This window comes from Esox lucius, chromosome 21 (assembly GCF_011004845.1).
Source record: "Esox lucius isolate fEsoLuc1 chromosome 21, fEsoLuc1.pri, whole genome shotgun sequence".
Classification (NCBI taxonomy): Eukaryota; Metazoa; Chordata; class Actinopteri; order Esociformes; family Esocidae; genus Esox; species Esox lucius.
The window spans coordinates 32,404,497-32,533,173 of record NC_047589.1 but is presented as its reverse complement, the minus strand read 5'-3'; the positions used below and the strand labels follow the sequence as shown (position 1 = coordinate 32,533,173).

At 42.4% G+C, this 128,677-nt stretch overlaps 3 protein-coding genes across 9 annotated transcripts; all 3 read right to left on the bottom strand.

Moving 5' to 3' along the window:
- Positions 1 to 55,038: 55,038 nt before the first annotated feature.
- Positions 55,039 to 60,649, bottom strand: LOC105009030. Of its 6 annotated transcripts, none has more exons than XR_002195809.3 (4): positions 59,827 to 60,649; positions 56,649 to 59,656; positions 56,208 to 56,495; positions 55,039 to 56,087 (listed from the first exon to the last, which is right to left on the bottom strand). XR_002195809.3 is itself a non-coding variant. In XM_029116465.2 (4 exons), exons 1-4 carry the CDS (start codon positions 60,628 to 60,630, stop codon positions 56,369 to 56,371), a joined length of 1,983 nt encoding a protein of 660 aa, XP_028972298.2. In that variant the 5' UTR covers positions 60,631 to 60,649; the 3' UTR covers positions 55,039 to 56,368. The 6 variants fall into 6 exon arrangements, 5 of the variants coding, with proteins under 5 accessions (XP_028972298.2, XP_028972300.2, XP_019897156.3 ...); XM_029116465.2 differs by having other exon boundaries at positions 55,039 to 56,495; positions 56,649 to 56,852; positions 58,809 to 59,656; XM_029116467.2 differs by having other exon boundaries at positions 55,039 to 56,495; positions 56,649 to 56,837; positions 58,809 to 59,656.
- Positions 60,650 to 79,020: 18,371 nt separating this feature from the next.
- LOC105009028 (kelch-like protein 34) lies at positions 79,021 to 82,197 on the bottom strand. Its single transcript, XM_010868421.2, has one exon. It carries the CDS (start codon positions 81,983 to 81,985, stop codon positions 80,195 to 80,197), a length of 1,791 nt encoding a protein of 596 aa, XP_010866723.1. The 5' UTR covers positions 81,986 to 82,197; the 3' UTR covers positions 79,021 to 80,194.
- A 4,197-nt stretch (positions 82,198 to 86,394) lies between these two features.
- On the bottom strand, positions 86,395 to 115,733 carry smpx (small muscle protein X-linked). 2 transcript variants are annotated; one of them, XM_029116072.2, is made up of 5 exons: positions 114,735 to 115,733; positions 100,500 to 100,544; positions 97,917 to 98,003; positions 97,563 to 97,703; positions 86,395 to 86,912 (listed from the first exon to the last, which is right to left on the bottom strand). In XM_029116072.2, the coding sequence occupies exons 2-4, from the start codon at positions 100,533 to 100,535 to the stop codon at positions 97,572 to 97,574; spliced, it is 255 nt and encodes an 84-aa protein (XP_028971905.1). In that variant the 5' UTR covers positions 100,536 to 100,544; positions 114,735 to 115,733; the 3' UTR covers positions 86,395 to 86,912; positions 97,563 to 97,571. The 2 variants fall into 2 exon arrangements, with proteins under 2 accessions (XP_028971905.1, XP_012987297.2); XM_013131843.4 differs by lacking the exon at positions 114,735 to 115,733 and adding an exon at positions 113,571 to 114,130.
- Between the last annotated feature and the right edge of the window lie 12,944 nt (positions 115,734 to 128,677).

The window sequence follows — 128,677 nt, the reverse complement described above, 5'->3', positions numbered from 1 at the left end:
CCAGCAGAAAAGCAAAGCTCTATGTCTGAATGAGACATAATACAGCTCACAATTATACGGATAAAATTTTTCACTGTCAGATTTTGGTCCTAGGGTTGAACAGTTTTTAATTAATGTTACAATGTTGATTCCTTTTTGAAGAGCGATGCTCCATCCAAATACAAACACACTTTAAACAAGACATTGAACATTAAATTAAAAAATAAAAAGTTTTAAAGTACAGCAAGGTTTTCAGAAAACAATGTTATGTTTAATATTGTATTTTTGTTAGACATTCCTAATGAAATAGAATCATTTTTTCTATATGATTTTTTTCTTGTATTTTCTGTTACAGAGCAAGGGCTTTTTATGTCCTTGCACTACTCTTATGTCTGTGTTGTCTTTATCTAATTCCAATAATTAATCTATTTTTTCCGTCGCTGCCTGTTGCCTCATAAGGGAAAGAGACAGGAATAAGGTGAAAGGCTCAACATAGATATTGATATTGCCTCCCAGCTCAACATAGGTATTGATTGTGTAGGACAGTGGTTCCCAAACCTCTCCAGGGGACCCTCAGCTGTTCCATGTATTGGATGCATTCCTGAGCTACCCACCTGAATCAATTTATTAAGCTCTTGACTGGTTGATTCAGGTGAGCTGGTTTAGTGCTGCTACACAATTGTGAGATGGCTCAGGGGTCCCAGGAGAGGTTTGAGAATCACTGGTATACGAAACTGTAATCAATGGCGCATTGGCTTTCTTTACAATTCCTCTAAAGCAAAGACCTAAACCTTTAAGAGTTACAATAATGGGTCTTCCTTTGTTAATTGCATTTTTCACACCATTATGATTGCAGTATAAAAATGCAGTATCATACTCTCCAAATAATGCTTACTTGGGTGTTGTAACACAGTCTGCTCCAACACTGCTTTCATACAAGTAATTTCCAAGCAATAAGAATGACATAATTCAGATGCCTGAGTGATCATCTTAAGATGGACAAATCGGCCCACCTAATTCAGCTCCAGAGCTCCCCAAAATATCTTAATAGAAGTATCCAAGGTACCATAAAGGGATCTAAAGGCTTTTCTTGCCATAGTCAATGTCAAAGTGCATTAGTCAACTGTAAGAACAAGACTGCAAACTTAGCCTATATGGGAGGACAAGAAGTAAGATGCATCTGCTCTCAAAAGGAACATCAAAATAAGACAATTTGCCAAAACTACTGGAGCATTGTGCCCTGGACAGATGACACAAGGGTTCATTTTTCTTTGGCCTCAATTGGAACAGAGAAACATCACACCAAATCTAAATGATGGAGGTGGTGGCATTATTGCCTGGATTGTTTTTCTGCCCCAGGACCTGGGCAACTTGCTATCAATGATACATTTCATATTGTACCAGAGAAATCTGGAGGTGAATGTGAGGCCATCTGAAGTTAATCTGAAGAATTCAACATGGAACTTGCAGCAACACAATGACTTGTTGAATGGTAGTGTCGAAGCTCAGATTGCAATCCTGTTGAAATGCAGAATCCTACTATTATACTGAATTATCAGTGTTGGTACCCAGATAGATATAGTGCAACTAGATAGAGGCAAATAGATATTACACAGTGACAGAGGAATATAAAGAAAAAAGGGCAGCAATTGACAATCTGAGAGCACATTTCCCACCACAGTGACCCACATAGAGAATAACATAGAGAAGGAGAGAGGGAAAGGTGGCAAAAGAACTTAAAATTGGTGCTGCACTGCGGCTGCCCTCTGCTCCAAACTATCCAATTTCATGTGTGTGTGTGTGTGTTTGTGTGTGTGTACCGAAGTATTTTGGTGAATACAGAAGAAACATTTTCATCCCATATGGAATAAAAATATATATCCTACATCTTAGAGGGTTACGATAGGAAAAAGAGATTGTAAGAGAGATGGTTAGAAAAAGGGTGACTTTTTCAGAATATCCTCATTGTTTCCTTCTTAGGCAGTGAATTTTAACCTTTCACCTTTAATGATATGAACATTTATTTATATTTATTATGCCTTGCAAAACTGTTTAGAACAGCTTTGGACAAACACTTATGATTTGTGGAGGGGTGTGTGTGTTTGTACTAGTGTGCATGCATGTTTGTGTTATAACCAGACTGGAGTGGAGCACAGATGGACTAGAACATACACCCAACTAAGGCAGTGACTGCCTATGATGCAGATGTGGCAGACTGCTGTGTGGTCTGTAATGCAGTTGTGGCAGACTGCTGTGTGGTCTCTAATGCAGTTGTGGCAGACTGCTGTGGTCTCCAATGCAGTTGTGGCAGACTGATGTGTGGTCTCTAATGCAGTTGTGGCAGACTGCTGTGTGGTCTCTAATGCAGTTGTGGCAGACTACTGTGGTCTCCAATGCACTTGTGGCAGACTGCTGTGGTCTCCAATGCAGTTGTGGCAGACTGCTGTGGTCTCCAATGCAGTTGTGGCAGACTGCTGTGGTCTCCAATGCAGTTGTGGCAGACTGATGTGGTCTCTAATGCAGTTGTGGCAGACTGCTGTGGTCTCCAATGCAGTTGTGGCAGACTGCTGTGTGGTCTCTAATGCAGTTGTGGCAGACTGCTGTGTGATCTCTAATGCACTTGTGGCAGACCGATGTGGTCTCAAAAAATGCAGTTGTGCTAGACTGCTGTGTGGTCTCTAATACAGTTGTCATATGTAATCAGATATTTATATAACAGCCAGTTATGTCACTGACAATGTACTGAAATAAGTGTTTCTGTGCGGCCCCAACTATTGCTATAGACAGTGGCGGTCGGAACCATTAGGCAAGGTAGGCAGCCCCATAAGGCCCCAGAAGGCTGCAAAGACCCAATTCAACCTGAAATACACTTATATAATACTAACTATTTGTCTTAATATCTAATCGTATTACTCAAAATGATGCTCAAAAATAAATCATACCTTCAAATATATGCTTTTTGTTTGAGACCGAAACCCCCTATCTTACTCAAATTGTCTGTCCCATATTGTTTCTCACAGCAGCAGCCTGAAATAAATTAGGTAGCTTACTCCGTCAGTTTGAACCTGCTACACTACATAGCAGGTTATTATGATTGGACAGCAAAGCTTTTAAAATATGAAAAGCTCATATGTGAGCAGGGCAGAACAAATATTAAAGGAGGAAGTTAGCGTGTGTCCATAACAGTATTTGCTTAGTGGCAGCATCTACGACAATTGTCATAATCAGGAATAGTTAAGCATTGCGGATATCACTGAATATGGCGTTGTGACAGTAACATAGGAAAGCCTTATCCCTGACCTGAACCGTCATGAACAGCCATCAGACAGAGTTTAAGAAGACACTGATTCAATGACGTCTTTTTGTTCATCTAACATCATGAATTTTGATTATAATGAAGCCAATGTTGATTAGGATGGTGATAGCGACAGTGCTACGGATCACAAATAAGCAATGTTGACGTTTACCCTCCCCTCGTCTCCCCAAGAAAGCTCTGACTGTGTAGTGACAGAATATTATGTCTGATTCCGGTATATCTGGCCCTCCATGCTGACAGACAAGGAAAGACACAGCATAGTGAGAAAAGGGAAGGTAGGCCTATGTGCATGCATTTATCAAGACGATACCTGATGATTTCAGCTGCCACTCTGCTGACCCCCCCCTGTGTTGTCCCTGTCCTTGTCCATCTGCTCATGCATCTGACTTGGACTAGGTTTAAATAGTCTTGACTCAGCCCAAATGCATTTATTAATTATTACAATTTCTCCTCTTAAAATGTTCACCCAGCACAGCCAGAAGAGAACTGGTCACCCCTCTGAGCCTGGTTCCTCTAGGTTTCTTCCTAAATTTCAGCCTTCTTCAGGAGTTTTTCCTAGCCACTGAATTCAACACTACTGTTGTTTGCTCCTTGGGGTTTGAAGCTGGGTGTTTTGAATAAGAAAAGGAAATTAGTCAAATAAGCTACTGCTCCATGACAGAGGTCATTTTTATCGCTGAATGCAAATTAACAATTAAAAACATTAACATGTTCCAATCATTCTTAAAAGTATTAAATATTCAATTTGTGTGTGACCAAGTTACACAGAGAGGGATAAGGAGAAAGAGAATGTGTTTGAGAGAATAAGTGTGAGTGTGAGACAAAATGTGTTTTTGACAGAGAAATGGTGTATGTGTGTGCGTTAGAGAGAGGGAGAGACAGAGAGAGATGTTTGTATGTCTCTGTGAGACAGATAGATTGGGAAAATGTGTGCAAAATAGAATGTGTGAATGTGTGTCTGAGAGAGAATGTGTGAATGTGTGTATGACAGAGAATGTGTGAATGTGTGTATGACAGAGAGAATGTGTGTATGACAGAGAATGTGTGAATGTGTGTATGACAGAGAATGTGTGAATGTGTGTATGACAGAGATTGTGGGTGGCTCAAGTCTAATAGGGTTACCCATGGTCTAATAGTCAACGTGGTCTCCATGTCAGGTACAAAGCACGAGATCAGCTCGAGAGCCTGCGGCCAGGTACCGCATTTGCACTTGGAGTCAGGTAGTTTCACAATCCAGCCTGTGATGGCTAGAGAAATGATAGTGTGACAAGATCGTGTATCCCGTAAGCTTTCCTTAATGATAGCCATATATTTCAGGGCTCCGGTGCGAATGGTCTCCGCTGATGCGAATGCTGCGAGGATTATAACCTCGTACCCTTTCCAATTGCAGCTCGAGATACACTTGTGTACGAACTGCTCCGGGACATGGTTGCCTATCGCAAGCGTTATACCCCTTGACAACTCGCAAGGAATATGGAGTGAATCACTGCAGGGCCTCTCTTCACTGAGTCCTCTTTTGTTGTAAACAGAGATCAGGGTGTCGATTATGAGTATCCTAGCAGGAGAGAAGGACACTAGCTGACTGTATATGCTTCTGAGCTGTCTGTTATTCATGTTAGAGTAGAAGAGAATGTTGCGCTGGAACGAAGAGAACACTATCATGAACTCGTAGTGTGATAATAGTGACTCCCATCGGGTCCTCAGCAATGTTTTCAGTTCCCCTCGAGCAGCTTGACAAGCGGGACAGAACATACTGACTAGCTTGCTCTTCGTTCTCTTCAAAATCTCAGAGCGCTAACAATGCATTTTATACCTAATTCCTGTGTCTAATGGTCTCTATATCTTTCTGTCTCACAGGTTATGGCCCTGGAGGAACTGGAGATACGCGATTTGGATCAGGTCACTCGAGTATACGCTGCTCTGCTAAGTGCTCACGTGAGACTCTTGAAACTTCTGATGCCCAGAGTGATGTGGAAGGAAGTGCCTGTGGTGATGGTATTTGAATAAAACACTTATGTAAACGCTCTGGCCGATGTCAGAAACCTAATCGAGCACACGCTAGTACGCTCTGGGTTCAAGGTCCTGTTCTACAGCAAGTGGTCTCACATCAACAACAAGTACATGTTAGGGAAGCACGTGGGCGGGAAGACAAAACTCTCTATGGTTCTCAGTACTGTCTCGGCCATTGCTAGGGAAACGTTGTATTACTATGACACCGTAATGTCCCTGGGATGGGCGGTGTTATCTGAAGCAACCAAGAAAACTCAGTTGCTCGAAGCGACAATCGGAACCGCAAAGGTTGCTGGCTCCCGCAACAAGGTGGGCTCCAATATGGATGTGTTCATGTACAGGCGCTTGCGAAAGGGTGTCAATTTGGCCACTGATATCACTGCAAGTATATTGGAGAGACGCAACATTATATCTCTTCCCGGGGATATGCTCACAGATAAGGCACATGCTAAGCAAGGAAAACAACTACCGGGAAAATTGAGAGAAGAAATGGCAATGGTAAACATCAACAAGTCAGCGAAAGGTAGCACGGTCACTACCGGGGGCAAGAAGTCTGTAGATGGAGAGTAAACCAGAGTTGACATGCTCTCAGCATTCCTGCTTCTATGTCACACCAAAGATGAGATACACAGCGGTGAACGGTCTATCAGAATAAGCGGTGAAGTATATTACAAGTAGCATGGGTAGATGTATGGGCTTATTGTTGGTGTAATTCTGAATTGTCCCAATAAAGAATAAACAGGCATACAAATTCAGTGCTCTCTGTCTTTATTATGAGCAACTATAGGTTACAGCAATTCCACGGTATACACAGACACACACATAGATTCTATATTATAAGCAATATCCAAGACCTCAGGTTATACGCTCTAGGTCCAAGGTTGACAAACTCAATCCAGGGGCTCACAATCCTCTTCAAACACAACTCCTATGGCTCGTTGACCGTAGTTGTAGCTAGGCGCTTTATACCAAAAAACTCCGTTGCCAAAATCCTCATATTCCAGTCCTTGGTTACGGTACCACGCAACCTGTTCATCACTGTAGTACCTGAGAGCGGGATCGATATCCGGGTCTGACCAGAAAGCCTCATCCTCATCACAGGTTTCTTCACATCCTCTGTGTCTGTTACCTCATTGTGCAACAGGCACGGGTCATCCTCGTTCGTATCACTGCAATCTGTCCTGCTCACTCGCATCTGTTCACTGGGTACCACGGTAGGTGTGACCTGCTTGTTGGCTTGTGAAAGGGTAAGGGTGGTAGTGCTCCTGGTGGTTACGGTGCTGGTATAAGGCTGGCTTCGAGTAGGTGCTGCGGTAGCAGAGTCCATTTCAGCTGCGTGTATCCGAATAGATCTAGGTCTTGGTTTGGTCTGTGAGCGGTATAATCACCTGTGAAACAGGTTCCACTCTTTTCAGATATACAGGTTGGCAGAAGGGTGGGTATAACCCACACGATCGGGGGTTGGATTGCAGGAGTTGAGTGCAAAGTAAAGTTTTGCATTGTAGGTCTGATGTGATCCCTTTTTATCCACCTCCAAAACCCTTTCGCTAACAATCCACCCTATAGTCAAGTATACCCGCTTGGTCGGATGGAATGTGGCTCAAGTGCTTGTTTGGATGGACCTGTTTTGTTCCTAGCACCCCACAGGTTTTGCTTCCATCCGGAGCCGTATTGCGCGGTCGGAACAGTTTCAGCTAACACGGCCGACCACACCATGCTTCGGTACTCCGACCCCGGACATGTTTAACTCTCTCAGAGTTTCTGCAGCATTTCTCCCCGAGCTTAAGTTGATTAGTTGCGTATACCGTGTCATGGGGTACCGCTGGAGTGTGATACATAAAATCAGGACTTGTTGAATGTACGCTGACCCGATCGGTTCGCTGGGTTTGTTCTTTATCACCCATTGCTTGTTGTTGCTGCTGTAATTGCTTTCTCCGCTGAAGCTGCATGTCTCGAATATACCACGGCAGTGGAGGTGTGTAGTGATATAGGAAGAGCGGAGTCGCAGAATGATGGAGGACTAAAGAAGTGATGGATGAGGGGCAGAGGCAAGCAGCAATAGAGGAGGTGTAGACAGGGTGTAGACAAGAGGTAGAGTAGATGAAGAGCAAAGTTAAGAGTTCCCCTGATGCGCCACATCAAAAATGGCTTGTCTGTGTCTGTGAGTAATAAAGGTCACAATAAGTCACCCAATGGATTCCATTGGGCGAAACAGCTTTGGGGGGGGGGGGTCACACATGACTTCCGGTAGACGCAGGACGAGGCCACATATTCGAAGAACAGCTCTTTACGACACTCGGAAACCCTTTAAAGGCTGTGTTGAGTAGCCAATGTATTGTCTATGGGATGACTTGTAACACATTTCGGGGGTCACAGGTGACTTCCTGTGGATGCAGGACGCTACAGATCGTACCAGGTAGACTAGGCCCACCCACGATGAACATATCTGAAGCACAGCTCTTTACGACACTCAGAAACCCGTTAAAGCGTGAGGTGAAATTTGAGGAGTAGGCAATGTATTGTCTATGGGATGACTTGCAACATATTTCGGGGGTAACAAGTGACTTCCTGTGGATGCATGAGGCTATGGATCGTACCAGGTAGACTAAGCCCACCCCTGAACATATCCGAAGCACAGCCTATTAAAAGGGCCTCTTGATCTATACTTGGATAATCAAACTCCCAAGTCTTTAAGATGTCTCCTTCACATGTACAATTGGGCAGTATTTCCTTCCCATTCATATACATTGCAAATGTACAAGAGTCAGCTGAACTGACTTGTGCCATTTGCAATGTAAATGAATGGGTAGGAAATATTACCCAATTGTACAATGTAGAAAAGGCTGGAAATGCTTCATAATGAAGTCTATTAAAAGTGCCTCTTGATGTATGCTTGTAAAATCCAACTCCCATGTCTTTAAGATGTCTCCTTCACATGTACAAATGGGCAGTATTTCCTACCCATTCATACACATTGCAAATGTACAGGAGTCAGCCTACCTGAGGCTTTTTATATGTACATTTGTCCAGTTAATGTCAAAATATGGACTGGGGGAGTATGGAGTGAAGTTTATTATGTGTAATTCCATTGGGGGTACAATTGGGAAGTATTATAAGTACATTTGGACAGGGGGAGTATGTACCCATGTGTTCTATGGGGTAATCCCATTAGGCGTACAATTGGGAAGTATTATAAGTACATTTGCCCATTATAATTCAAAATTTGGACTGGGGGATTATGTACCCATGTGTTATATGGGGTAATCCCATTAGGTGTACAATTGGGAAGTATTATAAGTACATTTTCCCAGTAAATTTCAAAATTTGGACTGGGGGAATATGGAGTGAAATTTATTATGGGTAATTCCATTGGGCGTACAATTGGCAAGTATAGCATGTACATTTGCCCAGTATTGTTGAAAATTTGGACTGGGGGAGTATGTTCTAATGTGTTCTATTGATAATCCAAATGGGCGTACATTTGCAATGTATTACACAGCCGCCGGCAATGTAATACACTGGATATGGACAGTTGTCATACAATGTTACCGGTTATTTATTTCACTGTTTCTGGATGTACACCTGTACTGAGAAACATCCGGTGTAACAGTGATTGTAGTGTAAACGTCCAAATTTGCACTTAGGGGAGTTTGGACCGAAGTGTATGGGTAATCCCATTGGGCGTACAATTGGGAAGTATAGCATGTACATTTGCCCAGTAAATCTCAAAATTTGGCTAGGGGAGTATGGAGTGAAGTGTATTATCCAACTCCCATGTCTGTAAGTAGTCTCCTTCTCATATCCAATTGGGAAGTATTTCCAACCCATTCATATACATTGCCAATATACAAGAGTCAGCTGAACTAACTTGTGCCATTTGTAATGTAAATGAATGGGTAGTAAATACTGCCCAATTGTACATTGTAGAAAATGATTAAAATGCTTAATTATAATGCGTATTACAGGTGCTTCTTGAGGTATGATATGAAAATCCAACTCCCATGTCTTTAAGACGTCTCCTTCACATGTACAATAGGGCAGTGAACATGGTCAGAAACAATGCTCAGGTAGGCCGTGGCATTTAAACGATGCCCAATTGGCACTAAGGGGCCTAAAGTGTGCCAAGAAAACATCCCCCACACCATTACACCACCACCACCAGCCTGCACAGTGGCAACAAGGCATGATGGATCCATGTTCTCATTCTGTTTACCCCAAATTCTGACTCTACCATCTGAATGTCTCAACAGAAAAATCGAGACTCATCAGACCAGGCAACATTCTTCCAGTCTTCAACTGTCCAATTTTGGTGAGCTTGTGCAAATTGTAGCCTCTTTTTCCTATTTGTAGTGGAGATGAGTGGTACCCGGTGGGGTCTTCTGCTGTTGTAGCCCATTCGCCTCAAGGTTGTGCATGTTGTGGCTTCACAAATGCTTTGCTGCATACCTCGGTTGTAACGAGTGGTTATTTCAGTCAAAGTTGCTCTTCTATCAGCTTGAATCAGTTGGCCCATTCTCCACTGACCTCGCATACTGGATGTTTTTCCCTTTTCACACCATTCTTTGTAAACCCTAGAAATGGTGAAAATCCCAGTAACTGAGCAGATTGTAGAATACTCAGACCGGCCCGTCTGGCACCAACAACCATGCCATGTTCAAAATTGCTTAAATCACCTTTCTTTCCCATTCTCGACTTGAAATGTCTCGTTGGCGACGACAAGACGAGGATTATTGGGAAAACTATGATTATGGACGGCCTAGACGGCGTCGAGTATCTATTTTCACCGCCTAGATGACGGTATGATAATCCCTATAATAACCGCTACAAGCATGATAGCCGCACGTATATTAAAAGTTAATCAAAGCTACCCATCATTTAGGGAATGTGACAACAGAACAGCCTCCTGTTTCAATAGCCAATATAGGTAATCATTTAATTACTGCTATCAAGCCTGCTGCCCCTACGGCGACTACATTATCCCTTATAGAGGGAAATGCTAGGTATTGGGCACAGAACACCATGATCATTCTCAGGGATCATTATCAAGATGAAATCCAAAATGCTGTTCAAATTCTGGTCCAATTGGAGGCTTGGGACTGGAAGCAACATTTTGACATAGCATCAGCATGGGCCAAGAGTCAGTTTGGCCGCAGGTTGAGGGGTGAGACTCTGGAAAAAGTACGGGCCCAATTGCAAGAGAGACTAATCAACCCCTCCAGAACACAGTATTCTTCTGGGTCCAGAGTGGAGGAACAAAGACAGGTGGTGTCCACACAGACTCTAACAGAGAGGGACCTTCCATCTCCGTTGCCGGAGAGGAGGAGTAATCTACTGACAGTCACGGCAGAGGTACACCGTCCTCCTCCTTCCTTCAGCCGGAGGGAGACCTCTGAACCATTCCTGGCCCCTGCTGCAGCAGCCAAACCCAGGGTGATGGACTGTGGCACGATGACTGTCCCTACCAGTGACTGGTCGCCAGCGGGACAACAAGACTCTAGGAGGGAGGATGGTGCCTCTCCCCCTCCTTTCCCCTTCCCCTCCCCTTGTTCTCCTATCCTCCCTTTTGTTTCTCTCCCCATTCTGTATCCTCCCACTCTTTCTCTGACACAGGCACCCAAACAACAGAGGACGGGGCGAAAGCCAGAGACACCAACCTCAGTGATTTGCCGCACCCCTTCTGCCGGTGGGGGACGCACTCCAACTCGAGTGAGGCCTGACTGGCATTCCTGTGATGAGGAGTCGGAGGACGACACGGCACAACGGGCAGGGCCTTTTGTCCCTCCTGCATCAGGTACCCACAAAGGTCAGGGGACCCTCCTGACATCGGATTCATCTTCGGAGGAGGACCAACCGCTTGAGGAAGGGGACTCAGACTGCCCCATTCCACAGACCCCTCCACCGGTGGGACCTGCAGCTCAGAGCACTCCGGCTCTCAACAAACCACGGGTTTCCTCTCTCTTATCACTACAAAGACCTTTTAGGCACATGACTACACTAAATAAAATAAGGGATTGGAAGGTCACACACAAATGCAAGTTGGTGATCTTAGGAGACTCCAATCTTTCTAGAATACCCCCCTTTGCACAGACTGATTTACAAATTGATTCTTATCCCGGGGCCACATTTAGGAACGCCGAAGCCATTTTGGCCAGCTCCAGGGCTTCTCCTATAGTACAGACCTTAGTCTTGGCATTCGGGATAAACAATAGGACGCAGAGTCCTGACAAGACTTCCATTAAGCAAATTCAAGGGGCAGTTAGGATGGCCAGGCAAGCCTGTCCTGAAGCACAGGTAGTGATCCCACTCATTAACTTTTCCAAGGCTTTGCCACTGTCTGAAAAAGAGAATCTGTCCAGACTGAACATTTACATTGCTAAACAACAATGTTTTCTCCCCAAGCTTACAGGGGATTTGTTCGAAACAGAAAGGGACAATATTCATTGGACTCAGAGCACAGCTCGGCACATGCTTGACCACTGGTTGAGTTGTTTAAACAAATAGTCCCCGTGAATCCTTCCTTGGGTACGGGGGACAAGACTGTGGTTAACTAACCCTAACCCTAACCCTAAGTATTTTGTTCCTACAGGAGCACAGTTGACTTTGTTAAATAAGGGTCTAACTTTCATTCCTACAGTGGACGGCCACAATAACCCTAAGGTCAGAGGTCAGATCAGACACGACCTACAACAATACCATAGAAGGGTCAAATTGGCCGTATACTTTGAAAACCAGCCTGATTCAGAACCTTTGCCTTTTACCCATAGGTCTACCTGGGTCCCTCCTGCAGATAAATTACCATCCAGTGTACTACGCTTAATTAAGGATGATATTGATTACTTTCAGACAGATTTTACAATTGGTAGAACAGAATCAAATTTAGACCTTTTGGAAATTAAAGCACATAAAACACTGCTTTCTGATAAAACCATAGTTATTAAGCCTGCTGACAAGGGCAGCGCAATAGTCATCATGGATAGGGAACAGTATCTGTGGGAGGGATTTAGGCAATTGAACGATACTACTTACTACAAGAAACTGGACAAACCTATTTACATGGACACCATCCCTATGGTTGATAAACTTCTTAATTCCCTTAAGGCTAAGAAGTTTATCAATCACAAACAAAAGACCTATCTGCAAGGGGCCCCTGAACCCCGAGCCAGGTTGTTCTATATGTTACCCAAAATACATAAAGCCAGGTCATCCTGGAATAGAGATGGAGAAATCCCACCTGGGAGACCTATTGTTTCTGATTGCAATAGTGAAACATATTTTACGGCTGAATACATTGACTCATTCCTAAATCCTCTCTCGATTGGTCACCCCAGTTATGTCAAGGACACATACCATTTTGTTGATATAGTAAAAAACCTCACTATCCCTATGAATTCCTTTCTATTTACCATGGATGTAGAAAGTCTTTATACAAATATTGATATAAAGGAGGGCATCCAATCAATTAAAAATATCTTTATTAAATATCCAGACAGGAAAAGACCAGACAAGGAACTACTTGAATTGTTAGACATAAACTTGTCCAGAAATGACTTTGAATTCGATGACAAATTTTATTCGCAGATTAAAGGGACTGCCATGGGAAAGAAATTTGCCCCGGCATATGCCAATATATTCATGGCAGAGTGGGAGGCTTCTGCCCTGGCTACCTGTCCCAAACAACCTCTACAATACTATAGATTCCTTGATGACATCTGGGGGATCTGGACTCACTCGAGGGAGGATTTTGAGGAATTTATTGCTACTCTAAACAACCACAATACATCAATTAAAGTCAAATCTACATGGAGTGAGACTTCAGTAGATTTTCTAGATACTACTACTTATAAAGGCCCTACATTCAATAGCACTGGTAAATTAGACATTAAAGTCTTTTTCAAAGAAACAGACACACATGCCCTCTTGTTTCGGTCTAGTTTCCATCCTCAACATACATACGCAGGACTCCTAAAGTCACAACTGCTCCGGTTTCATAGGATCTGTACAAAGTATGAGGATTTTAGGTGGGCCACCCAAATATTGTTCTCGGCTTTAACCACTAGAGGCTACACTAAGACTATGTTTAGAAAAGCACTCAAATCTTTTCAACAAACTAAACCACAGGTATTAGATTCCATTTTGCCAGTTATCACAACATACTCACCCTACACGGTAAAACTGATGAGGGTGATTAGAAAACATTTCAATTCCTTTACAGAAAGGTCTAATCACTTACCTGACCACAGGTTAATTGCAGCATATAGGCGCAACAAAAACCTACAAGATACTTTGGTAAAGGCCAAATTGAAACCTTTGTCTCCCCCCAAACAGAGTGATAAGGGGGACTTCTTCAAACATTCTTTTTGGGCCGTAAACCGGCAAAATGGGGAGGTTTTCAAGACTCAGGGGAATACCAGTGTCCACACTAAAAACGGTGTAAATTTGATCAAGTGCAAACACTGTACTCTACAATATGTAGGGGAGACTGGAAACTCTTTATTGACTAGATTTAACCAACATAGATACATTATCAATAAGAGAAAAGACACTGGTACTCCCCTGGCCCAACATTTTAGTACACAGGGCTGGTCCAAACTGGAGGCCACATTCTTAGAGGCCAATTCAAGGTGGTCCAGGGCCCAGAGAAGGAGGGCTGAAAGGCTCTGGATTCACAGACTTGGCACAATTCAACCTCGAGGTTTGAATGAGGGGTGAGGGTCCTGGGGTGGGCCGCGGGTGCATAGTTTATGCACTGGTGCCTTCGGCACCCACTCTATTTGTTTCCTAACCCTAACCCTAACACACACACAGTCTCTCTCTCTCTTAGTGAAACATATTAAAAAAACATTTATTTGCAGTGTCCTACCACTGTGTTTTCCATTACCCGTGTTTTTGTCGATGGCCTTAGTATTACTGTTGAGTAAAAAGTCTGTATGACCATACACATACAGACTTGTGACTCCCATGCCAGACTACTTTCCTGAGCTCACCCTATTGACCATTATCTATGCTGTCTATCTCAGTGTAAATTACACCAGCAGCACTTATAAAATAAACTGGATAAATAAGGAAGATTTCATTTTCATTATCCATATCCCAGCATGCTTTGCTGCTGTTCGGCTGTAAACATTTTTATGTTTATGTTTGTTGTTATTGATAAGAAAGTTACAGAGCTTGTTTTTTTTTTCCATCTTGTAATTTATGTACAGTGGTACACTCTTGAATGCATTTTTTGGGATTATGTCTGTTTTGGGGTGCCAACCATAGAAAAGAAGACAATTGTGTTTAGTGTGCTTTGCTGCTTGAGGTCTACTCGGGCATTGCAGCATTCTGACTCTTATGTGTTTCTGTTAAACCACATACGTGTTAAATTTTTTTGGTACAATGTGTCACCTGAAAACAGATAACTGTTGTGGGTCTATAGACCATCAATACCTGCTGTGTAGAACACTCCTCCAGTACTTTGTTTGGCTATTGTAAAAATGATGGGGTTTCCATCCTGCTTCCCACAGACTCTTGGCCATGCCTCTGAATGAAATTGTGAAGAGATTGTTCAGTTGACTTTTGAAATAGGAAACACAGTTGGCCTTTATGGTTACTCTAACAACCTCTATAAAAACTACCTAAAAATCCACCTGAAGTCCATTTACCTGACTGTTGGTGTAGAGGTGTCTTATATGTGCTTCCCTATAGTGTTGTAAGGAATAAAAGATACATTGCAAGATGGCGGGACAATTACCATTGGACAATTGAAGGTAGATGATACACTACCACTGTGTTTGCCATTATCAATGTTTTTTTCAATGCCCTCAGTGAGTTACTGTTGAATGGCCATATACAGGTGCTGGTCATAATATTAAAATATCATCAAAAATTTGATTTATTTCATTAATTCCATTCAAAAAGTGAAACTTGTATATTTTATTCATTAATTACAAAAAGACTGATTTATTTCAAATGTTTATTTCTTTTAATTGTGATGATTATAACTGACAACTAATGAAAATCCCAAATTCAATATCTCCATACATTTTGAATATTTAATATTAGTAATATTATAAAAATGATTTTTAGAAATGTTGGCCAACTGAAAAATATGAGCATGTCCAGCACTCAAGACTTAGTTGGGGCTCCTTTTGCCTGAATTACTGCAGCAATGCGGCGTGGCATGGAGTCGATCAGTCTGTGGCATTGCTCAGGTGTTATGAGAGCCCAGGTTGCTCTGATAGTGGCCTTCAGCTCTTCGGCATTGTTGGGTCTGGCGTATCGCATCTTCCTCTTCACGATACCCCATAGATTTTCTATAGTGTTAAGGTCAGGCGGATTTGCTGGCCAATTAAGAACAGGGATACTGTGGTCCTTAAACCAGGTACTGGTAGCTTTGGCACTGTGTGCAGGTGCCAAGTCCTGTTGGAAAATGAAATCTGCATCTCCATAAAGTTGGTCAGCAGCAGGAAGCATGATGTGCTCTAAAACATTCTGGTAGATGGCTGCGTTGACCTTGGACCTCAGAAAACACAGTGGACCAACACCAGCAGATGACATGGCACCCCAAACCATCACTGACTGTGGAAACTTTACACTGGACTTCAAGCAACGTGGATGATGTGCCTCTCCTCTCTTCCTCCAGACTCTGGGACCTTGATTTCCAAAGGAAATGCAAAATTTACTTTCATCAGAGAACATAACTTTGGAATACTCAGCAGCAGTCCAGTCCTTTTCGTCTTTATCCCAGGGGAGACGCTTCTGACGCTGTGACTTGTTCAAGAGTGGCTTGACACAAGGAATGCGACGGCTGAAACCCATGTCTTGCATACGTCTGTGCGTGGTGGTTCTTGAAGCACTGACTCCAGCGGCAGTCCACTCTTTGTGAAGTTCCCCCACATTTTTGAACGGGTTTCAATTCACAAACCTCTCCAGGGTGCGGTTATCCCTGTTGCTTGTACACTTTTTTTCTACCACGTTTTTTCTATTATTGTGCTTGGACACAGAGCTCTGTGAACAGCCAGCCTCTTTGGCTATGACCTTTTGTGTCTTGCCCTCCTTGTGCAAGGTGTCAGTGGTCGTCTTTTGGACAGCTGTCAAGTCAGCAGTCTTCCCCATGATTGTGTTGCCTACAGAACTAGAATGTGAGACCATTAAAAGGCCTTTGTAGGTGTTCTGAGTTAAATGGCTGATTAGAGTGTGGCACCGGGTGTCTTCAATATTGAACCTTTTCACAATATTCACATTTTCTGAGATACTGAATTTGGAGTTTTCATTAGTTGTCAGTTATAATCATCAAAATTAAAATAAACACTTGAAATATATCAGTCTGTGTGGAATGAATGTATACATTATACAAGTTTCACTTTTTGAATGAAATTACTGAAATAAATCAACTTTTTGATAATATTCTAATTATGTGACCAGCTCCTGTATGTACATATGGATGTCCCCTGGACTAAAAGAAGGGGTTGATTGCCAAAATATACTTTCAGACTTGTAGTAGAAGGATGTTTCTCCATACAGCAGAGTTGAAGTTCAAGGAATTATTCCATCAACCCATTATTTCAGAAACACACATCTTATAGAGCTGTTGGGCTCCAGAAAACAGGTCCCGCGTTCGCCTACCATAAGTCAAAACGCATTAGGCCTGAGGTTCATGACAGAAAACTTTCTGGCTACACCTTTACGTAGCTATGTAATATGACACCTAAAATAAAATGGTTCTGGTGTATATTAGGATTTGTTTAGGATAGATGGAGTGTTTGCTATTTGATCTTTCGTTTTGACACGTTCCTCTTTGTTTGACGAAGCAAAAGAATAACTCCAAATGCTGGGAAAAATAAAGTATTTATTTCCCAAAAGTTGAAATAATGCAGAACCTTAGAAAATGTCTGGGAAATTTCTTTTACAATGTATTCTTACTGATTAAATGACTGAGCCCCCACTGTTTAGATGAGAAAAGGAATGTTGATTGTGCTGTGGGAAAGGAAGTATGAGGTGTTAAGGTAAATGTAAATCTTCAGCAGGACGGGGGTAGATGTAGATCAATGGGTTTTAGGACAGGATAGAGGAAGATACACAACAGGGGGCAGGTTGGATAAGGAACATAAAGTTGTTTTATGGCACGACCATGCAGATTCCTACCCCCACCCATTTCTCTATAAGTATTGAATGTACTTCCCAATGATGTAGAGACTATTCACTTTTACTTTGTAACCTGCGTACTCTCTCCTTGCAAGTATATTAATCCGTTTATTGTGCAATTGATTTCTCCTGTCTTACCTACCATTTTCATAGAACTGTTTGAACTTTAGAAATTGCCATCACAAAACAGATAAATTAAGATGGTGATCGTGCCAATAATTTGTTTAGGGCAAAAATAATTCCAAACTTCCCTTTCCCAAGCCACATTTGCCAGCTCTGACTGGGGGACCTTGAGGCATTCCCAGGCCAGTGTCGAAATATAATCTCTCCACCTAGTCCTGGGCCTACCCTGAGGTCTCCTCCCAGCTGGCCGTGCCTGGAACACCTCCCTAGGGAGACGTCCTGGGGGCATCCTTACCAGATGCTCGAACAACCTCAACTGGCTCCTTTCGACGCAAAGGAGCAGCGGCTCTACTCTGAGTTCCTCACGGATGGCTGATCTTCTCACCCTATCCCTAAGGGAGAAGCCAGCCACCCTTCTGAGAAAACCCATTTCAGCCTCTTGTACTCGCAATCCTGTTCTTTCGGTCATGACCCAGCCTTCATGACCATAGGTGAGGGTGGGAAGGAAAATTGACCGGTATATCGAGAGCTTTGCCTGCCGGCTCAGCTCTCTTTTCATCACAACGGTGCGGTAAACCGAATGCAATACCGCCCCCGCTGCTCCGATTCTCCGGCCAATCTCCCGCTCCATTTTCCCCTCACTCGCGAACAAGACCCCGAGATACTTGAACTCCTTTACTTAGGGTGACGCCTCATTCCCTACCCGGAGGAGGCACTCCATCGGTTTCCTCATCCCGAACCGGTCCAGTGAGTGCTGAGGGTCACAGACTGTTGATGCCATTAGGGCCACATCGTCCGCAAAAAGCAGCGATGAGATCCCCAGTCTACCGAACTGCAACCCCTCCCCACCCCGACTACGCCTTGATATCCTGTCCATAAAAGTTATAAACAGGATTGGTGACAAAGCGCAGCCCTGGCGGAGGCCAACCCCCACCTGGAATGAGTCAAAATGTAAATGTAGCTTATTTTAACAAACATATATTTATATAACGATAATGTTATCATAACAATATATAACAATAAGCGGTAGTCATCCCATTGGCTCCCACATACCGCCCTCTAATTGTTCTTGTGGGGAAGAAACACAAAACAATTACTTAAAGAAAACCAAAATACATATTCAGGTTATTAAGTGGAGTCGATGTCGGTATTTTTCGAGGATGTGTCTTACTTTTTAATGTGATGCATCCAGAGTCTCCACCAAGAGACTCAGTTGTGTTATGGGTCGCCGCATGAAAGCAGTTTGAGTTTTGACTTTAACTTGTCTAACAATTTAAATGGAGTCCTCAATCCTCTACCCATGATTCATGAATTGCACTGCGCTGTTTCATCCACAACTAGAACAATGTCCCCTGGGACAATGTTTTGTCTGCTTCTCATCCAAGTTTGCCTCTCCTGTAACTCCTTGGTACTCCTTGGTCCACCTTTTCTAAAATAGGTTTGCCATGTATTGTACCTGACGCCATCTCCACTGGCTATAACAATCATCCTGCTTGAACATACCTGGGGGTATGGAAGAATTTGTGCAAAGTTGCAGCAGGTGGATAGGTGTCAAGTGTTCCAAATCATTGGGATCATCAAAAGCTTTGGTAATGGGTTTGTTGTTAATAATCGCTGCAACCTCGCAGAACAGAGTTTGAAGTCCTTCGTCATCCAATAGCTGCTGATTTAATAAACCACTGAGGACACGTCTGATTGTTCTGATCTGCCTTTCCCAAAATCCTCCATAATGAGATGCATGGGGGGATTAAAAACCCAAGAAATTCCTTTTTAACAGAATTTTTCCAATTTGTTCATTTTTCATACTTTGGATACTCTTTAGTAATTCACAGTGGGCACCAACAAAGTTTGTTCCATTGTCCCAGTGAATAATCTTAACTGCTCCCTTCCTTAATACAAATCTTCTAATTGCTTTAAAGCATGAATCTATGAACTGCTGTTATGTTAAGGCATGGGAAGACAACGCCAAAGCTCTTAACATTTTCTCTGTCACGCCTGACCTCCAAAGGGATAAAATAGTCCACACCAACATTGGTAAACGGAAGTTCACCTGGTAGTAGTCGCTCTTTAGGCAGGTCTGCAATTTGTTGCTCACCTTTTATGCCACTGAGATGTCTGCATAGGACACATGATATTCCTGATGGCAAGATTCTTGGTTGGAGTTCAGAATCGTTGTCTCAATCAAGATAGTCAATCAATCAATAAAATGCATTTATAAAGCCCTTTTTACATCAGTATATGCCACAAAGTGCTTTAAAAAAACAACTGGCCTTAAACCACAAGGAGCAAACAACAGTAGTGTTGAATTTCAGTGGCTAGGAAAAATTCCCTAAAAATGCCAAAATTTAGGAAGAAACCTAGAGAGGACCCACCCTCAGAGGGGTGACCAGTCCTCTTCTGGCTTTGCCAGGTGAACATATTAAGATTACAATTGTTATAATTAATACATGTGTGTGGGCTGAGTCTAGAGTCCAATTAAACTTAGTCCTGGTTGGAAGCATGACCAGAACATTTGATACACTGCCGATTTTGCAGGTTTTCCTACTTAAAAAGCATGTAGAGGTCTGTCATTTCTATCATAGGTACACACAGGGGCTTCAGTCTTTGTTGAAAAGTGGTGGGGACAAAAGATCAGATGAAAAAAACATTACTGCAGGACGGGAAAAATATTGAATAACGGTGCCGCGCATCAAAAATGGGCATAGCGTAGGCCAGTCAACAACACGAAAATACTCAGCATTAAAAATAACCATTATGGTCGCATATATGGGATTTTTACTTCTGTGCCCCTGAGAGTACGGTCCCACATTGTATTTAGAATGTTCAGTGACGTTGCTTAACTGCCAGATTCAAACTGTGCTTTCGCACGTGGATTGGCCAGAGTCGGACGCATTCAGCGCTGTCATATATCACAACTATGCAGTGTTTTCAACCTCATAATGTTTATTTTTGTCAGGTTCCTGTGTGTTTCGGGAAACATGATATTTGGTTGGAGTCTGGCTGTTTTTCTTCTGTGCTTGTGTGTGCTTGGTGCAGGTGGGCGTGGCTGTGCAGGGGTTGGTCCCTCGTTCAGCGCAGCTGCTGTTGATCAGCTTATTTAGCACCTGTATAAGAACTTCCTGATCCAGCCAGCCTGCGCCAGATTGTTCTTCGTCCTCTCGTGGTAACCTTGGGTGTGACAGCGTTGGGTTGTTATATTTTATAATCCATGTTTGTTACTTACCTTGATATTCCTCTCGTGTTCCAGTTGGATACCTTGGACTCAGCACTGCCTTCTCACCCGCCTGCCACACCACAGCTGAAGACCAATACTTCATGAATCATCCTCCCAGAACTGGGATTGCCTTTTGTCAAGACTCAATCATTAAATCCTTATTTTATTTTTACTTCCGTCGTCTGAGCCTGTTTTTGAGTCCGCTATTACAAAACATAACAATTTCAGACATTTCAATACTCTAAATCCGACTGAAAGGACAACATTGCGGCACCCATCTCACGTTATAGATCAAGATTATTTATACTTTTTCAAAAGACCAAACACACTCACATGTATTTGAGAATCGGAATATCAGATAGTTGATGACATGGTAAGCAAGTTTGTGAATATTTTGAATAAAAAAGGAAATAAAAAAGGAAATAAAAGCGATATCTGTCATACAGTGTTATTGTGGCTGCGGTGTGTCACGTCTAAACTGCATTGCATGTTTTATTTTGTGCAAATAAACCTTTAACATTTATTGGTTGGTTTGATTTGTCAGATTATTTTAACCAAATGCTTTCAAAAAGTGGTCGGGACAAAATCAGCCATTTACAAAAGTGGTGGGGACATGTCCCCAGCATCCCCAGTGTAAATGACATCTATGGGTACACTTCAACTGTAAGAGATGGATTCTAAAACAAAAATCTAGAAAATTAATTCACATTTTATTGCATGACATAAGTATTTGATCACCTACCAACCAGTAAGAATTCCGGCTCTCACAGAACTGTTAGTTTTTCTTTAAGAAGCCCTCTGGTTTTCCACTCATTACCTGTATTAACTGCACCTGTTTGAACTTGTTGCCTGTGTAAAAGACACCTGTCCACACTCTCAATCAAACAGACTTCAACCTCTCCACAATGGCCAAGACCAGAGAGCTGTGTAAGGACATCAGGGATAAAACTGTAGACAGGGATAAAACTGTAGACAAGGCTGGGATGGAAAAATGCATTTAGGGGTGTGGTCCTGGTCAAGACAATCTCCTGAACTCCAAACTGAATGTCAGAATGGGAAAGAAAGGTGATTTAAGCAATTTTGAACATGGCATGGTTGTTGGTGCCAGACGGGCCGGTCTGTGGGCGAGTATGCGGCAGTCCTGTGGGCGAAAATGCCTCGTTGATGCTAGAGGTCAGAGGAGAATGGGCCGACTGATTCAAGCTGATAGAAGAGCAACTTTGACTGAAATAACCACTTGTTACAACCGAGGTATGCAGCAAAGCATTTGTGAAGCCACAACACGCACAACCCTGAGGCGGATGGGCTACAACAGCAGAAGACCCCACCGCTGACCACTCATCTCCACAACAAATAGGGAAAAGAGGCTACAATTTGCACGAGCTCACCACAACTGGACAGTTGAAGACTGGAAGAATGTTGCCTGGTCTGATGAGTCTCGATTTCTGTTGAGACATTCAGATGGTGGAGTCAGAATTTGGCGTAAACAGAATGAGAACATGGATCCATCATGCCTTGTTACCACTGTGCAGGCTGCTGGTGGTGGTGTAATGGTGTGGGGGATGTTTTCTTGGCACACTTTAGGCCCCTTAGTGCCAATTGGGCATTGTTTAAATGCCACGGCCTACCTGAGCATTGTTTCTGACCATGTCCATCCCTCTATAACCACCATGTACCCATCTTCTGATGGCTACTTCCAGCAGGATAATGCACCATGTCACAAAGCTTGAATCATTTCAAATTGGTTTCTTGAACATGACAATGAGTTCACTGCACTGAAATGGTCCCCACAGTCACCAGATCTCAACCCAATAGAGCATCTTTGGGATGTGGTGGAACGGGAGCTTTGTGCCCTGGATGTGCATCCCACAAATCTCCATCAACTGCAAGATGCTATCCTATCAATATGGGCCAACATTTCTAAAGAATGCTTTCAGCACCTTGTTGAATCAATGCCATGTAGAATTAAGGCAGTTCTGAAGGTGAAAGGGAGTCAAACACAGTATTAGTATGGTGTTCCTAATAATCCTTTAGGTGAGTGTATATATTGTGTCGCTTATGTAGGTTTGTTTGTTTGTTAGCATTTATAAACGGTAATGTGTTTGTGTCATAATAAGATATGTTCCAATAAAGAAACTCTACTACAACCTGTACCGTACATGTTTATTTATTTCAGAGGATAAGAGTACCAGATAGAACATTACAAATGCAGGAGCAATACTGACATCACACCACATCTGTAACAGAAACATATTTCTTTTTCGGGTTACACTCTGGGTTTACAAAAGGGAACTTCTTAGCTCTTTTGATATCCTTTGGACTATCCTTGTCATGTGAGCGGTGGCGATTGGCCGGGGTGGGATTGTTCACTTTATCATGATACAACATCCGACCCATGCTAGATGTGTCATGGGGAGTGTTGCTGGACTCAACAGATGAGCTAGAACAACTACCGGTCCCGGTTCTCGCAGTATGCTTGCTCACAACCTGATCACTCGTGGTTGAGTTGTTGGGAGTTGGGTGGGTTTCGATCATCCTGTTGCAAACAGGCTCTACGGGCGTAGCAGTGTTCTCTTCTTTCACACGCGCTATATCGATCCTGAATTGCACACACCAGATTTCACATGGCTTGCTAGTGATCTTGGGGACGTTCCTGTGTCCCATTGCGAGACCCGTGCTGTCGGGGTATCAATGTTCACACATGTATTCCTGTTTTTGTTGTTCATTGTGCGTACCTTTCAAAAGGGTAATCCACCACCGTTCTTTATTATCAACACCTGTTCCTCGCATCAAAAGGTTCATCCACCACCGATCTTGGTTAACGCGATCCATTCCTCCCAAAGATCTCGATTAGTTTCACTTGTTACTCAACTAGAGCAATGGTATGGTAACCCAGCCTAGCAAACCACAGGCCCACGTTCAATATGACCAGTACACACAGGAAAACTGTAATACACCAATACACACGTTTCTCCTGTGACATGGATGAGCTTTGCTTAGAGCTGACTTTGGCTCTCGGTACAGTGGTGTAGCCCATTGCTTTCGTACCTCAGTGAGAGACCGGTGGCCTCTTCCCTTAATAAAACCAAAACCGCTTGTTCACCTTGACATAATCTGGGTCATTCTCATAGCTTCCCAGTACAGTACGTGAGCGGGGGCATCGAAGAATAGATGCCCCCGCTCCTGGTACTCTCGAGTAGGGTGTTCAGTTCCAGGGACACGTACAATGTTACGGATGTGAGAGCCGCGAGCAAGAAAAACACCTTGTACCCGGAGAGCCAGAATGCGTCGGAACGCGTTTGCATAACATCCCCACATGTCAGATCATAGGAGAGATAGACAATTGAAAGGAAGAGAAAGTATAACCGGATCCCGTGGTAAGATGATATGAGTTCACCTAGATCGAACTAGTCTCACAAATCCGATCGTGTTAATCCAGACGAACACAAACGTGATCCATTTTAAAATGGGGAATAGAGACTGCCTACGTCTACCCGAGCATTCGATCCATGATACCACGATTTCTGCTTCAGAACAAATAGCGTAGTATACCCAGGTATGAATGTAGTTGGTTAGGAATAAGAAGAACATTACGAGTTTCTGGTACTCCCAACATCGGGTCCACGATCACGCTGGTGTCACTGCGAGTGCTTCGTATCTCGGAGCTCAGGATCGCCAGAATGTAACCTCGGATCAAGGTGATGCACACCATCAGAGACCACGTGACACCCAGCAAACCTAATGAAAATACGTTCCACAATCTGATTATGTGCAAAAAGATATTCATGCAAACTAGCACGCTCGAGATAGCCTTGAGTAGGTTGAACACAAAACCTTGACACCCTGTACTTTCACACAGGTCTGATTGAGCCAACACACAGAGGGTGAACATTTGTAGTCAATCAATCAATCAAATTTATTTATAAAGCCCTTTTTACAACAGCAGTTGTCACAAAGTGCTTTACAGAGACACCCGGCCTTAAACCCCAAGGAGCAAACAACAGTAGTGTTGGATTTCAGTGGCTAGGAAAAACTTCCTTAGAAGGTCGAATTTTAGGAAGAAACCTAGAGGACCCAGGCTCAGAGGGGTGACCAGTCCTCTTCTGGCTGTGCCGGGTGAGATATTAAGAGTCCATCCATCCATCCATCTTCTTCCGCTTATCCGGGGCCGGGTCGCGGGGGCAGCAGTCTAAGCAGGGATGCCCAGACTTCCCTCTCCCCAGACACTTCCTCTAGCTCTTCCGGGGGGACACCGAGGTGTTCCCAGGCCAGCCGGGAGACATAGTCCCTCCAGCGTGTCCTAGGTCTTCCCCGGGGTCTCCTCCCGGTGGGACGGGACCTGAACACCTTCCCAGGAAGGCGTTCCGGAGGCATCCGAAACAGATGCCCAAGCCACCTCAGCTGACCCCTCTCGATGTGGAGGAGCAGCGGCTCTACTCTGAGCTCCTCCCGGGTGACCGAGCTTCTCACCCTATCTCTAAGGGATCGCCCAGCCACACTGCGGAGAAAGCTCATTTCGGCCGCCTGTATCCGGGATCTTGTCCTTTCGGTCATGACCCAAAGCTCATGACCATAGGTGAGAGTAGGAACGTAGATTGACTGGTAAATCGAGAGCTTTGCCTGCCGGCTCAGCTCTTTCTTCACCACGACAGACCGATACATCGACTGCATTTCTGCAGAAGCTGCACCGATCCGTCTGTCAATCTCCCGTTCCATCCTTCCCTCACTTGTGAACAAGACCCCTAGATACTTAAACTCCTCCACTGCGCCTAGAAATTCGCCTAGAAATTATGTCCATAAAAATTACAAACAGAACCGGCGACAAAGGGCAGCCCTGCCGGAGTCCAACATGCACTGGGAACAAGTCTGACTTACTGCCGGCAATGCGGACCAAGCTCCTGCTTCGGTCATACAGGGACCTGACAGCCCTTAGCAAAGGACCCAGGACCCCATATTCCCGAAGCATTCTCCACAGGATGCCAGGAGGGACACAGTCAAATGCCTGATAGGATCAATCATGATACATAGTAATAATAATTACCAATATGGTATAATAATAATAATAATAATAATAATAATAACAGCATAAGTTCTTTTATTATTATTAAAGATTTCCTGAAACAGTCTTATGATTATATTATATATAAATAATTAAATACTAATGTAACACAATGTATTTACATAAAAATGTACTATTAGAAATTCTTTGTGTTAACCTAAGCAAAACGTTTTATTGTGCAATGTTTTTTTAAGCATTTGGTTTTACCCATCAACAAGCAGAACGATTGGATTTGAATGCGCTGCTGCCCCGCACCGATCCACACATTGCTGGCTACCGTTAGTCACGGAACCACACGGAGAGCACATGCCTTCTGCAGAAAGCTTGACTTATGCGGTTTTTCCTTCCGACAGTCTTGATTTTTTCCCACTGTTATTAGTCTTTGATACTTCCAAAAGATCCGAAGAAGGTAAGAAATAACTTACAGTGCATATAAGAATATAAATTAGGATTGAGGTGGCGTCATAAGGGTAGCTAACGTTAGCTAACTAGCTAGCTAGTTATCTAGCTTAGCCATCAACAGATCTTGGCCATGTGCATCAAGTGCTAGCAGTAATAATTACTACTGGTATAATAATAAGCAAGGGCGAAATTGTCAATCACACATTGGGGGGGACAGCTGTGGGACTTTTTGTGTTGGCGCATGCACACAATTTTTTAAATCAAAATAAAATAAAAGTCAGAGTCCCAATGTTTGTAAATGTATAACACAACAAGGAATTTTATTACATCTGATCGTCAAACCAACGTTTACTCACCCTGTAATGATTACAGCATCGGCATCAATTACAAGCCTGAATTGACAACAAAGCGGCCAGTGATCTCTGATTGTATTCTTCTATAAACATATAGTGGCAGTTAGAAATCGGCGGTTTCGTATAGTGGTCAAATAATGTAGAACCCGTATCAAATCGAGGGAGAAGTTCGTTCACGTTTATTGAAAAATTGCAGCACAGATGTCATTCGGTGAACGTTCCATTACCTTCTCACTGTAATGTTGGTTTACCAGCTAGCCTATACATTAAGGGCGTTTCTAACTAAGACCATGTCTTTAGAAGTCAACCCCCCCATGCCATATGGCCATCGTAAACATTCCTACAGAGAGATAATCTAAACAGAGAGGTTTCTGTTGTTCTCATTATCTAGGCACATGCACTTCCAATGAAACGTACATTCATATTGTAATTGTTAATGCTCAGATTCCACATGGCTATAAACATTTTGATTAAATTACTGTTACAGGATAACAATATTCTGATATCAAGTCTTGAGCAATGATAGTAAAACAGTTATGTACTAATGAGGGAAAATGCACTTTATTTTGTACAAATTTAAACAAAAGTAACTTGTCAGTTTAAAAATAACCTCGCTGAAGTGCTCAAGCCACTAGCCACATATTATAATAAATACAGTTTGTAGGCCAATGTAGGCTCATACAGTAGGTCCTATTTTCTAAATGCTTTATTTAAAAAAAAAAAAATAGGAAGAATATTTTTGCATCACAATTAAATTCTTGACACATCTTTATAAATTAAACACAAAGTAATAAACTTCAAGAAGGTTTATAAAACCTATATCAGTAAAGCCGCTAAATACAGGCTGTTAAGTCACAGAGCTGAATTTAAATATTCATATGAAATGAACCAGTGCATACTTTGTAACATGCCACCCTTAATACTTTTATTAAAATGATCCAAACACATTCTTGCGGATGTCACTCATGGCTATTAAGCTTTTGCAGACTTGTTTTCTATCAATTCTGTCCAACCTATCTCTGTGCACATGGCACACAGCTACATGGTTCAACCTCTTTTGCGTCATATTGGTTCTCAGCCAGGTTTATAGCCTTCTCAAAGCACTGAAGCTTCGTTCCGCCTGTGATGAAGAAGCAGGAACTACAAGCAAAAGTCTCAGGAGTGTCTCTACTTGTTTAAAGACTCCTGACCTCAGGCACCATGGTCTTTAGCAGGTCCACCACATCCCCACAGTTGCTGTACTGATAGGTGGACTTCAGCATCAATAACTGCACCTCCAAGACGAAATAAAAAATGAATAAATAAAAATAATTGTATGACTTTTTATACTAAACATAACTGTGACCATATTTACTGTCTGTACTATACAAATAATACATTATTTGGACCTTATGCATTTGCAACCTTACCTTTAGAGCTACTTGGTCCAACTCTGGGTAGCTCTTGATGATATCATCCATCTCTCCGCTGATAAGGACCTTATCCTAACTTCAGAGTGTATGAATACCCAGCTCATCAAAGCGCTGTGTAAGCTGCCGAGCAGCTGTGTCAAGCATGTTGAAATAGTGGCTTCTGTAGAATGACTCTGCAGATGTGGCTCAGCTGGTCCAGATAATCGTTTTGGAGGGCAGCGGATATGGGGCATCTTGATGGGCACCAGGTCTAATGATGAGGCAATGTCCAGAGATTGTCTGCCCTTTATTCTGAAGGGAGGTATTCAGGATTTCTAGGGCTGACATGACATCTGCAGCCATCTTAAGCCCCAAGACTGTGTTTCCTTTGAGGAACACCTCATGAAGTCCATTAGCCCATCTAGTGGGACATAATGGTTTCAGGGAGGTAGACCTTACACTATTAGATTTAGCTATTTCACTGAAAATTGATTTAAATTTTCCAGAATGGTTAGAAAAGCTTCCTAATTCATTGACTGTGTCGAGCGAGTTCCTGACAACCGATGAAGTTGAAATAGTCATCTGTGCTACAAGGTTTATGCAGTGTGGACCACAGTGGATATATGGAGCCAGAGGTTGCTCCCTTCTCAAGAGATCCTGTACTCCCTGTACCTTACCGGACATGTTGGCTGCACCATCGTATGTCTGCCCTCTCAACTGTGAGATGGGCAAGTTCAGTCGGAGCATGACGTCAGTGGCATCTTTAGCAATGCTCTCTCCAGTTGTGGAGTTAGTTTCATACAGCCCTACAAACTCTTCTCTAGGATCTAGATCTTCACCTACATACCTTATACATATGCACTCTTGCTCTATCCCAGCAATATCTTGAGTTCCATCAATGATCAAAGAATGTTGCACTACAGGCAAATGTTGTACTTCCTGTGCTATTTCTTTGATAATAGAGTTACTTATTATCTGAAGTATTTCGTTTTAGATCATTGGACTTGTAAAATGATGTTTCCCTGCAAGCCAGGAGCCAGGAGGCCAGCTTGGGATCATCCTCTGCCTTGTACTTAAGTAGCTGTTTAAAGTTTCCTTCATTCTGCTCATGACCTCTGAAAGCATTGCCCTGCCTCGCCAAATACTGTATGCCACCAACTATCTTCAAAAGGTTTTCCCTGGCTTGTTCTTGTTGTTTCTTTTGTGCACAAGATAATGTTGCAGTGATTGGTTGGGCTTCATGTATGTACGTGGTCACTGCATGTTTATGGCTCTGGCTTTTCCCATGATTTTCTAATTTTTCAACAGCCTTCCTCCAATTCTTGAATCAAACATTAATAAATGCAGTCAGCCTTTGTAGTAATTTTTGGCTTCTTGCCTCTGAATGCCCTACAGCAGTAAAAGCACAGAACTGCCTTGCGCATTGGGCAGTAATGTAGCCAGGGATTTTCACAGAACCACCTCTCCTGGAAAGACAGAGTTTTGTCGGCAAGAACTTGTGTTGGGATGGTCTTGAAATTTGGCTGGTTTGGGGTATGTCCTAGCTCCTCTGCTGATGCCTGTTCATCTAGCCTGTTCTCATCTACTCTTGTCTGGACATCTGGCTCATTTGGGGTATTTCCAAGCTCTTCTGTTGCTACCTGTTCTTCCTGCCTGCTGTCACCTACACTGAAGTCACTCTGCACTACCTGTAATTCAAAATGAGTAACATCAACACTTTGATATCTGATATCTGTACTGTACTATTATAGATCACCTAACATTGACAACCATAAAAAGTTGCACTAAACAGGTCCAAAGTGCTATTTTGTAACATAAACCGGGTGGTTTGAATCCTGAGTGCTATTTGGCTGATTTAAACCCATGGTATAAGAGACTGTATACCACAGGTATGATATGTTATCTATTTTTAATGCACTATTTGTTATGGAAACTGGTTAATAAAAAAAGAGGCCTTCTGCAGCACAGAGAAGGGAGATTATTAGGATTGTGTCTGGTGAAATACTGACTGTCTGCAAGACACCAGGAAAAAACACCTTACTGAAATTTCAAGGAAGATGGTTTTTCGCTACCCAAAATCCTTCCAAGATGAGATTGAGGGTCAGATTGTGGGCACTGGGTATGACTCTATTGTAAAACAGTTCATATCTCGGCTAGATAATTGCAGACGACTCCAAGCTGCTTCTGCCCAGAAAAGGCTTCCTGAAAGTAGCAGCCCTGACGATGCGAAGAGAGTGTGCAAAGATGCATATGGGTGTATTAACTCTGAGCCAGAGCTTCCTCCTAGTGAAACAAAACAATTGGAAAGGCAAAAACAAGAAGAACTCATTAAGATTTTCAAAAACAAAGACGTGAAAAAAATAGAAAGACTGATGGTGGACACGTTTCCCTCACAGAGGAGAGACATACTATCAGGACTGAAACAGACGGAAGAGATTCTAAAGGAATGGCCTTTCCTCTGCCAGGAAGATGGCATGAGGCTTCATTTCAGAGAACTAACAGGTGTCCACTTAGATGACAGCTTTGGAGAGTCCACAGCCACCAAGTTCAGAAGAATCCTGCGTTTACTTTTTGTTAAAACTGAGTCATCCAGCACAGCAAGAATTATTCTGAGACAAGCCCTGGCAGGAGATGATGAAACTAGTGCAGCTGTACTGATGCTTATTGCCCATTTCAAAGAGCAGCAAGACAAAATGTTCCTAAATGTCGATGACACTGCCATTGCTGATCTGTGGTAGGTGTGCCAAAAAACTATTTTAATCTGTTCATTGAAATAGTTACTCTAACGTTTTTATGTCTACAGGGGTGATGGAGTGTACTGTACACTGCAAAAAAAGTGTTTATTGCTGACAAAGTCATTTTTTTACTTGGCACAGTTTTTCTTTTGCAGTATAGACACAGTATGGGTTATTCAGGAATTAAGTCAACTAAGCAGTGTGCAGAACACAGCTCCTGGCTTACTTAAGCTCATTGGATCCATATACATTAAGCAAGCTATTTACTTTCTATGGAACATACTGTTCTTGCACTGTTCACAGGTAACAGCCCACTTACTGCCAAGATGTTCATGGTTGCAGTGGACCAGGTTGTAGTCAACGAGCAGCATCCCTGCTTCACCAAAGCGTTACAGATGATGTTCAGACAAAGGACGCGGAACCTTTGTCTGAGGCCATTAGAAGGTCATTTGTTACCTTCACGAGTGCAGTCTCAGTAATTTGATGGGATCCGAAACCGGACTGGAGTACTTCATAAATGTTATTTGTCTTTAGGAAGGCATTCAGTTGTTTGGAAACACATTTTTCTAAGATTTTTGAGAGGAATGGGAGGTTCGATATTGGCCTATAATTGTTTAATATGTCAGGATCCAGATTAGATTTTTTTAGAAGAGGCACACAACCGGAGGAAAGGGAGCAATTTATTATGTTCAGCATTGGCTGACCTAGCACAGGAAATAACTCCTTAAGTAATTTTGTTGGAATTGGGTCTAGCTGACAGTTTGTGGGTTTAGAACTCATTACAAATTTAGTAAGTGTGTCGAGCGATACGGTATAAAAAAATCGTCCCCATTGACACCTGGTCAGGGAGGTTCAGGAAATGTTTAGGACAACTGAGATTTTGAGGACCATAAATATTTAAGGAGGAGTCAGTTATTTGTTTTCTAATGGTGATGATCTTTTCATCAAAGTAATTCATGTATTCATTACAACTAAAGTGAAGTCCCACTTCACTTGCTAAACTTTGCTTTTTTGTTAACTTTGCAACTGTATCAAAGAGAAATTTTGGATTGTTTTTGTTCACCTCAATCAGGTTGGAGAAATAAGCTGATCGAGCAGACGTGAGTGATTTTTGGTATTGTAGTGTACTGTCTATCCAGGCTAGTCTAAATACTTCCAACTTGGTGGAGCGCCACTTTCGCTCCAATTTTCTGGAGGCTTGCTTAGCTCTAGTATTGTCTGTGTACCAGGGAGCAAGTTTCTTGTTGCGTATTTCTTTTGTTTTTAGTGGTGCAACTGTGTCTAATGTATTTCGCAGTGTTGAGTTTAGATCCTTGATTTGATCGTTTACAGATTTATTTACTCTGTCGTTAATGAGCGAACTTGTAAGAATATCAAGGTGTCAGCGGCTGGGTTGTGGAAGGATACAGGCGCAGAGTCGAATAAACGTGGGTAATCCATGTTTAATAGAAAAGAAAAGATTCAAACAAAACAAAACGCAACCAGTGACGTGGGTTATCAAATACACAGACAAAACCAAAATTAACCAGAGTGGCAAAGCAAAACAAGGAACTTAAATAGGGTCCCCAATTGGAGGCAACGACCGACACCTGCCTCCAATTGGGGAGATCAAAAGGATTGGAGGTGGCTAGATGTGCCACCTCCAATCCTGTCCTGACTATGCCCCGAGCCCAGCGCAGAGATGGCTAGGGGCATAGCCAGGACGTGACACAAGGAATTTATTTGTAATCCGAGAATTTATAGTACAGCTTTTGAAACTCATTGTTTGCGGAGCAAGTGGATTTCTTGTTTAAACGGTAAATGTAATAAGACAGTAATCCGATAATCCAGGATTTTGGGTGGAAATTATTAGATATCTATTTTTCGTGACAAGACTAAATCTAAGGTGTGTTTGTGGCAATGTGTTGGACCTGAGACATGTTGGATAAAACCCATTGAGTCAATTATGGCTTCAAAGGCTTTTTGAAGAGGATCATTGGACTTTTCCATATGAATATTGAAATCGCCAAAAATTTTAATATTATCTGCCATAACTACAAGGTTAGACAAGAATTCTGGAAACCCATTGAGGAACATTGTGTATGGCCCAGGGGGCCTATAAATAGTAGCCATGTAAAACGATTTATCGGTCATGAGTAAAACTTCAAAAGAATGAAACTCAGTGATATGTTTGAAAGCAAATTTATATTTACTGTCATTAATATTAGCAACACCCCCTCCTTTTCGGGATGCACGAGGGATATGATCACTAGTATAGTCAGGAGGAGGCCTCATTTAAGGCAATGAAATCATTAGGCTTTAACCACGTTTCACATAAACCAATAACATCTAGTTTATGATCAGAGATTAATTCATTTACTGCAAAAGCCAGTTATCTACAAACTCTATCTCCTGCGATGGGCAGAACTCCGTTTTCAGCCAGCGATTGAGTTGCGCAAGTCTGCTGTAGAGCTCGTCACCACCCCTAGCTGGGAGGGGGCCAGAGACAATTACTCGATGCCGACACATCTTTCTAGCTAGTTTACACGCTGATGCTATGTTCAGCTTTGTAACCACTGACTGTTTCATCCTAACGTCGTTGGTGCCAACGTGAATAACAATATCTCTGTACTCTCTATACTTGCCAGTATTAGACTTTTGCTAGGTGGCTCTGTCCCCCGGTAAACAGTGTACGATCGCCGGCTGATTTTTTTGTCTAATACTGCATGTAACGGAATCGCCGATGACTAAAGTTTTCAGTTTTTCAAGGCCACCGGTAGACAATGCCTGCCGATCATTCCCCTCCGAAGACGGCTCAGGCCTTGACTCCGACTCCAGTGTATTTTAGCTAGATAGCTATTATATTGTTTACCAACTATACAGTAACTTCTTGTGTGACGTTTTCCTGCTCTACAAAAATACCATGGAAAGATGATTTTAACTGGATCTAAAAGGGCTGTGTTAAATCTTGAAATAAAAAGGTTTGCTCAATGTGTACTGTTCTATGTCACAAGGGTGACAGCCTTGGTTTAGCTACTCATGCAAAATAGAGTATACTGCACCTGAAGCCTTGTAGAGGAGCCACCCTCCAGTCAAACCATTCCCAAACAATGTGTGCTGTGTGGCAGGGCGCATTATCCTGCTGAAAGAGCCCACAGCCATCAGGTGCATCCTGGTGCCATTACTTCCCTAGGTAAACGTCACACATGCCGTCCATGTGATGTAAAAGAAAACATGGAACCAGGCGTACTTCTTCTACGCCTCCTGGGTTCAGTGCTCATTTGCCAATTGCAGGTGCATTCGACACGGGTCATCATGGGCACTCTGAGACCGGTCTGCAGCGATGTAGCCTCATACACAGCAGATAGCAATGCACTTTGTGTTGTGACACATTCCTCCTGTAACCATCATTAAAATAATCTAGCCCTCCTCGGCAGGAGAAGGGGTAGTTTCAGAATGTTTTTGCAATAAGAGCATGCTCAAGGTAAAAGGCTTTCAAGCCTTTACTGTCCGTTAATTTCTCCTTGATGCACTTGGTAATCTCCTTTTGCCTAAGAAGTACTTCTTGCTGAATAAACCTGGAAATGAACTGCAAGTGAAATATGAAAGTATTACAATTGGAAGATGTAGCCTATATGGAAATGATATGTAAGTAAAACAATAAGAAAAACATTTCACAACAATGCAACATTTTTCCCTCCAAGTATCTCAATGTATGGTGATATATTCTAAACCTGGCCATCTCCTGGTCAACAGTTGGGCACTGTCTCTGCCTGGGTAGGTGATGCTGCCTGGGTGTTTGCTGCTGCCCCTGTATTTGCATCTGTTGCTGCCCCTGGCTCTGCTGCTGCGTGTTCTGACTCAGAGCTTGAGTGAGTGTATCAATAAACTTCTGTGCTGCTGACACAATGGTGGTATACTCCTCTTTCTCCTAAATTCACATTGCAATCATGACTTGGATTGTTGATTCAGACTGGATCTACTGCCAAAAAACGTACTGAAGTACCAGCAGCATTAGATTTGCAGTTAAGGTTAGGACATAAAAATACTGTTATCGTTCTAAAACGGCAGAGGTAAAGTTAACCAGAATAGGTTACTGTTGCCCGGTAAATTACCTACTAGGTATAACTATTAACTAGCTAGGTAACTACCAGCTCAAAAGTGAATACAGTACTTTAGTACTGTACCGAGCTAACACTAAAATTATATCTAGCTAGCATTTACACTGGAAACATTGTGGAGGAGTAACTAGCTGGCAAGGTGTTCTGAATAGAACGTAATCGATAATTTCTCATCAGTAACTGATTGATCACGACAACTAGATAAGTTGAATAATACCAAAAACAATTGCAGCAAGACAAAAATTTTATATTTACCTGTGGTGTAGAGTGGGAAGTTCTATCTGGTGGTCCACACCCAGACGCCATTTCTTCCCTCTAAAAAGTCTTCCCTGTTCCTCTGGGATCAAATATCTCTCATCTGGGTGGAGGTTATGTTAATGAGGTACATAGTATCGCCCTAAAAAGGCTCAAAACTTGATTGTAGAAAAAGATGATTCAAACGAATGTGTGAAGAAATTGTAGTCGCAAGAAGAAGCAAACGTGAAAAAAATTTGTTTGAACAAAGAAATGTAAAGATTTAAAAACCATTTAACCTTTTCACGCGTGAGTTTCAAATATTCCTTTTTTTGGGTGTGACTTCAGTACTCTCTCCAGCATTTGAACTCACACCAGCATTTGAACAGTCACCTTGCTAGGTAAGGAACACTACATGCATTGCATTGCAAGCTTCTCTCGTTGACTCGAATTCTAAGAGCTGCAAAAGTTGGTTGATTTATAACTGTAACTAGCTAGAAAACGTCAGCTAACCGCTAGCAAACGTCAGCTACCCGCTAGCTAACAACTTGTGACCAGTAATTCAGTGCAGTGAAAATGAATAAACTATATAAAATGCATACAACGGGTAACGTAACTTCTAGAAAGTTTTTGCAAAGGTTTTGATCTTTAGTAGTCGCTAATATAATTCGTTTTTGTGTATTAGTGTTGGCTGTCTGTTGGTATGTAAGTAACACTTCTTGTCCCAATTTGAATGCTTTCTACCTGGTTAATGTCATAGTATGGTCTAGAAACAATTACAATCAGGAAATAATGTTATAAACACTGTTTGAGCTAAATGTGAGTAAATAATAGCGTGGTTTTACCAGCCATTGTTACGTTACTTTTAGCTAGGTGCGTTCTAAACATGACGTTCTAATGTGACCGTACGCGTCAAACGGTTAATGAGTTAAGCATACACTTTTACCACGTTTAAATCTATCTTTTTCATACGATTGAATTTAGTTTTTTCATACTATGAAATATTTCAGTTATGTTTTGTTTTCTCACGATCAATACATTTCAGTTCAATTTGGCGCCATAAACCCCACCCAGACTAGTGTTTGTATGAGTGAGTTGAGCACTCCATGGGGTCTGTACCTCTCTTTACAATTTAGACTATGTAAAACCCCCCAACTAGGCTTTCTAGAATAGAACTTGATGCAGAATTCATAATTACTTCCTCAGTTTCAACTAAAACCTAACCAAACTTAGTAAACATGTAAGGAATAACAAAATGTGCTCCCTGCACCTTTTTACCCACTTATTCCATAATGCATGAGATTAATATGATTACTTCTAATCAAATATCACACAAACAGACTGAACACACTGAACAGTCACATTCTCATAGTCACTATTCATCCCAAGCGTGCCGCACAAGCCCTGAAAAGTGAAGCCAAAACGTCTCGATCGCCCCCTGGTGAGTGGTCCCAGTATAGGTCATAAATCCCGCCCTCCCCATGTTATTCAATGGGACGCGAGACCAACTAAACAATTAAATTACCCTTCAAATATATTTTTTCCGAAGCTGGTTTCTGTCATTTACTGTAGTTTGTATCACCCTAATGTAAATTCAAGAGTTTGTTTTAAAAATAAGTTTGTTTTTAGTTAGTTATTTAATGCTCTAAAAACGGTGGTGTGACGTCGTGATTCACAGCTGTGATTGACAGCTATCTGAGCCGAGGAGCCACTGAATCTTCGGAGGACTGAGGAGATTGGAACTTTACATTTAATCTCTAAATTTCTATAATTTCACACGGACATAATGGGTTGTTCTGCAGTACATTGTGCTAACCGATCTGGCATTTCCAATCGATCTTTGAATTTTTTTCGCTAAGTTAAATTTATAAGCTATTTAATTAGTAAATAAATGTAATGGGCTAGCTAACGTTAGCTAAAAGACAACAAGCCTCGTTAATAGCCATGTTAATAGCTAGCAGGTGATCGTTAGCTAGAAGTTACCAATTATTTTTGTATTATGCCTATTCTAAATTAAGGTTAAACATGATGTAAGTTAGGCTATAACATATCGTCTAGGTTTAACAAGCAAAGGTTGTACTGTACTTGGACTTGCGATTGATTACGGTATGCGCATTCTGCGAGGGAGAGTGAGGGCGGGGCACAGGGGTGGGGCCGTTGATTTCGCGGCTTTAGGGCTTTACTTCCTTCTCGCTACTGCGCATAACTACTGCGCAGAACTGGTCCCAAGATCGCTATCTGCGCAGACGCAAGTCCAAGATGTCAGCGCCGTATCAGGACACTGGTGGCTTCATTTTTCACCAATGGAAAAGAGCGAAAGGGCGTCGTCCATTATACATACAGTCTATGATTCATCCCAACAATTTAGTTCTTTCTTAGCTAAACCAAATCAAAATGGTAAGTTGTATTCTACTCAACCATAACCATGTTAGATTTTATATCAACAGTTTCCAAAAACACAAATTAGACAAACACTGTGAACGGACACTAAGGGATGTTGATTTTAACAGGTGCAAACTATGCAAACAGGAAAACTCTTTAACCCTTTGGCGCGTACGATCACAACGGTGTGATCAATCTAGAGTGGTCCCTGAAGCGTACGATCACACCGGTGTGATTAGAACCTCATGTTTAGAACGCACCATTAGCATATCTAGCTACAAGTAACGTAACAATGGCTGGTAAAACCGCGCTATTATTTACTCACATTTAGCTCAAACAGTGTTTATAACATTATTTCCTGATTGTAATTGTTTCAAGACCATACTATGATATTAACCAGGTAGAAGCATTCAAATCGGGTCAAGAAGTGTTACTTACGTACCAACAGACAGCCAACACTAATACACAAAAACAGAGGTGGGGGACTCGAGTCACATGACTTGACTCGAGTCACAATTTTCAGGACTTGTGACTTGCTTGATTAAAGTATGAAAATGACTTGACTCGACTTTGACTTGAGAACAAGTTACTTGAGACTTGACTTGAAGTGGAAGACTCGACAATGACTTGAACTTATAATAAACAAACAGCAATAAAATTATTTTATATGTTGTGACATCAGCACCACTAATCAGCGTATGTGCCTTTAACGCTGCACAATTCAAACCGCGCCAAACATGGCAGACAGTAACATTAGTCGAGCTCCACAAATAGTAACGTTTGGATACAAGGACTTTGAACTGGACCGTGTGAATAAAAAAAGATTTGCCAGATGCAAAATATGCAACAACGTCAAATTTCATTTGTTATTTTAAGAACCACAAGGAAAGGTAAGAAAGTAATCTCTTTATATTCAGTTTCACTAAGATCTATAACGATTAAGTTACTAATGTAATGAATTAATCTTTTGTTTGTCATAATTTGGCCTTGGTTGCAAATTATTTTTTTATTTTTTCTTGTTAGAAATGTGACCATTATCATTACTGAATACGTCTGGTAAATAGATGTAAGGGAATTTGACTATAACAGTGGCATAGCCTGAATTTTAATGTTGATGGGCATCTTAAAATGAGCGGGCATGTATATTATTACACGTAGGCTATAATGTCTGTAGGGCAATTCCACGCAAATGTCAACCTCGCTGTGAAAAATTAAAGTTATCATAAAAAAATCAAAACCCTTTCTAAGTTGTCCATTTGGATCTGTATTTTATTGTATTGATGTGCTGTCATGTAAATTTTAAGGAAATGTCGGTTTATTCTCCTCAGATAAGGTGTGCACAGATACTAAAATTGCTTTTTTTATACAAACCTATTTCATGCTTTAAAAAGAGGGATCAAAGACTCCTTTAATTATACTTTATGTTGATAGTAAGGATTTTGCAGAAAGATGGGGGCATGCTTGAGATATAAATACACTCACTTTGTTATAACTGCATTTCCCTTTAAATTTATAAAGGCTATATTTAGGAAGTCACTACGCTTAAGTGCTGTGTCACGTCCGTAACGATTTAAAGAATAAGTTTAGATTGTATAATCATTATTATTACAATTAATTTGAAACTTTATGTACAAAGCCAAAATATGTCCATTCTAGTTATGATTGACAAATCATCTCACTTAATTGCTCTAAACAACCTAATTATGCGTTACGGACGTGACCGTTACGGACGTGACCGTTACGGACGTGACCGTTACGGACGTGACCGTTACGGACGTGACCGTTACGGACGTGACCGTTACGGACGTGACCGTTACGGACGTGACCGTTACGGACGCTTCACATTAAATCATGCATGATTTGACCAGCGCATATTTGTTTAATTAATTCATTCATTTATTTATTTCAAGCAATATAATGACACATAACAAAGGCAATCAAGAAGCATTCTGATTAAATCAATACGAAAAGATAAATTCATCAACTTTACAATATAAATCGATCTATTGCTTGAAATGGAGTGGAAAGAAGTCAAACTTATTTAAACTCACCTTGGTCTTTCATCATTTTACTGTTAAAAAAAACCCACACATATATTAAATTGATCTTTATTTCTGTACATCAGAACTTTTTAGAAATCAATTAATACTAGTACCATGGAGTGTGCGTGCGCGTGTGTGAGAGAGAGAGAGAAATATGAGACGCGCCTTCTGTGATGACTCACTTTCTTTCCCGCGCACGCCCTCTGTGGTCAAAGGCAGTTATTTCTGTGGTGATTGTAGATCTGCGATTTCTGGACAAAATCTCTACTTTATTTGCAGTAATTGGTAAGTATTTTGGGCGTCTCTTTCACACAGATCGTCTTGATCCTCCTGACATCCAAACCAATATAAACGTTGCAAAAACCCATCGGGCCTAATGAAATGAAATAATCATTGTGATTTTGACTTAAGACAATAACATTTCAATTATTATTTCAATGCATTAGCTAATTTTGCAATAATGTGGCTATTTTAAAGCACGATTGCGCATTCAACAACGCAAAACGGGTATAAACATTGCGATTAGTTTGACACAAAACATAATATTGCGATCATTTTGACATGATTGCTTTTTTGCATGCAAAAAAAAAAAAAAACGCTCTCCAGACTGTTTGTTCTATATAGACACAGGCCAACACACTGTTACAATCAGACAGCGTTTCAATTCACTGACGGGAATGAGGGGAAACCGGTGCTCTTAACTCCGGAGAATATCGATATGATAAACTGCATATATAATGATTATGTATCTTAGCATTATCAATTCCATCTCTTTTGGGGTCTAAAGTAAACACCTTGATGATAAAAACACATTATCAAGCAAGCAATATCATGCCCGAATTGAGTTTTGAACATGCTCACATGCCGGTTACAGTTTAGCAGCATGAGAGATATGCGTGAACTAATCTATAACACGGTGATTTCAGTTTAAATTTGATTAATTGTGCAGACTTACCTTACTGATGTCTCAGATGTTTGTTGTTTCAAATAAAAAGAGACACACAAAAAGGTCTCTGTTCAAGTTTTCCAGCGTCAGCCAAGTGATGATTTCGGAACGGTCACGTCCATAACGGAAAGAAGTCACATCCGTAACGTCCATTTTTCCTCATAAATTGATTTTTTAAAACTAAAATAAAATAAATAATGTATGTTCTATAGAGAGCCGACACTCATCCATTCGGCTGGTATTATTTATTTTGGCTTGTGCATTTTAATTCACAGAATTTCAACAAAGTATATTGTCTCCCACAAACTCGCGTCTTTTTTTTGTCACGTCCATAACGCATGTGTATTTCCCTCATATTAAATATAAAACGCATGTGTAGATTGATATTTTTCTAATGTCTGTACTCCTTTATTAAGGGAGTATGGACATATAAACAGACATTTAAATATATTGGTATTAAATGCATTTTCTGAGAATTTATATTTTATGTTTTGATTGCAAATGTCATGTCCATAACGCTGAAATTGCCCTGTATTATCTTTCAAGTGTTTGTGGACTGTGTGTGGAAACTAAAAAGCATTGTGCTTACACCATAACAGTTAACTTTACTGCATGAAAGGCTAACATGGAGGCGCCAATGTGATTACTAGCACCTAAACATTTCTAATAGTTTCTTTTTTTTACTCATACAGACAAGAATAATTACAGCGTAATTACATATTAGGCAGTTTTTCAGTCACAATAATTAGTTTATAAGGTTGTTATTATTAGCCCTTATTACATGGATTGGCTGAATTCCAGTGCAGAATGCGTGTTATTTCTTGATAACAGACCGTTGCCATGAAAAACAGCGCGTTGCTATGGACGCAGCAGTTTGAAATCGGGCTGCGCACCGAGCGCACGTCAGAAACAGAGGACAGTGTGTGTGTGTTCATCTCTTTAGTACTGTGACTTGACTTGACTTGAAACTTATAAGGACTCGACTTGACTTGTTTAGGGTGAACCCTTGACTTGCTTGATTTATCTGAACTGTGACTTGAGACTTGACTCGAGACTTGATGGTTAAGACTTGAGACTTGCTTGGACTTGACCATGTGTGACTTGTCCCCATCTCTGCACAAAAACAAATTATATTAGCGACTACTACCGATCAAAACCATTGCAAAACCTTTCTAGAAGTTACACTCCCCTTTGTATGCATTTTATATAGTTTATTAATTTTCACTGCACTGAATTACTGGTCACGATTTGTTAGCTAGCGGGCAGCTGACGTTTGCTAGCGGTTAGCTGACATTTTCCAGCTAGCTACAGTTATAAATCAACCAACTTTTGCAGCTCTTAGAATTCGAGTCAACGAGAGAAGCTTGCAATCCAATGCATGTAGTGTTCCTTACCTAGCAAGGTGACTGTTCAAATGCTGGCGTGAGTTCCAATGCTGGAGAGTACTGAAGTCACGTGCAAAAAAACTCACGCTGGGGGACGGTAAGGAATATTTGAAACGCGTGAAAAGGTTAAGTACCAATCCAATTCGCTTTGAACTCTTAAGTTCAAGTATTTTTCATCACAAATAATCATTTCATACATTCCCCCCCTTCTTTCATGGCAGAGTCAATGGAAAATGACTCCATTCGTGAAAGCAGAACCATTACAGGACCGACATGAAAAAAAGAAAATCGATAGTTGGGATTAATCTAATAATCATTCAGTAAAGAGTCGCAAACAGAATATCAATCAAAATCAAATTTGAAAATTATAAAACCCAACATCCACAAACAAAACAAAAAAAAAACAAATGTGCCACACGGTCGCTCATGATTGACAAAGTTGTCTCACTCAGAGAAACAACTCCCAAATTAGCATATCAAAATGTGCATTTCCACAGGCAATGGCCAAAGTACTTTGTGACAACATAAACATCATGATTCAATTAACCTCCTATAGTTTAGCGAATTTTTCCTACTTTGATTCATGTCTATACACCAAATAGTGGCGGTCAGCCAAAACCAAAATCACAACTTCCATGTGTATTTCACACATCGACACCAAGAGTGTACAAATCCTTAACAATGGGGGATGACTTCAGGTCTCTAACCTCACTACAAATATGTTTCAAAACCATAAATATCAACATTTAAGCTATTGAGAGGAAAATATATTTAGCTTTCACCTAATGTTTGATTATCCCAAAACTGAATATGCTTGTGTTGGTGAAATTACCACAGATGAGACCAGTCTGAACACTCAAATGTAACCCTTAGTAATAGGCTACTCTGATGTACCGGGAAAGGTTGGTAGAGGCCATCCCAGTGGGTCTGCTTCCCTTCCTGAAGCCCTTCACCCATTTATGGTGGGCCATTAAAAATGCCAAATGTTTGTTTAAAATGTTAACCAGTTGGACCTTATAGTCAAAATCTGCAATTGAGGTTGGGCCTTATTGCTGTATATTAAATGTGAGAAAGATGTCTCGTTTGTTTTTTGACAGTAGGGGAATTGTGCCCCAATGTCTCCTTGTGCAACCTGTATTATAGGTAGGGGAGATTTGGTCCTTTGGGCTAGCAGTGAGCAGGCCTTGGGTTGATTTCCAACCACGTAGAAAGGGCACTGATTGCCTTGGGGGGTTGCGGGTGGGGGCCGGGGCAGCGAGGGGCACGGCGTCGGGTCGGCTGGGGGCTCCGGGGTTCAGGCCGCTTCCTGGGGCTTCCGGGGGAAGCAGGGTGGGGGGTGGACTGGGATGGGGGGGGCCGGTGGGCGTGAGGAGTTGTAGCGTGTCGGGGGGGCGGGGGAGTTGCGTCCCAAGTGGGGTGTTTGGGGCAGACGCAGGGAGCGGGGGGGCTGGAGTCCGGGAGGGTGGTGGGTTGCGAGGCGAGGGGCTTCGGTCTGGCGTCTCTGGGTGGGGTGGAGCGATGGGGTGCGGGGGGTGGGTGGTGGGACGGCTATCTGGTCCGGGCTGGGGTCCTTCTGGCCTTGCGGAAGAGGGAGGAGGCTCTGAGGACGAGGGGGCAGGTGTCCCTGCGGTACCGGAGGGCCCTGTGTACCATGTGGGCGGCGGGGTGCGGTGGACTGCGAGGGGCGCGGTGGTAGGGGGGGGCGGGGCGCGCCGCATAGCGGCGGTGAGCCAGGAGGCCAGGATGAGGGGCTGTGGCACGGGCGGGGTGTGTGTGTGGGGGAATGGGCGCTGGCACTTCGAAGGTGGCCGGGGTGAAGGGGGGCTGGCTGGGGCCGGAGGGCGGTACCAGGCGTCCCGGGGGTCCGGAGTGGGCAGGAGGGGTAAAGGGTAGAGGTGAGCGGGGCGGTGGTGGGGCTGGTGGTGGTCCCTCAGGGGGTCGCGGTAGGGGCTGGGGTCGTAGGTTGTATCCAGGTATGTGGCGTGATATGGGGCCGGTGGGTAGCGGGCCAGTCGGGGAGGTAGCGGGGGTCCTCGGGGGGCGAAGGGGCGTGTGGGGGACGGCCAGCCGGCCGTGGTGCGTAGGTGGGGCGGGGAGGGGTCCCAGCGGGTCCGTCGGTCGTCAGGACGGGGCATCCCGCGACCTGGGGAAACACAGGAAATAAAAGGAAAAGGGAGAGAGTTTTTGGGGGTGATAGCGGTGGGAAAATGAAAAAAAAAAATGTTTTTTACAAAATTCAAAAAGAACACGGTAGAGCACCAAAGGAAATGAAAACTGTTAGCAAAAAATGAAAAATGGGCCGAGAGATCCCACTAGCCCGGGTGGAACCCGCCTACCTTACGGCAACACCTAAAACGGGCCTGGGAAAACTTGAAGCCGCGACCGGTTTCTGTCTGCTTGACTTCGTCAGGCGGCAGGGAGAAGAAAGAGGAGGGAAAAAAAAATTGAAAAAAGAAAAGTATAAATGAAATAGAATCAAATAAAATGAAATAAATGGAATAAAACGAAAATAAACTGAAATAAACTTCTGGAAAGGCTGCAGGTGGTGGATGGAGAGGTAGCGGGGAAATGTCCCGGCATCCAGCTCAATGGGTTGCGAGTTGTGGGCTTGTGGAGAAGAGTCACTGGATCTGGATGTGCTGGCAGAGATGCTCACATGTCGAGGTTCAGGTGAAGAATGGGAGCTCTGGTGTGGGCAGGGCTTATAATATGATTTGATTTGAGGGCTTTCCTGTACATGGTGTGGGTGTAGCCCCTTGTGGTTAGTGCCGAAAATAATGTTTTGGTAGCCAATTGAAAGTCCTCCTCCCTCGTGCATATCCTATGAAACCTCAAAAGTTGAGATTTGAGTAGGCCTGCATAGGTATGCTGGGGGTGGAAGCTTGACCTATACAATAGGGCATGCGTGTCTGTTTCCTTAAAGTAAACTTTAATGTCCAATTTGCCGGTATTGTTAAAGTTGGGGCCCTAATAGACTGTTGTGTCCAAGAAATCCACTGCAGTGTCACTACTTGTGGATTTGACCTTAATAGATGGGTTGTGGCTGTTCAGGGTACTCAGGAAAACTGTGAACTCCTCTTTTGTATGTGTCCAAATGCCACAAATATCTTCCAGATATCTATAGAATTGAGTTGGTCGTTTTGGGCAGGCAGCCAGGGCAGAAGCCTCCCACTCAGCCATAAAGATGTTGGCATAAGCGGGAGCAAACTTCTTGCCTATGGCAGTGCCTTTAATTTGCAAAAAGTAGTGTCCATCAAATTCAAAATCGTTTCGGGCCAGATTGATTTCTAACAATTCTAACAATTCCTTGTCAGGCCTCCTACCATCAGGGTATTTAAGAAATATGTTCCTGATGGACTGAATACCCTCCTGGATGTCTATGTTTGTGTACAAACTGTCCACATCCATAGTGAACAGGAGGGCATCAGGTGGGATAGTGAGGTTCTTGACAATTTCTACGAAATGGTAAGTGTCTTTTACATAGCTTGGATGATGAATGGACAGAGGGTTCAAAAAGGAATCAATAGGGTTAGGGTTAGGGTTAGGTGAGTGTAAGGGGGGTGGGTTTGCTAGACGCAGTGACCCACCAACGCATTAACTCAGTTCCGTGGAGCATCCCCAGGTCCTCACCCCTCATTTGGGCCTAATGGTCTTTGTGCAATAGAGAGAGCTGTGTCCCTGTAGGGGCAAAAAGCATAAACACATTAAGAGCATTCTTATTCCCCGCATTATTATCAGGGTTCAAGGGGCTTACATGTTTGAATAACAGTCTAGAGTGTTGACCCCGATATCCTGACTTTTGGGGTGAGTATGAGGTTGGCAGTCTTTGGTTTTACCCTCAGCGTCTTCCTTTGTGGTGTGAGTGGAAGGCAGAGGGGGTGAATAGTAGAGTTAGGGTTAGGGTTAGGAGAAGGTAAGGTGGGTGGCGCTGCCAAAGGCAGCGCTCACCAATGCGTTAACTCAGTCCTGTAGGGAGTCCCCGGGCCCTCACCTCTCATTCAGGCCCATCGGTTGTGTTGTGCTGAGTCTGGTGATCCAGAGTCTCTCAGCTCTCCTTCTCTGGGGTGTGGACCACCTGGGGTTGGCCTCGAGGACCACAGCCTCCAGGCAGTCCCAGCCCTGTGCCATGAAGTGTTGAGTAAGAGGGACACCAGTGCTCCTTCCCTTGGCAACATTGTACCTGTGTTGGGTGAATCTGGTGAGCAGGCTATTGCCAGTCTCACCCACATATTGTAGCTTGCAATGCTTGCAGCTAATGAGGTAAATGCAATTTTTAGTGAGAGCACTGGTGTCCCTCTGTGTTCTAAACACCTCCCCTGTAGAGGTATTAGTGACCCATGTCTTGGGTTTGTAAAAGTTGCCCTTTTTATTGGTTCTTTTAGGAGCCGATAGGGGCCTAATTTTGGCTCTGACAAGCGTGTCCTGCAAATTTTTGTTTCTCCTAAAGGCCGTGATCAGGCTGTGGTCAGGGAGCAATAGTAATTCCTGGTTGAAGTGATTAAAGTTGTTCCTGAGCACCCTGAGCAGCCGCACCGTGTGTGGCGAATAGGTGGCAATGACTGGCAGTAGAGTGTCTAAATTTTGAGGTTTGGGGTCTAAATAGGATTTGAGGGCTTTTCTAAACATGGTTTTCTAACATCCCCTTTCTTTTAGTGCCGAAAATAGAATTTTGGTGGCCAATTCAAAGTCTTCCCTCCTCGTACATATCCTATGGAATCTCAATAGTTGAGATTTCAGTAAACCTGCATAGGTATGCTGAGGGTGGAAGCTTGATCTAAATAGTAGGGCATGAGTGTCTGTCTCTTTAAAGAACACTTTGATGTCCAATTTGCCAGTTTCATTGAATTTGGGGCCCTTGTATACTGTTGTATCTAAAAAATCTACAGCAGTATCACTGCTAGTGGATTTGACTTTGATAGATGGGTTGTGGCTGTTCAGGATGCTCAGGAAGACTATGAACTCCTCTCTGGAGTGTGTCCAAATCCCCCAAATGTCGTCTAAATACCTGTAAAATTGAGTGGGTTGTTTTGGGCAAGCAGCCAGGGCAGAAGCCTCCCACTCAGCCATGAAGATGTTGGCATAAGCAGGAGCGAATTTCTTACCCATGGCAGTGCCTTTAATTTGTAAGAAGTAATTGTTGTCAAATTCAAAATCGTTTCTGGCCAGATTAATTTCTAATAGTTCTAATAACTCTTTTTCAGGTCTTTTGGCATCAGGATATTTCCGAAATATATTCCTGATGGTCTGTATGCCCTCTTGGATGTCTATATTTGTATAGAGGCTATCCACATCCATTGTGAATAGGAGGGCATCAGGTGGAATGGTAAGATTTTTGATGATTTGCACAAAATGGTAGGTATCCTTTATGTAGCTGGGATGGTGGATAGATAGAGGGTTCAGGAAGGAATCAATATACTCAGCTGTGTAGTAGGTCTCACTGTCACAGTCTGATACTATTGGCCTACCTGGGGGGATCTCCCCGGCTCTGTTCCATGAGGGTCTGGGCTTGTGGATTTTGGGGAGCATGTAGAACAGCCTGGCCCTGGGTTCAGAGTTCCCCTGTAGGTAAAGGAGTTGTTTGTGGTTAATGAACCTTTTTGTGAAAAGTGATTTGAGGATTTTATCCACCATGGGGATGGTGTCTTTGTAGATGGGTTTAGGCAGCTTTGTGTAATATGTGGTGTCATGTAGTTGTCTGTATCCCTCCCAGAGATATTGCTCCCTGTCCATAATCACAATGGCACTGCCCTTGTCTGCTGGTTTAATAATAATGTCTTTGTTATTTACTAGGGCCTTATGTGCTTCTAATTCCCATGGGTTTAAATTTGGTTTCAACCTACTAGTTCGAAATTCATTATGGAAGTACTCTAAGTCTGAGGAGATCAGGTTCAGTACACTGGGTGGCATAGCATCTCTGGGAGGGACCCAGGTCGACCTGTGAATGAAGGGAGGTGGTGTTGAGTCCGGTTGGTCCCTGTAGTAGACGGCCAGTCTCAGTCTTCTGTGATATTGTTGTATATCATGTCTAATTTGGTTTCTGGTTTTGTGGCTGTCATGGCCGTCCACTACAGGGATGAAGGTTAGCCCCCTGCATAGGAGAGAGAGTTGGGCCCCCGTAGGGGTAAACATGTTAGATAAATTGAACACATTCTTATCCCCCGTCTCTTGACTCGGGTTCACGGGGCTTACATGTTTAGGTGATTTACCCAGTGGTCAAGGAGACGCCTCGCTGTGTTCTGGGACCAGTGGACCTTGTCCTTTTCAGTGTCAAAAAGGTCATCTGGTAGTGTAGGGATGGCGAGGAGGTTTCGGGAGATGTATTCGTTCAGGCGGATGAGGTTGACTCTCTCCCTTTTGGGCAGGTCTGGGGAAAAGTTAATTAAAGGAACCAGTACCTGGGCGTTGGGGCATGCTCTTTTGGCCATCCTGATGGCCCCCTGTAGTTGTCTGATGGATGTTTTTTCAGGACACTGTGCTTTGTTGTTGATCCCGAAGGCCAGGACGAGCTTCTGGACCATGGGAGAGGCCTGTGACTTGGCCAGGATGGACTCTGCGTGCCTGAAGGTAGCCCCGGGGTAGCTGTCTATCTGGAGGTCCTGGTGTGTGAAGGGGGGTATTCTGTAAAGGTTTGAGTCCCCCATGATAACAGTTTTTTGCTTATGATGGATCCTCCAGTCTTTGATTTTGTTTAAGGTGTTGAGATGCCGGAACGGCCTCCTGGTCACCAGTGTGGAGATTCTGGTAGGTCTGGTGAAGGAGAGGTTGGTCTGTGTCGTTGACCCCGTCTGTGGCGGCGTGGGAAGGATGGGGGGATGATGAGTGTGTACCTCTATCAGTGGTGGGTTTCGAGGGGAGGGGGGAGCTGTGTCCGGGACCAGTGTGATTGGCTGTGGTCCCTCCTCATCCGACTCATCCTCTGATGTCTGGATTGTGCACTCGGCTGTTGTGACACAGGGACCTCGCGGTGTGGTGGCTGCTACAATCGTCCTCCTGGCCCTCTGCTCCTTTGGTGCCTGTGAAGGGGACAGTATAGAAGGAGAGCGGACGGGGAGAGAGATGATAGGAAGGACAGGGGAGGAAGAGAGAGAGGAGGATGCTGGTGTGGGGGTGTCCTCTCCCTGATGGCTGCTCTGGTAGCCCACGGGCGACCAGTCTGAGGTGGGGGTTGTCATGGTGCCCCTCTCTATTTGATGGGAGGTGGCAGGAGCTGGGAGAGGTCTCTGTGGAGCCGAGGTCGTCGGCTGTGGAGCCGAGGTCGTCGGCTGTGGAGTGGTGTCTCTGACCTGTGCTGGGGTTGCTGCCGTATCCCGTGTCTCTGTGTCTGGCTCTGACGTGGGGTGAGTGGTGGTCGGTTTGACCACTTTCTGCCGAAGGGTCTCTCTAACCTGGTTCAGGGTGGTCTCCCTAAATCTGCGGCCAAATTGATTTTTGGCCCATTTTGTAGCAATGTCCAGGTTCTGTGACCAGTCCCAGGCCTCTAATTAAATGAGGACCTGTGTAATATTGTCAATGTCCTCCTTGTAATGGTCTCTCAAAATAATGAGCGTGGTGTGGGACCAGTTTCTAGCATTTCCCTGGATGAGGGATAATGTTAGTGCCGTAGGGGCAGCCGGCTTAATAGCGGTGGCTAGGTTGGTCATCATTTTTGAAATGGAAGCGGGTGGCTGGTCCGCTGTTACATTAGCCAAGTGATGCATGGCTTTTATTAGCCTAAATATGGCTTTAGTCTTAAGAGTAAAGTTAGCCTCCTGTACCGTAGGTGTGCTAGGCGGTGAAGGCCTCCTCGTCGGTCCCCGTCGTCGTTGTTGTGGGTGTCGTGCCTCCGGAGCAGCAGCAGCCGGTTGACGTCCTGGATGGCGGTTGTTGGGACCCCTTCTGGCTTGGGTGTAGGGGTAGTTTTGTGTCCGGTGTGGTTCATGGTAGCTATGTGTACGGTTAGCCCTGGCAAACCTCCGTGGCGCTAGTAGGCTAACGGGAGGCCTGGTGACGCGCGGACGCCCTTCTCGTACTACCTGCGCGTAACTGCGCTGCTCATGGTTCTGGGGATGGTTGTAATAATCCCTATGTACCTGTCTCCTAGGGGAGTACGAAGGTCTGCGTCTCGTAGAGTTATCCGGTCCGTAGGAGTGGTAGTAGTCCGGATACTCCCTTCGCCAACTAGCCATGGTGGGCGCGTTACAATGACCGAATTATAAAACTCACTTTTTAATTAATAAAATAAAACGAAAGTACTCTGTGATGATCTGATTCTTTTTCTCTTTATTGTAGATTCTCCAAAGGTTTTTACAAAATAAAGCAACGTTTCGACCACTCCGTGGTCTTCATCAGGCTATAGGTAAGTAACAGGTAAGTGTGAGATGGAGAGTGTCGGTTAACTATCAGTGGGCATAACATATACCCTGGTGTGGTCTCACCTCATTGGTTCCCGTATGATGCAAGATGCACTTGCCGTTTGAAATTTGAAATTTTGGCCAATCACCTTAATTTAATCAGTGAGGTCACATCCCATAGGTAAGTATTTAGAAATATACAAGTCAAATTCAAAAAATAACAGTTTTGCATTCCCATATCTTAAGTCCCCTATAGGGATAAAATAATGAAATAATAACTCCATACTCCCAGTAGCATATCAATGAGATTATGAAAAATAAAAAAGAAATAATGAGATAGGAAAACCTCATCTGAGGTGCCTAGATGGGCCTAGTAGTTCCATAGTAGGGTTGTGGGTCAGGGTCTGGGGTTCTAAAGTATAGAATTTAGGGTTAGGTATGGGGTTTCCTGGGTTAAGGTTAGGGTTAAGAGTAAGGGCAGGGTTGTAGTAAAGGGCCTATTGTTGCCCTTAGTATGGTTAAGGTGGGGTATGGGACGGACGGTTAAGGTAAGGGCAGGGGTTGACTAGGGTTAGATGAGGTTAGGGTTAGGTATGAGGCCCTCTGGGTTAAGGTTAGGGCTAGGGTGTTGGGACAGGTTAACTGAGTGGCTGCTCCTTACCTCTATGTGTGTTTCCGGAAGGTTAAGGTGAGGTATGGGGGGGACGGTTAAGGTTAGGTAAGGGCAGGGGATGGTTAAGATTTGATATGGGGCCCTGGGTTAAGGTCAGGCATACTGGTAAGGCCCTAGTTGTGAGGGAAGACAGTACCAGGGGTAGCAGGGTGTGACAGAGTTTGAGCAGTCTCCATATATTCTTCAAACACTTATTCAAAAGAAAGCCTTAAACAGATATCACAGAGTATATATTCCATAGTTATTCATAGTTATGAACATTATGAATAGAATGTTAGAACTGTGTACATCAAAAAGTTCAGAGGTAATGAGATGAACTAGAGAACAGACTCTGAAAGCATGTAGAGGTCAGAGGTCAACTTAATAAAATAGACATTTCTCATACCAGTGAACAGTAGAACCTTGGTTAAACAGGTATGACCAATCAGTTGTCAAAGAACAAGATACACAGTACTTTTCTCTTTATTGCAGGGAGCAACCAGGACTCATGAAGGTGTTGTTGAAGGTGTAGATTTGGGATCCGTATCCGTGGCAGGTAAGTATCCAGCAGGTGAGTATCTTAGTGAGAGTTGTGTATATAGTGTGGTGATGAGTTGACAGGTAAGTATGTGGAAGTGTTATTCCTTAGGTTCCAGTTTAATAGTAGGTGGGTGTATTCAATCAGGTAAGTCCATCAGTTGTGTTATGTAGATATCAGTGTATTCAATTAGTAGTAATTAATACCATTACCTCTTAGGTCTGGAGAGGAGAGGACCCAGAGAGACCCCCAGGACCAGTGCGAGCGGGTTAGGAGAAGGTAAGTTGGGTGGCGCTGCCGAAGGCAGCGTCCACAATGCATTAACTCAGTCCCGGAGGGAATCCCCAGGCCCTCACCTCTCATTCAGTCCCAACGGTTGTATTGTGCCTAATCTGGCAATCCAAATTTTTTCAGCCCTCCTTCTTTGGGCCGTGGACCACCTGGGGTTGGCCTCCAGGACCACAGCCTCCAGGTAGTCCCAGCCCTGTGCTATAAAGTGCTGAGTGAGGGGGACTCCAGTGCTCTTTCTCCTGGTGATGTTGTATCTATGTTGGGTAAACCTGGTGAGTAGGTTGTTCCCAGTCTCCCCAACATACTGTAATTTGCAGTGTCTGCAACTGATTAAATAGACACAATTCTTGGTTAGAGCACTGGTGTCCCCCTGTGTTTTGTATACTTCCTTTGTGGAATTGTTAATGGCCCATGTTTTGTGTCTGTAAAAGCTGTCTTTACCCGTGGTTCTTTTAGGAGCCGAGAGGGGCCTAATTTTGGCTCTGACAAGTGAATCTTGTAGGTTTTTGTTTCTCCTATAGGCCGCAATCAGGCTGTGATCAGGGAGTAGATTTGATTCCTGGTTAAACCGGTTGAAGTTGTTCCTGAGCACCCTGAGCAGCCGAACCGTGTGTGGCGAATAGGTAGCAATGACTGGCAGTAGAGTGTCTATAAGCTGTGGTTTGGGGTCTAAATATGATTTGAGTGCCTTTCTAAACATGGTGTGGGTGTATCCCCTATTGATTAGAGCCGAAAAGAGAGTTTGGGTAGCCAATTCAAAGTCTTCCCTCCTCGTGCATATCCTATGAAATCTCAATAATTGAGATTTAAGTAAACCTGCATAGGTATGCTGAGGGTGGAAGCTTGATCTGTATAATAGGGCATGAGTGTCTGTTTCTTTAAAGAACACTTTAATGTCTAGTTTGCCAGTTTCATTGAATTTGGGGCCCTTGTATACTGTTGTATCCAGGAAGTCTACAGCAGTATCACTACTAGTGGATTTGACTTTGATGGAGGGGTTGTGGCTGTTCAGGGTGCTCAGGAAGACTGTGAATTCCTCCTTGGAGTGTGTCCAGACACCCCATATATCATCCAAATATCTGTAGTATTGAGTGGGACGTTTTGGGCAGGCAGCCAGGGCAGAAGCCTCCCACTCAGCCATGAAAATGTTGGCATAAGCGGGAGCAAACTTCTTGCCCATGGCAGTGCCTTTAATTTGTAGAAAATAGTTGTTGTCGAATTCAAAATCATTTCTGGCCAGATTAATCTCTAATAATTCAAGTAGCTCCTTATCAGGTCTTTTGGCATCAGGATATTTATGGAATATATTCCTGATGGACTGAATGCCCTCCTGGATGTCTATATTTGTGTATAGACTGTCGACATCCATTGTAAATAGGAGGGCATCAGTTGGAATAGTGATGTTTTGGACAATTTGTACAAAGTGGTAAGTATCTTTGACATAACCGGGGTGGTGGACAGACAGAGGATTCAAAAAGGAATCAATGTATTCCGCTGTGTAATAAGTCTCACTGTCACAGTCTGATACTATTGGCCTACCTGGGGGAATCTCCCCTGCTCTGTTCCACGAGGGTCTGGGCTTGTGGATTTTGGGGAGCATGTAGAACAGCCTGGCCCTGGGTTCAGAGTTCCCCTGCAGGTAGAGGAGTTGCTTGTAATTAATAAATTTCTTGACAAACAGTGATTTAAGAATTCTGTCCACCATGGGGATGGTGTCTTTAAATATGGGATTGGGCAACTTCTTATAATATGTTGTGTCTTGTAGTTGCCTGTATCCCTCCCAGAGATATTGCTCCCTATCCATAATTACAATGGCACTGCCCTTATCTGCTGGTTTAATGATAATATCTTTGTTGTTTACCAGGGCCTTATGTGCTTCCATTTCCCATGGAGTTAAATTTGGTTTCAGTCTGCCAAGCCTAAATTCATTATGGAAGTACTCTAAGTCTGAGGAGATCAGGTTCAGTACACTGGGTGGCATTGCTAGGATCAGCCTCTGGACTGTGGGGGAAGCCTGTGATTTGGCTAGAATGGATTCTGCATGTTGAAAAGTAGCCCCCGGGTAGCTGTCGATCTGCAGGTTCTGGTGGGTGAAGGGGGGTATTCTATAGAGGTTGGAGTCCCCCATGATGACCGTTTGTTGTTTATGGTGAATCCTCCAGTCCTTGGTCTTGTTCAGCGTGTTGAGGTGCCGGAAGGGTCTCCTGATGGTCAGCGTGGAGGTCCTGGTCGGTCTGCTGAAGGAGAGGTTGGTCTGGGTCGTCGTCACCATCTGTGGTGGCGTAGGGAGGATAGGAGGATGGTGAGCATGTACCTCCACTATTGGTAAGACCCGGGGGGAGGAGGGAGCAGTGTCTGGAACCAGGGTGACCGGGTGTGGTTCCTCTTCCTCCTCCTCCGACGTTTGGATGATGCACTCCTCTATAGTCACACAGGGGCCTCGCAGAGGGGTGGTGGCCGTAGCGTTGCTCTTTCTGGCCCTCTGTTCTTTTGGTGCCTGAGGGAGAGGAGGTGTGGGGGCAGAGCGGGCGGGGGGAGAGAGAACAGGGAGGATAGGGGAGGAAGGGAGAGAGGAGGGAGATGGTACTGGTAGGGGGGTGTCTTCTCCTCTTTTGAGGTCCTGTTGTCCCACGGGTGACCAGTCCGATATGGGGACCGTCATGGTCTAATTGGATTAAAGCCTGCGTGATATTTTCAATGTCCACCTTGTAGTGGTCCCTTAGAATGATCAAGGTGGTATGGGACCAGTTCATAGCGTTGCCCTGGATGAGGGACAACGTCAATGCCGTAGGGGCAGCAGGCTTAATAGAGGTAGCTAAGTTAGCCGTCATCTTAGCAATAGAAGCGGGTGGCTGGTCCGCAGTTACGTTGGCCAAATGGTGTGTAGCCTTTATTAGCCTAAATATGGCTCTGGTTTTAATGGTGAAATTAGCTTCCTCTACGGTGGGTGCTCTAGGCGGTGAGGTTCCTCTCGTCGGTCCCCGTCGTCGTTGCTGTGGTCGACGCATTGCAGGAGCGTTGGGAGCTGGTTGGCGTCTTGGACGGCGGTGGATGGGACCTCCTCTAGGCCGGGTGGAAGGATGGTAGTGCTCCCGATGAGGCACATAGTAGCTATGCGCCCGGTTAGCCCTGTTGAAATTCCGTGGCGCTACTTGGCTAACGGGAGGTCTAGCTATTCGTGGGCGCCCTTCCCGCACTACTTGCGCGTAGCTGCGTTGCTCAAAGCTTTGGGGATAGTCACGGTAATCTCTGGGTACCTGTCTCCTTGGCGAGTACGAGGGTCTGCGCTGCGTAAAGGTGTCTGCCCCGTAGGAGTGGTGGTGGTGGTCCGTGTAGCCCCTTCGCCAGCTAGCCATGGTGGGCGCGTTGCAATAATCGAATATTAAACTTCACTTTTTAAGTAATCAAATAAAATGAGAAAACTCCGTGATAACTGTTTCTTTTTCTTTTATTGTATATTCTCCAATAAGTATTTACAGAAAAAAGCGACGTTTCGACCACAACGTGGTCTTCATCAGGCTAAAGGTAAGTATCAGGTAAGTATGTGATGGAGAATGCCGGTTAACCGGTAGTGGACACAACATATACCTTAGCGTAGTCTCATCTCATTGGCTCCCCAGTGATGCACAATACACTTACAATTTGAAATTTGAAAATTCGGCCAATCCCTATACTCTATCAAATGCACTCCTCTCCCATAGGTAAGTATTAAACATGTACAATGCAATTTCAAAAAATAACAGGTTTTGAAGGCCCATCTATAAAAAACTCCCTGGAAATAATAAAAAATAATTAAATGAATAGTAATTAATAATCAATAAATATCAAGGTTATAATGACCCAAGGATGTGACAAAGTAATAGAAACATGCCAAAATAATAAGGAAATAATAGTCAAAAAGTAGGCTACAATAGGAATACCCCTTATGTGGTGCCTGAATGGGCCTAGTGGTAATTCTGGCAGGGTTTTGGGTCAGGGTCAAGGGTTCCAGGATATAGGGTTAAGGTTAGGTATGGGGTTCAATGGGTTAAGGTTAGGGTAAGATTAAGGGCTGGGTTGTAATTAGGGATAACCTGTTCCCCCAGTGGGGTTAGGGTGAGGTATGGGGAGGGTGGTTAGGGTTAGGTAAGGGCAGGGGCTGATTAGGGTTAGAAATGGTTAGGGCTAGATGTGGGGTCCTCTGGGTTAGGGTTAAGGTTTAGGGTCAGGTTAATTTGGTGAGTGCTCCATACCTCTGTGCAAGTCCCAGGAAGGTTAAGGTTAGGCACAGGGGGGACGGTTAAGTTTAGATAAGGAGCAGGGATGGTTAAGGTTAGATAAGGGTTAGGGTTAGGGTTAGGGTTAGGTTTGTGTATGGGGGAGGGGGTTTGCTGAGCGCAGGGACCCACCAACGCATTAACTCAGTTCCGTGGAGCATCTCCAGGTCCTCTCCCCTCATTTGGGCCTAATGGTCTTTTTGCAGCAGAGAGAGCTGTGTCCCTACAAGGGTAAAGAGGCATAAACACATTAAAAGCATTCATGTAAGCCGTATACTTGTCAGGGGTCAAAGGGCATACATCTTTAAACAGTAGTTTTTGGTGTTGTAGGCGGTAACCTGACCCTTGGGGTGAGTATAAGGTTTGCAGTTTTAGGTTTTGAGCCCTGCATCTTCTGTGGTGTAGGTGGAATGCAGAGGGGGTGAATAGTAGGCCTCCACCTCCGTGTAACAGGAGGAGCAGGGAGGTCAGAGTCCTCATCTGTGGTATAGTCTGAGGAATTACTCAGTTCCAGGGGGGTAGGCAGAGTAGGGGGGATAGAGGATCGTGTTGTGACCCCTTTCTCTGTGGGGAGGTGGGTCTTTTGGGTCCCTCTTCTGGGCTTTCTGCATGTCCTCGGTTCCCTCTGTACCTGTGGTGAGGATAGAGTAGAGGGAGGGGGGGCAGAGAGAGAGATGGGTTAGGGTTAGGGTTAGGGTTAGGAGAAGGTAAGTTGGGTGGCGCTGCCGAAGGCAGCGTCCACAATGCATTAACTCAGTCCTGTAGGGAATCCCCGGGCCCTCACCTCTCATTCAGTCCCAGCGGTTGTGTCGTGCCTAATCTGGCAATCCAAATTTTTTCAGCTCTTCTCCTCTGGGCCGTGGACCACCTGGGGTTGGCCTCCAGGACCACAGCCTCCAGGCAGTCCCAGCCCTGTGCTATGAAGTGCTGAGTGAGGGGGACTCCAGTGCTCCTTTTCCTGGTGATGTTGTATCTGTGTTGGGTAAACCTGGTGAGTAGGTTATTCCTAGTTTCCCCTACATACTGCAGTTTGCAGTGTTTACAACTAATTAAATAGACACAATTCTTGGTGAGAGCACTGGTGTCCCCCTGTGTTTTGTAGACCTCCTTTGTGGAGTTGTTGATGGCCCATGTTTTATGTTTGTAAAAGCTGTCTTTACCCGTGGTTCTTTTAGGAGCCGAGAGGGGCCTAATTTTGGCTCTGACAAGTGAATCTTGTAAATTTTTGTTTCTCCTATAGGCCGCAATCAGGCTGTGATCAGGGAGTAAGTTTGATTCCTGGTAAAATCGGTTGAAGTTGTTCCTGAGCACCCTGAGCAGCCGAACCGTGTGTGGCGAATAGGTAGCAATGACTGGCAGTAGAGTGTCTAAATTTTGAGGTTTGGGGTCTAAATATGATTTGAGTGCTTTTCTAAACATAGTGTGGGTGTATCCCCTATTGATTAGAGCCGAAAAGAGAGTTTGGGTAGCCAATTCAAAGTCTTCCCTCCTCGTGCATATCCTATGAAATCTCAATAATTGAGATTTAAGTAAACCTGCATAGGTATGCTGGGGGTGGAAGCTTGATCTGTATAGTAGGGCATGAGTGTCTGTCTCTTTAAAGAACACTTTAATGTCTAATTTGCCAGTTTCATTGAATTTGGGGCCCTTGTATACTGTTGTATCCAGGAAGTCTACAGCAGTATCACTACTAGTGGATTTGACTTTGATGGAGGGGTTGTGGCTGTTCAGGGTGCTCAGGAAGACTGTGAATTCCTCTTTGGAGTGTGTCCAGATACCCCATATATCATCTAGATATCTGTAGAATTGAGTAGGACGTTTTGGGCAGGCAGCCAGGGCAGAAGTATCCCACTCAGCCATGAAAATGTTGGCATAAGCGGGAGCAAACTTCTTGCCTATGGCAGTGCCTTTAATTTGTAGAAAATAGTTGTTGTCAAATTCAAAATCATTTCTGGCCAGATTGATCTCTAATAATTGAAGTAGCTCCTTATCAGGTCTTTTGGCATCAGGATATTTGTGGAATATATTCCTGATGGACTGAATACCCTCCTGGATGTCTATATTTGTGTATAGACTGTCGACATCCATTGTAAATAGGAGGGCATCAGTTGGAATAACAAGGTTTTGGACAATCTGTACAAAGTGGTAAGTATCTTTGACATAACTGGGGTGGTGGACAGACAGAGGGTTCAAAAAGGAATCAATGTATTCCGCTGTGTAATAAGTCTCACTGTCACAGTCTGATACTATTGGCCTACCTGGGGGAATCTCCCCGGCTCTGTTCCATGAGGGTCTGGGCTTGTGGATTTTGGGGAGCATGTAGAATAGCCTGGCCCTGGGTTCAGAGTTCCCCTGTAGGTAAAGGAGTTGTTTGTGGTTAATGAACCTTTTTGTGAAAAGTGATTTGAGGATTTTATCCACCATGGGGATGGTGTCTTTGTAGATGGGTTTAGGCAGCTTTGTGTAACATGTGGTGTCTTGTAGTTGCCTGTATCCCTCCCAGAGATATTGCTCCCTGTCCATAATCACAATGGCACTGCCCTTGTCTGCTGGTTTAATGATAATATCTTTGTTGTTTACTAGGGCCTTATGTGCTTCTAATTCCCATGGGTTTAAATTTGGTTTCAACCTACTAGTCCGAAATTCATTATGGAAGTACTCTAAGTCTGAGGAGATCAGGTTCAGTACACTGGGTGGCATAGCATCTCTGGGAGGGACCCAGGTCGACCTGTGAGTGAATGGAGGTGGTGTGGAGTCCGGTTGGTCCCTGTAGTAGACGGCCAGCCTGAGCCTCCTGTGGCACTGTTGAATATCGTGTCTGATCTGGCTCCTGGTTTTTAGGCTGCTGTGGCCGTCCACTACAGGGATAAAGGTTAGTCCCCTGCATAACAGAGAGAGTTGTGCCCCTGTAGGGGTGAAACATTTAGACAAATTAAAGACATACCTGTCCCCCGTCTCATTGCTAGGGTTAGGGTTAGGGTTTAGGTACGCCACCCAATGGTCAAGGAGGCGTCTCTCCGTGTGTTGGGACCAGTGGACTCTGTCTTTCTCCGTGTTGAAGAGTTCCTCTGGCAGTTTCGGGATGGCGAGGAGGTGCTGGGAGATATAGTCATTCAGTCTGGTAAGGTTGTCCCTCTCTCGCTTGGGTAAATCTGGGGAGAAATTAATTAGAGGGACCAGTACCTGGGCGTTAGGGCATGCCCTGGTGGCCATTCTGATGGCACCCTGTAGTTGTCTGATGGAGGTCTTCTCCGGGCTCTGTGCTTTATTGTTGATTCCAAATGCCAGGATGAGTTTCTGGACCGTAGGGGAGGCCTGGGATTTGGCCAGGATGGACTCTGCATGTCTGAAGGTGGCCCCGGGGTAGCTGTCAATCTGGATGTACTGGTAGGTGAAGGGGGGTATCCTGTAGACGTTCGAGTCCCCCATGATGATGGTTTTCTGTTTGTGGTGGATTCTCCAGTCCTTCATCTTATTCAGGGTGTTGAGGTGTCGGAAGGGCCTCCTGGTCACCAGGGTGGAGATCATAGCAGGCCTACTAAAAGAGAGTCTGGTCTGGGCCGCTGTTATGGTCTGGGGTGGTGTGGGGAGAATGGGGGGGTGATGCGAATGTACCTCCACCTGTGGTAAGTCTTGAGGGGAGGGGGGAGCTGTGTCAGGAACTAGGGTGACAGGCCGTGTCTCCTCCTCGTCATCTGATGTCTGAATTGTGCATTCTCCCGTCGCCACACAGGGGCCCTGAAGGGGGATGGTCGCCATGCTGACCCTCCTGGTTCTCTGCTCCTTGGGTGCCTGTGAGAGAGATATGACAGAAGCAGAGCGGGCGGGGAGGGAGTTAATTGGGAGGACAGGGGAGGAAGGGAGAGAGGAGGGAGATGGTAGGGGGGTGTTGAAGACGCCGCTGTTCCCTGTGCCTCTGGTTCTGGTTGTGCAGTGGGACGTGCGTTGGTCGGGCTGGTTACCTTTTGTCCGAGGGTCTCCCGTACCTGTTTCAAGGTGGTTGTCCTCAGTCTGCGGCCAAATTGATTCTTTGCCCACTTTGAGGCAATGTCCAGGTTGCGGGCCCAGTCCCACGCTTCTAATTGGATTAGAACTTGTGTTATGTTATCAATGTCCTCCTGATAGTGGTCCCTCAAAATGATCAGTGTAGTGTGGGACCAGTTCATGGCGTTTCCCTGAATGTGGGATAGCGTTAGCGCCGTAGGGGCTGCTGGTTTTATGGAGGTAGCCAAATGATTCATCATCTTGGTAATAGAGGCGGGCGGCTGGTCCGCCGTAACGTTAGCCAGGTGGTGAGTGGCTTTTATAAGTCTGAATATTGCCCTGGTTTTCAGGGTAAAATTAGCCTCGTCTACAGTGGGCTTGTTAGGCGGCGAGACCCTCCTAGCTGGTCCCCGTCGTCCCCATTGTTGATCACGTACCCTGGAAGCGGAGGGAGCCGGTTGACGTCCCGGTCGGCGGTAGTTGGAACCTCTTCTCCGTCGGGCGTAAAGGTGGTCGTCTTCCAGCCGTGGTTCGCGGTGGTTGTGTGCCCGTTGAGCGCTGGTGTAGCTCCGTGGCGCAAACTGGCTAGCGGGAGGTCTGGCAGTACGTGGGCATCCCTCTCGTACAACTTGCGTGTAGCTGCAGTCTCCATAATTGCGGGGATGGTCATGGTAATCCATCTTTACCTGTCTCCTTGGAGAGTATGAAGGTCTGCGCCGTGCAAACTTGTCGTCCGTGTAGGAGCGCTGGTAGTCTGAATATTCCCGTCGCCAGTTAGCCATAGTGGGCGCGTTGCAACAACCGGATTGTTTAGCTTACTCTTTTTAAACTTTAATAAAATCAAATGAAAGCGAAAAAACTCTGTGATGATCTGATTCGTTTTTTTATTTTCAATTCTTCAATAGGTATTTACAAGAAGTAGCAACGTTTCGACCATAGCATGGTCTTCATCAGGCTATAAAGGTAAGTATCTTAAGTAGGTGCGAGATGGAAAGTGGGGGCTAACTGACAATGGATACACCATATACCCTGGTGTGGTCTCTCTTAATTGGTCCGAGTATGATGCACAATACATTTGGTATTTGAAATTGAGCCAATCCCCATAAGGTACCGGGTCAAGCCACATCTTATAGGTACACAATAGGTATACAGGTTGAAAACCATTATCCCCAGTCCCATTAAAAATGATAGAACCCACAGTCAAACCCAAACATACTAATTTGCTCAAGTAATAAAAGACGTTTTCTTGAGCCTTTTGGGTTACTTATAGCACATGCAACATCCACTTCCTTACTGTGCTTCCTCTCTAAATGCCTTGCCATTTTGCTCTGGGGCTTTTGACAATAAATACAGTAGTGCTTTTTGTCCCATTTCCTTTTACCCTCCTGATTGTTGCATTTTTTGACAGACAACATTTTCTTACCCTCAGTGGATGTGCTTGGAAAGACTTTGCTTGTCTTTGCACTCATTGTAAGTTTAGCACAGCTGGATAGTTCAATTCCACCAGCAAGTTTCTTTTTGCCTGGAGTAGCATATGAGTCTTCAGAGGCGCTCTCCTCTGGCACATAATCTGATACACCACCTTCAGAAATTCTCTCAGAAAAACTTTCCTCTTCCCATGTTTCCTGTAACATTACAATAAGGAAATAAGAATTAGTGATTACATGTGAAACAATAACTATTGAAAAAATTCTGGAACACTCTGCTTGATAGATCCTGTAAAACATGAACTTTGTAACACAGATTATTTGGGCTTGCTGTAAAAATATCTTCTGTAAAAGTTATGTTATAATATCACCATTTCAAATTGTGTGATTGCTAAAACAAACTGCTCTCAGGAGATAATTACATGTTATACTGCAGTCTGTAGAAAAGAGAATACACGCAACAAATCAATCTTTCTGGTGAACTTTGTAATGTTATTAAATTTTATAATAACATTACAATACATTACAATAACATTACAGTACTGTGTGACCTTTAAAAACAGACATATTAGTCTAGGACCAGCATCCTGTTACAGTTAAATGTCTGTATCCTAGTAGGGCAACTTACACCCTAAGACTACACACCCTAAGTCTCAAGCCACGAAAGGGTCCCCTGGGTAGGTCCACAATATACCCAAACTTGTAATTACACAAACTTGTAATTAACCCATATACATCCCATTGGACGGAATACACACCTTCTATTGTTTGATGTTGCTCTCCATCACCTAAAAAGAGTGGAGAGATGCCAAAGAGAATATTTTTTTAAAGGTTATCAGTGCAAATAAACTATATTACATACAAATTAAGATGTTGCTTTAATAGGATGAACACTAGTAGACTACACTAAACACAACAAATGCCTATACACTGGAAGGTGACTCAATAAATGAAGCTACTGTCCCTGCCATGGTCAGATCAATGGAAATGAAGCGCAACTGACAATTTCTGGAAGGTCTTACTCAGCATGTTGCTAAAATGAAATTAATATAGAATTTAATAAACGGAGTACATTGGAAAATAGCATGTTTATTAAATCGAGATGGGATAACTCTCCTATTGTGATGTTCCTTGCCGAACAGAATACAATAATACTCTCAGAATCAAGAACACAGAGTTGCATGTTCCCCATTATTGCAAACAGGGTTTGCATATGCCGGCTTTTCGCTGGTATCACGTGTAGTTGTCTGGCAAATGAAAATATAAATGGCCAAAATGTCAGGTGCTATATATGTCAAATACATAAATTGATTATGCATGAATTGATTATTAAATTGATATGCCAAATACATAGGTTACACAATATTAGGCAATGTAATTTATTTCATATGTAACCACAGAAATGCATCAAGCTCCTGCTCCTCCTTATTTAATTTGATGGGCTTGAAATGCAAAGAGACATACATTTTATGTAGGCTAATGTCTTAATTTAATCAACAATAGCAAGGCGATTGGTTTAATTTTATTGTTGTAGTTAGGGCTGTCACAATTATGACATTTAAGCTGGCGATTAATTGTTGCACAAATAATTGGGATTAACAATTGGCTGGTTTATATTGTAAATGTTATGCCATTATTAGATTAGATTACAACTTTGTCATTGAACTAGTACAAGTACACTACAACGAAATGCTGTTAGCATGTGCAAAATAAAAGAGGGCAGAAAATGTACAAGTATTAAGTACATATATATTACCAGTGGAATGTATAGATGTGCAAAAAATGCCAATACTAAATGTGCAATTAAGGCAAATAGAGGAGGGCAGAACATTTATAAGTATTAAGTATAATGTATGTTACAAGCGTGATAATAGTTGTGCGGGTACAAATGGCAATTCTAAATGGCATTCTAAATGTGCACTGGAGGAAAACTGAATGAGGTAGCCATTATTATAGTGTAGCCTAATAATATAATAAAAATATCTGTGGTGGATCCGGAGATGGTTCATAAGATATGCAGTGTTTGCATTATTGGGCTCACCTCGTTCATTTGGCTTAAAACCAAAATGTGCCTGGAGCAGTGCAGTTGTTTGGCTTCAGAACTATCACAAATCAATAATGTTAAACAAACGCTCTTCATAAAACGCAACCGCAAAGCAATGACAATTACGTTCCATGCGCACCGTGACATTTCACCTCTCGCTCCGCTGCAAATATTACTGACTAGTCATTTTAAATAGCCTTCCTTAAGTAGCAAAACGAGTTTCAACGTTGGTTATGCAATTGGACAACATAAATGTATATTCATACAATTTAATACGCATGATCTAATTAAGAAATATGGATAGAAATTACGAAATTCGACTTAGAATATTAGTCAAAATATTTTACACACGCTGTTTTTTTCTTTTGGCGATCAGAGTAGACGCGAATAATCCGCAGAGCTGTCAAACGCTCTTCTGCCCCCAAGGGCTAGACATCCTATAGAAACGGACTTTATTTGCATGGTATTTGTTGAGACTTTACTAACATTGTCCTTAAAATCCCTCATTCATATTGTAAACATGATTTTGGAATCAAAAATAATTACGATCAGGCTCAAGATTTAGCCTACATATGCTCAGTTTTCAAAGACTGTAATGAGTTTACTCTGTTGACTAATTTATATAATAGAAATGTGTTGGATCATAGCGTTTGTGTTTAAGTACTGTTTAAATGTAGGGTAGTATATGGTTAGGCCTATTTAAAACATACGCCATAGCTGTTCAATATGGCCGGAATTCTGGAATTTTAACGTCAAAAAAGAGCAATTGTTAAAACTAGCCAAGGAACTGAAAATCATTGCATTTCTGATCATTCTTCTACAGATATAATTCTTGCAGAACGTAATAAAATATTTTTTTTTATCCGCGCACATATCCAGACCTTTAATGTTAAAAATCATGCGACTGGCCTATAGACTTTTCAAATGCCGCAAACGCGTGATTCTGGTGCAGTTTGAGCACTGCGCAGAGTGAATTTATTAGCTAAATCTGGATGTGTTTATAACAGTATATCCACAAAAAAACATCGCAGACAGAAATAATGAAGCAATTTACACCTGTTAAATGTACATTTAAGAAAACAAACTGAATTAGTCTGTGATTGTATATGATAATCTAAGTAAAACTATGGTGGCAGTTTTTTTTCCAGTGATGCCACTGCCTCTAATCAAATACCTATATATATATTAGCCTAAAATCAGTTGATCACTTACATTACTACGAAGACGCCTTAACTTCATTGTAGCTGGCGCAGAAAAGACAGTATTTCACTTGATAAGGATTTATATGAATACCCTGGCCAATCAGGAAGATCGTCAAATAAAATGTGAATCAGACAATATGCTCAGTTAAAAAGTGAACAAAACCTTATTTTAGTATTTCAGAGGATAATCAAAAAAGCTGTGAATTCTTACCTTTTTCAGCAGTTCCCGATTTGTTTGTTGTTCCGTAGCATTTTTTATGTTCTTGCTTTGGGTGTAATAATGTTCACATTTTGCATGGTGCGTTCGAAGAAGTTCAACTCTCTTTTGTAAACGGTTCATCTTCTCCCACGTGTTGAGATCGTTTTTTTCTGTATTCCTCATTTCCGGTAGCTAATAACACAATTTTTTTAAGTTATAAAATCGGTTTAGTAGCTGTTGGTGAAATTTCAATTTGGATTTAATTTCCAAATCCGCCTAAAGGTGATGTTTGAGGCGTCATTTGTTCAACATTAAACTTCACACCATTTAGAGTTATTAAAACCGACTTAATTGACATGCTCACCAAACCACTTCCTCCAACACCTAAGATCTTGTTTATTATAGGGTTTACTTTTCTGAGGCCTGCAATATTTAAAGGGTTGGTTCATAATAAAGGCAATATAAATGCTGAAATCTTGTATAATGGGTACAGTATTTTACTTAAAAGAGCATAGATTCAGAGTATGTACATGTATACGCTTTCAAGCTTGCACCCCTTATCTGGAGATTATCTCAAACCATCCAGGCATAGCACTGAAGACCTGTCTGAGGGCTCTGGTGCTGTTGTCTTGTGAGGCCTTTTTAAACAACACTACTTAACCATGGACTGACCTTGGCACTAGGTAAAGCTAAGTTCCCCTCTAGCTTAGTCTGTGTCCACACAATATTTCTTGGCAAGTTCTGGGGCTAGCCCTTGAATGATACAAGTGAATTACACTTTGAAGTCACAGACAGAATAGCCAGAACATGGTGTAAGTAATTATGGATAACCCTACTGCTTGTCAAATGCATGTATTCATTTTTGTCAACTTATCATTTCAGAAAATATAAATTCATATAATTTAAATGTATTCTATTACAAACATTTTAAAATACATAACTCAATAATTAAAATGGAGGAATGTACTACAGCTTCCAATGTGAGCAGTGAACTCAGGTTGCATATTAGAAGTGCTGAAGTAGATCTGACTGTCAGTTGAAATTGATATAAAACTGCTCAAAAAAAATGAAGGGAACACTTAAATCGGGGCTCAATTAAGGAAATATATATTAAAGATCACAATCTTTACTGTACATTGTGTATAATTTGTTGAGAACAAAATGACATGGTCAACGGAAACCAAAATCACCAACCAATTGAGGGCTGGATTTTAACTCGCATCAAACATCAAAGTAAACAATTGAACTCGCTTCTTGGCAGCATCAGATGCACTGATAGGTTATGTCCCAGAGGTTCTCAAGTTAATTCAGATGATGGGTCTGAGGATTTTATCCCGGTACCTAACAGAAGTCAGGGTACTGTTGGCTAGCACATGGAGTTCTGTGCGACCCTCCAAGGATATGCCTCCCCAGACCATCACTGACCCACCGCCAAACCGGTCATGCTGGATGATGTTGCAGGCAGCATAATGCTCACCACAACATATCCAGAGTCTTTCACATCTGTCACATGTGCTCAGTGTGAATCTGCTCTCATCTTACAATTTGGTCAGAAACATGCATACCAGTAGATTGCTGGAGGTCATTTTGTAGAGCTCTGGCAGTGCTCCTCCTGTTCCTCCTCGCACAAAGGAGCACATATCGGTCCAGCTGCTTGGTTGATTCCCTTCTACGGCCCTGTCCAGCTCTCCTTGTGTAACGGCCAGTCTCCCGGTATCTCCTCCATGCTCGAGACTGTACTGGGAGACACAGCAAACCTTCTTGCAACGGTATGGATGTGCCATCCTGGAGGAGCTGCAGGTACTGCCTCATGCTACCAGTAATGTCAAGGACACTAGCAAAACACAAAACCTGAGAAGAATCAGTCAGGAAGGATAAGGAGAGCAATTGTCTGTGGCCACCACCTGCAAAACCATTCTATTTCTATTTCCATTCTATTCACTTTCATTTGCACCAAAACAGGTGACATTGATTCACAATCGCTTATGCTTCCTAACTTGACAGATTGATTTCCCTGAAGTTTAATTGACTTGGTGCTATACTGTGATGATTACTTTTCCCCTCATTTTTTTGAGCAGTGTTTTTTATTACATGGGACTGCACAACAAGACAATCACTAATCACGGCTAGCCTGCCCTCCCCCCAAAGACTCTTTACCTATTGTCACACCCCACCCTTAACTGACATACCCTGGATTCAAAGATACCACCATTACCGGTGTGAATCTCAGTTAATAGGATTTTGCATAATAAAGTTGCAAATTGACATGTATAGGTTAAACATTTTCACATTTGTATTGAACGTGATTTGCCAAAGCTAGTTTTAGCCCCAAACTAAGGATAGCCTAGCCACAAGCATTTGTTAGCCATTCCCCCCCTTCACAGCATGTCCATCTACCAATTGACTAAAGTCAGTACCAACCAGTTTGACTGTGGTGATTTGTTCAAACCCAGAATTTCCTAAGAAAATGAAATTACTATTGAAGAAACAAAATCATGTGTGGACACAGACTATGCTGGAGTGGGACTTTCCTTAAGAGTATTCTGACCAACATTAGGCCCATGTATGCTAAGAGAACTTCCTGTCTGTTGTGGAGCATATGTTTACACATGGACAGTTTAATTGGTTAGCACAGACGTTAGTAGTTTTTACAGTCTATGGAGAAGGATGCAAAAACCTAAAAATCATCCAGTATGTGCAGCAGTTTTGAGACTGAAACATGTCTTGTTATTTAGAGAGGTCCGAGAAGAGACAAATATGTTAATGCTGACAGGATAGTGACATTAAATTAAATAACCACAAGATACAGCAGCGGTAGGGGAAATAACATTTGTGGACAAGTTCAACCTTGGAGAGATTGGGCTACAGCAGCATAAGTCACCAACAGGTTTCACTCTAGTCAGCAAATAACAGAAAATTTAGGTTGATTGAATCTGGAGAATTGTAGATTGGTTTGAGGAATCTTGATTTCTGTAGCGACATGCAGATGGCAGGGTCAGAATTTGGCAAATCTATAGCACCTGCCTGAAGCTGTCAGGTGGTAACATAGACTGTATATATAATGGACGACGCCCTTTCGCTCTTTTCCATTGGTGAAAAATGAAGCCACCAGTGTCCTGACACGGCGCTGACATCTTGGACTTGCGTCTGCGCAGATAGCGATCTTGGGACCAGTTCTGCGCAGTAGTTATGCGCAGTAGCGAGAAGGAAGTAAAGCCCTAAAGCCGCGAAATCAACGGCCCCACCCCTGTGCCGCGCCCTCACTCTCCCTCGCAGAATGCGCATACCGTAATCAATCGCAAGTCCAAGTACAGTACAACCTTTGCTTGTTAAACCTAGACGATATGTTATAGCCTAACTTACATCATGTTTAACCTTAATTTAGAATAGGCATAATACAAAAATAATTGGTAACTTCTAGCTAACGATCACCTGCTAGCTATTAACATGGCTATTAACGAGGCTTGTTGTCTTTTAGCTAACGTTAGCTAGCCCAGTACATTTATTTACTAATTAAATAGCTTAAAAATTTAACTTAGCGAAAAAAATTCAAAGATCGATTGGAAATGCCAGATCGGTTAGCACAATGTACTGCAGAACAACCCATTATGTCCGTGTGAAATTATAGAAATTTAGAGATTAAATGTAAAGTTCCAATCTCCTCAGTCCCCCGAAGATTCAGTGGCTCCTCGGCTCAGATAGCTGTCAATCACAGCTGTGAATCACGACGTCACACCACCGTTGTTAGAGCATTAAATAACTAACTAAAAACAAACTTATTTTAAAAACAAACTCTTGAATTTACATTAGGGTGATACAAACTACAGTAAATGACAGAAACCAGCTTCGGAAAAAATATATTTGAAGGGTAATTTAATTGTTTAGTTGGTCTCGCGTCCCATTGAATAACATGGGGAGGGCGGGATTTATGACCTATACTGGGACCACTCACCAGGGGGCGATCGAGACGTTTTGGCTTCACTTTTCAGGGCTTGTGCGGCACGCTTGGGTGGTAAGATCAGAACTTGACATTAATAACATGAATCTGTGGAACCAACATGGTGTTGAGGAAAGGGAAGGCTGGGGTGTGAAAAGACTTGGAGCCTCACTAGGGGGGAAGGGCAGGTTGGCAGTGATTGGCAGTTGCCTCATTGTCCAGTCCCATGTAACAAAATGTATCATTTTCCAACTGACAGTCAGGTCCTCTTAGCTCCTCAAATATGGAACTTGAGTTTCCTTAGTCAAGTATACTGTCATTTACTTCTAAAAAAAGACAAATTGGAGAACAAATTCAATAATATATTCTAAAATTGCTGAGTAAAAAAAGTATATACACATTTGAGAAGCAGGAGTACTATGCCTATTTAATTGATTCATGACAATATTCTAAAACATGAATTTGTGAATTGAACTGTAAGAGATAAAGATGAGTGAAACAGATTTATCCACTAATTGATTCTAAGATGCAGGTCTGACAAAAGTTAACTCCACCAAAACAGCATTTTTTTGGGGGAGATTGTGCAAAATGTATCATTTTCCAACTGACACTCCTCTGCAGCTCAGCTAATATGCAGCCTTAGTTCTCTTAAACTGAGTGCTGTAATATTTTACTAAATCTATTTATTTATTTTAAAACATTTGTAATATAATAATCGAAAATGAGTCATTTCGAAAGTGCTAAACTGGCAAAATAATGAATGAATTTGACGAGAAAATGTTGTTGTATCCATATTTAATTAGTATAATGCAAATATTATTTTATGTATATAGATTAAGTTATTTAGCTTCATCATTAGCCAACATAACGGGTGTAACGGTACACGTATCCGTACCGTTCGGTACAGGACGTTCGGTTCGGTACGTGTTGTAATCCGAATGAATATAGTGTAGTTTTAACCAGGCACGTTACTTTTTTGTTTGCGGAACTACATTCTAAACTCAGTTTCCCCCGGACGGATTTTGGAGCCGTAACTTAGTAACTAAAGTAAACTAGCAAATGTGATGCCGCCTCGTAAATAAATACAGCGAACGCAAACGACAAGCCAACCCTTTATGTCCCGTCCTTTGTTATAATTATGGCCAATTAGCCACTGTTCATAACTTCATAATACATTTAAATAAATCGAAATTGTCTTTTTCTACTGTACCGAAATCGTACCTAACCGTGAATCGCATACGATTACTGTACACCCCTAATTCTCAAATCGCATACTACAAGTATGTAATTCGCGAATAATGAAGTACGTACTGTTTAGTATATAGTAAGCTCTGCCAGTATTGGGACCGATTGGGACATACTACTTCGTCAGAAAATTGCGTCTCAACATTAGATAATTCTGTCACACATATCACGCCAAGTTTGAATATTTAGCTAGACCATTAAGCATTGTGTAACTGATTAACGTTTCTTATTAAGTTTACTTCAACCACAAATAGCATCGATGAACTGTTTGCCTTTTGCCACCGGCCGTTTTATAGCTTATTAGTCAATAAAAGGCCTACTATCTTGCTACTTGGAATAGTCATGAGAATGGAGAAATAGCTAGAGAGACTGAAGACGAACTTTACACTGCCAAAGCAATTTCATGGCACAACAACGTTCATTTTTCTTTTATTTGTGAATTAAATGGATAGAATAACTATCGATATTGGTTGTCGATAACTGACTTAAAACCACTCCTGTTACTGCGCAGGCGTTGTGGTCTAGCGTAATAAAGTATGCGATTTGAGAAGTGCTACAGTACTCAAGTAAACAAAGCTGAAACCCTCCACACATTAATCACGTGTGATTTCTAGCCAATCACAAAAATCCCCCGAAGCTCAAGTACTGTCCAATCCGAAAATTCCTTCCAGTGACTAGGAAACACTCCATTGCAATACCCGGCCCGTACTACAGGGGAGCCATAGAGCACTTAAAAAAAACAGTTGTTGAGTCCCCCCTATTGACATGAGGACATTTGATGATACTTGTACAGCATAATGCCTATGACCATAGGATGTCATGCTAGGAGTTTGAAGCAATTTTATTGTGAGGACCAGCAAAAAGGTCCTCACAGTGAAAAATGTCCTCACAGTAAAGGTTGGCTGTCAAGGTGTGGTCCTCAAAAGTATAGAAATACAAGCACACATTGATTTGATTGCAATTACCGGTAGTCTATTTTTAGATTATATTGTTACATTGCAGGTGAGCTGCTCTGTCAAGGCACCCTCTGACCTCTGTATGACCTTCTTATGTGCACCATATATGATCACTCCAATGCTGTTTTACTATTTCACTGTTTCAAGGTTCCCCCCGAGTAATTTTAAGTAATTTCCCCCTGGGATAATTAAAGTATTTCTGATTCTGAAGAACAGCAGGGGTCTGTCTCACTGCTGTCTAATGTCAAAACGGGTCCATTTTGACCTGAACAGTATATAGGGTAACGAGCAGTCTAAGTTTCAATGAATGTAAATGTATGTTAAGTTCTATGTACGTGTTTACTGTTTACATAATACATACATTCACTGATATAATTTTAATTCCAGAGAGATGCTCATCAAGGCAAGGTGATGATTGCCAGAGGGAAAAGTAAGTCAAACAATATATAGCCTATACTACAAAACATTTTAAGGAAGCAATATTTGAATGTTTAAGAGGTATATATATGATTCACACTATTTGCCTAATACATCCTGATCAGTCTGAGAGACTGAATGAGATTGAAGGCTTATCATAGCTACCATCCTTATCTCTCATCTGGTGTTCCTTATCTAGGTGAGAGTGTAAATAATTAGGGCTCCCTCATGAGTTTCCTTATGGGTTGGCACCCTGGTAGAGCCTACCATCAGTTTGTGAATGGGTGAATGATTGACATGTATTGTAGAGTGCTTTGAGTGGTTGATAATACTAGAAAAGCACTATATATGCAAGAACAAGCCATTTACCATATTCTTCACTGTTTCCATCTGTACTTCACACAGCAAAGAACCTGTAGTTGTGCATCACCTGTGTGATCATGAGAAGGCTGAAGAACCAGGAGTGACAAGATATCACCGGCTGCTGGGGTGCAGCATTAAACCCAGGGGCAGGTAGGCAAGCAGAGGCAAAACATAGAGAGAATGAAACCAAGTTCACATCAGTCATAATAAGAATATTATGTAAGAATTAATGTATGTGTGAGGCTGTTGATTAATATTGTTGCATGTCTATGTCTCCAACAGTAAACTGGCTAATATTCTTTGTTGTCTGTGTGTTTTCCCCTCATGGACCAGACATTTTGGAAATGAAAAGTCTCCTGCCACAAGATCTTAGGAGCCAGTGAGTATTCATGTTATCCTGACATAAAGACTGTGAATGTATAAGGTGCATACTAGTGGCCATAGTACTGCCAGTTTGTCAGCACAAAGACAAACAATACTGTACTCATCTATATGCTGTGTATGAATCCAGTGATGCCAAATGGTTAACAATGGTTAAACAACTTCTTTCAAATATGAAAATGTACATAGTGGCACAAACATGAATTCCATTCCACACATAAACATGAATCCCTTTTCTATGACTTTTCACCCTTTTCTATGACTTTTCCATCATGCTGGCCAGTAGTATTTGTAACACAATGGGAGTGCGCAGTAATATAAGTTGGCTGGTCATTCCCCAAAGTTATCCAGGAAATAGCTCTGCAGTCCAAAGGCCACTTTAACTAACTCTAACCCTTACCGACTTTAACATCCTTTCTGGGTAAAAACCTTTAACTTAAATAGAAAATGTAAATGTCGTTTGTTTACAAAGATAGCTCACTTTAAATTAAAAATCAGTCATTACCTAACCCTCATTCTAAAACAAGGTCAGGTTATTTTTTTCAATTCACAAAACACTCTGTGTTTCACATGACAACAGCTTTCCGCATCCTCCCAAACATCTGTAGTCAACAGCGGCTTTGTTTCAAAAGTTAAAAAACTACTTTACAAAAACATAAAAAGGCCTTCATACAGCTTGTCTATCGTAATCCAAGTTTTCAAAAGTCCAGACAAGCCACATTGACCTGAAAAGTTGTCATTTACACCATGTGTTTAGCAGAAATCTTCCCTGTAGCTTCTTAGCTGGGAGCTGTGTTAACGTACACACCGCTTGATCTGTGGGTGTGGGTTTGCTTGACCACAGTGCAGAGCTGAGAACCTGAGGATTCTTGAGTTGTTTTTTCCATTTAAAACGTAGTCACTATTTGCTGCAGCTGTTTGGGAAAATGCTACAACACTGAAAGTCCAGCAGTGTTTATTTAAAATGAACTATAAATAATATAATATTTTCTCTCTGTGTGTGTCCCCTCCAGGAACAGATCCAGATGATTACTGGCCATTTGGAGGAAGTCTGATCTTTCTGCTGTGTTGCACCTCTGTTACAGATTCATTGACCTTTTGTGGTATGTTTTAATTAAATACACTGTATAGTTAGGATTCTTAAATGTTATCAGAACTACCTTATACAGAGCCCCCAAGGGTTAGGAGAATGAAGAAGAGGAAGACCACAGCTCCCTCAGCATTTAGCCAACTTTGTAGTAGAAGTAATCAACAATGAATTTGCCAATTAATAAAACTGAACTCACCTTATGTCCTCGCCAAAATTGGAGCTGGTTTCACTGTGTTTTATGTGCACGGACAGCCAAGAAAGCATTATATTTTTTCCCTCCTGCATTTCCACTTTTACTCTTCAATTTCTTCTTTAGTCTTACATATTTTATAAATCAGCCTTCAGACTTAAGAGAAACGCGTCAAATGCTTACAAACATAATCATCCGAGGAGTCTCTAACTTAATACATCAACAGAATGCAGAACATGGCGTTAGTCTTTAACGTTGAGGAAAACGCTGTTTCCCATGTCGACTGGATTTGCATCCAATATAATCATGGCCTGCAAGCAACAGAGGACAAAATAGCCAAAGCCCGTTTATTCCCCAAATAAATAAACCCGTAATAGACGTCCTATTTTAAATGTTCAACTGGCTTTGGTTAAATAATGTAGTTTCACTTTGTTTGTATTAACAATGATACCTGGGATAATATTTGTGTTTTCAGACCTACGCCTGAAGCTCATTATTGGGGTTTAAATTCTAGCCTGGTAAACTGACAGATGGGGTAGATTGATGTGACTGTGTTTAGAGATCTAGTTTGGAGTATCCTGGGGATCACTCACTGATTGTACAGACAGTCTGAAGACCATGTCACATTTTTGTGGGGAAACTTTCCTTGGCTCCAGGAAAGGGGGCAGACCCCCTGGGTAGGCCTTTATCAACCTTTCCCCCTCAAATCAAAGTAGTTTATTTCATTCAAGTGTTCTGCCTGCTCTCACCTGTGGTAATTTCCCCAACATGTATGTTTAAAAGTGTGTTAATCACACGTTACGTGCATGGCTTTTCTGTCGAAGTGTATGGTTTTTAAACATATTTGTAGTAAGGGTGGAGACCTGAAGTCTTCCAACATTGTTAATTGCTAGAACAATCTTGATGTCGTTGCATGACATATACATGAAAGTAATGATTTTGGCTGACCACCACTATTTTGAATAACATAGACATGCATCTAAGTTGAGAAAATTCCCTAGACTTTAGGAGGTTGATTGAGTCATGATGTTGTGTGGTCATTAGTTTGGCCATTGCCTGTGGAAATGCACATTTTGATATGATAATTTAGGGGTTGTTTCACTGGGTAAGTCACCTTTGTCTATAAGTTTTATGGATTATTTTTTCTTCACACAAGCCACCCTGTGGCACAGTTGTTTTTTTATTTATTTTCTTTGTGGATGTTTTTATCATTTGCATATTTGTTTTTGTTAGATTTTCAGTTAGCGACTTTTTACTGAATGACTGTTAGATTCCTCCCAACTATCGATTTTCTTTTCATGTCCGTCCTGAAATGGTTCTGCTTTCACGCTTGGAGTCATTATCTGTTGACTCTGTCGTGAAAGCAGGGGGGGTGTATACATTTATTATCTATAATGAAAAAGAGTTGAACTTTTAAAAAAATATTTAAAGAGTTAGGTGAAAAATTTTGTTTTTATGTTTCCATAGTTATAACAGAAAATTGCCATGTGTTACAATCAGCATCCCTTGTCAGCATGTCTGTTCAGTGTTTGTACTTGGTTTAGATAAAAAATAACACATTTGATTGGATTAATAAGTGACTATGGGATTGTTACTGTTCAGTTTGTTTGATATTTGATTAGAAGTAATCATATTAATCTCATGTATTATGGAATAAGTGGGTAAAATGGTGCAGCGAACACATTTTGTTATTCCTTACATGTTTGCTAAGTTTTGTTATGTTTTAATTGATACTGAGAAAGTAATTCTGAATCAAGTTCTATTCTAGAAAACCAAGTTGAGAAGTTTTACATAGTCTAAATTGTAAAGAGAAGTACAGACCCCCTGGAGTGCTCAACTCACTCACACAAACACCAGTCTGTGGGGTGGGGGGCTGTTTGACTTGTTTTGAACTCTTTAGAAGAGAAACAGACTTACTGGTGACATTATCAAAGTTGGGTATTCTAAAAATGAATACTTGGTGTCCATTATTCTGGTTTTAACGTGAAGGAACCGGAAGTGTCAATTTCATGTTTATGTACATATTCAATGACTCTTCATTATTTTTATAGACATGTACTTAATTTCTGTCATAGTAGGCAATCATTGGAATGTTAATGGTTAACAGATGTTTCTTTGAGGTGTATGTTGAGACAAAAAGGTTTGCTTGCTATTGTCTGGCCTCAAGATAACACCACTCTGTCCTATGATATTGGAATGTGTCCCTAATTGATAAGGGGACCATTCTTCAAGACTAGGGTCTGTTATCCTTAGGTTAGTAAACCATCACCCACTCCAGGGTGAGCTCTGGGGAGATAGGGCATAAAGGGGGGGGTCATGATTTATGACAGGATTACAGTGTGTCTTTGATGTGCTAGGATGATAAGAAGAGACTTCACACTGAGTTTCATCTTGTAGAGAAATTAGTCTAAATAACAGTTATGTTAGCTGACCTTGGAGATGGTGTGACATGTTTTGATTGGCAATTAGTTATTTGATCATTTATGTGAAACAATGGTGAATTTGATTGTAGTTCCAATACAACACAATGAGATGTAAATTATATAGCAACTGAGATCTGGTTAGGTGAACAGAGAATTTTTCATGACCTACTCTTTGAGAGTGATACTTCAATATAAGCAAACTATCTTAGCTGATGAGTAATTGGAACAGTAATGGGAAAATGTGTTCTTCTGTTCTTTGTGTTGGTTTGTTATTTGTTGGTTACTAAACCAACTATAGAAAAGAGTGGAATTGTTATTTTGCTACACTAGCAGAACAGAAGCACCAGACATGTTAATGTTTTAACGATACTGTTACTGTTTACAACTGTTCTAAGCTATTTAGACAATGGATGCAGAAAGACATTGGAAATATAGGTTTTGAGTGTTTGGTTGTGTTAAGGTTAGGACTGGGTTCTAATGCATCAGCGAGATGCAACGAACCAATGTAATGGACATATTTCTGATTGTGTACTGTACAGTTGCAACTAATTTTCTCAAGGAGTTTGTCGCATCTCGTTAATTCATTAGAACCCAGTCCTACCAAATACTCAAACCTATATTTCCAATGTCTTTCTGCTTCCTTTGTCTAAATAGATTAAAAACTTTTAACACTTCTGGTGCTTCTGTTCTGCTAGTGTAGAACAATAATTCCATTCTTTTTTATAGTTGGTTCAGCAACCAACAAATAGCAAAATTATAAAAACAACAGAAGAACACAATTTTCTATTTCCCGTTACTGTTCCAATTACACATGAGTTAGGATAGTTGGCTTATGTTGAAGTATCACTCTCAAAGAGTAGTTCACATTTCATCTAACAGATCTCAGTTGATATATAATTACATCTGATTGTGTTGTCTCGGAACTACAATCAAATTCACATTTGCTTCACATAAATGATCAAATACCTTATTGTAAATCAAAATACACTCACCTAAAGGATTATTAGGAACACCTGTTCAATTTCTCATGAATGCAATTATCTAATCAATCACATGGCAGTTGCTTCAATGCATTTAGGGGTGTGGCTCTGGTCAAGACAATCTCCTGAACTCCAAACTGAATGTCAGAATGGGAAAGAAAGGTGATTTAAGCAATTTTGAGCGTGGCATGGTTGTTGGTGCCATACGGGCCGGTCTGAGTATTTCACAATCTGCTCAGTTACTGGGATTTTCACGCACAACCATTTCTAGGGTTTACAAAGAATGGTGTGAAAATGGAAAAACATCCAGTATGTGGCAGTCCTGTGGGCGAAAATGCCTCGTTGATGCTAGAGGTCAGAGGAGAATGGGCCGACTGATTCAAGCTGATAGAAGAGCAACTTTGATTGAAATAACCACTCGTTACAACCAAGGTATGCAGCAAAACATTTGTGAAGCCACAACACGCACAACCTTTAGGCGGATGGGCTACAACAGCTGAAGACCCCACCGGGTACCACTCATCTCCACTACAAATAGGCAAAAGAGGCAACAATTTGCACGAGCTCACCAAAATTGGACAGTTGAAGACTGGAAGAATGTTGCCTGGTCTGATGAGTCTCGATTTCTGTTGTGACATTCAGATGGTAGAGTCAGAATTTGGCGTAAACAGAATGAGAACATGGATCCATCATGCCTTGTTACCACTGTGCAGGCTGGTGGTGGTGGTGTAATGGTGTGGAGGATGTTTTCTTGGCACACTTTAGGCCCCTTAGTGCCAATTGGGCATTGTTTAAATGCCACGGCCTACCTGAGCATTGTTTCTGACCATGTCCATCCCTTTATGACCACCATGTACCCATCCTCTGATGGCTACTTCCAGCAGGATAATGCACCATGTCACAAAGCTCGAATCATTTCAAATTGGTTTCTTGAACATGCCAATGAGTTCACGGTACTGAAATGGCCCCCACAGTCACCAAATCTCAACCCATTAGAGCATCTTTGGGATGTGGTAGAACGGGAGCTTCGTGCCCTGGATTTGCATCCCACAAATCTCCATCAACTGCAAGATGCTATCCTATCAATATGGGCCAACATTTCTAAAGAATGCTTTCAGCACCTTGTTGAATCAATGCCACGTAAAATTAAGGCAGTTCTGAAGGCGAAAGGGGGTCAAACACAGTATTAGTATGGTGTTCCTAATAATCCTTTAGGTGAGTGTAGATGACATATCAAATGTTTAAACTGAGAAAATGTATCAATGTAAGGGAAAAATAAGTTGATTTAAAATTTCATGGCATCAACACATCTCAAAAAAGTTGGGACAAGGCCATGTTTACCCCTGTGTGGTATCAAGTTGCTCAGGTTTATGAATAGGAATGTTGTCCCATTCTTGTCTAATACAGTCTTCTAGTTGCTCAACAGTCTTAGGTCTTCTTTGTCGCACCTTCCCCTTTATGATGCGCCAAATGTTTTCTATGGGTGAAAGATCTGGACTTTAGGCTGGCCATTTCAGTAACCGGATCCTTCTTCAATGCAGCCATGACATTGTAATTGATGCCGTATGTGGTCTGGCATTGTCATGTTGGAAAATGCAAGGTCTTCCCTGAAAGAGACAACGTCTGGATGGGAGCATATGTTGTTCTAGAACTTGGATATAACTGTCAGCATTGATGGTGCCTTTCCAGATGTGTAGGCTGCCCATGCCACACGCACTCATACAACACTAACCATCAGAGATGCAGGCTTCTGAACTGAGCGCTGATAATAACTTGTGTTGTCCTTGTCCTCTTTAGTCTGGATGAAATGGCGTCCCAGTTTTCCAAAATGGACTTCTAATTTTGATTAGTCTGACCACAGAACACTTTTCCACTTTGCCACAGTCCATTTTAAATGATCTTTGGACCAGAGGGCCGTCTGAGGGCCCGAAGATCACGGGCATCCAGTATGGTTTTCCGGCCTTGACCCTTACGCACAGAGATTGTTCCAGATTCTCTGAATCTTTGGATGATATTATGCACTGTAGATGATGATAACTTCAAACTCTGCAATTTTTCTCTGAGAAACTCCTTTCTGATATTGCTCCACTATTTGTCTCACTTTCAACATTCGATATGTTATCTATGTTTATGAGATTTGTAAATTATTCCATTCCTTTTTTACCCACAATTTGTACAGTGTCCCAACTTTTTTGGAATCGGGTTTGTAGATAGACGCATCAATACACATCAACAGAACCTATACAATTATACTCATCATTGGAACGTATATAATTATACTCATGATTAGAACTCTTATAATTATAAACATCAACAAAACCCATATAATTATAAACATCAACAAAACCCATATAATTATACACATCAACAGAACCCATACAATTATACACATCATTTGAACTCTTATAATTATACACATCATTAACACCCTTATAATTATAGACATCAACAGAAGCCATACAATTATACTCATCATTAGAACGTATATAATTATACACATCATTAGAACTCTTACAATTATACTCATCATTAGAACTCTTACAATTATACTCATCATTAGAACGTATATAATTATACACATCATTAGAACTCTTATAATTATACACATCAGAAGATCCCATATAATTATACACATCAACAGAACCTATACATTTATACACATACAAATCCAAGGTAGTTATCAAAGTAATGAGGTGCAAAACTTATGTTTGGCCTGCTGTGGAGCAAGAAGCCCAGAGCTCTGCACAAGGTACTGCAAACAGTGTACCATTTTCAAGAGAATTGTCAATAAATTATAATATAATTAATTGATTTACCTACTCAAATGCATTGTTAGTCCTCCACACTCCATGCTAAACATTAATGCACTGTAGACAGTTTTTCCAGCGACATCATTGCAATTCGGTTGTTGTCCTAGATCCAAGTAGTCAGCCGCCCAGTGTTCCATATGCCATCCATGCTCTGTACTCAGCACTCATAAACTAATTTAAATATAATTTTGTAAATGTCATTCTAGCAAGCTAGGCAATAAAAAGCACCTTCTGAAAGATTATTTTGGTTTATCACTAACTTGTTAGCTGTCCGGCCAGGCCATCATAACACTGCATTCCTGTCGGTCTGGCTGGATCATCGTAACACACTGCGTTCCTTTCAGTCCGGCAGGGCCTTCATAACACATTGTGTTCCTGTCTGTCTGGCTGGATCATCATAACACACTGCATTCATGTCAGTCCGGCTGGATCATTGTAACACACTGTGTTCCTGTCAGTCTGGCATGGCCATCATAATAACACTGCGTTCTTGTCAGTCTTGCAGGGCCATCACAACACTGCATTTGTGTCAGTCCTGCCGTGCCATTATAACGTATTGTGTTCCTGTCAGTCCTGCCGAGCTATCATAATAACACTGTGTTCTTGTCAGTCCAGCTGGATCATCACAACACACTGCGTTCCTGTCAGTCTGGCAGGGACATCACAACACACTGCGTTCCTGTCAGTCTGGCAGGGACATCACAACACACTGCGTTCCTGTCAGAGGTGTGTGTAGCTGACAGATTTCGGCCCAACGGTCTCTCTCCGTGTCGTATTCTAAAATACTTGCCACGCTTACCTCTTGTCCATTCTGCCACTTCCTGCCTCCGAACAGCAGCAGGCTCCCATTGGCTGTTGCTACCAACCCATAGTCAAAGGAGCCAATTAGAAATGGACGTAGACGTGTCCATTGGTCAACGAGCAAATCGTAACGCTCTATTTCACAGTAGTGCTCGTACATTCCAAGTAAAGCGTAGACACGTCCGGAAACAGTTGCCATGCGGTGAGCAAATCGACCAATTGACATCGATGCTCGCTTTTCCCAATTTTCTGACATAGAAACAATATCTAGGAACAGGACCTCACAGTTGCCTGGGTTACCATCATGGTTACTGACCTGTGTATTGCCGTGGTAGCCATGGCTACCTCCAGACAACAGAATTCCATTTCCCAGGGTGACTGAGGCGTGGCCATAAAGGGGGTGGGGCAGGGAAACTCCTCTCCTCCAATGACCTGATGCCATGTCATAGAACTCCACTGATGCCTTACAGGAGTGTGTGTCTGTGTGGATTCCTCCTATACAGTAGATTACATTGTCTATCACGCAGCAGCTGAACTGGGCTCTATTCTCCAGCATGGAGGCTGCTTTCTCCCAGCATGCAAAGCGAGGGTCATACTGCCACACATGATTTGTTGTTGTCATAGTAACAGGTTTCCCTTCACCTTCCACTAATCCGCCCTCCACTTCTTCTCCTCCAATCACAAACAGGAACCCCCCAACACAACAAACACAGTGGTTCTTCAATCTCCTTGGTAGACCGCTGCCCAAAGATGACAATTTCCTGTCTCTTAGGCTGAATGTCAGCACCTGCTGCTGCGGCCAATCAGGGCTAGGCCCACCCCCAACCAGGAGCACATGGTTTGCTGCTGCTCTGAGGGTGGAGTGTCGGCTTTGTCTGATTGGTCTAGCCAAGCCTAGCTGATGATACTCAAGTGCCCGTGTCACCTGACTCCGAATAAGGGGTGTGTTCATGTTGGGGTGGGCAGAGCTAAGTGTTGTGAGGTCAGAAGGAGTAACCAATCCAAAACGAAGTCGGCTGAGCAGGAGGTTAGAGCGGACTAATGGCAGAGGTCCGTTGGCGTTTATCCAATCCAGCGCAAGTATCAATAGCTCCACCTCCTTGACACCGGATAGCCCCTCCCTCTCCAGCACATCCATTAGTGATTGGATATTTAGCGCCAGAAGACCAACCCTGTCCTCTCGTAACAACACAGCCATCTCCGTTGCTATGGTTTGATTGGCAGCTGCAAGGGCATTCGGCAGGAAGTGGTGCTCCGCTAGATTGGCATGGAAACAGCAGGTCCTCAGCGACAGCCCGTCTCTGAGGAAGCGCTCGCATAGCGACACAGCCTTGTCCACCTGAAGGTACCTGGCGGTCTCCAGGACAGAAGGCAATGAGTTTGCTGATAGGTTGAGCCATCCAGAGTATAGGAAGTCCAATACAGTCTCTAGTCCTTCAGGAGTTAGTGCCGGGAGGCTAATGCTATAAGCTAGCTGCTCTGCGCTCTCCTCCCCAAACAAACACCAGAAATACTGGCTGGAACTGGCCAGTAAGGCACGGTGACAGGGGAACACAGCACCGCCTGTCTCCAGGACAACATCGCATAGTCTCTTATCAGAACGCAGTTTCCTGAAGCCAGAATGTAGATCAGAACTTTGGGATGAACTGTATAAGAGAGAATAACTCTCCATAGAGAGGCAGCGTTAGTAGGGATAGAAAAAGAGAACAGAGGAGACAGGTAAAAAGAGAGGAGAGCCAAACTTGTCTGGGGTTGGTCGATGTCTCTATCTCTGTGGGTCTCTGTCTGTAGCTGTTAGCTTCTGATGAGAGGTTTTACCAGATACCCTTACACACACACCACACTCACCTACCCAGATATCCACACACACACACCACACTCACCTACCCATATATCCACCCACACACACACACAAACACCACAATCACCTACCCATATACCCACCCACACACACACACAAACACCACACTCACCTACCCAGATATCCACACACACACATCCTTGTTCACACATAGACATATGTTTGCTCAACCATCCCAAACCACGCCCCCTGAACCAGAGACACACCCCTGTTCTGTACTTCCACTCTGGTCAACAAGTGTGTGTGTCAGTGTGTCTGTGTCAGTGTGTGTCTGTATAAGTTTGTGTCACTGTGTGTCTATCTTTATCAGTGTGTGTCAATCTTTGTCAGTGTGTGTCAGTGTGTGTCAGGGTCAGTGTGTGTGTCTGTGTGTGTCAGGGTCAGTGTGTGTGTCTGTGTGTGTCAGGGTCAGTGTGTGTGTCTGTGTGTGTCAGGGTCAGTGTGTGTGTCACTCTGTGCGCATCACTATGTGTCTGTGTGTGTCGGTATACGTCAGTGTCTGTCATTGTCAGCATGTGTCATTGCACACTGCCCTTTTCTGTTAGTCCAGAAGAGGGTATTTGTCTCTCACACACACACACACACATTCTAGATGACCTCAGAGGTAAATAGGTCTATTAGTCAGCCCTGAGGATTCCGGAACCCGTAACCCCGGCAGCTATCTACAAAACATCATGACTACAGGGATTACTACAGGAATAGAAACATGACTAGAACATTCTAGAACCATAACCCTGCTCTACTTAAACCCACTCTCCTTATTTTAACTGCACGCTATTTGATCTGCTCCCAATCTGAACATAATTCAGAACTGGTCCAATACAAAGGTCTGACAGACCCATGCTCATTTAGACCTGGTCCAGTATTAAGGTCTGACCGACCCATGCTCATTTAGATGTGTTCCAGTATAAAGTACCTGACCGTTTTACTGGCAGACACGATCCAATATGAAGGTCATGACCCACACACTAGACATCTTCAAACTCATCATGTTCTCTGAATAGCTTTTTGCTTTCTGTAGTGTGTGTGCACGTGTGTGTGCATGGGGCTTCACATGTAGCTCATTCAGTACAGCATATACACCGATCAGCCATAACATTATGACCACCTGCCTAATATTGTGTAGGTCCCCCTTTTGCCGCTAAAACGGCCCTGACCCGTCAAGGCATGGACTCCACTAGACCTCTGAAGATGTGCTATGGTATCTGGCAACAATTCATTAGCAGCAGATCCTTTAAGTCCTCTAAGTTGCGAGGTGGGGCCTTCATGGATCGGACCTGTTTCTCCAGCATATTCCACAGATGCTCGATTGGATTGAGATCTGGGGAATTTGGAGGCCAAGTGAACACCTTGAACTTGTTGTGTTCCTCAAACCATCCCTGAACCATTTTTGCTTTGTGGCGGGGCGCATTATCCTGCTGAAAGAGGCCAATGTCATCAGGGAATACCATTGCCATGAAAGGGTGCACATGGTCTGCAACAATACTTAGGTAGGTGGTAGATGTCAAAGCAACATCCACATGAATGGCAGGACCCAAGGTTTCCCAGCAGAACATTGCCCAAAGCATCACACTGCCTTACACCGGCTTGCAACCTTCCCATAGTGCATCCTGGTGCCATGTGTTCTCCAGGTAAGCGATGCACATGCCCATGGCCGTCCATGTGATGTAGAAGAAAACTGGATTCATCAGACCAGGCCACCTGGTCCAATTCTGTTGCTCACTTGCCCATTGTAGGCGAGACACACTGACACATGAGAGAGAGACTGACACATATGAGAGAGACACACTGACACATGAGAGAGAGACTGACACAAATGAGAGAGAGACTGACACATATGAGAGAGACACACTGACAGATATGAGAGAGAGACACACTGACAGATATGAGAGAGAGACACACTTGACACATATGAGAGAGACACTGACACATATGAGAGAGACACACTGACACATATGAGAGAGAGACACACGGACACATGAGAGAGACACTGACACGAATGTGAGAGAGACACACTGACACATATGAGAGAGAGACACACTGACATATGAGAAAGAGACACACTGACAAATATGAGAGAGACACTGACATATGAGAAAGAGACACACTGACACATATCAAAGAGACACACTGACACATATTAAAGAGACACACTGACACATATCAAAGAGACACACTGACACATATCAAAGAGACACACTGACACATATGCTGCAAGTTTATTAATATTGCGGCTCTAATTAAAGTGAAGGAGAAATTAAATAGGTTGTGTGGAAAGATACATTTACAAATTGATTGAACAAATGTGATTGTTCCTTCAATTGATCTGGATGACATGCCATATCGAAGGTTTGAGTCTGTACTTCTATTTCATGTATATAAAAAAATACTTTTACATTTTTGGAAGTTTAAACTAAAACAAGGTGGTATGTCACAGAATTTACTAAGAATTGCAGCATATTCTGGATATAATTTTTATGAAAGGAAAATGGGAGACCTTTAAGGAATAAAATATCACATTATTCTAATAAAATTACAATTGCCTTTACTCATTCTGATGACATCATATTTTTGCTGATACATTCCAGTGACATCCCAATCCAGCTGATTCTCTAGACTGTTATGTTCACATCAACAAAAATTATGTTAAAAGTAATTTTATGATAATGAATAATATATAAGCACTATAGCTAAGTTTATAATCAAAATAAGTAGTTTATAAGAGCTCTATCTACCAGGTCAGTCGGTTCTAAATTCACTAAATAGCAGAGATGGGGACAAGTCACACATGGTCAAGTCCAAGCAAGTCTCAAGTCTAAACCATCAAGTCTCGAGTCAAGTCACAAGTCACAGTTCAGATAAATCAAGCAAGTCAAGTCAAGGGTTCACCCTAAGCAAGTCAAGTCGAGTCCTTATAAGTTTCAAGTCAAGTCAAGTCACAGTACTAAAGAAATGAACACACACACACACTGTCCTCTGTTTCTGACGTGCGCTCGGTGCGAAGCTCGATTTCAAAATCAAATATTTTTCTCCTCCGCAGTACAATTTTTTGGGGGGACGAAGCAGAAGGATCTTGAATCAGCCTGAAGGGGTTGTATTTGCTATAACAACCGCCTCGCTATTCCTTATCCCGCTTATTACATGGCTACCTAACAAATAAATCTATAATTTGACACAAAATATTGATTTCAAAATGAATTTATTGATTTAAAAACAATTGTATTGCTTCCTCTAAAGAAAATAGTCCGTTCCGTCTCTGGTTAGAATCCTGCTGCGTCAATTGCAACGCGCTGTTTTTCAAGGCAACGGTCTGTTATCAAGAAATAACACGCATTCTGCACTGGAATTCAGCCAATCCATGTAATAAGGGCTAATAATAACAACAACCTTATAAACTAATTATTGTGACTGAAAAACTGCCTAATATGTAATTACGTTGTAATTATTCTTGTCTGTATGAGTAAAAAAAAAAACCTATTCGAAATGTTTAGGTGCTAATCACATCGGCGCCTCCATGTTAGCCTTTCATACAATAAAGTTAATGCTTTTTAGGTTCCACACGCAGTCCACAAACACTTGAAAATGCCCACATTTAATACAGACATTATAGCCTACGTGTAATAATATACATGCCCGCTCATTTTAAGATGCCCATCAACATTAAAATTCAGGCTATGCCACTGTTATAGTCAAATTTCCTTACATCTATTTACCAGACGTATTCAGTAATGATAATGGTAACATTTCTAACAAGAAAAAAAACCAAACATAATATGCAACCAAGGCCAAATTATGACAAACAAAAGATGAATTAATTACATTAGTAACTTAATCGTAATAGAGTGAAACTGAATATAAAGAGATTACTTTCTTACCTTTCCTTGTGGTTCTTAAAATAACGAATGAAATTTGACGTTGTTGCATATTTTGCATCTGGCAAATCTTTTTTTATTCACACGGTCCAGTTCAACGTCTTTGTATCCAAACGATACTATTTGTGGAGCTTGACTAACGTTACTGTCTGCCATGTTTTGCGCGGTTTGAATTGTGCAGCGTTAAAGGCACATACGCTGATTAGTGGTGCTGATGTCACAACACGTAAAATAATTTTATTGCTGTTTGTTTATTATAAGTTCAAGTCATTGTCGAGTCTTCCACTTCAAGTCAAGTCAAGTCTCAAGTAACTTGTTCTCAAGTCAAAGTCAAGTCAAGTCATTTTCATACTTTAATCAAGCAAGTCACAAGTCCTGAAAATTGTGACTCAAGTCATGTGACTCGAGTCCCCCACCTCTGCTAAATAGTTTGTTGATTCAAGCAATTTTTCAGAAACATTTGTAGTTGTTAAGAGTGGTAGTTCATCAGAAGAATATGCCGGAAGGTAGTTATAGTTCATCAGTAGAAGATGCCAGAAGGTAGTTGTAGTTCATCAGTAGAAGATGCCAGAAGGTAGTTGTAGTCCATCAGTAGAAGATGCCGGAAGGTAGTTGTAGTTCATCAGTAGAAGATGCCTGAAGGTAGTTGTAGTTCATCTGTAGAAGGTGCCTGAAGGTAGTTGTAGTCCATCAGTAGAAATTGCATGATGTTAGTAGTAGTTCATCAGTATAGTTGTAGTTCATTAGTAATAGATGATGGGTGGTAGATGTAGTCCATCAGTAGAAAATATGGGGTGGTAGTTGTTGTCCACCAGAAGTAGATGTAGAGTGGTTCGATTAGTGGTATGATGTGTTTGTTGTGAATCCTGTTGAATCAATAGAGAAAAACTTTTATGTTTTAGGATTTCTGTTTTAATCTAACCATCATTTACCCATAATAAGTGCTGTCAAACAATTACATCAACTGATTATAATGAATTGCATATTCTTCTGTATTTACATGACTAATGGTAATTTTAGAAGGTGTCAAAATGTTGTCCTAAATATAGTCTTAAAAACAGTGCATTGTGCTAATGATAGGCTGAGTTTGATTGTACAGTGGGGCAAAAAAGTATTTAGTCAGCCACCAATTGTGCAAGTTCTCCCACTTAAAAAGATGAGAGGGTCCTGTAATTTTCATCATAGGTACACTTGAACTATGAGAACCCTAATGAGAAATAAAATCCAGATAATCCCATTGTAGGATTTTTAATGAATTTATTGGTAAATTCCTCGGTAAAATAAGTATTTGGTCACCTACAAACAAGCAAGATTTCTGGCTCTCACAGACCTGTAACTTCTTAAGAGGCTCCTCTGTCCTCCACTCATTACCTGTATTAATGGCACCTGTTTGAACTTGTTATCAGTATAAAAGACACCTGTCCACAACCTCAAACAGTCACACTCCAAACTTCACTATGGCCAAGACCAAAGGACACCAAAAACAAAATTGTAGACCTGCACCAGGCTGGGAAGACTGAATCTGCAATAGGTAAGCAGCTTGGTGTGAAGAAATCAACTGTGGGAGCAATTATAAGAAAATAGAAGACATACAAGACCACTGATAAACTCCCTCGATCCAGGGCTCCACGCAAGATCTCACAGCGTGGGGTCAAAATGATCACAAGAATGGTGAGCAAAAATCTCAGAACCACACAGGGGGACCTAGTGAGCTGCAGAGAGCTGGGACCAAAGTAACAAAGGCTACCATCAGTAACACACTACGCCGCCAGGGACTCAAATCCTGCAGTGCCAGTACATGTCCAGGCCCGTCTGAGGTTTGCTAGACAGCATTTGGATGATCCAGAAGAGGATTGGGAGAATGTCATATGGTCAGATGAAACCAAAATGGAACTTTTTGGTAAAAACTCAACTTGTCGCGTTTGGAGGAGAAAGAATGCTGAGTTGCATCCAAAGAACACCATACCTACTGTGAAGCATGGGGGTGGAAACATCATGCTTTGGGGCTGTTTTTATGCAAATGGACCAGGACAACTGATCCGTGTAAAGGAAAGAATGAATGGGGCCATGGATCGTGAGATTTTGAGTGAAAACCTCCTTCCATCAGCAAGGGCATTGAAGATGAAACGTGGCTGGGTCTTTCAGCATGACAATGATCCCAAACACACCGCCCGGGCAACAAAGGAGTGCCTTTGTAAGAAGCATTTCAAGGTCCTGGAGTGGCCTAGCCAATCACCAGATCTCAAGCCCATAGAAAATCTGGAGGGAGTTGAAAGTCTGTGTTGCCCAAAACATAACTGCTCTAGAGGAGATCTGCATGGAGGAATGGGCCAAAATACCAGCAACAGTGTGTGAAAACCTTGTGAAGACTTACAGAAAACGTTTGACCTCTGTCATTGCCAACAAAGGGTATACACTCACCTAAAGGATTATTAGGAGCACCATACTAATACTGTGTTTGACCCCCTTTCGCTTTCAGAACTGCCTTAATTCTACGTGGCATTGATTCAACATGGTGCTGAAAGCATTCTTTAGAAATGTTGGCCCATATTGATAGGATAGCATCTTGTAGTTGATGGAGATTTGTGGGATGCACATCCAGGGCACGAAGCTCCCGTTCCACCACATCCCAAAGATGCTCTATTGGGTTGAGATCTGGTGACTGTGGGGGCCATTTCAGTACAGTGAACTCATTGTCATGTTCAAGAAACCAATTTGAAATGATTCAAGCTTTGTGACATGGTGCATTATCCTGCTGGAAGTAGCCATCAGAGGATGGGTACATGGTGGTCATAAAGGGATGGACATGGTCAGAAACAATGCTTAGGTAGGCCGTGGCATTTAAACAATGCCCAATTGGCACTAAGGGGCCTAAAGTGTGCCAAGAAAACATCCCCCATACCATTACACCACCACCACCAGCCTGCACAGTGGTAACAAGGCATGATGGATCCATGTTCTCATTCTGTTTACGCCAAATTCTGACTCTACCATCTGAATGTCTCAACAGAAATCGAGACACATCAGACCAGGCAACATTCTTCCAGTCTTCAACTGTCCAATTTTGGTGAGCTCGTGCAAATTGTAGCCTCTTTTGCCTATTTGTAGTGGAGATGAGTGGTACCCGGTGGGGTCTTCTGCTGTTGTAGCCCATCTGCCTCAAGGTTGTGCGTGTTGTGGCTTCACAAATGTTTTGCTGCATACCTCGGTTGTAACGAGTGGTTATTTCAGTCAAAGTTGCTCTTCAAACTGAATGTCTTTCCCATTCTGACATTCAGTTTGGAGTTCAGGAGATTGTCTTGACCAGAACCACACCCCTAAATGCATTGAAGCCACTGCCATGTGATTGGTTGATTAGATATTTGCATTAATGAGAAATTGAACAGGTGTTCCTAATAATCCTTTAGGTGAGTGTATAACAAAGTATTGAGATTAACTTTTGTTATTGACCAAATACTTATTTTCCATCAAAATTTACCAATAAATTCATAAAAAATCCTACATTTTTCTGGATTGAAGTGTACCTATGATGAAAATTACAAACCTCTCTCATCCTTTTAAGTGGGAGAACTTACACAATTGGGGGCTGACTAAATACTTTTTTGCCCCACTGTAGTGTTTGACTAAATTAAATATTTGCAGGAGCTGTCTTTTTCCAAGTCAATACATTAGACCTGGGTGTCCTGGCCTTTAAATTCGACCCTCAAATTACCACAATAACTGTTTACAGCCCAAATTACCACACTAACTGGAAGCGTCCATTTCTCACCCATGCAAATCAAAAAAAAATTGTTGGAGGTATTTTGGTCAGGGTCCTACCTGATACAGTCTATCATTCTATTTTTGGCAGAGTCCTACCTGATGCTATCTAACACTCTACTTTAGGCAGGGTCCTACCTGATGCTGTGTATCATTCTGTTATAGGCAGGGTCCTACCTGATGCTGTGTATCATTCTGTTATAGGCAGGGTCCTACCTGATGCTGTCTATCACTCTGTTATAGGCAGGGTCCTACCTGATGCTGTGTATCATTCTGTTATAGGCAGGGTCCTACCTGTTGCTGTGTATCATTCTGTTATAGGCAGGGTCCTACCTGATGCTGTGTATCATTCTGTTATAGGCAGGGTCCTACCTGATGCTGTCTATCACTCCACATGCATGCAGGCACACAACATGCAGGTAAATTCCCATACACAGCGTCTCCGGACCAGTTGAAGTTGGACCTCCTGTGTGAACTAATGCTATTAGTTAGGATTCCCAGACAAGTGGAGTGTAAAAACTACTTTCGATTGCTACGTTGAAAATATGTACAGATGAAATGCTCGGGACAGCTCCCTCACAAGTCAAGGACCAGTAAAGTTACCAGTCCACTGTTCCAAAAAAGATAATAACTAAAAAAAAGAGACTAATTGATAATAACTGTGTTCCAGAGAGCTCCAGATAAAGTCAAGCACAGACTATGTATCATTCTGAGGTGCCAAAAAAGAAAATGTAATATGCGATACAAGAAAACGCCATTAAGCATTTTACAATAATTGCTATAAAGTGTAGTTTTAATGACATCATTTTTAACATCATTAACCATGAAGTCCCTTAAGAGAGAATATGTTTTAATGTTTAATCAAACCTTGATTAAACCATTAAATCCCCTTTATTTAGAAGAACAAATTAAACACAGTCTAGACATTAAAACAGCGAATACCTTGTGTTCATGAGCCCAAATAATTAGAAAGCCCAGCCCACACTGATATCTGGTGGTGAATTGGAGCTACTAAAATTTTTTTAATGTTTGAAGTGGATGTGTAAATTTCCATTGAGGTCATATACAGTTGTGCTCATAAGTTTGCATACCCTGGCAGAAATTGTGATATTTTGGCATTGATTTTGACTGATCATGCAAAAATACTGTCTTTTCTTTAGGTGAATTTCCCACACCTGTGGCTTTTTAAATTGCAATTAGTGTCTGTGTATATATTGTCAATGAGTTTGTTACCTCTACTAGACTAGATACTCAGCCATGGGAAGCAGAAAAGAACAGTCAAAAGACCTGCGTAACAAGGTAATGGAACTTCACATATAAATATGGAAAATGATATAAAAAGATATCCAAAGCCTTGCAAATGGCAGTCAGTACTGTTCAATCACTTATTAAGAAGTGGAACATTTGGGGATCTCTTGATACCAAGTCAAGATCAGGTAGACCAAGAAAGATTTCAGCCAAAACTACCAGAATTGTTCGGAATACAAAAAAAACCCACAGGTAACCTCAGGAGAAATACGGGCTGCTTTGGAAAATGACGGTGTGGTTGTTTCAAGGAGCATGATACAAAAATACTTGAACAAAAATTTGCTGCATGGTCGAGTTACCAGAAAGAAGCCTTTACTGCGCCAATGCCACAAAAAAGTCTGTTTACAATATGCCCGACAACACCTTGACACGCCTCACAGCTTCTGGCACACAGGGACAGCAACGGGCCCCCCAAACCAGGTACTCCGCAGGTGTGGACCAGGACCTCATCTCCTCCTAAAATGTAAAACTGGAGGAGACTGAGAAAAGTTAGAAAGTGCATTCCTCATATCCCCCAGCACAATAATATAGCAGCGTAACACCTTGGAACTGAGACGGGGGATCCGGCTTCACTGTGGCCCTACCTGGGGGAGGCCCCAGACAGGGCCCAACAGGCAGGAAATCCACATTGGAAATCCACCCACATTGCCAGGCATCAACCAAAGGGACACCCACCAACCGCAACCCCCCTGAATGAGGGCCGAGTATTGCCAGCAGCGTACAGCCCAATTGCACAAGTGTGCAACAGAGAGTCAACAACAAGCCAGTGACTCTTCCCCCGAAAGGTTTTGGAGGGATGGCATCCCAGTGGCATTGAAATATATAACTGTGTGTCATCAGCATAACAGTGAAAGTTTACATTGTGATTTCGGATTACATCGCCCAGAGGGAGCATATATAGTGAGAACAATGATGGGGCCAGAACCGAGCCTTGAGGAACACCAAAGCATACCTTTGACTTGTCAGAGGATATGCCAGCCACACTAACAAACTGATAAATAAGATTTAAACCAGGCTAGAACATGTCCACGTAGCCCAATATGGGTTTCCAGTCTCTCTAAGAGAAGGGAGTGATCAATACTGTCAAAAGCAGCACTAAGATCAAGAAGCAACACGACGGATGCGGAACCTTTGTCCGAGGCCATTAGAAGGTCATTTGTTACCTTCACGAGTGCAGTCTCAGTACTATGATGGGATCTGAAACTGGACTGGAGTATTTCATAAATGTTATTTGTCTTTAGGAAGGCATTCAGTTGTTGGGAAACACATTTTTCTAAGATTTTTGAGAGGAACGGGAGGTTCGATATTGGCCTATAATTGTGTAATATGTCGGGATCCAGATTAGATTTTTTTAGAAGAGGCTTAATTTCCGCTATTTTTAGTGAGTTTGGTAAGGGAGCAATTTATTATGTTCAGCATTGGCTGACCTAGCACAGGAAATAGCTCTTTAAGTAATTTTGTTGGAATCGGGTCTAGCTGACAGTTTGTGGGTTTAGAACTCATTACAAATTTAGTAAATGTGTCGAGCGATAAGGTATCAAAGTGTCCCCATTGACACCTGGTCAGGGAGGTTCAGGAAATTTTTAGGACAACTGAGATTTTGAGGACAATAACTATTTAAGGAGGAGTCAGTTATTTGTTTTCTAATGGTGATGATCTTTTCATCAGAGTAGTTCATGTATTCATTACAACTAAAGTGAAGACCCACTTCACTTGCTAAAGATTAGCTTTTTTGGTAACTTTGCAACTGTATCAAAGAGACATTTTGGATTGTTTTTGTTCACCTCAATCAGGTTGGAGAAATAAGATGATCGAGCAGACGTGAGTGATTTTCGGTATTGTAGTGTACTGTCTATCCAGGCTAGTCTAAATACTTCCAACTTGGTGGAGAGCCACTTTCCTGGAGGCTTGCTTAAGTGCTCTAGTATTGTCTGTGTACCAGAGTTTCTTGTTGCGTATTTCTTTAGTTTTTAGTGGTGCAACGTTTTCTAATGTATTTCACAGTGTTGAGTTTAGATCCTCGATATGATCGTTTACAGATTAGTTTACTCTGTCGTTAATGACCATAAGGGGGGACCATAAGGAGGCCGGTGCAGAGAGGATCGGGTGGCAGTCGAAGGCGGGGGCCTAGACAACCCGATCCCCGGACACGGAAACTAGCTCTAGGGACGTGGAATGTCACCTCGCTGGCGGGGAAGGAGCCTGAGATGGTGCGTGAGGTTGAGAGGTTCCGACTAGAGGTAGTCGGGATCACCTCTACGCACGGCTTGGGCTCTGGAACCACACTCCTTGAGAGAGGATGGACTCTTCACCACTCTGGAGTTGCCCATGGTGAGAGGCGGCGGGCTGGTGTGGGTTTGCTTATAGCTCCCCAGCTCTGCCGCCATGTGTTGGAGTTTACACCGGTGAACGAGAGGGTCGTTTCCCTGCGCCTACGGGTCGGGGATAGGTCTCTCACTGTTGTTTGTGCCTACGGGCCGAACGGCAGTGCAGAGTACCCGACCTTCTTGGAGTCTCTGGGAGGGGTGCTGGAAAGTGCTCCGACTGGGGACTCTATCGTTCTACTGGGGGACTTCAACGCCCACGTGGGCAACGACAGTGACACCTGGAGGGGCGTGATTGGGAGGAACGGCCCCCCTGATCTGAACCCGAGCGGTGTTCAGTTATTGGACTTCTGTGCTAGTCACAGTTTGTCCATAACGAACACCATGTTCAAGCATAAGGGTGTCCATCAGTGCACGTGGCACCAGGACACCCTAGGCCGCAGGTCGATGATCGACTTTGTTGTCGTTTCATCTGACTTGCGGCCACATGTCTTGGACACTCGGGTGAAGAGAGGGGCGGAGCTGTCAACTGATCACCACCTGGTTGTGAGTTGGATCCGATGGCGGGGGAGGAAGCTGGACAGACTCGGCAGGCCCAAGCGTACTGTAAGGGTCTGCTGGGAACGTCTGGCCGAGTCTCCTGTCAGAGAGATCTTTAACTCCCACCTCCGGCAGAGCTTTGACTGGATCCCGAGGGAGGCTGGAGATATTGAGTCCGAGTGGACCATGTTCTCCACCGCCATTGTCGAAGCGGCCGCTCGGAGCTGTGGCCGTAAGGTCTCCGGTGCCTGTCGAGGCGGCAATCCCCGAACCCGGTGGTGGACACCGGAAGTAAGGGATGCTGTCAAGCTGAAGAAGGAGTCCTATCAGGCCTGGTTGGCTTGTGGGACTCCAGAGGCAGCTGACGGGTACCGACAGGCCAAGCGGACTGCAGCCCGGGTGGTTGTGGAGGCAAAAACTCGGGCCTGGGAGGAGTTCGGTGAGGCCATGGAGAAGGACTATCGGCTGGCCTCGAAGAGATTCTGGCAAACCATCCGGCGCCTCAGGAGAGGGAAACAGTGCCCTACCAACGCTGTTTACAGTAGAGGTGGGCAGCTGTTGACCTCAACTGGGGATGTCGTCGGGCGGTGGAAGGAGTACTTCGAGGATCTCCTCAATCCCGCCGTCACGTCTTCCATTGAGGAAGCAGAGGATGAGGGCTCAGAGGTGGACTCGTCCATCACCCGGGCTGAAGTCACCGAGGTGGTTAAGAAACTCCTCGGTGGCAAGGCACCGGGGGTGGATGAGATCCGCCCTGAGTACCTCAAGTCTCTGGATGTTGTGGGGCTGTCTTGGTTGACACGCCTGTGCAACATCGCGTGGCAGTCGGGGACAGTGCCTCTGGGATGGCAGACCGGGGTGGTGGTCCCTCTTTATAAGAAGGGGGACCGGAGGGTGTGTTCCAACTATAGGGGGATCACACTTCTCAGCCTCCCCGGGAAAGTCTATGCCAGGGTTCTGGAGAGGAGAATACGGCCGATAGTAGAACCTCGGATTCAGGAGGAACAGTGTGGTTTTCGTCCAGGCCGTGGAACACTGGACCAACTCTATACCCTCTACGGGGTGATGGAGGGTTCATGGGAGTTTGCCCAACCAGTCCACATGTGTTTTGTGGATTTGGAGAAGGCATTCGACTGTGTCCCTCGCGGCATCCTGTGGAGAGTGCTTCGGGAATATGGGGTCCTGGGTCCTTTGCTAAGGGCTGTCAGGTCCCTGTACGACCGAAGCAGGAGCTTGGTCCGCATTGCCGGCAGTAAGTCAGACTTGTTCCCTGTGCATTTTGGACTCCGGCAGGGCTGCCCTTTGTCACCGGTTCTGTTCGTAATTTTTATGGACAGAATTTCTAGGCGCAGCCAGGGGCCGGAGGGTGTCAGGTTTGGGGACCACACGATTTCGTCTCTGCTCTTTGCGGATGATGTTGTCGTGTTGGCCCCTTCAAGCCAGGACCTTCAGCATGCACTTGGACGGTTTGCAGCCGAGTGTGAAGCGGTGGGGATGAAAATCAGTACCTCCAAATCCGAGGCCATGGTCCTCAGTCGGAAAAGGGTGGCTTGCCCACTTCAGGTTGGTGGAGAGTGCCTGCCTCAAGTGGAGGAGTTTAAGTATCTAGGGGTCCTGTTCACGAGTGAGGGAAGGATGGAACGGGAGATTGACAGACGGATCGGTGCAGCTTCTGCAGTAATGCGGTCGATGTATCGGTCTGTCGTGGTGAAGAAAGAGCTGAGCCGCAAGGCGAAGCTCTCGATTTACCGGTCAATCTACGTTCCTACTCTCACCTATGGTCATGAGCTTTGGGTCATGACCGAAAGGACAAGATCCCGGATACAGGCGGCCGAAATGAGCTTTCTCCGCAGGGTGGCTGGGCGATCCCTTAGAGATAGGGTGAGAAGCTCGGTCACCCGGGAGGAGCTCAGAGTAGAGCCGCTGCTCCTCCACATCGAGAGGGGTCAGCTGAGGTGGCTTGGGCATCTGTTTCGGATGCCTCCGCAACGCCTTCCTGGGAAGGTGTTCCGGTCCCGTCCCACCGGGAAGAGACCCCGGGGAAGACCTAGGACACGCTGGAGGGACTATGTCTCCCGGCTGGCCTGGGAACGCCTCGGTGTCCCCCCGGAAGAGCTGGAGGAAGTGTCTGGGGAGAGGGAAGTCTGGGCATCCCTGCTTAGACTGCTGCCCCCGCGACCCGGCCCCGGATAAGCGGAAGATGATGCGATGCGATGCGATGAGCGAACTTGTAGGAATATCAAGGAATTTATTTGTAGTCCGAGAATTCATAGTAAGGCTTTTGAAACTCATTGTTTGCGGAGCAAGTGGATTTCTTGTTTTAAGGGTAAATGTAATAAGACAGTGATCCGATAATCCAGGATTTTCGGTGGAAATTATTAGATCTACAATATCTATTTCTCGTGACAGGACTATATCTAAGGTGTGATTGTGGCAATGTGTTGGACCTGAGACATGTTGGATAAAACCCATTGAGTCAATTATGGCTTCAAAGGCTTTTTTAAGAGGATCATTGGACTTTTCCATATGAATACTGAAATTGCCAAAAACTTGAATACTATCTGCCATGAGTACAAGGTTAGACAAGAATTCTGGAAACTCATTGAGGAACATTGTGTATGGCCCGGGGGGGCCTATAAATAGTAGCTATGAAAAACGATTTATCGGCCTGGTTAACTTTCATGAGTAAAACTTCAAAAAAATGAAACTCTTTTCGGGATGCACGAGGGATATGATCACTAGTATTGCCAGGAGGAGAGGCCTAATTTATGGCAATTAATTAATTAGGCTTTAGCCACGTTTCACATAAACCAATAACATCTAGTTTATGATCAGAGATTAATTCATTTACTGCAACTGCCTTTGGAGCAAGGGATCTAACATTTAGGAGTCCCATTTTGAGATGCGAGGTGATACAGTCATGTTTATTTTTAATTGTGACCGAGGTGGAGGAAGGCTTTATCTTAATAAGGTTGTTTTTGGAACGAATCACAGTGGCAATAGGTAAAGCTGTACTAACTACTCTGGCTATGCTATCGACAGACTCCACTATGCTAGCAGGCTGGCTAACAGCCTGCGGCCTGACCTGCACCCTATCTCATGTTAAGGCTATAGGAGTGAGACTCGTGTCAATGTTCCTAGATAAAAGAAGAGCACCACTCCAGCTAGGATGGAGTCCGTCGCTCCTCAGCAGATCAGGCCTGGCCCTATTTCTGGGAGAGTCCCAAAAAGAAAGCCAGTCCCAAAGGCAGAACTCCATTTTCAGCCAGCGATTTAGTTGCGCCAGTCTGCTGTAGAGCTCGTCACCACCCCCAGCTGGGAGTACCAGTGTGTATTAAAATGTAAAAACAACTGTGTCTGTTAAAACGTCCCGGTTGTAACTGTTTGTACCAGTGTGTATTAAAATGTAAAAACAACTGTGTCTGTTAAAACGTCCCGATTGTAACTGTGTTTACCAGTGTGTATTAAAATGTCAAGACAACAGTGTCTGTTAAAAAATCACGATTGTATCTGTGTGTACCAGTGTGTATTAAAATGTCAAGACAACAGTGTCTGTTAAAAAATCACGATTGTATCTGTGTGTACCAGTGTGTATTAGTCTTTGGTGACCCATCGTAGTTCACTTTTGACGTTCTGTAGCTCTGACAGGTTGACGGCTGGACCAGGAAGTTTCATGGCCCCTGCCAATGGTTTCTTCTCTTCTGGTGTACTTGGCAGGGGAGGAGCCTGTACAGAGAGATCTATTTTAGTTGCTGTGTGTTCACGTGCATGTGCATGTGTATGTGTGTGTTCACATGCATGCGCATGTGTATATGTGTTCACATGCATGCTCATGTGTATGTGTGTTCATGTGCATGCTCATGTGCATGTGTGTGTTCACGTGCATGCTCATGTATGTGTGTGTTCACGTGCATGCTCATGTGTATGTGTGTGTCTGACCTCCTCTTTGTCTACAGACTCCTCTCTCCTTTTGACAGGATGACCCCCTCCTGGACGTAGCGCTCCCATTGGGATATTCAGATTTGCCTGACGAAAGAAGTAACAAAACACTTAGACATGCTCAAACCCACAGACCCATCCATCATACACACATAATCAGAACATCTGAACATCAGCAAAAAGTCCTGACATTTAAATTTGTACAGTTATTTAAACGTGTCCTGACATTTAAATTTGTACAGTTATTTAAACGTGTCCTGACATTTAAATTTGTACAGTTTTTAAACGTGTCCTGACATTTAAATTTGTACAGTTATTTAAACGTGTCCTGACATTTAAATGTGTCCCGACATTTACACGTGTCCCAACATTTACACGTGTCCCGACATTTACACGTGTCCCAACATTTACACATGTCCTGACATTTAAACGAGTCCCAACATTTACACGTGTCAAACATTTACATTTGTACTGTTATTTAAACGTGTCCCAACATTTAAACGTGTCCCGACATTTAAATGTTTTCCGACATGAAAACCTAGCCTGACATTTAAACGTGTCCGGTCATAAAAACATTTCTTGACATATAAATGTTTCCTGATATGAAAATGTATCTTGACTCTGACACATGTCCTGACAATTAAAAGTGAAATATTTACACATATATATTTACATATATAACCCTAATCCTGATTTAGTTTATGGGTGCGGTTTAGGGTTTGGATTTAGTGTTAGGCATAACATTTTAGTTTTTGAATGAAAGACCTGAAAGTCATGGAAACAATGGAAAGACCTGAAAGTCATTATACACACATGTATGTGTGTATAAAGATCTAGGTGTGAACATGTTTTTCTGCTTTGTTGATAGATATTACATCCTGCTTGTGGTTCTATTCAGTATGGAAATTAAAACACAAACCGTACTTAACTCTTTCTAGATTTTCATATGATGAATGTATGCATTGTCTCACAAGGATATACAGACTTTAGTTATAGTTGTATGACACAGACTTTAGTTATAGATCTATGACAAAGACTTTAGTTATAGTTGTATGACACAGACTTTAGTTAAATATGTATGACACAGACTTTAGTTATAGATGTATGACACAGACTTTAGTTATAGTCCTATGATACAGACTTTAGTTATAGTCCTATGATACAGACTTTAGTTACAGTCCTATGATACAGACTTTAGTTACAGTCCTATGATACAGACTATAGTTATAGTCCTATGATACAGACTTTAGTTATAGTTGTATGACACAGACTTTAGTTAAATATGTATGACACAGACTTTAGTTATAGATGTATGACACAGACTTTAGTTATAGTCCTATGATACAGACTTTAGTTATAGTTGTATGACACAGACTTTAGTTAAATATGTATGACACAGACTTTAGTTATAGATGTATGACACAGACTTTAGTTATAGTCCTATGATACAGACTTTAGTTATAGTTGTATGACACAGACTTTAGTTAAATATGTATGACACAGACTTTAGTTATAGATGTATGACACAGACTTTAGTTATAGTCCTATGATACAGACTTTAGTTATAGTTGTATGACACAGACTTTAGTTAAATATGTATGACACAGACTTTAGTTATAGATGTATGACACAGACTTTAGTTATAGTCCTATGATACAGACTTTAGTTATAGTTGTATGATACAGACTTTAGTTACAGTCCTATGATACAGACTTTAGTTCTAGTTGTATGACACAGACTTTAGTTCTAGTTGTATGATACATGCTGTAGTTCTATTCATATGATACATGCTGTAGTTCTAGTCCTATGATACAGACTTTAGTTATAGTCCTATGATACAGAGTTTATTTCTAGTCCAAACATAAAAACGTTTGTTGAAGTCCTAAATTACAAACTTTAGTTCGAATCCTAAAATACAGACTTTATTTGCTGTTTTATGATACAGAGTGTAGTTTTAATCCTATACTGCAGACTTTAGTTTGAGTCCTATGGTACAGTTAGGTTCTTAAGTTCTAGTCTTACTTGTGCTTTTGTAAATACATTAGTGATAATCATACAATCCGGACATTAGTAATAGTTCTATTTTAAAGAAATTAGTGGTAATCCTATATTCCAGGCATAAGTATTAGTGCTATTTTAAAGATTTTAGTGATAATCCTATATTACAGGCATTAGTAATGGTGCAATTTCAAAGACTTCAATGACAATCCTATATTACAGGCTCTAGTAATGGTGCTATTTTAAATATTTTTGTGATAATCCTATATTACAGGCATTAGTAATGGTGCTATTTAATAGACTTTAGTGATAATCCTATATTGCAGGCATTAGTAATAGTGCTATTTTAAATATTTTAGTGATAATCCTATATTAAAGGCATTAGTAATGGTGCTATTTTAAATATTTTAGTGCTAATCCTTTATTATGGGCATTAGTAATAGTCCTATTTTAAATACTTCAGTGATAATCCTATATTACAGGTCCACTGAAGCCCTGTGTATCGTCGTTCAGATGAGTAATAAACAATGAGTAAATAAAATGAATTTATGTATGATCGTGATCAACAAACACACACACTCCTACCTGTAGGGCTTTGACGTTGGATGATGGTTTTGACATTCTGCTATCCTGCAGGACACAGAGAACACAGGAGGGTTGGATTAGACAGGTGAGAGACTGGATCACAGACAACACCAGACAGGTGACACACTGAGTGTGTGTGCGGGTGCATATGCTTGGGGGGCAGGACATTGTTGTCATGTAGGTTTCAGGGCCTAGGATAGTCTTTCAGTTGCCTGGCGACTTCTAAAGGGAAAGGCTGGTACAGAACTAACTCCTAAATCATTCAACAGGCCTAGAAAAAGGTAGAGGTTTAGGGCCAATAGAGAGACAATGTGAAATCAAATAGGTAAGAAATCAATTAATTATATCAATATCTTAAGGTGATACAAATATAGGGATATGGGCCATTTTAGCTGAACATGTGAGGTGATGATCAGTATATACAGTGCTCCTTGAAAGTATGTGAACCCCTTTTGCAATTATAATATTGTGTTGGCCATGAAATCTTTATATAACCAGATCCAGTCTTTTTTTTATCTGACTTAACAGGTTTGTAGTTACCAGTTCCATATGTTGGTTTAGAGGAAATCACAAGTACAGTAAAAAACTAAATAATTTTCAATTAGTGCACATGGAAAAATAGATGAACCCCAAGTTGCATTGTTTACATAAAGTAAGCTAGTAGAATCAGGAGGGTAAATAACAATGGACAGATCTTTAGGAAAGTGACGGGAAACAAGAAATCTGGTCAGTTTGGTTTTACCAAGTTCAATGTTTATTTATCAAATGCACTGAATATCAGGAAAAGGGTAATGAGAGCTGAGGATCAGTCTGAGGATGGCTATACGACTATCTTAAAAAGATGTAAGCTCCATCAGTCCACTGTGAGGCAAATCATTTACAAATGGAGAGCATTTAACATGACAGCAACTTGGCGTAGAAGTAGTCTCCCTTCCAAAAAATCCCCAAGAGCCACATGAAAAATAATAACCGCTATGTTTGGCGAAAACTCAACTTTGTCTACAAACAAAATATCCTTTTCCAAACAGTCAAGCATTGTGGTGTGAATGTCAAGATCTGGGGCTTCTTTTCCTTGTTCACTGCACATCATCAAGGGGAACCATGAATTCTGAGAAACACCAGGAGAACCTTGAACAGAACGCCAGGCTGAAAATTGGTCTTCCAACAAGACAACAACTGTGGTAGAAATTCTGTTATTCTATAGTACAATGAAAGCATATTGCTTATTCTAAGTATAATCCAGTAATTTAGTAAGGCCTTTGTATGTTTCAGCTCTGCTCACTTACAGGATACAAGATGTGCCTATAGCAGCAGGATGTGCCTATAGATTTGGCTAACTTCTCAAGGGCTGTAGACATCTTGTTGTCTTTGTAAGCCGAAGTTTGCAGAGCAGCTGGTAAGACATGAAGACTAAGCTTGCATGGGAGGGGGACACAGTGGGCTGTACTGAATGTATATAGACCTGAGCTCAACTTTCAACAGAGAGCTCTTGAACTGACTCTGCTAAGAGTGTTGTTAACTGCTCCAGGTTTGTAAATAAAGCTTTACTTGTGAAAGTAATCTCCAGTCTCTGTGCCTGTCCCATTAGTGATTTCCACGACACGACCCAAATAATTCAAGCAAATCTATTGAAGAATGGCCCAGGAGAAAGAAGATTTGAGTTTTGGATTGGCCAAGTCTAAGTCTTGACCTTAATCCAATGGAGATGCTGAAGCAGGACCAGAAGCAGTACATGCCAGACACTCTACTGGCTGAGTTCAGTAAAGAGGAGTGGACCAAAATCTGATTGTCTGATTAGTTGCTATCCGAGTTGTTTACTGCGAGTTATTGCTGCTAATGGAGGTGTCATAATCTATGGAATGAAGGCATTCACATATTTTTGCACACATGAAATCTGAGGTTTTGTTATGTTAGCACTTTTGTTAAAAAGAAGTGAAAATATATCATATGTTTTTGTTTGTGTCCTATATTTGCAATGTCTTTATTAAGAAATGGGGTTCAGATCAGAATTGTATGGGTTTATTTTAATCTAAATATATATAAATAAATAATAAACATCCCTGTAGGGTTCACCTACTTTCTACCAGCACTGTTCCTACAGATACTTAGCAGGTGGTGGTGATACAGTAGAAGTGTAGAGATTTATTTTTTTAAATAAGTAGTGATAAGACTGACATGTTTAAGAGGCTTTCATAATTTATTATGCTGCACTCTGTCCCTAACAACAGATGATGTGAGGAGGACCTTTAAAAAAGCGACTCAGAAGTCACCAGGGCCAGATGACATTCCTGGCCGTGACATCAGGGGGTGCGCCAACCAGCTAGCGGAGGTTTTCACCTCTATATTCAACCTCTCCCTGTCTCTGTCTGCAGTTGTCTCCTGCTTCAAACAGACCACCATCCTCCCTGTACTGAAGAAATCTTCCATCACCTGCCTGAATGACTGCCACCCTGTGGCGCTGTGCTCCAGCATCATGAAGTGCTTTCAGTGGCTGTTCACAACGCACATCTGCTCCACCCTTCCTGACACCTTGTATCAATCTCAATTTGCATACTTCCCCAGTAGATCTACAGATGACGCCATCACCCTGACAACACACACCGCCCCCTCTCTCACCTAGAAAAATGCAACACATATGTGAAGATGCTGTTTGTGGACTACAGCTCTGCATTCAACACTATTGTGCCCGCTATGCATGTTACAAAGCTCAGGACCCTGGGACTTAACACGTCCCTTTGCAACTGGATCCTGGACGTCCTGACGGGCTGAACCCAGGTGGTGAGAATGGGAAACCTCACCTCCTCTACACCGAGCCTGAACACTGGAGCCCCCCAGGGCTGCGTACTCATCCCCTCCTGTACTCCCTGTTCACACATGACTGTGTGGCAATGCACGGCTCCAATGTCATCCTTAAGTTTGTGGACAACACAACCATCCTGGGTCTCCTCTCCAACAACAATGAGACCACTTACAGAGAGGAGGTAAATAACCTGGCTACATGAGGCCAGGACAACAACGTCTCTCTCAATGTTTGCAAGACTAAAGAGATTATCCTTGACTTCATGAAGCAGCAGAGAGGGAGTCATGCCCCCATACACATCGATGGAGCTGAAGTGGAGAGAGTCTACGAATTCAAGTTTTTCAGTGTGTTCATCAAAGATGACCTCACTTAATCCAGACTCAGTAATGTGGGTTTTATAGGGGAGTTTATTACCTAACCAAATACCAAGATATTTGAATGAAGTAACACATTCTAAAACTGAATTTTCTAGTTTGGTAATTTTAAAAGTATGCGCATGTTATGTTTTCAGACCTCGAAAACCATCATATACTTTGTTTTATTTGCATTTAAAACCAATTGACGATTTATAAGGGAATTTTGTAAAGCTTGGAAGTCAGACTGTAAGTGCAAATATGCTTGTGGAAGAGAAGGAGCTGCCACACACAATACTGTCATCTGCATAGAAAAGAAAATTACATTTTCACACATGATTAAAAACATTATTTATATATATAGTAATGGACCCAAAATCGAACCCTGGGGAATTCCTTTTTGAACTGCAATACATTTTGGTTCACACCCATCCAAAACAACTGTTTGTGTCCTATAACTAAGATACTTGTTTATGGTTTAAAAAACATTTATTTTCATGCCCAATAAAGTCATGACAGAGTGGTCAACACTTTAAAATTCCTTGGACAGGTCAATAAATAAAGCAACACAACTTAGTTTTGCATCCAAGGCTTTAGCAATATCATCTACAACCAACCAATATTGTATCTATTATATTAAATACTTCTAACCATATTGTTCATATTCCCCATCTGACTCTTTTTAAAATTGCTGCTAATTTAAATTATTGTATACACTCACCTAAAGGATTATTAGGAACACCATACCAATACTGTGTTTGACTCCCTTTCGCCTTCCGAACTGCCTTATTTCTACGTGGCATTGATTCAACAAGGTGTTGAAAGCCTTCTTTAGAAATGTTGGCCCATATTGATAGGATAGCATCTTACAGTTGATGGAGATTTGTGGGATGCACATCCAGGACACGAAGCTCCTGTTCCACCACATCCCAAAGATGCTCTATTGGGTAGAGATCTGGTGACTGTGGGGGCCATTTCAGTACAGTGAATTCATTGTCATGTTTAAGAAACCAATTTGAAATGATTCAAGCTATGTGACATGGTGCATTATCCTGCTGGAAGTAGCCATCAGAGGATGGACACATGGTGGTTATAGAGGGATGGACATGGTCAGAAACAATGCTCAGGTAGGCCGTGGCATCTAAACGATGCCCAATTGGCACTAAGGGGCCTAAAGTGTGCCAAGAAAACATCCCCCACACCATTACACCACCACCACCAGCCTGCACAGTGGTAACAAGGCATGATGGATCCATGTTCTCATTCTGTTTACACCAAATTCTGAATGTCTCAACAGACTCATCAGACCAGACAACATTCTTCCAGTCTTTAACTGTCCAATTTCGGTGAGCTTGTGCAAATTGTAGCCTCTTTTGCCTATTTGTAGTGGAGATGAGTGGTACCCAGTGGGGTCTTCTGCTGTTGTAGCCTATCCGCCTCAAGGTTGTGCATGTTGTGGCTTCACAAATGCTTTGCTGCATACCTCGGTTATAACGAGTGGTAATTTCAGTCAAAGTTGCTCTTCTATCAGCTTGAATCAGTCGGCCCATTCTCCTCTGACCTCTAGCATCAACAAGGCATTTTCGCCCACAGGACTGCCGCATACTGGATGTTTTTCCCTTTTCACACCATTCTATGTAAACTCTAGAAATGGTTGTGCGTGAAAATCCCAGTAACTGAGCAGATTGTGAAACACTCAGACCGGCCCGTCTGGCACGAACAACCATGCCAAATCACCTTTCTTTCCCATTCTGACATTCAGTTTGGAGTTCAGGAGATTGTCTTGACCAGGACCACACCCCTAAATGCATTGATGCCACTGCCATGTGATTGGTTGATTAGATAATTGCATTAATGAGAAATTGAACAGGTGTTCCTAATAATCCTTTAGGTGAGTGTAGTTCATAAGAATTTGAATATTTTTTATGTTTTAGCTCTGAATTCCAGCAAATTGGATTTTAAGTTAAATTGCTTTAATGTGAATGTATTTACATCCATGCATTAATGCACATACTAAATACTCCACACTTCTAAACTAATCCAGATACTCTCACACAATAACTTGAAAGTGCTGTAAGAGGCTGGTCAATTACCATATCACCTCACAATGTCACATATCCACTTCCATGTATCCATCACACTTTCCACCAAATAAACAAATACATAAGCCAATAAACAAATAATCTCCCACAAACCCGCTTGCCTGGATCCACTGTCATTTGCATCCAACTCCAACAGAGCTATGGATGCTGCCGTCCAAACAGATCTCATAGTCATAGCCAAAAAAAGACTGTTTGGTGTATTAAGAAGAAAACACTGGTGATCTCAGAAATGACAAACAACCTGGTAGACCAAGGAAGAACTCTAGTGGATTGCCAAAGAATTCTCATCATAATAAAAATGATCATAATTCCATTACTATCACATTGTTTATCAAGCTAGCTGTTGGGATATCTAATAAAACCGAATGAGTCATCTCAAACATTATTACAATTAAAAAACTGCTCTGTGTTCCATAGAACCTGTTTAGTACCATTTGTAACCCAACTGTTCAGTCCTGACGCTTGTTACATGACATCTTCAGTTAACAACCAGATCTCAAATAATTTTTTTTACCACGTTTTTTTAATGACAGAGAAATGCACCAACAGTCCCATCTTGTTCCCTTTACTCTCGGTTGTCTGTATTTGTACTGGCCAGAACATGCAGTGGATCACAATTTTATTGCGTATGGGGCTGCGTAGCCACAGACCAGTCAGGCTGCCCATGCGTCCACTACCAAAAGCGCCTACAATGGGCACGTGAGCATCAGAAATGGACCACGGAGCAATGGAAGAAGGTGGCCTGGTCTGATGAATCACGTTTTCGCTTACATCACGTGGATGGCCAGGTGCGTGTGAGTCACCTGGAGAACACATTGCACCCGGATGCACTATGGGAAGAAGGCAAGCCGGCAGAGGCAGTATGATGCTTTGGGCAATGTTCTGCTAGGAAACCTTGGGTTCTGCCATTCATGGGGATGTTACCTAGACACGTACCAGCTACCTGAGCATTGTTGCAAACCATGTGCACCCTTTCATGGTAACAGTATTCCCTGATGGCATTGGCCTCTTTCAGCAGGATAATGCGCCATGCCACAAAGCCACAAATGGTTCAGGAATGGTTTGAGGAACACAACAACAAGTTCAATGTGTTGAACTGTGGGATGTGCTGGACAAACAGGTCTGATGTATGGAGGCCCCACCTCGCAAATTACTGGACCTAAAGGATCTGCTGCTAACGTGGTGCCAGACACCATGGCACATCTTCAGAGGTCTACAGGAGTCACTGCTGAGCTCTGCAACACAAAAAGGCCTGGACGTCCACAGAAGACAAGTGGTGGATGATTGTAGGATGCTTTCCAGGGTAAAGTCTTCCAATGGCACTGGGTCACTAGTGTTTATTAATGATGACAGAAGACAGAAGCAGACAGATGAATTCTGAAGTGTATAGGGATATATTGTCTGCTCAGGTTCAGCCAAATTCTGCAAAGTTGATTTGACAGCACTTCACTTTACAAATGGACAATGACCCAAAACATACTGTGAAAGCAACCCAGGATTTTTAATTTTTTGCTATGGCTGAGTCAATCACCTAATCTCAACCCGAGTGAGCATGCATTTCACTTGCTGAAGACAATACTTAAGGCAGAAAGACCCACAAACAAACAACAACTGAAAACAGCTGCAGTAAACGCTTGGCAATGAATCACAAAGGAGGAAACCCAGCGTTTAGTGATGTCCCTGAGTTCCAGACCTCAAGCAGTCATTGCCTGCAAAGGATTCTCAACAAAGTATTATAAATGAACATTTTATTTATGATTGTGTTAATTTGTCCAATTACATTTACCCCCTGAAATAAAGGGAATGTGTATGTAAATGGTTGCAATTCCTAAACGTTTCATACAAAACTTTTGTTCAACCCCTACAATTAAAGCTGAAAGTCTGCACTTCAACTGCATCTCAGTTTCATTTCAAATCCATTGTGGTGGCATACAGAGACAGAATTATGAAAATTGTGTCAGTGTCCAAATATTTCCAGAGCTAACTGTACCACCATCTGAATTACCATATTTAAATAAGATTGTCTTTTAATTCTCTATTCTGACAATGCTAGAACTGGTGAAGAACCAGACTACATAGATCTAGAGGAAAACACACATATGTATTATAGTACATTTGTGTATCAATCCCAGGTGAAGAGACAGAGACAGAGCAATGACAGCAATATTAACAAAAATGGGTAATAAATATTGGATCTCTGTAAAAGCCTGGTGCTGTATATTGTTAACGGCAGAACAAAGGGTGACTCTCTGGGTAGGTTTACTTACTGCTCGGCACTAGGAAATAGTGTGGTGAACTATGCCATAAAAGATATGGAACATGAGAAATTCAGTGCCTTTATGGTCATGCCACAACTGTCGTTGTCAGACCACTGCCACATTAAAATGCATCTAAAAATATCAGATGACCCGTGCACTCCCGGTTCCCATCCACACACAAACACATCCCGGACTTGTAAATTGTGTCACATGTCTAATTGTGTCACTCACACCCGGTCCCAATCATTCCATAAGTATGTGTTTAAATGTTTCTCTTCGGCTCCCCTCACTCGCTAATTGTTGCATGTACGTGCTGAGTTTCGTTTTGCTGTTATAACTTCAACCCCTTTGCTTTATATCAGTTTGTTCTTTGCATTCCGTGTTTGTTTTCATTAAATTAAACTATTATAATGCAAGTCAGCCTGCGTCTGGTTCCTCCACACTTCCACCTCGTTACACCCCTACCACTCACAAGTGGACAAGAACAAGCCATGTAGATTATGAAACAGCATTGATATTGTAAACACGTTTTACAGTTTTCTTTTTACCAAATTTAAAGATAATGGTGGTGTTAATACAGTCATTCATTAAACTGGCTAGAAAATCCAATCTTAAAAAAGTGATCCCAAACAAATTAAAAACAATCAAAGGAGATATTGGTTTGATATTGAATGTTTAAATGCCAGAAAACGGTTAAGACTTTCATCCAACCAAAAACCCTGTAAACCCGGAATCAATATAAATCATTAAAGGAGAAAAAAATCACTTTACATGACAAATCAGATTAACAAAATAGAAGAGTCAATCATTCAAAATAATATTTGAGAACTATGGAGGAAATTAGATAATTCTGGAAAAACACAAGACCTCCCTATAAACGATGGTGACAGTTGGAAACGACATTTTGAAAACCTCTATCCACCTTATTCCTAGCTCCCATGATACCTTGCGTGAATTATGGGTACGACTTCCCGAGCCGGCGATTGCCATGGTAACGGTCATAAACAGTCATTGCGAGCATTTGGGAAATAAAACATGTGGTAACACAGCCTGTTACACCTCAAAAGGGACAATGTGATTATACCTCTGCCTTCTACTATTGAGGGATGGGAGGACGACCTGAAAAAGTGTCCTCAGATAATGTACACTAGCGTATTTAGCTACTTTATCAACTCTGTTGCTACGGACAGTGAAGCTATGAATAACCTGAAAACTCTGAGTCAGTACCTCCACAGCAATAAAGTCGGTCGCGTTTTAATAAAGGAGGTGGGACACAACCTTGTCTACCTTAAAGCAGATATAGAGCCTATTCAGAGCCTTAAAGTCCCTCATCACTGGTCCTGGGTTTTAGTTTCATCGTTGGGTGAAATACAAACAGCTGGGTGCTCATGTGTTGCTGGACCAGGGCGATCTTGCAGCCATGCAGGTGCAATACTTTGGAAGGTAAAGTGTTGATTGTTTTGATAGTTACATTTTTTTCAATGTATTTTGTAACTAAAAACTATTTCATAATAGGCAATTTTCTAATGTAGGTTGAGAATATTTGGGTATGCGACATTAGCACTACCATTATTGGATTGTGCTACTAATACTATTTAGTTTTGATGATGTAGCCTATTTTAGCTTTAGTTTCTGAGGCTAGGCTATATATATATATAGATCTGGGAGAGTTTTTTTTTTTAACTAATGTTAGGCTACTATCTGGATTTTTTTCAACATACAGATAATCATAATAAACTATCTTTAGTTTAAAGCTGCCCTGCACTTCGTACCATGAACTAACTGAATTAATTGGTTGTCATCAACGTTACCAAACAAACACTACAATGCCGTGTCATCTCTACACCTCCAATCATAGCCTACCTGATGTTCTCCTGGCACTGCTGTCAATCCTTTTGAGGACCCGACGTCTCTTCTGTGGAGGTCTTTCAACCACAAAGTAGGATGCAGGTTTTCCTCCGTCAGCTTTTTGTCCACAAAATAAAAATAGCTCACATACAAGGTTTTGGGTGGTCTCTTCGTGGCTAGGTTTTTCAGACACTTTCTTTTGTATTCCTCATATGTTGGTAGGCGATGGAAACTTTACCGTTTGTCACAAGAACAATCCCTTTTTGTTGCGGGTGTGTGGTCAACACACTGTTGTTGAAGCCACAGATTTAGTTTAATCTGGTTGTTAGTACAGCCGCGAACAGCGCAAGTGGTACCAGAGCTCCGCAATGACATTTTATAAAAATAATAATGCCAACAAATGTTAAAACAAAAACCATTGTTAGTTAAATTATAGTTAACATTTCTTTAGAAAGAAACTCTGTCTTTCTGTATCACTCTAGCTGGGGCTAACACTAGGAGACGTCTCTTTCTGCTATCTGTATCACTCTAGCTGGGGCTAACACTAGGAGACGTCTCTTTCTGCTATCTCACCGGAAGTTGCACCCATAATCATTTCTACAGGAGCCACCCCGAGAATAAGGTGGATAAATTCACAGAAAAATTACTTATCCCAACCAGAAAACTGGTCATAAAACAATTAAAAGAGTTATAATTTACAATTATAGAAAAATTTAACAAAACTGGACAATAGCATTACATTATCCGAACTAGGGATGTCACGATACCAGAAAGTAGTCAATACCAATACCAGTAGTTCAATACAGTACAATACAGTAGTTTACATTTACTGAAATGGTGACAGACCATGATTCCAGAAATATTTATCTAAAATGCTAACGTTATATTTTGATGACAGATGACACAGGCTAAACGGTAAGAACAGTAAAATACTACTACGATGGTTAAATTACAGTAGCCTTTAGCTATTGCTAGTCTCGCGAGGCCATACCGCCAATCTTGTCTGGCTACCTTGGCATCCTAGCGACATTCTAGTTCTGGTTTAAGAGGTTAAGCCATTGCAAACATTATATGGAACATAGTTGGCTAGGCTACACAGCAATTCCAGCTCTCTTAAAAATAATGGTACAGTGTATTTCAGGATAAGGATATAACAAGGGTAAGACTTTGGATAAGTTGTTAATGTGATGTGAATTGAAACTCACTTACATTCTTTCAATAATTCTGCATGTCTGTCTTTGAGTTGGAAATGTTTCCGCCTTTAGTCTCAAAAGTTTGAAGGCACCATTTGCATACTGGTTTTTGCGAATTAATAACTCCCTGATCATCCGCCTCGAACACAAAGTACTTCTATACACGACTCTGACTATTTGTCTTTTGTAACAAAACTCCAAAAATGTTAAATCACTATCCAAAATGCTTACACTAACTATTGGCAAAATGAAATCAAATGTAATCAAAAATTTTAATGTTACCAAATTCTGAATAGAGATAAAGTTAGCACAACACCTTGTATTCATCAAAGAATATAAAAAAGAAACTCAGTGACAATAGCCTGGCTATAGAGACAGGACGGCATAAAAACATGGGTGATGAGAGAAAGATTATGATAACACTATGATTCAGGAGAAGTTGAAAATGAACAGCACTTACAACTCTACTGCTGTATGTATGAGTCAATTAGAGATATCTATTTCTTGAAAGTTATTGCTAGTTTTATGGAACTATCTGCTGAGGAGAAAATCTGCATTCTCTTGAATGAAAATATAAAAACAATAGACCCAGCAGCTGAATGTCATGACAAGAGATACAATAGCACCCAGAATGTAAATTTTGTATTATTATTTATGATTATTTATGTCCTTGATTGGTTCAGATCTTATCTAGATTGCTGGAGTTACTTTGTCACCATTGGTAATCATAAATCTGATAGGGTTGCGGAGTTCCCCAGGGATCAGTTCTCGGGCCGATTCTGTTCAATCTCTATATGCTACCTCTGGCCCAAATTTTACAGAACAATAACATTAACTACCACAGCTATGCTGATGATACTCAAATATAAATGGATCTCAAACCGTGTGACAACAGCTCAATAGCACATAAATACATCTGTCTACAGTTACAGTCTCTAATCAAACCAAGATAAAACAGAGATGAATGTGTTTGGCAACAAAAATAAAATAACAAGTATTAGTAAAGAGCTGGATACTCTGGCCCTTAAAACCAGGGATCAAGTGCTTAATCTTGGTGTTCTGATAGACTCAGACCTCACATTTAACAGTTATATCAAAGCGGTCACCAAAACAGCATTCTATCATCTTAAAAATATAGCCAGAATCAAAGGTTTGATGTCTCAAAAAGACCAAGAGAAGCTCATGCATGCTTTTATCTCTAGTAGGGTTGACTACTGTAATGGCCTTAACTGGACTCCCCAAACAGACTGTAAAACAGCTGCAGCTCATTCAGAATGTAAACCAGGACCAAGAGAACAGAGCACATCACTCCAGTTCTTAAATCTTTGCATTGGCTTCCAGTCAGTTACAGAACAGATTTTAAAGTGGTACTTTTAGTTTATAAATCTCTGAATGTTTTAGGAACCAAATACATTTCTGATATGTTTGAAGAATATAAACCAAGCAGGGCTCTTAGTTCCATGAACAGCTAGTAGAGCCCAGAGTCCAAACTAAACATGGAGAAGGTGCGTTTAGCAGTTATGCTGTACACAACTGGAATAAACTACCAGAAGATCTTAGACATGCCCCAAACGTATACATTTTTAAATTTAGGTTAAAAACACTTCTCTTTTCAAGTGCCTATGACTGAGCACTTAAACTTAACCACACTGTTTAGCCTTAAAGCTTTTATAGCTTCCTATATTTTTATCCCATTTTTATTCTTCTTATTATATTTTTTCTTATTATGATGTTGTTTTGATGTTTCCATTTGAGTATTTGTTTTTATGCTATTGTATTTTTATCTTTTTTCTTTTTTCTTTGTAAAGCACATTCAATTGCTTTTATGTATGAATTGTGCTATATAAATAAACTTGCTTGCTATGTTTATTCTCTGTAGAATTATCAATATTATTTGGTATACTGTATTTATTTATTTTAATTGTGCTTTTATAGTTTCATTGTATTTATTTATGTACTGTATCACTATTGCTACCAAAACATGTTTGCTTTGGCAACCGTGGCAACCATCCACTCATGCCAATAAAACACATATTGAATAGAATTGAATTGGAGGGCAAAGACAGAAGAGACGGAGGAGACAGAGAGAGAAAGGAAGACAGAGAGAGAGAGCAAGACAGATCGAGGAGACAGAAAAAGGACGACAGAGAGAAAGAGGACAGTGAACGAGGAGACAGAGACAGAGGAGACAGAGAGAAAGAAGAGACAGAAGAAACAGAAGAGACAGGGTGAGTGGAAGACAGAGAGAGGAGACAGAGACAGAACGAGGATACAGAGGAGACAGACAGGAGACAGAGGAGAACTAGTAGACATTTGTGCAACATTTGTAACAATATCAAAACAGCTCTGAGATGTTACAAAGTTTCTACAAACGTTCTAATGATAAACTTTATTTGATTGTTATTGTTCTTCTGGCATGCCAACATTTTTGTGATGTAAAGGTGGGGTTTCCATATATGTGAATGTTTCTGTAGATACCATACAAACATTAAGATTGACAAATGTACAGTCTCTTACCTGTTGAAGTCACTTCTCACGTTTGATACTAGCTCCCCTTTTTTACCTCTCCCATTCTCTCTCTCTCTCTCTCTCTCTGTCTCTCTTGCTCTCTCTCTCGCTCTCTCTCTCGCTCCGACTGTCTCTCTCTCTGTACTTCTCTTTCTCTCACTCCTGTCTTTTTCTCTACCAGTGCCAGTAGGATTCTTTCCATATCTGGGATTTGTTCTTACTATAAATAGCAGTGAGACAGGGGACCTGCTTTCTGTCCGCACACACTCGTACATACACACACTGATACACACATACCATCAGCACACACAGTCTCAAATTCCTATCAATGTGAGGACTGAGAAATATTATATTTACCCTAATCGTAACCTTAAAACTTACTGCAAAAATCTAATTTTAACCCTAACCGTAACCTTGAATCTAACAGCTAATGACTAACCCAAACTTCCCCAAAAAGACCTCACTTAAATGGTGTAACCCTGACTTTAATAGTCCTTAGTAATAATTCAAGTAGACACACACACAAACACACACTCACACCATTAACACATTCTACACACAGAAACACTGACACCTTCAGCACTCACTACACACACACACACTCATACTGTCAACACATCCTTCACACACACTCACACCATTAGCACATGCACACAAACTCACAACATCAACACACACTACACACACCCACACCATCAACACACACTACACACACCCACACCATCAACACACACTACACACACCCACACCATCAACACACACTACACACACCCACACCATCAACACACACTACACACACCCACACCATCAACACACACACACCATCAACACAAACACACCCACACCATCAACACACACACACCATCAACACAAACACACACACCCACACCATCAACACAAACACACACACCCACACCATCAACACACACACACCATCAACACAAACACACACACCCACTACATACACAAAAATGAATGTGCACATGTGCCCAGACACAGTGCTCAGGATGACAGAGTAAAGGACACACCATACTCAGATTTTTGCTAAATATAAACTGCCCTATTTTTACTGACTTACACACACCCGACCCAAAGAGATGTGGTGTCCCTGGCAGAGTATGTGTGAGAGGGATGGGGGTTGTGTGTGATCTGGGTGTGTGGCAGGTCTCGTACCTCCTGCCATTTTCCATGTCAAGGTTTTTTTAGGTTCTTTCCAGTAGACTGGCCTGATTCCACTTTGCAGGATTGGCTCTCAAACACAATCCAGGGATCATAAAATTCTGAGGACATTGAAGAAAAGGAATGACAGGCTACAATATTACACATTAATTACAGTTTTTGTTCATTGCTTGAACACTATAGACACATGCTTAAACCAAAGTAACATAACTTGAAGTTGTTGTTACTATACCTTAAACAAAGTGTAACCATACCTTAAACAAAAGCGCTGCTTTGCACTTTAGTTGCAATTCTGTAACACACTTGCTCCTTTCTGCAACACACTTGCTCCTAGACACTTCACACTATTTCATACATAAGACACTTAGTTCAAAAATGAAATCTCAGGATACCATTGGGAAAACACATCTATTCAAAATACAACACACATTGGTTAATTGAAAAGACATAGACACACACCTAAAATACTTACTTACTGAACACCAGCCAGCTACAAAAAGGCCTCAGTTAAGCCATTCTGAGAACTTTGCAAGCATGGAGCCAGGGAGAGCTAGAGGCAGAGGAAGACAGAAAGAGAGAGGAGGACGTGGTAGCAAAAACAGATGACAGGGACGTAATATAATTGGCCAAAAGGCAATTGTGCACGTCCTGGGGCAGTGCAGGGGAAATATCACATTGTGTGCTGCCATAGGTCTTCGAGGGCTACTGCACCATCATGCCAAACTGGGTCCCTATAATGCGCAACACATAATCACACTTCAAGATGCACTTCAAGATGCAGTTGTACAGGATTTGTTGTTTTCTGGGATAATGTTAGTTTCCATCAGGCTGCTCTGGTCCAGAACCGGTTCACCAACCATGATCAATTTAAAGTTGTGTACTTGCCCCCTTACTCGCCATTTCTGAATCATATAGAGGAATTTTTTTCCACTTGGAGATGTCATGTATATGACTGCCAACCACATGCCTGTATGCCTCTTCTGCAGGCAATGGAACAGGCCAAGGGAGACTTTGGAGTTGAGGTCAATCCAGGGATGGATTCGGCACACAAGGGGATATTTTCCCCGATGCTTAGCGAGAGAAGACATTGCTTGTGATTATTGAGATCCTGTGGCCAGACCCCAACAGACGGCAGGAGTCTAGTGTGTTGCTGCTGATCTGAAACTGTATTCATATGATGCAAGTGGGTATCATTTTGACAAAGGATTGTTAGATTTTGATAGCAGAGTTTCAATTTGACATAGATGTGAATGGTTTATTTCCCAGTGTTGTGTTTTATTTGCTTGTGTGTAGAGTTTTGACACAATGAGCCAAGTTTTGCAAAACGTGTTCAAGCAATGGGCAAAAACTGTATTAACATTAGACCTTGAGACACAATGAACAAAACCTGAAATGAATGTACCTTATCATACACCAATTCTGCACAAATACAAACACAATTCCCACTTTTCACAAATTTTGCAGTTCTAAACTACACTTTTTGCCAATGAATGTCAAATGCAAGATGCAGCCTAACTATTTTCTTTACAGTATAAAAGGCTTATTTAATTTTTTCAATTGTTTGTTTTGTTTGAAGTCCATCTATGTGCTGAGATGTATACAGTATTTCAGTATAAAAATGAAAAAATGCAAAAGGCCTACTGATAAGCTTATCATAGCAGGGTTTTCCCCTCATCATAGTTTTTTCCACTGAGCACATCAGTGTTCAGTTAGTTGTTAGTGTTAGTTGTGTGTGTCATTGATATAATTTCATTTTGCGAAGACAACATTGTTTTGAATGCAGTGTTTGCTGTAGAGTTTTGAGAAAATGAGCCATGCTTTCAGAAAACGTGTAAAGAATTGAGGCAAACTGTATTATGAATTTCTTTGGGGTTGTTTCATTTCACTTTCTGTTTTATTTCTAATTTCTAATGAATTGTAATCTACTATTTCTAATTATTTACAGAGTTGGGGAGTAACTGATTACAAGTAATTACAAAAAAACTGTAACTGTAATCTGTTACGTTACCAAAGAAATATTTACCAAAAGAAATAATCGGATTACAGATACTTTAGAAAAAAATTATAATTACTTTGGATTACTTCAATTGAAAAAGAATAGGTGTGCAAAATAATTATGATACATTGCATGTTTGATTTTATTATTTCATGTTTTAAAAACATTGTTATTTGAACCAAAATAAGAATTGCGCGCCTCAGTTGTGTGTGATCGTCATGCGCGCAAAGGTGGGCTGGAATAACCAGTTTACTGATGGCTGAAGCCTAGTTTAATTTTCTCCGGTTTTGGTTGGTTGGATGTCTGGTAAAAACAGATTAGGCTATATCTACGATAATTTTAGCCGAGCTGTATACAATGTTATTTAGTTATCTACTGGGACGCATTTTTCTCAGAACAATGATAGGCGATAGGCCTGGTGTTATATCTCTTTCAAATGTTTATTTGTCAAATGGGAGTCCTTCATGTGTTTTTTTGGCAAACTCTATGCAGGCTTTCATATGTCTTGCACAGAGGAGAGGCTTCCGTCGGGCCACTCTGCCATAAAGCCCCGACTGGTGGAGGGCTGCAGTGATAGTTGACTTTGTGGAACTTTCTCCCATCTCCCTACTGCATCTCTGGAGCTCAGCCACAGTGATCTTTGGGTTCTTCTTTACCTCTCTCATCAAGGCTTTTCTCCCACGATTGCTCAGTTTGGCTAGACGGCCAGGTCTAGGAAGAGTTCTGGTCGTCCCAAACTTCTTCCATTTAAGGATTATGGAGGCCACTGTGCTCGTAGGAACCTTGAGTGCTGCAGACATTCTTTTGCAACCTTGGCCAGATCTGTCTCTGAGCTCCTTGGGCTGTTCCTTCGACCATATGATTCACTGTGATGCACTGTGAGCTGTAAGGTCTTATATAGACAGGTGTGTGCCTTTCCTAATCAAGTCCAATCAGTTTAATTAAACACAGCAGGACTCCAATGAAGGAGTAGAACCATCTCAAGGAGGATCAGAAGAAATGGACCGCATGTGAGTTAAATATGAGTGTCACAGCAAAGGGTCTGAATACTTATGACCATGTGATATTTCAGTTTTTCTTTTTAATAAATTTGCAAAAATGTCTACATTTCTGGGTTTTTTTGTCAAGATGGGGTGCTGAGTGTACATTAATGAGAAATAAAATGAACTTTTTTGATTTTAGCAAATGGCTGCAATGAAACAAAGAGTGAAAAATGTAAAGGGGTCTGAATACTTTCCGTACCCACTGTATATAACACTGTACATAGCAGCAGAGGGTACAGCTGGCTCTACAATCAGGTAAAAACAAGACTATAATTACACTAGCATCTTGTCTTAATGAAACTGCATTTGTCTGAACGTGTGCCCTTTACTGAAATCCAATACTGTACAGCTTTTCTGAAATTACATGTATATGGCAGTTTTGTTTATTTCACTATTAAGCTATTGACATTTCATTGTGCTTTTTATCTTCTGATAAACGTCTGACTGAAAAGAATGTCAAGCCGAGGGCACGGCTGGCTCTACAATCAGGTAAAAATAAGACAATAGTTGCAGTAGTATGTTGTCTTCATGAAACATTCATGAAGACCATTTAAGTACAATATCTGATTACTGTATTGCAGGAGCCATAAGGAAGAATCTTTCCAACCGGGATGCCACTGATGAGGCTGTCCAGAACCAGGTCTCCAGGTACCAGAAAGGGGCAGCTGACCGTGCAGGTGGGAGATGTCGCAGCGGTACAAGGGACCTGCCATGAATATGAATGACATCTCCAGCACAACCAAAATTGCTGCTAAGCTGCAGTACTGTAGCCTATTCCTTATATATATATGTTTTTACTGCTGCTATGTACAGTGTTATATATATGATTGCATTATCCTCTTAATATATTTATAGCTCTGTGTGAATGTTCTTAATTCTGACTGTAGTTGTAGTGTTATGCCACCATTCATAAGCTTATTGCACTGACGTTGGCGGCCGCTGGCCAGACGCTTTGCACAAACGCTCGGCGGCCGCAGCAGCAAAAAGCTAGTGGGCCGCCGGTGGGTGATTATAAATGTGGACAGGTAACGTAACTTTAATGGATTACATTTAAAAAGTAACCTACCCAACCCTGATTATTTATGTATACTGGTGCTATCTGATGTCATGATAAAAAATACAGCTCCGGAAAATATTAAGAGACACTGCACCTTTTTCTTTCCTTTCCAAAAAAGTCGAAAAGGAAGGTTTTGAGTGAGGAACAGCAGGGTTAAAATTATGAGACCACTGCAAATTGAATGATGTTGTTCTTGCAGCATTCCTCCTCCTCCTCCAAACACAGCGAGTTGAGTTGATGCCAAAGCGCTTGATTTTGGTCTCATCTGACCACAACACTTTCACCCAGTTCTCCTCTGAATCATTCAGATGTTCATTGGTAAACTTCAGACAGGCCTGTACATGTGCTTTCTTGAGCAGGGGGACCTTGCAGGCACTGCAGGATTTCAGTCATTCGCGGCTTAGTATGTTACCAATTGTTTTCTTGGTGACTATGATCTCAGCTGCCTTGAGATCATTGACAAGATCCTCCCGTGTAGTTCTGGGGTGATTCCTCACCGTTCTCATGGTCATCACAACTCCACGAGGTGAGATCTTGCATGGAGCCCCAGACCGAGGGAGATTGACAGTTCTTTTGTGTTTCTTCCATTTGCGAATAATCGCACCAACTGTTGTAACCTTCTCACCAAGCTGCTTGGCGATGGTCTTGTAGCCCATTCCAGCCTTGTGTAGGTCTACAATCTTGTCCCTGAGATCCTTGGACAGCCCCTTGGCCTTGGCCATGGTGGAGAGTTTGGAATCTGATTGATCGCTTCTGTGGACAGGTGTCTTTCATTTAGGTAATGCTGAGATTAGGAGCACTCCCTTTAAGAGTGTGCTCCTAATCTCAGCTCGTTACTTGTATAAAAGACACCTGGGAGCCAGAAATCTTTCTGATTGAGAGGGGATCAAACAATGATTTCACTCATTAAAATCCAAATCAATTGATAAAAATGTTGACATGCGTTTTTCTGGATTTTTTTGTTGTTATTCTGTATCTCACTGTTCAAATAAACATACCATTAAAATTATAGACTCATCATTTCTTTGTCAGTGGGCAAACATACAAAATCAGCAGGGGATAAAATATTTTTTCCCTCACTGTATGCTTGATAATTTGCAGCTGTTATGACAGTATCTTGTGTAGTATTTTATGTGGTATTTTGTGTCGATATATCAATCTTGATGTATTCATATATGTAATAGTATCCATTTATCACGTGATACTAGCAATCAGAAATGGTTGAAGAAACAAAGGTGTGTTTTACAGTTTTTCTCAATTGTTTTGGCTCACTTCTCAAATGAGAATAATTTTTTCCCAAACAATAATTTCAAATCTCTGAACAAGTAGTTTCTTGCTCACAACTGATTCGAATTTTTACATTAATTTAAGCAAATTGCATGTGTTTTGGCACAAGTATGCGAAAGAGTAAGTACAATTGCCTACAATAAGCAATGCAAAATGATCCATTCAATTATCAAAATCTGTCAGACATACATGTATATTCCATAAATATCTATGACATGGAGTGTTTGTGATATCTGCTATATTTGCATATTACCAGTCATGTGACATAGTAATGAAATGTGAATCGCCAGGACATTTTCCCCTCTGTGCTTCGCAAGGGGAAACAGAAGTGATGTTGATGAAAATCTCTTGCCAGACCAACAAGAGGGACAGGATGTCTACCAGGAAGTGTGATACACACCAGCATTCAGCTAGACAAAAATGTAGAACAAAACTGAAATGTATAACAAATATCTCCAGGGTTGATTGACAAACACAACTCATACCCTGGGATGTCAATGACAGAAAGTGTAGTTTAATTCCAACAGGCATAAATCAGGCAGGCAGAGTTCGGTACACAAGATATCTGAATGGCAAAATACAAGTTCACAATCCAGAGGGGCAAAACGCAGGGAAAATAGAAGTCAGGCGTAAGGAAATCCAACAGGCAAAAATTCAAAATAAAAGGCTAATACAGAGTCGGAAAAGGTCAAAATGGGTCGGTACACTTAACATCGATCAGAACTGCGATATGGAGATAACCTGGCTTATTATGTCATAGCGATTACAAACAATGACTCACAAGGAAGCATATAAACAACCATACTCTAATACAAAGGTAACAAGGGAGACAGATGTTCAGAATTCTGGTGATTTGGATCTCAATCAATCAATCAAATTTATTTATAAAGCCCTTTTTACAACAGCAGTTGTCACAAAGTGCTTTACAGAGACACCGGCCTTAAACCCCAAGGAGCAATTTCAGTGGCTAGGAAAAACTTTAGGAAGAAACCTAGAGAGGACCCAGGCTCAGAGGAGTGACCAGTCCTCTTCTGGCTGTGCCGGGTGAGATATTAAGAGTCCAATTAGAATAATAAATACATTTCTCTGGGCTAAATCCAGATTCTATTTGATTCTAGACTAGGTCAAAAGTATGACCAGGTGGACAAGGACAGGGACAGCAACGGGCCCCCCAAACCAGGTACTCTGCAGGTGTGGACCAGGACCTCATCTCCTCCTAAACTTTTAAACTGGAGGAGACTGAGAAAAGTTAGAAAGTGCATTCCTCTTATCCCCCAGCACAATAATATAGCTGCGTAACACCTTGGAACTGAGACGGGGGGGTCCGGCGACACTGTGGCCCTACCCGGGGGAGGCCCCGGACAAGGCCCAACAAGCAGGAATCAATCCACCCACATTGCCAGGCATCAACCAAATGGCCACCCACCAACCGCAAACCCCCTGAAAGAGTGCTGAGTATTGCCAGCAGTGTACAGCCCAATTGCACAAGTGCGCAACAGAGAGACAACAACAAGCCAGTGACTCTTCCCCCAAAAGGTATTGGAGGGAGGGCATCCCAGTGGCGACGAGAGCCCACCTGGCAAGACAGCAAGGGTGGACAGTATCAAGCCTACTGGTCACCTTCACGCCCCCGGGCCAGGCTACACCTAAGTACAAACCGTGCTCTAGAGATGGGTTTTGCACTGAGTTTGCACTGAGTTTGCATTTCTAACCTTAATTGGCAGATCATTCCACAGTAGTGGAGCTCTATGAGAAAAGGCCCTGCCGCCAGCTGTTTGTTTAGAAATTCTAGGTACAATTAAAAGGCCTGCATCTTGCGATTGTAGGTTATGTGTAGGTATGTATGGCTGAATCTTTTCAGCAAGGTAAGTAGGAGCAAGTCCATGTATTGATTTATAGATTAACAGTAAAACCTTAAAATCAGGCCTAACCCTAACAGGTAGCCAGTGTAAGGACGCTAGGACAGGAGTAATGTGTTCAAATTTTTTGGTTCTAGTTAGGATTCTAGCAGCCGTGTGCAGCACTAATTGAAGTTTATTTATTCATTTGTCTGGATAACCAGAGAGAAGAGCATTGCAGTAATCTAGTCTAGAAGAAACGAAAGTATGGATAAATTTTTCTGCATCAGTTTTTGATAGAAATTTTTGCAATGTTTCGAAGATGAAAATAAGCAACTCTTGAGACATATTTTACATGTTCTTCAAAGGAGAGGTCAGGGTCAAGGGTAACACCAAGGTTTTTTACAGTTTTTTGGGATACGACCATGCAGCTGTCGAGGTTCACAGTGAGATCTGCTAACAACGCTCTTTGTTTCTTGGGTCCTAAAACAAGCATTTCTGTTTTCCTTGAGTTTAAGAGCAATAAACTCTCTGTCATCCACTTCCTAATATCTGAAATGCATGCTTCCAAAGTAGCTAATTTAGGGGCTTCTCCATGCTTCATTGAAATATATAACTGTGTGTCATCAGCGTAACAGTGAAAGTTTACATTGTGATTTCGGATTACATCGCCCAGAGGGAGCATATACACTCACCTAAAGGATTATTAGGAACACCTGTTCAATTTTTCATTAATGCAATTATCTAATCAACCAATCACATGGTAGTTGCTTCAATGCATTTAGGGGTGTGGTCCTGGTCAAGACAATCTCCTGAACTCCAAACTGAATGTCAGAATGGGAAAGAAAGGTGATTTAAGCAATTTTGAGCGTGGCATGGTTGTTGGTGCCAGACGGGCCGGTCTGAGTATTTCACAATCTGCTCAGTTACTGGGATTTTCACGCACAACCATTGCTAGGGTTTACAAAGAATGGTGTGAAAAGGGAAAAACATCCAGTATGCGGCAGTCCTGTGGGCAAAAATGCCTTGTTGATGCTAGAGGTCAGAGGAGAATGGACCGACTGATTCAAGCTGATAGAAGAGCAACTTTGACTGAAATAACCACTCGTTACAACCGAGGTATGCAGCAAAGCATTTGTGAAGCCACAACACGCACAACCTTTAGGCGGATGGGCTACAACAGCTGAAGACCCCACCAGGTACCACTCATCTCCACTACAAATAGGCAAAAGAGGCTACAATTTGCACGAGCTCACCAAAATTGGACAGTTGAAGACTGGAAGAATGTTGCCTGGTCTGATGAGTCTCAATTTCTGTTGAGACATTAAGATGGTAGAGTCAGAATTTGGCGTAAACAGAATGAGAACATGGATGAGAACGTGCCTTGGATGTGCATCCCACAAATCTCCATCAACTGCAAGATGCTATCCTATCAATATGGGCCAACATTTCTAAAGAATGCTTTCAGCACCTTGTTAAATCAATGCCACGTAGAATTAAGGCAGTTCTGAAGGAGAAAGGGGGTCAAACACAGTATTAGTATGGTGTTCCTAATAATCCTTTAGGTGAGTGTATAGTGAGAACAATAATGGACCCCGAACCAAGCCTTGAGGAACACCAAAGCATACCTTTGACTTGACAGAGGATATACCATCCACACTAACAAACTGATATCTTTCAGATAAATAAGATTTAAACCAGGCTAGAACATGTCCACGTAGCCCAATATGGGTTTCCAGTCTCTCTAAGAGAAGGGAGTGATCAATTGTGTCAAAAGCAGCACTAAGATCAAGAAGCAACAGGACGGATGCAGAACCTTTGTCCGAGGCCATTAGAAGGTCATTTGTTACCTTCACGAGTGCAGTCTCAGTACTATGATGGGATCGGAAACCGGACTGGAGTATTTCATAAATCTTATTTGTCTTTAGGAAGGCATTCAGTTGTTGGGAAACACATTTTTCTAAGATTTTTGAGAGGAACGGGAGGTTCGATATTGGCCTATAATTGTTTAATATATCGGGATCCAGATTAGATTTATTTAGAAGAGGCTTAATTTCCGCAATTTTTAGTGAGTTTGGTAAGGGAGCAATTTATTATGTTCAGCATTGGCTGACCTAGCACAGGAAATAGCTCTTTAAGTAATTTTGTTGGAATCGGGTCTAGCTGACAGTTTGTGGGTTTAGAACTCATTACAAATTTAGTAAATGTGTCGAGCGATACGATATCAAAGTGTCCCCATTGACACCTGGTCAGGGAGGTTCAGGAAATTTTTAGGACAAGTTATTTGTTTTCTAATGGTGACGATCTTTTCATCAAAGTAGTTCATGTATTCATTACAACTAAAGTGAAGACCCACTTCACTTGCTAAGCTTTGCTTTTTTTTTACTTTGCAACTGTATCAAAGAGACAGTTTTCGGTATTGTAGTGTATTGTCTATCCAGGCTAGCCTAAATACTTCCAACTTGGTGGAGCGCCACTTTCCTGGAGGCTTGCGTAAGTGCTCTAGTATTGTCTGTGTACCAGGGAGCAAGTTTCTTGTTGCGTATTTCTTTAGTTTTTAGTGGTGCAACTGTGTCTAATGTATTTCGCAGTGTTGAGTTTAGATCCTCGATTTGATCGTTTACACATTTATTTACTCTGTCGTTAATGAGCGAACTTGTAAGAATATCAAGGAATTTATTTGTAGTCCGAGAATTTATAGTACGGCTTTTGAAACTCATTGTTTGCGGAGCAAGTGGATTTCTTGTTTTAAGGGTAAATGTAATAAGACAGTGATCTGATAATCCAGGATTTTGGGGGGAAATTATTAGATCTACATTATCTATTTCTCGTGACAGGACTAAATCTAAGGTGTGATTGTGGCAATGTGTTGGACTTGAGACATGTTGGATAAAACCCATTGAGTCAATTATGGCTTCAAAGGCTTTTTGAAGAGGATCATTGGAGTTTTCCATATGAATATTGAAATCGCCAAAAATGTGAATACTATCTGCCATGACTACAAGGTTAGACAAGAATTCTGGAAACTCAGTGAGGAACATTGTGTATGGCCCGGGGGGCCTATAAATAGTAGCTATGTAAAACGATTTATCGGCCTGGTTAACTTTCATGAGTAAAACTTCAAAAGAATGAAACTCAGTAATTTTTATTTGTGACCGAGGTGGAGGAAGGCTTTATCTCAATAAGGTTGTTTTTGTTAGCACTACCTTGTTTAACTTTTCTCAGTAATAGGTAAAGCTGTATTAACTACTCTGGCTATGCTATCGACAGACTCCACTATGCTAGCAGGCTGGCTAATAGCCTGCGGCCTGACCTCATGTTAAGGCTATAGGAGTGAGACTCCTGTCAATGTTCCTAGATAAAAGAAGAGCACCACTCCAGTTAGGATGGAGTCCGTTGCTCCATAGCAAATCAGGCCTGGCCCTATTTCTGGGAGAGTCCCAAAAAGAAAGCCAGTTATCTACAAACTCTACCTCCTGCGACGGGCAGAACTCCGTTTTCAGCCAGCGATTGAGTTGCGCAAGTCTGCTGTAGAGCTTGTCACCACCCCTAGCTGGGAGGGGGCCAGAGACAATTACTCGATGCCGACACATCTTTCTAGCTAGTTTACACGCTGATGCTATGTTCTGCTTTGTAACCTCTGACTGTTTCATCCTAACATTGTTGGTGCCAACGTGAATAACAATATCTCTGTACTCTCTATACTTGCCAGTTTTAGACTTAGCTAGCACCAACCCCAGATTTGCAGCTACGTCGGTGGCTCTGCCCCCCGGTAAACAGTGTACGATCGCCGGCTGATTCTTTAGTCTAATACTGCAGGTAATGGAATCGCCGTTGACTAAAGTTTTCAGTTTTTCAAGGCCACCGGTAGAAAATGCCTGCCGATCATTCCCCTCCGAAGACGGCTCAGGCCTTGACTCCGACTCCAGTGGGGAAAACCTGTTGAAAGTCTCAGTTGGATTTAGCAACGATTCAGGTTTAACTGGTTGACAGCATTTCTTCCCAGTGACCAAGAGAAAGTTCTTGCCCGGCTGCAGGAGCTGTGCCGGGGGGGCTAACAAAACTATAGTTTCTTCCTGGTGGCACTGACACAGTTTTTTCTATTTCTACAGAGAATTGAGTGTTGGGAGGCAAGCCGCGAGTAGTGCTAACAATTTGACTGCCATGGTGAAAAAACATTTAAACATTTTGACCAGTACGGCTCACACCATGAGAAAAAAACATTTTGGTGGCACTGGCACATTTTCTGACACAATAACTAGGTTTTGAAGCATGAATTAAATGTTTGGGATGAGTTACTACATATTGCACACATGCCATAGGGTGATGTCCCATGAAACAGTTGGGATGATTGTACTTATAGTTACAGAATGTTACAACTGTTTCAAAAATGAGAAAAACTGTAAATGGCGGTAAAGCCTATACTGTACCCCAACTTCCTATTTAGAAGTTGAACCCTGAGAAGATTGAAGAATTGGGTGATGCACGTGCGTGAACATTTTGTCTTTTGGAGATGGAGAGTCACCAGCGGTTTCAACCCAAAGTTTACTGGTGAGCAAAGAATGTGAGCAGAATACCCTTAGTATGTGAGCAGAGTACCCTTAGTATGTGAGCAGAGTACCCTTAGTATGTGAGCAGAATACCCTTAGTATGTGAGCAGAGTACCCTTAGTATGTGAGCAGAATACCCTTAGTATGTGAGCAGAGTACCCTTAGTATGTGAGCAGAGTACCCTTAGTATGTGAGCAGAGTACCCTTAGTATGTGAGCAGAGTACCCTTAGTATGTGAGCAGAGTACCCTTAGTATGTGAGCAGAGTTCCCTTAGTATGTGAGCAGAATACCCTTAGTATGTGAGCAGAGTACCCTTAGTATGTGAGCAGAATACCCTTAGTATGTGAGCAGAATACCCTTAGTATGTGAGCAGAGTTCCCAAAGTATGTGAGCGGAGTTCCCAAAGTATGTGAACGGAGTTCCCAAAGTATGTGAACGGAGTTTCCAAAGTATGTGAACGGAGTTCCCAAAGTATGTGAGCGGAGTTCCCAAAGTATGTGAGCGGAGTTCCCAAAGTATGTGAACGGAGTTCCCAAAGTATGTGAACGGAGTTCCCAAAGTATGTGAACGGAGTTCCCAAAGTATGTGAACGGAGTTCCCAAAGTATGTGAACGGAGTTCCCAAAGTATGTGAGCGGAGTTCCCAAAGTATGTGAGCGGAGTTCCCAAAGTATGTGAGCGGAGTTCCCAAAGTATGTGAACGGAGTTCCCAAAGTATGTGAGCGGAGTTCCCAAAGTATGTGAGCAGAGTTCCCCGAAATATGTGAGCGGAGTTCCCACTTTAGGTAAACACAACAGTAAACATTATGGCAGGAAGGATAAGGTGAGGGGACAGCCATCCTTTTGGGTAAAACCTATGTGACAAATGACATAGTAGAACCTCGGATTCAGGAGGAACAGTGTGGTTTTCGTCCGGGCCGTGGAACACTGGACCAGCTCTATACCCTCTACGGGGTGTTGGAGGGTTCATGGGAGTTTGCCCAACCAATCCACATGTGTTTTGTGGATTTGGAGAAGGCATTCGACTGTGTCCCTCGCGGCATCTTGTGGAGGGTGCTTGGGGAATATGGGGTCCTGGGTCCTTTGCTAAGGGCTGTCAGGTCCCTGTACGACCGAAGCAGGAGCTTGGTCCGCATTGCCGGCAGTAAGTCAGACTTGTTCCCAGTGCATGTTGGACTCCGGCAGGGCTGCCCTTTGTCACCGGTTCTGTTCGTAATTTTTATGGACAGAATTTCTAGGCGCAGCCAGGGGCCGGAGGGTGTCAGGTTTGGGGACCACACAATTTCGTCTCTGCTCTTTGCAGATGATGTTGTCGTGTTGGCCCCTTCTAACCAGGACCTTCAGCATGCACTGGGACGGTTTGCAGCCGAGTGTGAAGCGGTGGGGATGAAAATCAGTACCTCCAAATCCGAGGCCATGGTCCTCAGTCGGAAAAGGGTGGCTTGCCCACTTCAGGTTGGTGGAGAGTGCCTGCCTCAAGTGGAGGAGTTTAAATATTTAGGGGTCCTGTTCACGAGTGAGGGAAGGATGGAACGGGAGATTGACAGACGGATCGGTGCAGCTTCTGCAGTAATGCAGTCGATGTATCGGTCTGTCGTGGTGAAGAAAGAGCTGAGCCGCAAGGCGAAGCTCTCGATTTACCAGTCAATCTACGTTCCTACTCTCACCTATGGTCATGAGCTTTGGGTCATGACCGAAAGGACAAGATCCCGGATACAGGCGGCCGAAATGAGCTTTCTCCGCAGGGTGGCTGGGCGATCCCTTAGAGATAGGGTGAGAAGCTTGGTCACCCGGGAGGAGCTCAGAGTAGAGCCGCTGCTCCTCCACATCGAGAGGGGTCAGCTGAGGTGGCTTGGGCATCTTTTTCGGATGCCTCCGGAACGCCTTCCTGGGAAGGTGTTCCGGTCCCGTCCCACCGGGAGGAGATCCCGGGGAAGACCTAGGACACGCTGGAGGGACTATGTCTCCCGGCTGGCCTGGGAACGCCTCGGTGTCCCCCCGGAAGAGCTAGAGGAAGTGTCTGGGGAGAGGGAAGTCTGGGCATCCCTGCTTAGACTGCTGCCCCCGCGACCCGGCCCCGGATAAGCGGAAGAAGATGGTTGGATGGACACAAGACAGATGGGCAGCATCTTACCACACCCCTTTTTCCCATACAAGGGAGGTAAA

Bases quoted from the DNA above. Each gene is read 5' to 3' on its own strand.
- LOC105009028 (XM_010868421.2), bottom strand. From the start codon at position 81,985: ATGGAGAGTTATTCTCTCTTATACAGTTCATCCCAAAGTTCTGATCTA.
- LOC105009030 (XM_029116464.2), bottom strand. From the start codon at position 60,630: ATGGCTAACTGGCGACGGGAATATTCAGACTACCAGCGCTCCTACACG. The intron at 59,657-59,826 runs GTAACCAGCCCG...TCTCTCTCACAG, and splicing joins GGGAGACCCTCGGACAAAAG to GCACCCAAGGAGCAGAGAAC. The intron at 56,496-56,648 runs GTGAGGGCCCGG...TCCTCACCACAG, and splicing joins CCGCTGGGACTGAATGAGAG to GTACAGAGGGAACCGAGGAC.
- smpx (XM_029116072.2), bottom strand. From the start codon at position 100,535: ATGTCAAAACCATCATCCAACGTCAAAGCCCTACAG. The intron at 98,004-100,499 runs GTAGGAGTGTGT...TTCTTTCGTCAG, and splicing joins CCAACGTCAAAGCCCTACAG to GCAAATCTGAATATCCCAAT. The intron at 97,704-97,916 runs GTCAGACACACA...CTCTCTGTACAG, and splicing joins AGTCTGTAGACAAAGAGGAG to GCTCCTCCCCTGCCAAGTAC.